The 144,179-nt window shown below is 39.2% G+C and overlaps 1 protein-coding gene and 1 non-coding gene across 15 annotated transcripts; one reads left to right on the forward strand and one right to left on the reverse strand.

The window, feature by feature from the left end:
* Positions 1 to 2,106: 2,106 nt before the first annotated feature.
* PRRC2C (proline rich coiled-coil 2C) lies at positions 2,107 to 92,577 on the reverse strand. Of its 14 annotated transcripts, none has more exons than XM_045877457.3 (36): positions 92,351 to 92,577; positions 73,961 to 74,122; positions 72,772 to 72,949; positions 70,799 to 70,908; positions 69,521 to 69,646; positions 67,009 to 67,232; positions 62,969 to 63,051; positions 62,212 to 62,345; positions 62,048 to 62,135; positions 60,644 to 60,788; positions 58,628 to 58,681; positions 53,775 to 54,393; positions 47,361 to 47,530; positions 46,676 to 46,925; positions 44,265 to 44,475; positions 40,802 to 43,051; positions 38,614 to 38,822; positions 34,763 to 34,917; positions 32,938 to 33,700; positions 32,460 to 32,545; positions 27,020 to 27,205; positions 26,620 to 26,871; positions 25,297 to 25,389; positions 22,166 to 22,267; positions 18,554 to 18,755; positions 15,394 to 15,600; positions 13,729 to 13,841; positions 13,203 to 13,339; positions 10,211 to 10,442; positions 9,858 to 9,980; positions 8,580 to 8,798; positions 7,750 to 7,853; positions 7,247 to 7,373; positions 6,073 to 6,309; positions 4,471 to 4,523; positions 2,107 to 4,031 (listed from the first exon to the last, which is right to left on the reverse strand). In XM_045877457.3, exons 2-36 carry the CDS (start codon positions 74,070 to 74,072, stop codon positions 3,959 to 3,961), a joined length of 8,427 nt encoding a protein of 2,808 aa, XP_045733413.1. In that variant the 5' UTR covers positions 74,073 to 74,122; positions 92,351 to 92,577; the 3' UTR covers positions 2,107 to 3,958. The 14 variants fall into 14 exon arrangements, with proteins under 14 accessions (XP_045733413.1, XP_054364031.1, XP_054364032.1 ...); XM_054508056.2 differs by lacking the exon at positions 4,471 to 4,523 and adding an exon at positions 74,580 to 74,714; XM_054508057.2 differs by lacking the exon at positions 4,471 to 4,523 and adding an exon at positions 74,580 to 74,717.
* A 41,189-nt stretch (positions 92,578 to 133,766) lies between these two features.
* Positions 133,767 to 133,902, forward strand: LOC123847247 (small nucleolar RNA SNORA70). Its single transcript, XR_006791489.1, has one exon. It is a non-coding gene; the product is annotated as a small nucleolar RNA SNORA70 (small nucleolar RNA).
* Positions 133,903 to 144,179: the final 10,277 nt, after the last annotated feature.

The following is a 144,179-nucleotide window of genomic DNA, read 5'->3' on the forward strand; positions in this document are numbered from 1 at the left end:
TTTCCCAGTCCAGAAAGATCTGAGTCAGGGCTTCTTTTATTTTTCAGGGTTTTATTTTTAAGTAATTTCTACACCCAATGTGGGGCTTGAACTCACAACTCTGAGATCAAGACTCACATGCTCTATCGACTGAGCCAGCCAGGCGCCCCAGATCTGAGGGCTTCCACTTAAGAATCCACGTGACACCAGGTCACAGAAGCTTCATTTCTGTGGTGGGGTGAACATGACCTGCCAACCCATCATACCCCAAGAAAGGCTGAAAATCAATAGCACTCTTGGCTTGAAATATGTTGCCACTGTCTTCTGGATTATTTCAGGAAAACCATATAGAGCACCATAACTTTGGGCACCAACAGCAGGCTCAGGCCTACACCTGAGGGTGTGAATGAAGACCAGCACACAGGAGGAGGAAAAGGGCTGAGCAAATGATTCCCTTCAGCAACGTGCAAATGCCAAGATGGCCAGTGTGACGTTAAGACATCACTGTCCAGTTCTTTTCTAGCTCATTTCATACAAAGGTCTTATGGCTGAAATTTATTAATCACCTAAAAATACAATCAAATTGAGATGTTTTCCACAAACAGGTCAACTGTGGCTAACTGTAGATTACAGGTAGAAAAGAGATTGGAAAGGGCACGTGGAAATACTGAAGATGCCAATGAGCTATGAGATCAGCTGGGCACCTGCGGGCAGGTGCACCGGACACACTGAAGTCCTGATGGGCCTCTCAGGTTTTTTCCGCTAGGGCATATTCTGATTCTATCTTCTTCTACATCTTGCCTCCAGCCAAGAGTATGTTGGAACTTTACTTCTGTAATTTGTATTGTGAAAATAAGCAAATTAAATGCCTTTTCAAATTATCCTCATTCCCCAGCCTGCTTCCCCCAATTATTCTTCCATCATAAAGTACAATTTATTAACTAAGGACAGAAGCACCATCTTCTCTCTTACCAGAACAGTTCAAGGGGCAGAGAAATGTTCAAAGAGTTAGTTGACTAAAGCTACTGCCGCCAACTAACTGCAACATCTTTTGGGTTATCTAGTTGCATGCCAGAAAAGCCAGAGGTAAGAACTGTAGGACCAAACTGTGGAGAAGCATTGACATAAATACCTTACTTTCACTGGATACTTCTTTTTTAAGGGGTGGTGGTGGTGGGAGACCCACTGTATGATCCTACCTAGCAAAGGGCCTAAGGTGTTCATGGTTTCGAGTTAACACAACCCACTGAACAGCACATACATGGTGGCTTGCAAATGCAGAGTGCGAACTATGTAGTTGGTTGCTCTGAAGTCCTAACGTTTAGAAGGACTGAACTTAAGGATTAGAATATGAAAAACAGAGGCAACAGAAGTGACTTAGCAAGAAGGCAAATATGTGAAGTGGTGACTGCAGCTCTTCTGGTACAGGTCTGTGATCCTAGCCTTATCCACCACACCAATGTAGAGCCTATTTTGAGAAAAAAGCCTTAAACCTGAAAAGCTTGGCCATCTAGGTATGGCTTACAGTACCTGAGTGCTCTAAATGTTTAAGACTCCTAGCATCCGTGGGTAAGGAAGGGACACAGGTCATCAGCGACTGAATTACTAGTTTTCCTAAAGCTGGGTCTGGAAGCCTTGGGTTCTGGATATGGGATTTTAGGCAACTAAAATCCCTCAGCACTTCACATTACAAAATGAGTAAATAATACAGCAAATCCCTTACAGGCTGCTTGTGTAGGTGATAATCTATGAATGTGCTAGGAAAAATACAAAAAATACAAAATTTAAGTACTGAGATCTCTTTTGGGCCCTTCAATTTCTGCCCTGAAGAACGATGAAACTATTTTCTACTTTCAGCACTTGGCATTATCCAGAAAGACTTCTCTCCTCCTCCTCAACAGACTTGCTCTCAAAAAGAGTACAGCTACCCTGAGAACAGAGGCCCTATTATCCTCCATGACAACATTTACTTTGACTGAATGAACTATATTATAGTTCTTAAAAGTCAGAATCGAGTCTTTGGATGATAATCTTTTCCTTAGAGCCTAATGTACTCTTGATCACTATTTTTGGTACATGACAGACCTTCTTGCTTCAGATTTTAGGAATGGATTAGAAGTTCCAAGATTCATTATTTAGAGAATACTTTATTAGTTTCTGTAATCAAACCCATGTAGATAAGACCTTACATATTTAATACAGTGCGTTACCCCTGTACAAATGGAAAAAATTGTTTAACATTTCTAGACCAATATGGCTGTTAATTTCTGTACAATGCCAACCCAACACGGTACAACTGGGATACTTTTTCCAAAGTTGACAGCACAGCTAAAGTTTCCAAAAATTCAAATTATTTATATATATATGTATATGTATGTATATATATATATATATATTTATTTATATAAAAAGACCAATAGCAGTATGTTATGCATCAATAGCAGCAACAGCTTTTCCAGGTTCTGCAGTCATCTGAACAAAATTATAGAGACATCCAGCACACTCCATTAATAAAAAAGGGGGGGGGAGGTAAAAAAACAAAACCCCAGAAAACAGCAAAGTTCTGTTACTGTTGTGGTACCTGGCACCATTTTTTTATTAGCTTCTCAATCATCATCTGGAAAGAAAACATTCTAGAATAACGTCATTAAAAACAGCTCTGATAAAGCACGGTCACTATTACGTATCATAAAGCAGGTACAAGATATTTTACATTCACAGAGGTATGATACAGTACTGTCCTACATCTATAATACTAGAGGATACAATTAAAAAGGCATTATTTGAGACTTGATTCTACTTTTCCAGCAGAGGGCCCAAAGGATGGTATGACACAGCTCTGGTAAAGAAATGCACCTTCTTCGATAGAATTTCCTCCATTAAGGGCATAGTTTTAGGTATTCACTGCTCTTGATGAACGTCAGTTAAAAACCGTTGAAAACAAACAAAACCCCATTGGATTCATACAAAGATGACGAGTGGAGGCAAGCCAGACTCAACCTAACTAGTATTTTACCCAATCTGTCATGTTTGAAGACATGACAACTCCGTGGAAGAAAGGAGATGCCAAGTAGCACTTCAAAGCTTCGGGCCACAACCAAAACACAGCATCATTTCAAACAGAAGTAGTAGCCAAACCCTGCCCGTTTGGACATGTCCAAGGATGTGGACAGCATGTTTCATCACCTGCTCACTTATCCAGGAAAAAGGGGAGGTCAGTGACTGTACTTTGATTGTGTTCAACTCAATCACAATGTTACAAAAATAGCAAGCTGCCATAATAAAAAATAAGGCTCCTCTATCCAGCACCAGTTATCTTCAGTTCTTGACCACCAAGCCCACAAATGCTACAATCACATCCAAAGAACGTAAGGGAGCAAAGAAACCACACCTGATGTATTAGCTGGAATCACCACTGTTCAGGCTCAGCTATTCCTCGGCGGGGTTATTTTCCTCGTATTTCTGGTGTTTCATCTAACCATAAGGATTTCAGTTCTAAATGATATGCACTCAAGGAATGTGTGCACATATTTGTATACAAATTCTGACTGAAGATGCACGGCCATCAACAGAGTGCGCATTGTACAGTAGGTGCCAGCTGGCGAAGCCTCATTTTACTGGTGCAGCGGCTGTGTGTCAGTGTAAACTGCTCCTGTGTCCCCTGCGCACCTCCCAGCTCTGGACAAGATAACGTCACAGACCATTTTACCCCTTTGGCTGCTGGCATTATCTGACCTCATTCTCCCTCGTGCCCCTCTCCCCTCCCCCAACCCCCTGCAATAAACCACAGCCTTTTAAGATTTTGTTTCTTCCGTTTTGATCGCCTGAGGTTTGATTGGTCCAGTTCTAACAGGTTTGGAGACTATGGTGGGTGCGGGGGGTGGCTTTTCTTCTACTTTTTCCTGACAGACACCAGGAGGGTCGGTCAGTGTTTCAGGAGGTTTACTTGAATCACTGTCCACTTTCGGGGCTTTGCCTCCTATCTGTTTGCTCTGTTGTTGTTCAGAGAAGAACCGCTGCGTGGACTGAAGAACCTCTGCTCTCTGCTTTGCCTTAAAAAATGAGAAACAACGACTGAGAACGTTGCAGCATTAGCAAAGCCTGTCCGTCCATCTCCGTTTACTCTTCACCAACCACAAATCCGTTTGCCCCATGTGTTTGGCCCAAACCAAAAGTACCTCAATGATCTTTCAGCTTTTAATGGACAGATTTCTTCCTATCTTGGCAAATATTCCATGTGATTTTTTTTAAACATCTGAAAACAACAGGACCACCTCCCACCACATTTTCAAAGTTTGCCCTCTTATAAAATAATAAGACAGAAATTGCTGTTGGTCTGTAACTTTTCCGGAACAAAACTTACTGATATCAAATTCTATTTAGGGAGACTGCTTGCAAATTTGAAGACATATATGTAACACTTAAAACTTCTAGTTATCAATATGTGGTCTACAATAAAACGAAAAGGAAGCACTTATATTGTGGCATTACCAACACCTAGGACCAAATGTCTTGTGGCTGAGTCCTCTTCCCACAGCTCTCTTCTGCAGGGGAAGAGCATCAGAAATTAGTAACTACAACTTCACTTGATCACTAAGTTCTGATAGCTCCTACCACATTCTGAGCTGGTAAAATAATTTCCTACTTTTATTGACTATGTGCCCCAAAGAATATACTTACGTCAATCTGTAAATTATACCACTGTAACGTACACAATTAAAACTTAAGTTTCTGTACCTCTCGCATATAACAAGGAGCCCTTCATGTTCTACAGGAAACCTATACTATATAAAGATCTAAAGCAATTTCAAGAAATTTTTACCCTCCCCAACCCCATTATAAGCTCTAATGTCATTTCCAACATGGGAAGGTATGCAAATCAAGTTCCAAGGAGACAGAACAACTGGAAACCATGGCCAAATAGTTTCCAAAGATTCCTACACATTTTTTAATAGTTATGAACAGATGGAAATCCTAGGCACACAGCCTTAATAAAAGTAGATCACACTTAAGAGTTTCACTGCAGAGTAGTCTTTAAATTTGATTACTCAGAATGAGAAATGAGGGATAGCAATGTAGAAAGAAACTAGCTAGTCAACCAAATTTTCTAGTATGATGATCATAAACATTGTTTCCAGAGTAAAGCATTACTATGCATACTGCCTTGTTTAAAGGCAGCAAGCTTTTCTTTGTTCTAGCATGAATGTGCACGTATATACACATATACATAGTGACAAAATAGGCAAAATTACTAAGACCTCTAAAGGCAAGTTGAAGTAAATACAGAATCAATGGATTCAGCTGGCCGTACAGGCAGACAGGTCAGGTTTATGCTATAAAAACTGTCCCCACACAGACTCCTAAAGGCACTCTTCTGCATCAGCAAACCTCATGTTTATCAGTGCCTTTTATTATGAAGGATCCCAAAGTGCTTTTTTCAGTTCTTCATCTACAACTGCACGATCTGTTGTGGAATACAGCCAACTCAGTGGCAGGCAAAAAAAAAAAAAAAAAAAAAAGTATGGAAACAGTTTGAGAAAAAAACTGTACTTGCAGGACTCACGAAGGAAGGAAAATCAAGATAGGTAAAATCTCTTCTTACCCACTCTGAATTTTCACATAACCATGATTGATATCTTAAGTCTAGGGAGGGGGGAGAGATAAAAAAGAAAACAAAGGAAAAAACAAGGAAGAAAATGGGGAAGGCTATAATAATCCAAATTACTTTTTTGCTCTTCCAAGAAATGTAGCAGCTAAACTCAGATCTCCCTCAAATATTCATTTTATAAGCAATTCATTTTGCCAGAGTTTAAAATGTTAACTTGTTTGCTAACTATAGTTGCAAAAAAAAGAAAACTAAAAAAACGAAAAAAAAAAAAAAAAAAAAATTTAAAAATTTAAAAAAAAGTGGGGGGAATAGGGGAAACAAAAAAGAAATAATAATAATAAAAAAAGGAATGAATAAAAGTAGTTAGCTTGGTTAAATCAGCTAAGACAATGAATGCCTGGGTTTGTGGTTATGGGTCCAGAGGCATCTTAAGACATGGTTCAGAGACAGATTCTTGCTCTGTTGGCTGTTAACACTGTACTAACCTTCATGTCTTGTTCAGCCTTCAACGCAGCCTGGGCCTGATTACCTCTGACTCCAGATAGTGATCCACAAGGACCCCTGGCTACATGTGGCAAACGAGCATGGCTCATGAGGCCTGTGGTCAGCGGAGGAGGCATCTGACTGGCCAGTGCCATTGGCGGCCTCTGAACAGGCGCTGGGAAGGTGTTAGTATGTGGGGCTCTTACCAATGGAGGGACCAGGTTAGGCTGAGAGAGAATCTGAGTGAAAAAAACAAAACATACAACATTGAACTGTTAAAAAAAAAATTTTGCCAACTAGACCAGGTTGGCTTATCTTAGAGTAAATCTGTGCCCATTCTGCCAAGTGAAAGGAAGTGTAGGGATCTGTGCCATTCTATTACAGGGACCAAGAACAAATAGGCCATGCTTGGAGAATCTAACAGAAAAATTAGGCAAAGCATGCTATGGCACTGTAGTTGGTTCTAACATTTCAGCTACAAATTCTGAAGGGGAGGTAGAAAAGCTATAAATTAGGATAATCTTTTTAAAAAGATATAATTGCAGAAAAGGCACACACTTATACCAAACATAATCTGAAGATAAATAAAAATAACATCAATTCAACAAACACGTGTTTTCTCAGGAACCAATTCTCATTTGTGAGAGTTATGATCAATTTTAGTTAGTCTTTCCATTCGATCAGCGAAGGGAAGAGAAGCCAATATTTTTACACATATATTAGAACATCTTTTGGAAATTTTAACTCAACTACACATAGTTCTCTTAAAAAACAAAAAACAAAAAAACCAACGACGACGACAACGACGACAACGACGACGACACAACAAAAAAACCTTTAAACCTAGAAAACTTTAAGCACTGGGACCCTTCTCTGAAAAGTCCACTTCTTCAAAAAAGATAAAAGAAACAGGACTGAAATGACCAGAGCTGTGTGGGGATTCTTGATTATTTCTCTTGTCTGCTTTAGAACTCTATGGTTACTACCTTAATCTCACTAAAAATTGCGGAGAATATATAGGAATGTCATAAATGTACTGTTAAATAAGAAACTGTTTCTCATTAAAAACTATGTTTCTAAACTAGTTAGATGGCAAGATTATGAAATCAGATAATTAGCCAGATTAGCAATCATTTCCAAGTAAATAATACTCATTTCTCACTCGCATCTGCCCACCTGGGGTGCAAACTGTGTAGGAAATGGTTGTGTCATTCTCACAGTGGCAGGGGCTGACTGGAACTGCTTCTGATAGACAATGCTGTTCATTTTGCTGGACTGGCTGTTCGGACTTGTGGAAGTAGCCCTTGGAAAAAAGCCATCACTGGTCAGTACAGTAGTGCCAAATAAATAATGCGGTTAGACTTTTAGAGACATTGCTCTTGGTAGATTCTTCGTATGTGGTAGCTGATGAAAAGTTACCAAGGTGAATTAACCAAACATGATGGTAGTGGAGAGACACTGGAGGGGCAGAGGTGAGAAAGAATACTAGCTAGATTTGCCCTGTATTTAAAAAAAAATTCTTAAAAATATGGTATAACATACACATTCTTAATTTAATAGCTTCACATTTTAGATAAAACTATCAGAAGGTTTTGTGCTTACCACAGGCCTGGTGACATAGTAAGTATCTAACAAACAAATTATGTTTAGTTATTTGGAAATTCAAATGCCCATTTTACCGGAAGGGACTAGATGTTGGTGTGGTGCTTCTACCACTGATTGGAGGTGTGCCTGGTTTTATATCAATGCCACTTCCAAAGGCTTTCAGTTCCATTTCAGACATCTGAGAAAAAACAGAATAGACTTAGCATTTCTGGAATTCCATAAGCTAAAGAGGCAAAGAATCTTATTTATTTATTTATTTATTTGACAGAGACACACAGCAAGAGAGGGAACACAAGCACGGGGAGTGGGAGAGGGAGAAGCAGGCTTCCCACAGAGCAGGGAGCCCGATGCGGGGCTCGATCCCAGCACGCTGGGATCATGACCTGAGCCGAAAGCAGACGCTTAACGACTGAGCCACCCAGGCGCCCCAAGGCAAAGAATCTTAGTACAAAAATCCTGTAATTAAGTTTCAAATAACATGGAATTATCAAGGCCATATTTGTGGGTGAAAAGTCTTAAGATTGTGTAAACCCAATTCTTCCAAAAATTTTGTGAATTCGTCGTTATCAGGTAAAAACCAGAGGAAGTCAAACACATTAGTAGATTTAAAAAGTAAAAAAAAAAAAGTACACTGGGGCTTGCGGTGCCTGGCTGGCTCAGTTGGTGGAGTGTGCAACTCTTGATCTTGGGGTTTTAAGTTCAAGCCCCACACTGGGTGTAGAGATTACTTTAAAAATAATAATAAAAAAAAATCTTAAAAAAAAAAAAAGCGTATCAGGGTTTCAGATTTACTAGAGGGTGGTAAAAACTGATGCATTTTTTTTTTAATAGATACACAGATGCATATATCTAAACATATAGCCTTAAATTCTCAAAGAAACTGTGCAAATTTCTCCTCACTTACTTTTCCTGTGGTTGCAATCATGCTATGCTGTGTTCCAGCAGGGATTAATCCTCTGAAAGGCTGGCTTACTTGTGCAGGACGACTTAGGCTCTGGGCCTGGGCTTGTGGAGTGGTATGCTGTAATGGGGGCTGAAGAGTCTGAGGCAGAGCAATTAAAGGCTGCCCTGTAGATCCAAAATTAGGTAATGAAAGCTGGGATGCTGGTAAAGGTACTGTAACCTAGAAAATAAGCAAAAAGAAATTACGGCAATTTATTTATACCTGTCATCTGTATATCCCTATAACTATCTATACAACTCTTCAAAACCTTTTGAGTAACAGTTTAAACAGAATACTTCGATCTATTAATATATTTCACATATTATCTTTTGCTTAGTAACTACCTCCATTCTTTTATTACAGGTGCAACAATAAAACAGATTAGTAGTACAGACACTATATATCATTATGAAGATCTTTGAATGAATCCATGGTATGTGTCTAATAAACACATAATACAATGAAGTCATGGGATACAATTTAAGAAATAGTGTTGTTGCAATTTCCCAAACAGACATTTCTATACTGTTTTCGGGTCTGACTAAAATGAGCTTTGACAAGAAGAAAAATAACCTTTCAGTTTTCATACAAACAGTATTTAATTTGAATGTCAATACGGTAATAAATACATTTATGAATTTTCACCCCTAAAGTAGCCACCAAAATTACTTATAAGAAAATGACTAATGGTTTGCCTCTCTCCTTCAGTCCTCCACAAACTTTTAAACAGTAGATTGATGACATTGCTAGATCGTGCATGTCTGTCATTTACACTCTGTCATACTCTGCCACAGTGTTCTAAGTATTATATTAACCAGTGTGATGGTCTTTAGAGTCCTCCTTCCCCCCAGCATAGATGGGTAAAGCACTTCTCACGCTTACACGTAACTGTATATCCTGGACAATGGTTTTTGAACTTATATATTCATGGAATCCTTTGTTAAAATAAATGATTACATGGAAACCAATTTAAAACAAAGAGCCAAAAAGCAGAAATGACTGGAGTGGGGCTGAGGAGAGGGGTGTTGTGGGACTGAGCAGGTTCCACCACCAGTGGACCCCATGGAATTCCTAGGACACCTCAGAGAAAAGTCTGAAAACCACTGTCCCATCTCCCCATCTTGGTTCTATTTAAACTGCCAAGCAACAACAAACGCAGTAAATGTAATAATAATAATAATAATAATAATAATAATAATAATAATAATAATAATAATGAAGAAAATTGAGGAAATTTACCATGCCATAGTTTACCTGCTGGAGAGCACTTGGTGACTGGGCAGTGTTATAAAAATTTGTCTGACCAGGCTGTTGTACTTGTCCAGAATAAAGATTTGAAGCCTGGGTAAGATTTGCTCTAGCCTAGAAAAAATTGTGTAAGAAAACAGCATTAAGATGGAAAATTTTCCAATTCAGACATCAAGGGTGTGGCTTCAAAACAATCTCTAAGAATTTTAGTATTAGATAAAAAGACCTTCATTTTTTCACTACGTCTTTTAACATTTTTTCTTTAAAAACTGTTTTCTTAAATAATCTGCTGCACAGGAAGACGATGATAGTGAATGATTCTAGCCTCTGTGCTCCTGTCTTACCTGGAGGAGATGTGTATCAATTAGTTGGGAACCTCCTAGTCCTGATGCCTGACCCAGCTGATGTTCATACAATATAGGAATAGGCTGCGTATTTGAAGTTTGTTGAAAGGCAAGACCTGACTGTGCCTTTGCAAGTTCCTGGTGTTGGACAGCTGGAAAGTTGTGGATGGCGGTACCAGAAAGAACCACAGATGGCTGGGACAGACTGCTTTGCATAAAGGCTGGCTGAGATCTACACAGGCATTAAAGAGAAAAGACTTGTGTTAGTAGTCAATTCTATTTTGGAATCTGGAAATCCCAGGAATGAGTATCCCAAATGACTAAGTACTCTAATAAGCACAATTAAGAAAAGAGAAAGAATGCAGACTGTGTCTAAGGTACTTGTTTCATGATTTAGAGCTCCATACACAACAAAGTTCTAGGGAAAGGCTTGCTCTTCCTGAGGAACTAACAAGATTTTCTCCTCTTGAACAACAAGAAGAATTCTCTTTTTCATGTGTTCACTAGCAAGCTCAGAACCAAATCTGTTTTTCTCTTTGTTTATTTATTTATTAAAGATTTTATTTATTTATTTGAGAGAGAGAGAATGAGAGAGAGCACATGAGAGGGGGGAGGGTCAGAGGGAGAAGCAGACTCCCTGCCGAGCAGGGAGCCCGATGCGGGACTCGATCCAGGGACTCCAGGATTATGACCTGAGCCGAAGGCAGTCGCTTAACCAACTGAGCCACCCAGGCGCCCCTGTTTTTCTCTTTGGTATTAACATTTTATTCATATTTACAGCACCAATAGCTGACTTTTATTATTTGTATTTCATTACTCCATTTATACATATACGTGTGTGTGTGTGTGTGTGTGTTTAAAAAAAGATTTTATTTGAGAGAGAAAGAGCTCAAGTGAGTGGGGAGAAGGGGAAAGGGAGAGGGAAAGAATCGCAAGCAGACTCTGCTGAGGGCGGAGTCTAATGCAGGGCTCGATCTCACCACCCTGAAATCATGACCTGAGCCGAAACCAAGGGTCAGACTCTTAACCAACTGAGCCACCCAGGCACCCATATATTTCTTATAAGAAATCTCAAGACCTCTACAGAATGAAGCAGAGTAGTAGTTCACCATCAGGGTTACCCACAAAGTTTCTGTTTGTTTTTACTGAGGTATAATGGAGATTTAACACTGTATTAGTTTCAGGTTCAATATTTGTGTATGTATTATGAAATGATCATCAAGTAAGTCTAGTTAACATCTGTCACTATATATAGTTACAAAAAAAATTTTTTTTTTTGGTGAGGAGAACTTTTCTCAAGATCTACTTTCTCAGCAAATTTCCGTTTTTGTTTTTTTTGAGAGAGGGAGAGAGAGAATCCCAAGCAGGCTCCACGCCCAGCATGGAGCCCGAACGCAGGGCTTGATCTCACCACCCTGTGTTCATGACCAGAGCTGAGATTAAGAGTCAGATGCTTAACTGACTAAACCACCCAGGTACCCCTCAGCAACTTTCAAATCACAACACAGTATTATGGTCAAAGGGTATAAACTACTAGTTATAAAATAAGTCATGGGGATGTAATGTACAGCATGGTGACTATAGTTAATACTGTGGCATATTTAAATGGTTTTTTAAAAAACCACAATGCTGGAATCTAACTTCAGACTACCCTCTTACTTCTGGAATGGGGTCCTTCAAGCTATACTTTTAAAAATGCTAAGATAAAGAGTAAGTAACTATATCAAAGTACTGGATTAAAGATAATATTATCAATAAATAACATCATTATGCTTTGTTAAAATTGACTTTTGTGGCAGAAACAAAAGCCATTAAGCAGGAGTGCTAGAATAGGGTCACAAGCAGTCTTTATGCCTATGTGTCAAATATAAATTGGGAAAACATAAGCATAACTGTTATAAACTACCCAGTCCTGGGGTGCCTGGGTGGCACAGTCGATTAAGCATCCACAACTCTTGGATTCAGCTCAGGTTGTGATCTTGGTGTTCTGAGATACAGAGCCCTGCATCAATCAGGCTCTGCGCTCAGTGTGGACTCTTTCTCCTCTGCCCCTCCCCCGGCATGCTCTCTCTCTAAAATAATCTAAAAAAGAAAAGAAAAGAAAAGAAAAGACAAACCCCACAACTACCCCGTCCTGGCAGAAATTAATTCAGGGATTCTGTATTAATAAACACTATGCTGATGAGGTTGAGAGCAAGAACAGCAGAATGACATGGCAGGGATACAAACAACTGCTTTTAAAGTCTAAACCTGTGCCTTCCAATACACTTGTCATTAGTCACAACTACATATACAGCTTACATTATTTTTCTATGGAACAGGCCCGGTCTTAAGAAGTAGATCTTCCAAGGCAATCATTAAAATGGGGATTACAAATACAAAATGTCAGTGCACTGCTACTCCACCTCCCATGGCTATGGAAGACATTACTAATTAATCACCGAGCTCTTTTTTTTTGCACAGCTGGAAAGTAGGCCCAAACTTTCCAACAATGTTGCAAGTAGCTAATACCAATTAAAAGATTTCCTTAATCACAAAGCTAACTTACAATGACTCTTTCAAAAACCACAGTTTCTTCTCTACTTGTCATCACTATCCCCACTGCCTTTGTTCCCTGCCTAGCGCTCTCCACCCCCGCTCCTGCCTCCTATATGCTATTCTCTGCCAAGGCCCCACACACACCCCAAGTCAGGCGCGGATTTACAGCTGCTGTGGCAAGGTGGCATGCGGCCTTTTAGGTCCCTTAACAACTATTTCCTCTGATTTCCCATTGTTCTGGGATTGTTGTTATCCTTGTCTTCAAGAATATTTAAGGTCTCACTTTGTTCAATAAAGTCTTGACTGAAACCACCAGAAGCTAAGTTTCAGGACCTACAATCAACATGCTTAATCATTTAAAGGCATTTTGTAAAAGGGTCATCCTAGCTTCTGGGGGAAAAGGAGGAGCAGTAGGGATATGGCAAGATGGCTCGGCAGTTACAAAAGCACGTACCTATATGGCTGAAGTGAAGAAGTGAATAACTCTTGAGCCTGGGACGCAGCAGGCCCAGCACCCAGACTCAGCTGGGCCTGGTGCTGTCCTTGTAGCGGCGCATAAATGGGGATTGGGATCTGCTGAACCGAAGTTGGCTGCAATGCAATAAAAAACACATGAACACCACATACACAAATCACGATATTTGGGAAAATAAAAATCTGAGATATGAAAAGAATAAAAGATATATATCTATATATAGATACAGATATGTATCAGCTCCCTTTTAAAACAAAACCAAATGGAAGCATCTAAATTTTCCTTTCAATACATTATTTACTCTACATTGTTAGCCATTAAGCTTTGGAAAATTTGGGAAAGTTTGAAAATTTTGCCAGTACACATCAAGGTAATCATGGACTGTCCCATGTTGTCGATAGAAGATTTTAACTTCTAAGAGCCTTTATTTGTAGCCTAAGATATCTATTACACCATTAGCATGCCAAGAAACAAATACATAATGGAAGAAGTCTGTGGTATTTACCTGAGAGAGACCTGGTTGGAAGCCTTGTTGTTGAGCCAAGGATGGTGGAGCCAAGCGTGCATGTTGGGTATTGAATAAATGACTTGTGTCCATATAGAAAGCAGGGATTTGAGCTATATAGACCAGACCATCAGGGAAAACAAGCAGTTTTAAGTGTCTAAGCTTCAGAATTTTCCAAATAGTAACTAAAAACCAAGTTTTGTAGCAGATTTCAAATTAAGTGAGCCCACTGAAAACTAATACAGCCAAGGAAAAACTAGAAATATGAAGACAGAAAACTTCTAGCAGACAGTATATACAAATTAAAACAAAATTCTAGTACAGTTGACCCCTGAACATGGGTCTGAACTGCGTATTTTTTTTTCAAATAATTCAGTGCAGTATTGTAAACGTAATTTTCTCATGATTTTCTTAGCAACATTTTCTTTTCTCTAGCTTACTTTATTGTAAGAATGCAGGGTATAATACAGATAACATACAAAATATGTGTTAATGAACTGTTTATGTTATCACTAAGGCTTCTGGTCAAAGGTAAGATATTTGTAGTTAAATCTGGAGGAGTGAAAAGTTTTATGTGGATTTCTGACTGTGTAGGGTGTCGGCACCCCTAACCCTTGCATTGTTCAAGGGTCAATTGTACTTGTGAGGGTATGGAAAAACAGACACTCATACACTGCCAGTGGGGTATTAACTAGTGAAATTGGACAGGATCTACTCAAAGTGAAAATGAACCTACCGGTTTACCAGCAAATCTATTCTAATTTTATATCTAGTTACTAGAATTTAATAAAATATTTCAAAGGAACTGGTATTTAATAACTGAAAGAATCTGGTTTATATTCTTAACAGATTTCTATGTATTATATAAATTATTTTGTGATCTGCTCTTTTTATATAATAGTATGTTTTGGAGAACTTCCCATATTATTTTTGTCACCATTATAAAAAATACTGCAATGAATGAACACTCTCATATATATGTCTCTCATTAATAGCTAAGTTTATCTATATAAGATTCCTATGAAAATTGTTACTACAGTTAAGTATGTACATGTAAAATATTCCAATCCTTTTCTAAAAGAATTATGTCAATTTATATACTAACCAGTAATGCACTTTAAGAAATTATTAATAATACCTTTGACCCTTATAGAAACTGGGTATTATCAATCTTTCTAATATTTCCCACAGAAAGGCAAGAAATAGCCTCATTGTTTATTTTGAATTTAAATCATTAGTGAATTAGAATATTTTTCAAATATTTACTATTTAAGATTAACATTGTGATATTTAGTAGGGTAAGTTACCCCAATATCCAACATATAATTTTTTTCTTCTTTGCCAATCTTAGGTTTATTCTTCCCTATGAATTTTATTATTGATTTGTCAAGTTTCGGGTAATAAAGTTTTATAACTTGACTGGAATAACATGAAATGCGTAAGTTATTCTGCAAATTATTAGACACGAATCTAATATATATATAACATACGTGTAAGAAAGAACTGCCAAGAGCCCCCCCAGAATACTTATCAAAGAGACAGAACATTAAATTCTATGATGAATTGAGCGAACCAAATGGAAGCCTTGAGCGAACAAAAGTACACCTGTAAACAATTCTTCTGACTCCCTTACGTGCCCATCCCCCCCTCCCCAAAAGCTCTTACCTGCTGCCGACTGGGACACATAGACCTGTGGGCTCTGCTGCTGCTGCTGGGCAATAAGGGAAGGCACGCAGCTTAACTGTGAGAAATGACCCGCCGAGGGCAGGCTGCTCGTCTGTAACTGCTGGGGTTTCACTTTACAAATGTTAGGAGGATCTGATGTGCTTGTAGATTTTGTACTCAAAGAAGAGGTAGTGTATGTACCAGCTCCTATATGTGGGAGAGGGGAAAAGGCAGCATTTCGTAAAGTGCCACAGTGGTTCACTGTAAAAACAACTCAAGTGCCAGCTGGACACTGGAAAATTCATGTTTATGCCCTGCACATGCTCAAGTAACAATCACCAAATATAAACAAGACTATAAAATCTGGAGAAATATAGTACAATAGATAAATGCAAAGAGAATAAAGTTAAAAGATAAAACAAAATAAGGTGGCCAAGAGCCTATAAGATTGTTAGTTTAGCCTCAAGCTAATAGTTTTTTAATCATCACAAAGAAAAGGATGGTCAAGAGCTTCATTCATTTATGAACAGGCATAAATATAACAACACAGAAGGATAAAATGCTGCACCTTAGGAATAACTAAGAATGTAGGGGTGCCTGGCTGGCTCCGTTGGAACAGCACCCACTCTTGATCTCAGGGTCAAAAGTTCAAGACCCACATTGGATGTAGATTAATAAATAAACTTAAAAAGAAAATGTAAATGCACCTGGAGAGATCACAACTGCTCCTAAAAAGTCATGTGAACAAAAGGTCAGATTTTTCTTCTTTCCAGCAAAATACCTTACAGGCAAATACCTTACAGGTAATCTTAAGACCTTCATTCATTTATGAATAAATAAATAAATGAATACATATTTATTTAAAGATTTTATTTATTTATTTGACAGAGAGAGACAGCAAGAGAGAGAACACAAGCAGCGGGAGTAGGAGAGAAAGAAGCAGACTTCCCACAGAGCAGAGAGTGATGCGGGGCTCGATCCCAAGACTCTGGGATCATGACCCGAGCCGAAGGCAGATGCTCAACAGCTGAGCCACCCAGGCGCCCCTCATTTATGAATAAATATTTAAACATTTACTAAGGTCAGGCATAAACATAAGAACACCTAAGTGCTACACCTTAATAATCATTAAGGTGAAAGGGGCCTTTACAGATCACAATTGCTCCTTAACAGCCATATAAACTTAAGGTTATACTTAGTCCTGACTCTCCTTGTATATATACCAGCAAAAAAACAGGTATATAATAATACCTTAAAAAGAAAATAAATTAATAAGTAAGTAGAATTATAAAACTTAAGATCTTGAAGGGTCAATTAGTTCTGCTGATCAGTGAGTCTTGATGACTGTAATACTGGAGTGAATGACAATATTGGTATCTGATTAAAAAGTGAGTGCAGTCATCATTATTTTCAGACTTCAAATGACGTTTGATCTAAGAGAGGACCCAAGATCAAGGTACCTTTGTTCTTCCACTTGAGTCTCTACCAGTAGAATGACTGGGCAAGAAATATAAAAATTTATCCTAATTGAGGAGAGTGTGGGGAAACCAGACCTGGAAGAAAGGAGTACACTTGACCCTGGAACAATGCAGGTTTAAACTGTGTGTGGGTCCACTTATACGCAGACTTTTTTTCAATTAAATACAGTACAGTACTGTAAATGTATCTTCTAATTTTAATAACATTCTTTCTCTAGCTTACTTTATTGTAAGAATACAGTTGTATGTTAATTGGCTATTTATGTTATCAGTAAGGCTTCCAGTCAATAGTAGGCTCTTAGTAGTTAATTTGGGGGGAGTGATATTTGGGTTTCTGACTGCGTGTGTTGGTCGGCAAGTGTCAGGGCCTCTACCCCCTGCGTTAAGGGTCAACTGTGACGGGAAGGGAACCCTCCCAGTCCCTTTATTTCCTAATCTCTCCACCATACTGTATTCCTGGTTGCTTTATAGCCCCAACCCCTACCCACCCAAATGACTGGGGTTCCAGCTAGTAAGCATAATGAAGATGTCTTACAAATGGATGGTAGGGAATGCATTAAATGGTCTTAAAGACTTTAGGGAAGAGAAATAGAACATGCTCTTTGATTTGAATCTGTTTGTCTTAATACATACTTTTGATTCCATATAACATCAAAATAACTGTAGTACATCCCAAAGACCAATTCTTTCAGTACAGAATGCCAGAATAGTGAATAAAAACAAAACGAAACAAAACAACCCCCCCCCCCCCAAAAAAAAACCCAGGAGAGCATCACTAAATGAGAACCAAAGAAAGTAAATTCCGTGCTGGATATATCTTGTATCTTTTGGAAAGCAGCTTTTGCTGCTTTGGAAACATTAGATAATACCAGGAAAGCCTGGAAGGAAATTTCTGTTTTCAACAGAAGAAATATGGTTATACATATGGTAAAAGGGTGTACTTTCCTGGAGTCAAGCATTTCAGAAATTATTCAACTGTAAAGCCCCCAAATGAAATACAGTTTAATGAAAGGATTACGTGCTAGTGAAAAATTTAAGGAAGAAAAGCACTTTCTAACTTGGGATGTTGATGGACTCTCCTTATAAAACAAGCAAAACAACCCCCTCTCCCCGCTGGGCCAAAAAAACCAATATATATCACCTACTCAAATAGCAAACTGGAAATTCTCTACCCCTAACTCTTCACCAGAAAATACATGTCATCCCAAAAGATTCAGGCCAACAGCTCCTTCAAATTAGATACAGACCACAAAAATTTACCACCTGTGTGATTCTGTATTATTTCTGAGTTGGACTAATTAGCTGTATATGAGTTAAAAAATAAAAATCAAAAGATGAATTTTATAGAAAAATGTAGGGGAACAAGATAAACACCTTTTCACCAATTACTTATTAATGCCTATAATGGGGGCAGGGGAGCATGACACAGAGGGCATGGGGGCGGGCAGAGGTCCAGCAAGCAAAGTGTTTTAGTAAACCATCAATGACTGTCAAACTAAAATTGGAAGAGGGGGGAGGGTGTAAGAATGGCAAGAAGAGTTTACAAAATAGCTGATAATTAGATCTTGTACAGTCTTACAGATTTTATAAATAATAAATTTGGGGGGATAGTAAACAGGAAAAGATCATAAGAAATTTTAAATAATTAAGACATTTAAAGGAAAGGTACAAAAACCTTCTACCTGATAGTGATGTTGTGGGAGTGACTGAAGCAACAGGAATCTGAGGCATGGATGCACTTGAGAATGAACTGTAATTGGCAGTGCTTGGCCCACCGGCACTACTGCTGACTCCACTTGCAATTGGAGGTGCTGTGGAAGTTACTGGAGATCCCTTCTCCCTTACAGTTGGAGAATTCTCCCAGGCCTTGCGTGCAGACTCCATCTACAATACAATGGACATTTTTTAAAAGCAAAAAACCCAAAAAACAAAAAACACTATGCTAACACAGAATATATATACGCAAACATATGTGTGTGTATATTTTTAAATCCCAAATATAATCTTTCAAAAAACTGCAAAAATGAGAGATTTAAGACCCCTAAGGCTTTCAAACCTTTCCCTTTCCCTTTATCTTTCTTTACTCTAATTGGGAGACAGTGGGCTGTAATTATGTCTCTAAAGAGAGCTTGTTGACAGCTTTGGCAAAGAAGTTAGCAAAATATGAAGTCACGCTTCTGTACCATGTAAATGAGTCCCTATCCCACTGGTGAATAAGGAAACAGAAATACCATGATCCTTAAGGACTGACCTAAGGCTCTGATTCCAGTCAGAAAGGCACTAAAGGCCCTCCATAAATACCCATTCCTTCCATTCTTTCTCTGTAAGGCAGCGGGTTCTCAATGGCAGATGACAGGTACCTTTTGTTTGACTGTTTTATGTTCAGTGTCTTAAAAGGCAAAGTAACCAACCAGATAGGTTTTAGGCTTGGGTGCAGTAAAAATATGTCTTGTTTTACATCTAGACCTCATCAAGCATTTCAGATACTGACTGCTGCCATTTGTATTTGTGGCTATAGGTTTTAGCTGTAGTCTCCTAGTTTCTTAAAATGTAGAAACAGATTGGGGTGCCTGGGTAACTCAGTCAGTTAAGCATCCAACTCTAGTTTTTGGCTCAAGTCATGATCTCAGGGCTGGGGGACTGAGCCCTCAGTCGGGCTCTGCGTTGGAAATTCTCCCTCTCCCTCTGCTCCTCACCCTGCCTGTGTGCCCCTCCTTCTAAAATTAATAGAATCTTTTTCAAAAATGTAGAAACACATCTTATTTTATCTGTCTAGACCAGTGCTATTCAACATATAAATGCAAGTCATATGTATAATTTTAAATTTTCTAATAGCCACATTTAAAAAAATAAATAATACTAATTTTGATGACATATTTTATTCAACCCAGTGTATCTACAATATAATTAAAACCTATAATCAACACAAAAATTGACATGTTTTAACTTTTTATTTTATTTTTTTTTAAAGATTTTATTTATTTATTTGACAGAGAGAGAGAGCACAGGTAGGCAGAACAGCAGGCAGAGGGAGAGGGAGAAGCAAACTCCCCGCCGAGCAAGGAGCCCGATATGGGGCTCGATCCCAGGACCCTGGGATCATGACCTGAGCTGAAGGCAGACGCTTAATGACTGAGCCACCCAGGCGCCCCGTTTAACTTTTTAAATATTAACATTTCAGATCCAGTGTATTTTATTTTACACTTACAGCACATACTACAAGTTGGATTAGCCGCATTCAAGTGCTTAATAACGACACGTGGCTAGTGGATCCTAAACTGAGGGCACAGATGTAGGTCCTCAACAGGAAGGAAACAGATACATAGATTGTGAAGTTTTTACTACTAGTCAAATACTGGGCTGAGGAAAAATCAAACAAACAAAAAACTCCACAAGGTAATCTATAAAATTGAGCTACCAAAAAATCAAGTAACAATTATTAATACCATAGTTAGGAAGCTGTCGGCCCTTGAAGTACCAACTTTAAAATTTTTAACCTTATTTTAATTGTAAGAATGATAAATCGTTACATATCTTCCCTGTTTTCTTGTTAAAACACATGTTACTTATAATTAACTTTTTCTTAGATGACTAATATCATCACTGTAATACCAAAACATGGGACACTTTGCTTGAGTCTTCTCACAATCACCTTGATAGTTTCAAATGTGTTTTATTTTAAAACAAAAGTCTTGAGAAGTAAAAATAAATAAATAAATAATTTAAAAAATTAGGAAGTTATTAGACAAAATGTAATCTGTACTGAGATTTTATGGTTTAGAGCAATTTTATAGAGCACATAATGCCTTTTATACTAGTTTTGTCTTGCTGGAACACATAAATTATAGCTAATCAAACTTGTAAAATATACGGGCCACACACATGTGGCTTCATTTCATTTCTTCAGCAACAAGGAGATTTAGATTTTATTTTTGGAAATTCAAGGAAACAAATACAATTATTTAATTATACTAATTTTCCCCTTGACAAATATGCTGTCAATAAAATCCATGTAATAAAACTCTTCTATACTTTATACATTACCCAAATAGAAATGTCAGAAGTAGTAGAAGTAAAGAAACCAAAGAAAGTGTTAAGCTAATGAAATTTAATTTACATTATTTCTTCTTGGAATATTAAAAACTTTAAGTGAAAGGCAAGGTTGAATGAGTTCTCTGAAGAATTAACAACTGGCCTGAAGAATAATTTATGATCTTATATTTGCTTATGTGAAACTAGACTAGCCTTGACTAGCATGTAGTCAAACCACACAAAAGACACAGAAACAGACTGAGATAGTCATTCCAGTGGGAAAATTATAAAGGCTGAGCAGGAACTGGCAGTAAAGAGTAAGGACTGGGCAACGATGGGGGCTGACATAAAGCAGAAGTGGTTGTCTCATAAAATTTTACTCTTAAACTTCTAGAAATGAACACTGGCCAAAACATGGTTCCCCCTCTCATGAAGACCATCAAAGATTCCCTGTCAACCAATACAGCAGCATTAGGAAGTCCTGCTATAGAGGTTAAATACTTGCCCAGATTATAAAACTGAACACCAAAAATGGGATAAATATATGCACTTTAAAAACATCTTCACTTAATTTCATGTCCCTTTTTTAACCACTGACTAATCTGGAGATGAACAACTGACTTAAAATTCTCTCAAATAACTGTACAAAAAGCATTAGTAACATAGCTCAGTATTATAAACACAATAGGAGATAAAAAAAAATAAAGGCTTATTTTTTGATATTAAAGAAAGTCTATAATCTCTTTTGCCCTCTTATTAAAAAATTATCCAACAAAAATCAAATCAAAATCACATGTATTAATCAATTACCTCTTCATAAAATATTCTAATTGTTACAGTGCATTCATTCACTTCACACAGTTTATAGGAAAGACAGAAAATTAGCAGTCTTACCATTACGGGAACGTAGGATATAAAAAAACAAAACAAAACCAAAAAAACATGCAACACACCAAGCCAGTTGGTTTTATACACAACTAATATACTCAAAAATCAAGGTCTCTAAGGGGAATTCAGTATAAACATGAAATATAAATGCTTTCCTGTGTTTTAAAGACAAAATTCACAAGCATAATAGGCCTCCTTTAAAGTGGTATTAGAAGTTAATAAAATTTTAAGGTATAATTTGACATAACTCTATTTCCTCAGCTTAGTATTGTTGCTTACCATACAAAATGAATAAAAATATCAAAAGAGTATTTTTAACTTATGTACCCTAGCATGCATCATCAAGGATCTTTAGAGAAGGATGTTGTACATACCTTGAAGGTGAGGCTGAAAGTAGTGGGAGGAGCTGAAGTTAGGCTGGAGCTCTGTTGTATAGTCTCCCTCTTAGGGAGGGGGAGGGTGTTGGGCAAGGGCACCTGAAAAGGTAGGCAACACATATCATAATCTAAGTCTGCTACAAAAGTCCCATTACAGATAATGCTAATGTACTCTTCTTAGGGTATTTATTTTTCATCAGAGACAAAAGGAATATTTGATTATTTAGAGATACATTGTGTCTGCATTAATTGATAATTCTGGACATCTTAGAGAAATACTACCTGCTTTTTTAATGCACATAATTACAGAAAAAGAATCTGTCCCAAATATAAGGTATATACTTGAAGGCAGTGCCTCATGTATTTTAATGTGTACAACAGTCACCTGGGGATGTTATTAAAGTGCAGATTCTAGTCAGTTGGTCTGGGGTAAGGCCTGAAATTCTGCACTTCAAATGCAGTGATGCTGCTGGTCAGTGGACCATACATTGTGTAGCAAAGCTCTTAATTTCCACCTTTAAGGGATCCACAGATTCTATGAAAAGCATTTAAAATGATACTGTAAATATTAAGAAATTAACCTCTTTCCTGCAATATAGTCAACATTCTTTTTTTTTAAGATTATTTATTTGACAGAGAGAGACACTGTGAGAGAGGGAACACAAGCAGGGGGAGTGGGAGGAGGAGGAGGAGGCTTCCCGCAGAGCAGGGAGCCTGACTCGGGGCTCGATCCCAGCACCCTGGGATCATGACCCGAACCTAAGGCAGACGCTTAATGACTGAGCCACCCAGGCGCCCCTATAGTCAACATTCTTATAACTAGACTCAAGAATAAAAGTAAAATCGGGAGGAAAGTACGGAATATCACCACCACCCTCTTACATTAAACAAACTGCTTCGCTATAGTTATAACATGACTATGGCAAATATTTTTAGAAATGTGAAGATATTAGAAACTCACTAACCATATCTCTTTTTTCCTTTAAGTCTGTGAATCTTGAAATTTTATTAGGTACTACTGTATGACTGATTTTAATGGTTCATTTATTCAGATAAAATGACTGAGATACTTGGAGGTTTTAAGATAATCACTTTGTGGTACTATGGAGTATCTAACAGAGATTGATAATACTATGCACTACTTAATGGAGATGACTTTAAATATAAATCTTTAAAATAGCTGTGCTAGGAATAATCAAAAATACCACCTGCATTTAAATCTTTAAGACACTCAAGATTCAAAATGACTGTCATGTTAGGTAACACTAAGCAATAAATAACCAGCTAAAAAATCCTTAAAAAGTAGATTAAGCTTTGATAAAGGGAGTAAGTCTTATCAAGAATAATTTTTTCAAAAGATAAAAGTTCTATGCATAAAATGGAACCCTCAACCACACTAAGGAGAAAGGAACATTTTTAAAGGTCCTAAAATTTTTCCCATGCAGGACAGTTGTTTTTAACACATTAGACAAGTTCGGAATCACCACCACACTCGGCAGAAAACGCAATACTGTGAAATCATTCCAAACTGATGACCATTTGTAATGCTCCCTGACCCAAAATGGATGTTTCTGTTTTCAAACATGCTCTGGATAACACAGCTAAAAATCAAATGTAGACTATTTGCTTAGATACAAGACTGGGTCTCTCCCCTTCAGTTGTCCTGCATGCACAAGTCATATTACATTTTAATTAGATCACACAGAAACCATTAAAACACTCAATATGGATATTTCCAGTGACATTTAAGTGTTCTGAGAATAATCTTTCCTTCCTTACTCGTATTTCAGAAATCGCATTTTTAGAGGGTGATTTGGCAGAAAGCATTATATACTTTCTTGAAAAAGTGACATCTAAGAAATTCTCTCTATTTTTTAAATGAGAAAAGACACAATTTAAGTAAAATTAAATTTTATTGAGACATTATTATTTGGTAATCGACATAGTGCCACTGACAGGGAGTCTTTCTGTCCTTCCCAAATTTCCCATTACTTCCTACCGGAAGTTAAATAAATATAAGACTTCCTCCAAAAGGCCAGGGGAAAAGGATCTGGCACATCAAGTGAAGTTCCACTACATCGGAAAGCTGGAGAAATCATATTAATTGGCTCCTACAAAGCTCTCCTGCCACAAAGAGAAAATGTGTGACACAGTCGCTTCTTTCTCTTTTCCTCAAGGTCTACAGCCCGACTATCGAAGTTGGATTAAATGATCCCTAATGCATCTTACCTCTCTACAATTCTGTATTTGATGCTAGAGAGAAGAATAGACAGCATAGGAAAAATACTGTAAGGCATACAATTTTTATTCTTAAAATGCCAGAGTTAAAGCCCTTTGTGAGAAACCTTAATCTGTGAAGGAGATTTGAAAAGAATGAGCTTTGCTCATTATAGAGAGCTATATTTAAAAAAGAGAGCAGCTGACCAAATTTCTACCACACCTGCCCTCCAAAACAAGGGTCATACATGTGACTTCTAAAATGCTTTTCTACAGGGGGTTAGCTAACTTGTCTGGGTTTACAATTTTTTTGCCTGTCAGTCAATGAACTAGGCAAAATGATGAACTGTACTGCCTTAACGTAATTCTGAATTATAACATAGCTGTTCTGGAAAACTACAGCCTAAAAATTTACATGACTTACTATCACTTTTTAACACGGCATTTAAGAGTTTCTGAAGTACTTACATATACATTATAGCTCAAACTTCACTACAGGATTGTTGCTAAGGTACAGCAAAAAAAAAAAAAAAAAAAAATTTTTTTTAAAGTTTAAAAAGAAACCCCTGAATTCTTGGTAACACCCTGATAGTCTTTTTGTTTTGAGTGAGCTTTCACTGCACTGTAAAAAGGTTTCATTTAAGAACAAAATTACCAACCAAATAAATTACTGAACTTGCAGAATGTAGAAGGGAAGAACAAAAATTCTTACCGAAACCAGGTTAACAGGATTAATACTTATGAAACTGAGCCTAAGTTTTGACTATTTTTGCTAATTATTAGTGCTCCAAAATGCAAATTCACTACAATCCTTTCCCAGACAAGAATTAAACACTGGTCACACACTATGTATTAGATAACAATAGTCAGGTTCCTAACCACACTTTCCACATTTGAGGTTGATTACTTACATTATTAACCAAAGTATCCTCCATCTTTGCATTATTAGTAGCCACAGTGTTAGGCAGAGAAGAAGAAGGTGTAGTATAGTCTGTTACAGACTCCTGTGGAGGAGTAATAGAAAAAAATACATTGTAAACTAAATTAATAACTCACTTTCTAATGGCAACCTAACAGTTGTAAAGTTGTTTTGGAGGAAAGCAGGAGAGGAGAGCAGATCTTAAGACTCAAGTCACTCAAATCTTAAAGACCAATACTGTGATAAAACAAATGTGGACTCACCACGGAAGTGGTAACATTTCAACTATTGCCAGGTCCTGTACGTTTTCAAAAAATGTATTGCTACATTATATGTCAACTATAATTCAATTAAAAAATTGTTAATAATTTAAATGCATGCACAATACTAGGAAGTTGCCGACAGTACTATTTATTTCTGTGGGTTACTAAAAGAACTCTGTGTGGTTCTCATAATCTATAGCTTACTTTCAATTACTGATTATGTCAAGATCTTAGTTGTTGCAATTAGTTTTTAGGATAAACTTGTTTATCATCATGAATCTCTTCTTTAAATATGGTAGAGGTGGATCATGAGTTTTTTATTTACATATATTGATTGTATAGCAATTAAAAGAGAAAAATATACAAATAACATGAAAGTTCCCACTTACCTTTCTTCCCAATATGTACCAGAGTGAACACACAAAGTGGCAGATATAAATTCTGCTATTCCCACAAATGTGAGTCCATATAAGTCACTCAGTGTTTCTTTGTATCTTGCCTTAATGATTACTTTTAAAGATATGCACCTTTCATTCAACGTGGTCCCTAAATTCAAGTTAGTTATTTCCTCTAGTGCTCAACCAATGAAACAATGATCTATTCCAACCCTGGAAGAAAACTGCCTATACTGGAGTTACTAAAAATTTAATTTGACTTAGTTCCTTACTTCAAAATCTTACTAGTGGGCAAGATAAGGCACCACTCTAACTCCATTAACAAAATAAAAATCTAGAGCAATCCTTTCAAAGCCTGTAAAACCAGCAAAAAGCATTCTAATCTTATGTACTCATTTTTCACTTCAAACTACTCAACAGTCTAGAATTAAGAGATTTCCACATAAAGAAATAACTTACTGTAAGGAATTTCTTTAGATCACAAATGCATACGATGAAATAAAATATTCCCTGTAGAAATAGTAACCCAGATGGTTTACAGAATTATATGCCTCAAGCCAAAATAAAAGAAGAAAAAGAACAGAAAAAAACAAATATCGTTGCTGTTTTCCCCACTCATTTTCGACATGGTTTGCATCACCACCGCATGTTGCCTACCTTCACGTTAGCGCCGTATTCTGTGGACGACACTGAAATCATCGCTCCTATTTCAGTAGATATTTCCGCAACTGCTTTGGTTTCCTTTGTTGTTACAGGATCTGTACTTCTGACTGTAGAGGGGCTTGGTTTCTCTTGTCCTTCTGGCTCCACCTGTTGGGCATCTTTTACTTTTCTATTTTTTAATGAACGTTCTTTTCCAATAGGACCTGGTTTATGTTCTTTATTTTCTACTGGACTCAAATCTGGAAGCTAAAAATTCAATGTTTATGACAAAAAGGTATCATGATCAAAGACATTCACTGAAAACTAATTCAATTTCACAACCATTACTAGTTTCTCCCATTAAAGTGTTAGTGGCTTTCATACAGGTCTATCTGGAATATGAATTATAATTTACCTTCTGGGCTTTGATAGGGCCTGCCCGTGGCTGCTTCTGCCGTTGTTCTTTAGGTTCAGGTATCTTGTCAGTTTTTTCCGAAAGTACAGGCACAATTTCATTTTCATTCCCATTTGAAGCTGGAGCACCAAACTGGATTGTGTCAATTCCAATTTCAACTCCACTTTCTTGACCATTCTTTGTTCCCTAGGAAGAGAATATTTTAAAACTTGCTTATCCAAGCAAACAGAGGTCAAATATGACTGAATGATGTATGTAGTAGCGCATATTTCAAAAGTACAACAGAAGGAAGTCTGAAGTGATCTATGTATTAACTGACATTGATCATGTTTTGAGAAACTTTCCTTTAGCCACTACCGATCTGTATTAAAAAGGAATAAAATGAAAACTAAGACTTAAGTTTTTATTTGTTTATTTTTAAAGATTTATTTATTTGAGAGAGACAGACCATGCGTGCATGAAAATAAGAGTGCGAGGAGCAGCCAAGGGAGAGGGAGAAGGAGAGACACTGACTGAGCTGAGCATGGAGCCCAGAGAGGAGCTTGATCCCAGGACCCTGAGATCACGACCTGAGCCGAAATCAATAATCAGACGCTCAACTGACTGAGCCACCAAGGCCCCCAAGACAAAAGTTTTTAAAGTCCTGGCTTTAAGTGTCACGAGTTTTACTGTGAGCAAATCATAGCCTCAAGTTATGTGCTCCTTTAAAACAAATGTAAAAGCAACAAACACACAAAGATAGCACCAGCAACAAATAAACAGATGAATGAATGAGGGAAAGAAAGATAGCAACACCAGTGTCACCCACTTTTAAAAAGTATGCTTGAAAATAAAATGAAACAATGTCCATGAAAATACTCTGTGATTGGTAATAAAGTGCACACACCTTAGAATCCAATTAAACTGTTAATTCATGTGGAATCTTCTTTGTGCTAGGCACTGATCCAGAGAGACTCTAAGAATCTAACTTGCAGAAGTTGCATTAGAGTGAATGGAGAAAATGAACAACTAGAAAATCAGATGGGGGACATGCAAAAATCAAAATATGGTTAAGCCACTTTAGACTGGCAGACAGAAAAAGGTCCTGAGGAGGTCACACTGAAACTCAATGTAAAAGACAAAATCACCGGGAAGTGTTTCTGGCAGAGCAAACACCTAGTGTAAAGGTTAAGAATTAAAAAAAAAAAAAAAAAAAAAAGGCTAGTGAGGCTGGAACATGGCAGGTATTAGGAGCAGTAGTAGGAGCAGTAGTAGAAGACGAACAAGTAGAAAGCTAGACAACACAAGGTTTTATAAGCCAGAGATGTTTATAACAATTACTTAACATTTCCAGAAATAAATAGACAAAACTTGGGACAAAGTTCAACTTCAGGCTTTGGTCTTATAATTAAATCATTACTTCATATCAGTTTCAGCATCCCTGAACTCTGTATCAATTACTGTGTAAGGTTACTGTTACATTTATCAGTGTAACAATGTCAACATTATGAACAGGGCATGTCATTCAGATTTATTTATTTTTATTTTTTTAAGATTTTATTTATTCATTTGACAGAGAGGGACACAGTGAGAGAGGGAACACATGCAGGAGGAATGGGAGGAGATGCAGGCCTCCCGTGGAGCAGGGAGCCTGATGCGGGGCTCGATCCTAGGACCCTGGGATCATGACCTGAGCCGAAGGCAGACACTTAACGACTGAGCCACCCAGGCGCCCCCAGATTTATTTTTAATATCTGAACATTCTCTTTCAAATACAGGCAAACATTTTTTTTTTAATTTTTTTTTTTTTTTAGATTTTATTTATTTATTTGACAGAGAGAGACACAGCGAGAGAGGGAACACAAGCAGGGGGAGTGGGAGAGGGAGAGCAGGCTTCCCGCAGAGCAGGGGGCCCGATGTGGGCCTCGATCCCAGGACCCTGGGATCATGACCTGAGCTGAAGGCAGTCGCTTAACCAACTGAGCCACCCAGGCGCCCTACAGGCAAACATTATTGATGTAACTTAGAATAAAAATCTCTATTTGCTTTAGTCAATGCTGAAATTCTATGGTTAGTTCAGTATAAATGTAGTTAGTATTAGAAAAGTGAAACAGTACAGTAATTAATCAGTGAAATCTATTGACTATGTACAGAAACAGTAAGTTATAAATAGTTCAATGAAATTAAAAAATAAATGGACAGTTAAGAGAACTATTAGAGAATGTTAGTTTTAGGAAGAATATCATATCCTTTGAAACAAAAAATATGTACAAAATATATATAATACAAGGAAGGATAATAAAGCTTAGATCATATTATCAATCTTTGTGAGACTACTCAGTGTATCTAACATTCATAGCATTGAACAAAATAATCATTAAGAACTGTACTTCACTAGAGTAATTCAGGAAGTCCCATTAAGGAATACTTTCCATCCTTTGAAATAAATTAAAAGTGAAATGTAACTTTGCTAGCTCAAAAGTTCACTATGAGGCAGTATTCCAAAATCATGTGCAATGAACATCCACCAAAAAAATCACGTTTTATCCAGAAAACATAAAGAACACAAAGAGGATGAAGAAAGATGTGTGTGAAAAAAATGAGATACTACCAAAGTATCTTCCTCTTCCAACTGGCTGAAGGCAGATGTAAGCATTCTTTCAGTATTGCAAACCTGTAGTAGAACGTGCGCAAGAGAAATCTTGCAGCTCAGAGTGCTGAGAAATCATTATTCCTGTACTGAATGTCAATTTAAAAACTGGGACCAGACATTCTAATAAACTCATTAAATCCAGTGCACCCACCCAAAACAAAAGAAACAAACTTTCCACTTTGTCCTTCATATTAGCATGAAATACCTATGTAAGAAATGCTATGATTAATCCTAATGTCAACACCAACACACAGAAGAAAAATGATTAAATCGAGGATCCTAACTACTGAATGCAGTGATTCCATATTTCACTTGAGATCTCTGTAGAACTTTTATTTTTATTTTTTTAAAGATTTTATTTATTTATTTGACAGAGTGAGACAGCGAGAGAGGGAACACAAGCAGGGGGAGTGGGAGAGGGAGAAGCAGGCTTCCTGCCAAGCAGGGAGCCCGATGCAGGGCTCGATTCCAGGACCCTGGGATCATGACCTGAGCCGAAGACAGACGCTTAACGACTGAGCCACCCAGGCACCCTCTGTAGAACTTTTAAAACAGATGAGAAATCTTCTCCAGACCTAAGTCAAAAAGCTGCAGTGCGTGTTGGGGCAGCAGAAAGACTTCTATAAAGAAGTCTTTAAATTTTTAAAAAATTGTACCTTTATTATCTATTGTCACGTCTCTGCTCCCCCTTTAGAGCAAAACTTACTCTAAGTTCTCTAAATGCACCTTTCCTCCCACCTTCTCTTAAATTCACTCTAACCAAGCTTTTGTACCTACTGCCCCACTGACACTGTTCTTGTCAAAATCACCAGTGACCACCATGTCATTCGCTCCAATTCTCAGGCCTAACTTATTTGACCACCCAGCAGCATCGGACACACTTAATTTATCCCTCCTCCTTTCAACTCACCTTTCACTGAGATTTGAGGACACTTTTCCATCCCCCACATCCCCTGAGAGGGAAAGCCTTAGGACTTAGCTTCTGATTCTCTTCTCTTTTCTAACCACTCTCAGAACTCATTCTCCCTTGGTGGTCTCATTCAACTCATTCATTTTAAGCACCATCTAATTAATGGCTGTGAAATTCAAGTCTCCAAACTAGATTATCTCCTGTGAACTACAGACTCTTCCATCTCACAACCTACCCAACAGCTCCACTTAGATGTGTAACGGACACCCTAAATCTAACATGCCCCAAACCAAACTCTATATTTTCCCCCAATGCGGATCCCATGTTATAGCTTCCAATCACAATTGAGGCAACTCTATTCCTCTTGTTGCTCAAGTCAAAAACTTTGGAGGTAAATCTCATTCTTTCTCACATACTATGTTTAATCCTTCAGTATTTGTCAGCGATATCTTCAAATCTTCAAGTAGAAACCAACCATTCTTTATCATCATTAATGCCATTTCTTCTTTTTTTTTTTTTAAAGATTTTATTTATTTATTTGACAGAGAGATAGACAGAAGAGCACAAGCAGAGGGAGTGGCAGAGGGAGAGGGAGAAGCAGGCTCTGCACGAGCAGGGAACCCGATGTGGGACTTGATCCCAGGACCCTGAGATCATGACCTGAGCCGAAGGCAGACGCTTAACCATCTGAGCCACCCAGGCGCCCATTAATGCCATTTCTCTGGTCTAAGTTACCATCATTTGATTATTATGACAGCATCCTAACTTCTACTCTCTGCCCTCCACAGACTAGTCTTAACTACTCAAAATAATCTTCTGAGAAAAAGTCAGGTCCTGTTAATTCTTTTGCTCAACACTATCTATTGTCTCCCTACATCTCCCCAAGGCCCAGTAGGGTCTGTCCTCTGTTATCTTTCTAGCTTCATCTGTTCTCTCTCCATCCCTTAACTTCACTACAGCCATGCAGACCTCCCTGATCTTCCTCAAACACACCAGCCATGCTCCTCTCTTGGGGCTTTTGTATTTGCTATTTTCTGAACCAAGAATTCACTTTTCCTCAGAAATTTCAATAGCATGCTCTCTTATCACCTCTAAGTCTTTAACTCAAACGTCACCTAAGGGGCACATCTTGGCCAACCTCTTTTAAATTGTCTCCAGATCCCTTGAGAAATTTCTTACGCACCTTCCCTACTTTGCTTTTCTCCTTAGCACTGATCACCATTTAACATACATCTGGTATATATTACTGGTCCACTATCTATCCACCACATACTATCTGGTATGTATTAGTGGTCCCCCCCACCCCACCATTTACAATGGAAGCCCCCTGACTGCAGGGCTTTTTGTCCATTTGTATCACACTCTCTCCCTGTTTTGTAAGCCCATGGGTTAGAAAACTGCCTGGTATATCACACTCAAGAAATTTTTGTTCAATGAGTAAGTGAAAAACTGCTGACTTAAGTTGTCATTTACCAATACTGCACATTGAGAAATTATGTTGAACTTCCTGTAAACTCTGCTTCTAAGTAATTATATTGCCTAATTATTTAGGCTAAAAACATGGTATAAAGTCGAAAAACTAGTAACTGCACTTATATTCTCTGTATCATAAGCACTTTTATTGAGACTTGATTTAAAAAATGTTAACCTTATTATGTCTAAAGGTGAGAAGCAGCCTATAAATGTAGAGATCCAACAGCAGTATCACTTGGGAACTTGTTAAAAATGTACTCTGCCCTCAATCAGACCTAATGAGACAGAAACTCTGGGCACGAGTCTCAGCAATCTATTTTAATAAGCCGCCCAAAGTGATTGTGATGCACACTCAAGTTTGGGAAACTATGTTAAGGAAACTGCTACACTAACCCTGCTAAGGCCATTATTAAGTCTATTCCTACCTCTGATGAAGTAGCTGATCCAAACGATGTTAGGGGCTTATTCCACGCACTGACTGAAGGTGGCTGTGGTGGACTAATGGGACCTACTGAAAAGAAGAAGTCATGGGAAATGCAACCATTAAAATTCAGAGGATAATGATCCCTAATTATCTTTTCTTTTAATGGCAGCTAGACAATAAAACAAAGATTTTCACAATACAGGGAGAGATTTCAGCATACCAAAATAAATATAAGCTCCCCCCCAAACATTGTGTATTTTTTTAATCAACACAAAATCGTGCCCGTAAAATATGCCATTAAAATCATAACACAAGAAACAGAGGTTTTAAGGAAGCTAAGAAAAAAATTACTATTACTGCTTCTTACTAAGAAAAAGGAAGTGGTTAGGAAAAAACATACAGAGTATACAAATAAAATTCAAAACAAACCCCAACATTCTCATGCCAGACCCCATCCTTCACATCTCTGTTGAACTTACATTTCTTTGAAATGTCATTCAGCACAGGCGGTGGGGCCACCTTGTTATCCCATAATTCAGCTGTAAGTGTGCCATGTGACTGTGAGGTCTGGATGGACTTTCCTGTGGCTACATAATCTGTGCCATTAGGTGTCTGAGCTGAAGGTAGTCTAATTGAAGGTGGTGGCTGCTTTGAAGACTGTGTTGTAGTTTGTAGCGGACTCTGGACTGGTTTATGAGCCTGTCCCTGAGTCTGGGATGGTGCACTGGGGGCTGGAGCGGGGACTGGGACTAGTGCTGGGGCTGAAGCCGGAGCAGGGACTAGGGTAGTGGCTGGGGCTGGGGCAGCTGGGGCTGAGGCGGGGGCTACTGGGGCTGAGGTGGCTGGGGCTGGAGTTGAAGCTGAAGCTGGGGCTAGGGCTGAAGCAAGGATGGGAATTGAGGCTGAGGCAAGGATGGGGACAGAGCCTGGGGATGAAGCTGAGGCAAGGATGGGGGTTGGAGCTGGAGCTGAAGACGAAGAGACTGAGGCTGCAGCTGAGGTGGAGGGTAGAACTGGAGCTGAGGCTGAGGCTGGGAGTGGAGCTGAGGCTGAGGTTAGGACTGGAGCTGGGGCTGAGGCTGGAACTGGGGCTGGGGTTGAGGCTGGACCTGGAACCGAGGCTGGAGCTGGAGCTGGAGCCTGTGCTTGCTGGGTCCCTGTAGCCTGTTTTTTGGCAAACCGTGGAGGAAGCTTAGAAGTCTGACTTCTTCCTTTCTCATTTGCATTCTTTTTGTTCCAGACCTAAAAAATTGGTAGGAACCATTTTTGTCAATAATGTAACTGAAAGTACAGTTCATGAACACAGTCTCTGACAAGATCTACTAATTTAGCTCCTTTACTTTTCAAAATAGGCACTCAATAGAGCAAAAACATCAAGGCTGCTAAGGAGATTTTAAATTATGAAAAGCAAAGATGCTAAGGGGGAAAAAGACTATATGTATTATACGTTCTTGATAAATGGTTCCACAGTCACTCTTCCATAATTCTAAAATTCAAAAAATTAAGGAATTTTTCAATGAATTCATTTGGCAGCAAAATCTGACCCAAAAAGCTATTTACCAACTTCACTCATGTTTACCACAGAAACATTAATCTGTGGGTGTTGCTGGGGTGTTATGCTATACAGGATTTAAGCACTATTTTTACCTTCCAAAATAAATGAATAGACAAATGAATCAATGAATGACTTCTAAAAATATCTAGTCCCAAGGTCTATATTCGATTGAACTTAATATTACCCCTCACGTAAGATTTTTACAGTGTTTCTTTGTTTTGAGGCTTCTCCATTCAAGCTTGTTATCACTATGATCAATGTGTCTTACTTATTTTTATCCTGTGTCCGCATTTAGCAAAATGGGTGTTTGGGTTGATTTAAATGGAATAACTAATCTTGATTCATTTTGTGTGTTTAAATGAACTAATTTAGATTATAATCAAAACCTTTATAGGTGAAGAATCTGCAATTTATTAGATCATGGAGGTTGTATTCATTAGATTTCCAAGATAACTTAAAATTAACTCTACCTCTGCCATGAAGTAAGATGGGATAAATAAGATGACCAGTACTGAAACATGAAATCTTCTTGATTTAAAGTAAAGATGGTCTACTCTCAGGCACACAGTGAGCTACTACAGTGACTATGTTCTATTTAAAATTTACCTCAATTCTGGGTAAAAAGTTTAAAATTGTGAAAATCAAGTCATTCTGAACACTTGAATGCAGCCTTGACATTATAGATAGATAGAAATCTTAACCACTTGTTAATACATTTGGGCAACAAATAACTAGCAACAAACTAAAACCTGTATGATTTGTTCTTCCTTCTTTCGACGTTCTTCATCCTGTAAACGTTTTTGTTGTTTTTTGGAAACCACCTCAGTAAAACCGTCATCATTCAAATTTGACTGGGGGTCTTCAACTACTGTTACTTCAGGATGGTCGTCAATTATAACAACACCTATGGGTATGGGAAAAGATTTAAAACGATATATATTTTTTCAATTGAAAAGGTAAATAGAAATGTTTAGTCCAGTAATGATTAAAAAAAGGAAAAAAAAGACAAGACAAAAATCTAGTTCTTCTAACTCGCAGTATAACCCAATTCCCATACCACACAATGGCCATTTATTAGTAAGATTTGAAAAGAACGCACAGACATATAAAAAGATTTCATAAACAAGCTTAAAGTCTTTTGACTTTTTTTTTTTTTAAAGATTTTATTTATTTATTTGACAGAGAGAGAGACAGCGAGAGAGGGAACACAAGCAGGGGGAGTGGGAGAGGGAGAAGCAGGCTCCCCACAGAGTGGGGAGCCCGATGCGGGACTCGATCCCAGGACCCTGGGATCATGACTTGAGCTGAAGGCAGTCGCTTAACCAACTGAGCCACCCAGGCGCCCGTCTTTTGACTTTTTGAAGTGCTCTGAATGATATACATCTTTTTTTTCTTCATTAATATAGCAGTGATGTCTTGTAAAACAGTATCAAAAAACAAAACAAAACACCACTCAGTATCACCCTACTATCTTAGTCAAATTCCTTAACCTCTACTTTCCCAGCCTCAGATCTGTATTGTGCTATAAAGATCTACACAGCACTTTACTTCATTTGCATCTAACCATTCTAAGAGGTGGATATTACTATTGTTTTCCCTTTTTAAGGATGAAATAAACTCTGAGAAGCCGATATGCTAAAGGTGAGCTGGTGAATGGCCAAGCTGGTCTTCTGACTCTAAATGACTATTCTATGTAGATCATTTGTCTATAATATGTAGTTGTTAAAAAAAAAAAAATGAAATATATGTGAAAGTTCTATGTGAACATAAAGTGGCATAGATGTACATACGTCATAATAACCTAGCTGATGAATAACTCAAGATGTATCTTCAACTCACTGTCCAACTAACAATTACTCAGGCTATCTTCTTAAAATCATACATCCCAATGTGAGTGTAAGAAATCTAGATCCCTTAAATTTAATATTTAAAAGCAGAACTAAAATAGTTCAGGCAATGCAACTTGTGGTTGCAGGTATAATGTTTCCAAAATAAATATAAGAAAAGGGTGAGGCAATTCAGATAAATTATTTTAATTTTGCAAATAATGTATGTTTTAATGGGGGGACACACAATAAAAATAGTTATTTGCTTGGGAATGATACATATACATATAACTCAGGATGGTGATAACTTGCGAGGGATGGCAAGAGAGTATTATTAGGGAGTGGTTCATAGGGAATCCACCCGAAAACAATTCTCTTTGAATAGCTAAAAATGTGCATTTATGTAAACAATGACAGGAAAACAAATCATAAATACTACAACTGGTTTCCACTCCTTTTTAAAAAAGATTTTATTTATTTATGAGAGAGAGAGAGAGCACGTGTGTGTGCGAGCAGGGGGAGGGAGAGGGAGAGAGACATTGTGCTGTACGGAGCCCCATGAGAGGTTTAATCTCAGGACCCTGAGATCATGATCTGAGCCAAAATCAAGAGTCAGATGCTTAACTGACTGAGCCACCCAGGCACTCCCGGCTTCCACTCTTTAAAAACCTATTACTGTTATTCTGTTTTTTTTCTTTTTAAAAAATACTTATTTAATTGACCTCTACACCCAATGTGAAGCTCAAACTAAGAACTCCAAGAGTTGCACGCTCCACCAACTGAGCTAGCCAGGTGCTCCGTGTTATTGTTTTTCTAACAAAAGCCTGATCGGTTCTGATTTATCTATGATAGTTCTGCATATGTCTTAAGGAGCAATGCTCATTTCAGTGAAAGGTCAAACATTTCAATGGATGCCATGTACTCCATTACTTCACAGTGGTAAAGAAACCTCTTCATATTTCTAAGTTCATCTCAGTCTTCCACTTTGACTAAAAAGTGTGTGTGTATAAAGCTTTTCTTCATAGCCATGCCATCACCCATTATTCCAATCTGTTTGCCAAAGAGCTTCTTTAGAATGTTTTGAAGTTAGTTTACCCAACTACATGCAACATTTATAGAAATTTGAATGATACTTTCTGTTCGTTTTCAATACCCTGTTCTTAACCTGGTGCTTTGTAACATTTTGGGCTAAAGAGAAATTACTTAACGAGTATTAGGAAAACAACTTAAAGATGAGTAACTCTTAATGAGTTTTTAAAATGTATAGCTCGGTTTCCATTGTCAACTCAGAATTGTAATGGAGTTCTTACCTTTTTATGTCTTAATCCAATAATGTAGTACTTTGGGAATTTTCTATCCCAAAAGTTCTTTTGAAGAAAGAAAACTGGTAAACTGTTATTTGGAAAGACAAATCTGCCATGTTTTGTGGACTTTTTGTAATCTTCATTTGCTATTTTAGGAATGCGGGGTTTAGACTCTCCTTTCTTTATGGACCACCATTAAGGCTGGCATCCAAGCTTCCTATGGGTCTACTCTGTTCTCTAAATCAGGGCTTTCCAATTTCAGCACTATCAGCATTTTGAGGTGCCCATCCTGTGCACTCTAGGATGTTCAGCAGCATCCCTGGCCTATACCTACATACGTCAGTAGCACCCAGCCCCACGTTGTGACAATCAAAACTGTCTCCAGAGATTGCCCAATGTTCCCTGGGGTACAAAATCACTCTTGTTGAGAACCACTGCTCTACATAATCTAATTAAAAATTCTTAAACATGCAATTAAGCTAAGATTATTTCTTTCCCATGTGAATCCTAAAATGGTATTCCAGAACAATAGTTCTCAACTATTTGTGTGCATCAGAATCACCTGGACAATTTTGTTAAAACACAGACTGCTCCAAGGGTTTCTGATTCAGTAGGTCTGAGGTAGGGGCCAAGATTCTGAATTTCTTACAAATTTCTAGGTGATACTGATGGTCTGGGGACAACATGCTGAGAATGACTGGTCTAGAAATAATAATGGCAAGGTCCTGGGCCCAAATCAAGTTTTGTATATTTAAATAACCCTTAACAAGATGAGAATTCTCATCTTTATTTTTTAATACTGGAATAGTAGTACCTAACCTAACTTTCCCATTAATATGATCTGGCCTTAGTAAATCTCAATTTTATACAGTATTTCCAGCTTAAGTCTATCTGAATGAATGGCAAACAGTGCATTTTTACATGTTTAAGTGCCTTCTCATAGATATTCCTTATTAACTTCTTCAACAAATATTTTCTTATCGCATGTGTTATCCTTAACATTTCATATCCTATTACTTCATGGCTTTCTGAAAGTATTTATCCAGAGCAACACTGTCTCCCACTCTATTATGCTCTACTTACCATATCTTAGATACCAATTTTATCAAAGGTGTAAGTCTAAGGTTAACATTTCTTTCATAGAAGATAACGCATACATACAGATATACCTAAGCATCCTCATTTAGTCTTCTATGCTTTCCTACACCTGTTTGGCAAGGTGGAGTAGTTAATTTTCTCCCATTTTATGAAGAATAGTGAAACCCTGTAGATTATCTTTAACAAGAACTTTATCAAGCATTCAGGGCTGGGCTAAAAGTTGGTGTTATTTTAGTTCACTGTATCAGTTAGTGATTCATAATCAGCCTCTATCTAGACCTTGCAGGTCCAATTCCTTCCCTCTTTAATGACTTATTAAAATATCGACTCAAATGTAACATAATATATACATAAAAGGAATATAAGACATACTTGCATAATTGTTGAGATCGAACTGTGATAGTGCATCTACTTTTTCTTTGGGTTTTTTAGGGCCTGATTTGGGGTCTTCTCTTTTTTTCCCTGTGGAATCTTTGGTGTTCTTTTGTCCCGTACCATTAGGTGTTCCTTCCTGGTGGTGTGCAGAGCCGCCATTGACAGGATCAACAACAGCTGTGCCTGCAGACTGGTCATCAAATGGCCTACAAAACAGTAATTCAAGTTACTACTACCTCCACATAACGGAACCAAAGAAAAATTACTGGCAATTTCTGAAGTTTAATCTAAGAAGAAATAGCAGTGGGATAGAAGACTCTAAAACCAATAAGCTTTAGGGACTTCTGTTGAGTATAACTTCACTAAAACTGAGTTTCCCAATAAAGGAGGTGGACTCTCTTTCCAGGAATTAAATTCCAAAATTCCAATTGTGCCCTGGAGGTTCTTACTGTGTCTGTCTATCATGGTATAAATAAGCTAATCAACATGGTTTAGGGCAGAAAATTCCTGTGATCCAAGCTAGTCCAAAGTATTTGTTACTGGATCTTTTCCATAACAGAGCAGCATATGTAAAATTTAAAAAGCATTCTGTTTACACTATGTGTATCAATCAGATACATAAATGTAAACATACAAAAAACCACTTTTAATATGGAAATAATTCACTTCACAAACCAATGTATTTCCAGAGTTTTTGTTTCCTATCAAATTTTATTCTTGGATTTTTTTAATTTATGAAAATATACCATGGAAAATGCGTTTACAAATTCATGTTCATCTTAGCCAATAGTATCACTTGAGATAAAGGCTTACCAAGTGCTTGACACAAAGCATGAGCTCAAACATTTAAAGAATAAAATCATTTCTTCTAAATGGGACTCTTTCAAAAGACTCATTTTAATTACAACCAATAATTGCTATTTCTGCAGGTTCAAAGTTGTCATCTACATGGCACAAGTCTTGCTAAGTTGTTGAGATCTACATTACATAAAAACCAGATCAAGATTTCCCTTGAGTGTTACTACTCAAAACTCTAATAGTTCAGTTACAGTCAATAACTACATTGTAACTACACATGCTATCCTAATTCTTTTGGCCTTTGGAAGAGAGGTTCAAATTCTGTGTTAACAAGGTACTAAGGAAACACAACTGGTCACATTATTTCCCTAAATTTTTTTCTAAGTTATCAGAAAGCAAAAATATTTTTGTTGATGGGTGTGGTAACCTGAAATGCTAAGTACACTGTAACTAACCAATGCAGATTAATATATTATCCGAATAAATTATCAGCTCAGGCTGCAAACCCGGGAATTTGATAAAAAACCGGGGCACATCATAATAATAGCTGTTTACTATATACCAGATATGTTATGTAGTTCACAGATATATCCATAATCTTCACCAGTTTTTAGAAGTACGATTATTTTCTCCCCATTTTACTGGTGAGGAAGCGGCAGTAAGTACCAGAACCTATTAAAAACTAGGCAAATAAATGAATGAAAGAATGAATGAACAAAACTAGGCATACTGCTACTGTAATTTTTCCTAATATAAAGGAATTAATAATTTACCATAAACAACATTTTAATATTTAAAAGAACAGACCAAACTTAGTACAGTTTCGAAAAATTGTTTTAAAATAAATCCAACGGTATTTATGTTACTGGTGGCCTTGGTGGCAGTTCTGGGCCTCTACCCAGCTGGATCATTTCCTGTAGTTTGCAACTCACGAGGAAGATATAATTTATTCTTAAGGTTCAACATTCACTTCCTAGCAACCAGTACAGAGTGATAAAGCATATGGTTAAAAAGTATTCATTTAAGTCCCAGAGGACACCTATGAGCACCAGAGTTTTGCAAAGAGAAACCAAAAAAGAAAGGAGGGCTGCTCATCATTAATAAGATGACTTTCAAAAAAAAAAAAAAAAAAAGACTTACCAAAAGGAAGACACTGTGACACTGTACAGGTCCCTCCCTAGATGTACAGATACACATTTCTAGAAAAATGTAATTTAGGAGGCAAAGACTCCTGAGACCCATTAACCTCTCTTGTTCAAGCACCCTTAACTTTAAGGACAAAAAAATTTAGGGGAAAACAATGTCTGGGTCCCCTATCTAGACTGGCTCCTTTGCTCAGTTCAACTTCCAGGTACGAATGCAATTATATTGAAAATAAAGTACTCACCCTCGTTTCCCACTTTTTGATGGTGGACCACTTCTCCTTTCATTTCTAGGACCTGAGAAATTCCTTCCGGATTTGGGTGGACCACTGTTGCCACGCCGATTCTGGCGATCTACGCCAGGCCTCTGGCTAGAAAAACTTCTCTTTGCTATTTCCCTTTTTGGAGGTAAAACATTCTCTCCGGCCTTTGTAACCGCTTGTGCATTCAAATCAGCATTTTTCTTTTCATCTCTCTCACGTCTCTCGTTGAAATCACTGCTTTCAGAAGCTGTTTCCCATTCTTCATTTGCCTGATCTGAAGAGTTCTGATTAGATAAGTCTGGCGTCTTATTCCCAGAAATATCCCCAGAAGGGTTAACTGGTTCTTGAACCACATTATTAACGGTGCCATTTGTGGGCACTGCCACCTCGTTGGTTTTGGAAGCAGCCTCCCTCTCTCTGAGACGTCTAAATCGAGGAGGCTTATCTTGCCTCGGTGGTCGGGTAGGACGTTGTCGTCGGGGCCTCTCTCTAGCTGGGTCAAATTTTCGCTCAAATTTTGGAGGTCGTTTATCTGCTGGTATAGGAATAAACTGCTCATGTCTTCTTGGTGGCTCTCCATCGTCTGGCTTAGGAGCTTCTGCTTGCCTTGGGTTCCACTGATTGTCCCTATAGGCAGGTCTTCGTAAGGTGGAAGGGCGCGACGGTCGGCCTCCAGGATCCCTTCCACCACGTCTGAATGTTCCCCCTCTGCCTCGCCGTGTAGGCTCTCCTTTAGGAAGGAAGCCTGGTTTAGATTTATCATCATCCCTCACATAAGGTTTTTCTAGAGGTCTATTATCTATTCGGATGTGATTTTCAGGCTTGAAAGAAGACTGAGGCTTTATAGGTTTTTTGTTTTCAGACCGTTCCTCTCTTTTGGGAAGTTTACCTTTGCTTAAACTATCCTTATCACTTGCACTTTCATGAATTTCACTGTCTGTGTCAGTCTCTGAACCTCGCTGTCGTCTTCTTTTGGGAACAACTTCAAAATCAGAGCTCTCACTTCGTGTTTCACTTTCTTCTCGCTGTCGAAGAGGTCCTGAGGACACATGCTCTGTCCGTGGCTTATTGTCTCTATATTGAGGATAGTCTCGAGTATGCCCTCTCCCACCCCGGCCACGCCCTCCATAAGAACCTCTATAGCTTCGGCCTCTGGAATAGTATTCACCCCGGCCTCGACCTCTGTATCCTTGATCTGGAAACCAATCTCTATCTCTAGCTTCTTTCCAATAGGTCCGAGGGGGTAAAGTGGACTCTTTTTTAACTGCTGGTCTTGAATCTGGTCGAGGCCTCTCTAAAACAAGATCTTTGCTACTGAGTTTCTCAGGTTGTTTTTCTTCTTTCACTGCTGGTACTGTGACAGTTTGCTGGTTTACAGTTTTAGCCATAGGCTCTACCTCAACACTACTTACAGGTTCCAAGGGCTTCTCAGCATCTTGAGGTGGCTTTTGAACCACAGCTGAAGTTTCCATTGAAGGTAATTTCTCCAGTTCTGGTTGAGGTGGTGGTGGGACTGACTGTGGCTGAACTGGTGCTGCAGGTGGTGGGACTGGAGCAAGAGGATCTTTCTTTTCTGTCTTTTCAGGTTTTACAACTTTTTCAGTGACCTTTTCTCCCTTTTCCCCTTCCTTCTCCTTCCGCTGCTCTCGCTCCTCTTTCATATCCCTAAGTATAGGTTTTTTAATGGGACCTGATCTTCTCACAGGCCTATCATTACCTTCTTCTCTTCTGTTGGAGCTTGGCCTTGGGCCCCAACGAGTTTCCGATTTAGATTTATACAGTTTTTCAGGTTTTGGTCCCTCAGAAGATCGTATAAAGCCATCCTTCTTTGGTTTTTCCTCTGTCCTTTCTACTGGTTCCTTTGAATCAATGCATCTGCTGGTTACTTTAGGAATGCCTGCAGATGGGTCATTTCTTTGCTCCTCTGATTTTTGAGTATGGTTAGATCCATGGGAAACACTTCTTTTCCGAGCAGGCTGACTTTCTCCAGCTGACATCCGCTCTTCTTGAGGAGTGGATACAGTTTTTTGATCAGGTACATCAAAACAAGCAGACTGATTGTTTGTGTCAGTATGGTGAGGTCTAATGTCTTCCACAGATCTGCTTAAAAACTTCTGTACTTCTGTCTCACTTGATTCTCTGACAAAGTCTGCTTTTGGATGAACCTCTAATTGACTGTGTTCTACAGGATAAGCAGCAGTAATCTGTTCCTGATCCACTGGGGCTTCAGGCCTAAAAAAATGAGAATTCAGAAGCATAACTACCAAGACAAACTCTTTCTCACAAGTGTACAGCAAAATAATCCCTTTAATTATAAACCACAAATGGATCCTAATCATAAAAACCATTTAAAAAGGATCCTAATCTTTATGTCTCCTTAAAAAGTTTAGTGCAGCAATATTCATAATAGCTGAGAGGTGGAAACAACCCTCAGTGTCCACTGACAGATGGATGAAGAAAATGTGGTATATACATAAATAGAATGTCCTTTTAGACATTAAAAAGAAGAAAATACTGTTATATGCTACCAGATGGATGAGAACATTATACTACGTGAAATGAATAATCACAGGACAAATACTGTAGGAATCCACTTATATGTATAATGTAATCGAACTCATCCAAGCATAAAGTAGAATGGTAATTGCCAGAGACTAGCAGGAATGGGGAAATTATTTGCTACTCAGTGGGTATAAACTTTCAGTTATACAAGATGAAAAATTTCTAGAAATGTATTGTAAAACACCATGCTTGTAGTTAACAATACTGTACCGAACACTCAAAATTTCGTTGACAGTAGATGCCACGTTATGTTTTTTTCCCTACAATTACAAACAAATGAAATTCATTCCTTAAGATAAAAGGAAGTTTAGGCCATGCTGATGTGAATTTTTAATCCATCAAGACTAATAATTCCCACCCATAATCAAAGAGTACACTAGAGTAGATCTATCTTCCCCGATGAATCAGGATTACAAAATACACTCCTTAAAAAGGGCAGAAGTTCTAAGTTTATGGTTATAAATTACTACAGATCACCAATTTTCTACGACTTCGAATTATCTCTGTAAATTAGTATTTGCCTTTATCTTGGCATTAGAAGACTTCCACGAGGTACTGATAATCAAATGTCTACCATTTTTCATTAGTGGAAAAATTATATCAATGCTTTAAGCTAGACTACATGTCAAATAGTAGAAGCCTGCTAATTTTACATATAACACTGAATTTCAGTATTTAATTCAGTGTACAGAACTAGGTGACAAAATGCTCTATCAATACAGGAATGAGATAAAAAGAAAGCATGTCCAAAAATGAAATGACATAAACTAAATGGAAGGAAATCAGATTTGTCACTCAGTCCTAAATCAGAATGATCTTCAGGGACACTATAGTTTTCATTTTACCACAATATTCAATTTGTATTCATAATTTTTATAATTACCTTGCATCCTCAGGTTCTTCTGTTGCCTTGGGAGTAGTGGCCTGCTGAGGCTCTGTATGGGGATAGGGATCTGACCCCCACATTACACGAGGTTCAGAGAGGGAAATTGCATGATCTCTTGTAGATCGTGCTATATGCTCAAATGACTCAGAACTGTTTGGTGATCCTTCCATCTGTTCTCTTCTCATTAATGGCTTAGGAGGAATCATTCCTATACAAAAGGTCAAAAAAAGATGGGAAAAACAATCACGATACACATAAAGAATCTGGGTTATTAATTAGTATTTGGAATTCTACACTTGAGCTAAAGAAATACTTTTTGCCAAGTGAGGAACTCAAGAAATGATTAATGAAATTTATACAAGTTTTTCTGTGAATACAATTTTTACTGTTGCTATTAAATAGATTTAAGAGGGGGCGCCTGGGTGGCTCAGTCAGTTAAGCGTCTGCCTTTGGCTCTAGTCATGATCCCAGATCAAGCCCCACACCAAGCTCCATGCTCAGCAGGGAGCCTGCTTCTCCCTCTTCCCCTCTCCCTGCTTGTGCTCTCTCTCTCAAATAAATAAAATCTTAAAAAAAAAAAATAGATTTAAGAATTAAGGAAGCAAACAAAGCACACCACAACAGCAGCCTATTTTTGTTTTTTTAATTTTTATTTTTTTAAGATTTTATTCATTTATTTGAGAGACACAGCGAGAGAGGGAACACAAGCAGGGGGAGTGGGAGAGGGAAAAGCAAGCTCCCTGCTCCACAGGGAGCCCGATGCGGGGCTCGATCAAAGGACCCTGGGATCATGACCTGAGCCGAAGGCAGATGCTTAACGACTGAGCCACCCAGGCACCCCAGCAGCCTATTTTTAAAGGAAAAAAAATACAATGCCTATAAAAATCAGTAACATGTATGATGCCTCTATGCATGTTAAGAACATAATGAGGATTACACCAATAGTGATAGATTTCCAGAGAAAATATTTCCTACAGATAATTCCATTAATGTAGTTTAGTTGATCCATGCTATTAATTATGCCTCTTAAATTTTTTTTTTAAAAGATTTTATTTATTTATTTGAGAGAGAGAATGAGATAGAGAGAGAGAGAGCATGAGAGGGGGGAGGGTCAGAGGGAGAAGCAGACTCCCCGCCGAGCAGGGAGCCTGATGCGGGACTTGATCCCGGGACTCCAGGATCATGACCTGAGCCGAAGGCAGTCGCTTAACCAACTGAGCCACCCAGGCGCCCCATGCCTCTTAAATTTTAAAACTGCAGTATAAATTTTAAAATTAAGACATGATTCTTGGTATTTTTAACACCCCTAAATTTTCCTCTATACCACTTTGTTAATGAATTATCTGGATTTATTGTGATTCCATACAACACTGCTAATTCAATTGTTTTCAGCTAACCTATGTGAAAACGCCAAGTATTGGCAGAGAAAATTGAAAAGCTGGAATATAGAATACATGGACAAAATTTAAATGCTTAAACACTTAAAAAAATGAAAACTATTTAGCAGATAACAGAAAATATTTTCAGACTAAAAATTTTAAATATTTACAAAACAGAAAAAAACTAGTTTTGGTATTGTTACATGTATGATACAGTGTTTGGCATTTAACTACTCTGTGTTGAAAGTTACAGAATTTTTTGGATTAAAAATCTACGCACTCTGGGGGCACCTAGGTGGCTCAGTCAGTTAAGCGTCTGACCCTTAATTTCGGCTCAGGTCATGATTTCAGGATTGTGAGACTGAGCCCCGAATTGGGCCCCCTGCTCAGTGGGGCGTCTGCTTGAGATTCTCTCTCCCTCACCCTCTGTCCCTCCACAAGCCTGCGTGTGCACTCTCTCTCTCGAATAGATAAATCTTTTAAATAAAAATCATCTAGGCACCCTGGGGTACCTGGGTGGCACAGTCGGTTAAGCGTCTGACTCTTGGTCTTGATCTCAGGGTCGTGAGACTGAGCCCCATGTCAGACTCTGTGCTGAGAAACCTGCTTGAGATGCTCTCTACCTCTCCCTCTGCCCCTCCCATTCATGTGTGCTCACTCGCTGTCTAAAATAAATAAAATCTTTAAAAATAAAAAATCCAGGGGCACCTGGGTGGCTCAGTCAGTTAAGCATCCAACTTCAGCTCAGGTCATGATCTCAGGGTCCTAGGATGGAGCCCTGCGTTGGGCTGCCCACTGAGTGGGGAGTCTGCTTGTCTTTCTCCCTCTCCCTCTAACCCTGCTCCCCACTTGTGCACACACACTCTCTCTCTCTCTCAAATAAATAAATAAAATCTTAAAAAAAATTATCTAGGCACCCTACGTAAGTTCTTACTAGATGATACATCTTAAAGGAATTCAGAGTGAAAATGGGAGGCAGGTGGTTGTACAACGGCAGTGAGCCATGACACAACATCAGTTCCAACTCACCAGGATGAATGGGTGGAATATCCATAGCAGGTCTACCGGACATCATTCGGGGATCCATGTACGACTGCATCATGAGCCACCTTGGATCAAAACCCATAGAAGCCAAGTGCTGAGGGTGAGGCTGCATGGGCTGGTAGAGAGGTCTGTGCGGTGGAGGAGGGACGGCACTGCCGGACGGCTGCGACGGCACCGTCTGTGGAAGCACGCCTTGCTGCTGCTGCTGCTGCCACTGCTGCTGCTTCATCTGCTCCTGGAAAAGCAGGACCCCACACCCTGAGCTTTTTGTTCCACGTGATAAATTAGTATCACTCATATAAGAACAGGCTTTTTTGAATCCTTCAGGGAAAAGAATTCCAAAGATATTGAACAGTGAGAGATGGTAAGTGAAAAGAACAAAAAATAAGTCATGACATTTCGCCTTAAGAAATTACTCACTCATTAATTATACTGCAGAAATAATACCCTAGAAAGGAAGACGGTGTCTACAAACGAGGCAGAGGGGAAAAAATGACAGAGAAGTTTATGGTAAAACCCATTATCAACACCCTTTAATTAAAAAGGAAAAGAATTTCAGGGAAAATTTTTGTGCTTTGTGTATTTTAGGTTTCATGTCAAACTACCTCTCAGAAGACTGAACAAGAAACCTTGTCGATCACACATACATGATAAAATGTTTTACTGTTACCTGCTGTCGCTGAAATCGAGGTGGTAAAGACTTCTGAAACTGTTTAAAATAACCAGATAATACAGCAGGCCGAGGCTGAGCCCCCGATTCTGGCTCTGTTTCATGTGCCACTTGAGTGGTCTCTTTTTCACTGCGACTGCTGTCTTGTCTGGTGAAAACTGCATCATCCTCTGTCAAAGAAAGGGTGAAAAATAGTGATATTCATTGATGACACTTACCAAATACATGATGTGTGCACTGGCAGGAAATTATTAGATTGATATATAAATAAGGTTAATGAGGAAGAAAGTATCCATAACACTCCAAAAAACTGTTCTGTACTCTAATACTGGTAGCCATCAATGAGGTTAATATTAAAGTAACAAAACCTTAGATTTCCTCAAAGCCAGGTTCTTAAGCTAGAGATCACAGGTCCAAATACTTTACCAAGCAAAAATTTGTATTTGATACCTTATGATAATAAAACACTTCAAATACTACCCTATTTCCCATTGTTTCAATAACTATTAATCCTGTCAGTATTTACCTGTGGTTCACTAGGATTTATGTGAAAACACAAATGGCCTAAACGTAAAATATAACATTAATAGTTTGCTTTTTGATCAACAGATTACTATCTATAAAGAAAACTAATGAATCAAAGTCTGACAACAGTGATCATCAGCTATCATCAAACATATAAATTATTCTATATAAAGAGTATCAAGAATGATACCAAAAAGAACTATATACTTATTTACTAACAATTTTTCATCCTGAAGAAAACCACAGCCATATTTGTTCTAGAAAATGTCATTTGTCACAATTACCAAGCCAAACTTCTTATAAATTCTTTTCATCTTAAAGATTTTATTTATTTATTTGACAGAGAGACACAGCTAGAGAGGGGACACAAGCAGAGGGAGTGGGAGAGGGAGAAGCAGGCCTCCCGTGGATGATGAACTGTGGTTAATATCAGTCAATTGATCTCTTAGCACAGTACCAGCTATGCACCCCCCCTCACATTTTTTTTTAAAGATTTATTTATCTAGATAGACAGCATGCATACACGCACAAGACTGGCAGGTGGGGCAGAGGGAGAGAATCCTCACGGAGATTCCCTGCTGAGCACAGAGCCATGAGATCATGACCTGAGCTGAAACCAAGAGTTGGACACCTAACCAACTGAGCCACCCAGGCACACACCCCGTCCCTCTCACATTTAAACCCACACTGGAGCAAGCAGAAGAAAGAATTCGCAAACCTGAAGATAGGACAATGGAAATTATTATGTCTGAGGAACAGAACAAAAAATAAACAGAGCTTAAGGCACCTATAGGACAAGATCAACAGACCAAACATACACACTGAGAAGGAGTCTAGAAGCAGGAGAGAGACAAAGGGGCAGAGAGAATATGTGAAGAAATAATGGCCAAAAACGTCTCAAATTTGATGAAAGCATGAATATAACTTCTAAGAAGCTCTCCCAATTCTAAGAGTCCCAAATTGAGATACATTATAATCAAACTTTAAAAAGACAAAGAGTGAATCTTGAAAGCAGCAGGATAGCACTAAGGAGTTTCAAGAAGTCAGTCACATAAATGGGATTCTTAATAAAACTATCAGATTTCTCATCAGAAACATTGGAGGCTAGAAGGCATCTCAAAGTATTAAAAGAAAAAAAAACCTATCAACCAAGAATCCTATATCTTGCGAAACTGTTCTTCAAAAATGAGGGAGAAATTAAAATATTCCCAGATAAAAGCTATGGAAGAGTTCATTACCACTAGACCTGCCCTCCAACAAATGCTCAAGGGAGTCCTGTAGGGTAAAATGAAAGGTGAGCACACAGTAAATCAAAACTGCATGACAAAATAACGATCTCAATAAAGGCAAATACATGGGCAATTATAAAAGGCAGTAGTATGTGTAACTGTTTGTCCATGTGATTTATGAAATGAATACTTTTTTTTTTACATAAAGCAATTAGTCTAAAAGCTAACAACATTATATTTTGGCTTGTAACTCCACACTGTTTTCCACATAATTTAAGAAACTACTGCACTGGGCACCTAGGTGGCTCAGTTGGTTAGGTGATTGCCTTCGGCTCAGGTCATGATCCTGGAGTCCCGGGATCAAATCCGGTGTCGGGCTCCCTGCTCAGCGGGCAGTCTGCTTCTCCCTCTGACCCTCCCCCTCTCGTGCTCTCTCTCTCTCTCTCTCATTCTCTCTCAAATAGATAAAATGTAAAATAATAAAGAATTTTAAAAAAAGAAACTAATGCATTTAAAATAATTATTAGTTTGTTTCTGGGGATACAAAGTTAAAGATGTAATTCTGTGACAACAACCAAAAGGAATACAAATGGAAGTGATAAAGGAAAAGGAAAAGGAATGAATCTTTGTATATTATTAAAGTTAAACTGGTATAAATTTAGTGTTAAAACTTTTGTATGTTTATATAATCCCCATGGTAAAAACAAAGAAGGTAGCTACAGAATATAGCAAAAGGAAATGAGAAAGGAATTTAAATGTTCCAATACCAAAAAAATCAACTAAACACAAAAGACAGTAATGCAGGAAATGAGGGGCAAAAACGGATATAAAGCATATAAAACCCAAATACCAAAATGTGAGAAATAAGTCCCTTCTAATCAATACTTACTTTAAATGGATTTAACTGGAAACACATGATCCAACTATATGTTACCTCTAAGAAACTTACTTAAGATCCAGAGACACAAACAGACTGAAAATGAAAAGATGAACACAGATATTCCATAGCAATAGTAACCGAGAGAGCAAGGTGGCTATGCTAATACCAGACAAGACTGGCTTTGAATTGAAAGTTTTACAAGACAAAGGACATTATATACTAATAAAAGGTTCAATGCAGCAAGATATAACTATTATAAATACTTACACATATTTAATATATGTGTCTAATAACAGACCATCAAAATATATAAAGCAAAATACTGAGAGAGTTGAAGGGACAGACTGTTGTACATTTATAGTTGGACACTTCAATACCTTACTCTGAATAATGGATAGAATAGCCAGACAGAAGGTAAGTGAGGAAACAAAGGACTAAATACAATAAACCAACTAGATCTAACAGACCTACAGAACACTCCATCCAACAATAGCCATCACATTCATCTCATATGCATGTAGGACATTTTCTAAGACAGACTGTATGTTAGGTCACAATATCAACAGTCAATTGATTTAAAATGATAAATCTCATATGAAGTATTTTCTCTGACCACAGTGGGATGAAGTTAAAAATCAAAAAGAGAAGTGAAACAGAAAAATTCACAAATCCATGGAAATTAAATACTCTTAATCAACTAGGGTATCAAAGAATAAATGGCAAGGGAAATTAGAAAATACTTGAGAACAATGAAAACAAAAACATAATAACATACCAAAATTTATAGGATGCAGCAAAAGTGGTGCAAAGGGGGCAAATTTATAACTAAATTTTTGTGTGTGTGTGTTACAATGTAAGGGAAAAGAATAAGAACAAAGTAAACCCAAGGTTACCAGAAGAAAGGTAATAAAGATCAACACAGATATCCACAAAATAGAGAATAGAAAAATAGAAAAAAATTAATGCAGCTAAAAGGGGATTCTTTGAGGGCGCCTGGGTGGTTCAGTTGTTAGGAGTCTGCCTTCGGCTTGGGTCATGATCCCAGAGTCCTGGGATCAAGCCCTGCATCGGGATCCGTGCTCGGCGGGAAGCCTGCTTCTCCCTCTCCCTCTGCCCTTGCTTGTGTTCCCTCTCTCACTGTGTCTCTCTGTCAAATAAATAAATAAATAAAGGGGATTCTTTGAAAAGATCAACAAAATTGACAAACCTTTAACTAGGCAGGTCAACTAAGAAAAAAGAGAGAAGACTCACAGTACTAAAATCAGAATAGAAATTGGGACATTACTACCAATTCTACAGAAATAAAAAGGGTTATGAGAGTATTATGAATAACTATATACCAACAAATAGGATAAGCAAGATGAAATGAAGAAATTCCTACAAACATAAACTTTCTAGTAAGTTTTTAAATCCAGATGTGTGAGTCCTCCAGCTTTGTTACTTTATTTCAAGATGGTTTTAGCTATTCTGGGTCCCTTGAGATTTAGGGTTTTCTACACATAAGATCATATCATCGGCTCACATTACCTGCATCTCTAGTACACTAATAATGAATGATCTGAAAAGGAAATTATGAAAACAATTCCATTTACAACAGCATCAAAAAGAACAAAATGCTTAAGAATTTTTTTTAGGTTTTTATTTAAGTAATCTCTACACCCAACATGTCACTTGAACTCATAAAATCAAGAGCTGCACACTCCCCGACTGAACCAACCAGGTACCCCTAAAATGCTTAAGAATTAACCAAGGAGGTGAAAGCTTTCTACAATGAAAACTACAAAATATTGCTGAAATAAATTAAAGAAGACATAAATAAATGGAAACACATCCCATGCTCACTGACTGCAAGACTTAATACTGATAACATTAATACTACTAAAAGCAACCTATAGTTATGCAATCCCTAGCAAAATCTCAATGGTGTTATTTACAGAAATAGAAATACACATCCTAAAATTCACATGTACTCGCAGGGGGACCCAGAATAGCCAAAACCATCATGAAAAAAAGTAACAAAGATGGAGGACTCACATATCCGGATTTAAAAGCATACAACAAAGCTGCAGTAATAAAAACAGTAAGACACTAACATAAAGTCAGACAGGGCAATGGAATAGAATCAAGACCCCAAAATAAACCATCACATACATGGCTGAATGATTTCAGAAGAGGCTGCTAAGATCATTCAATGGGGGGAAAGAACAGTCTTTCCAACAATGATATTGGGAAAACTGAATATCCACATGCAAAAGAATGAAGCTGGACCCTTACCTAACACAATGTACAAAACTTAACTCAAAATAGGTCAAAGATGTAAATGTAAGACATAAACCTATAAAACTCTTAAAAGAAAACAGAACAAAAGCTTCATTATATTAGATTTGGCCATGACACCAAAGGCAGAAGCAACAAAAAATAGATGGATTTCATGAAAATTTTAAAGTTTTGTGCATGAAAAGTATATCCTGAGTGAAAAGGCAACCTATCTAAAGAGAGGCAGATCATATATCTGGTAAGGGATTAACATCTAGAATGTACAGCCAACTCCTAAAACTCAACAACAATCTGATTAAAAAACGGACAAAGGTCTTGGGCGTTTCTCCAAAGATTCACAAATGGCCAATAAACACATGAAAAGATAATACTCAACATCATTAATCACTGGCAAAGTGCACATCAAAACTACAGTGAGCTACCACCTCACACTTATTAGGAAGCCTACTATCAAAAAAACCCTCAGAAAATAACAGATGTTGGTGAGGATGTGGAGAAATTAGAACCCTTGTGCATTGTTCATGGGAATGTAAAATGGTACAGCTGCTGTGAAAAACAGTATGGTGGTTCCTCAAAAAAATCAAAAATAGAATTACCATATGATGCAGCAATTCCATTTCTGAGTATGCAATCAAAAGAAATGAATATTTGTACACTCACATTCACAGCAGCATTATTCAAAATAGGTAAAATATGGAATCAATCCAAGTGCCCATGAACAGATAAAGATAAGCAAAATGTGGTTTTAGATATAGATTATTAGCCTTAAAAAGGAAGAAAATTCTGCAATATGCTACAATATGGAAGAATCTTGGAAGATAATATACTAAGTGAAATAAGCCAGTCACAAAAAGACAAATACTGTATGAGGCACTGAGAACAGTCAAAATCAGAGACAGAATTAGAACAGTGGTTGCCAGGGGCTGAGGAGAGGGGAGAATAGGGAACTATTGTTTAATAGGTCGAGTTTCAGTTTTACAAGATGGAAAGAGTTCTGGAGATGGATGGTGGTGGTAATTGCACAACATTATAAATGTATTTAATACCATTAAACTGTATACTAAAAATGGTTAAGATGCTAAATTTTATGTTACATATATTTCACCGTAATAAAAAAATTACAGAAAAAAGCGTATTAAAGTATCCAATAAAATTCAGCTTCTATTTAAAAAAAAAACTCAATTGGAATGCCTGGGTAGCTCAGCTGGTTAAGCATCTGACTCCTGAGTTTGGCTCAGGTCACGATCTCAGGGTCCTGGGATCCAGCACCGAGTTGGGCTCTGCTTGAGATTCTCTCGCCCTCTGCCCCTCCCCCTGCTAACAAATGTGCGCACCCACGCGCTCTCTCTCTAAATAAATAAAATCAATCTTTAAAAACAAACAAACAAACCACCTCAATCATTTTTATCTGGATTACATACATACATATATTAAAAATACACAAACATCCACACCAGAAGTACTATGAAGCCTCTTAAATAAGAACAAACAAGACTCTCATACCTTTATTACAGTTGGTTTCACTTTCTGGTTTTTCTACCATAGGCTCTAAAGTAGGTTCTTTGTGTTCAATTTTTTCCTCCACTTTTTCCCTTTCTTTCTTCTCCAACTCACATTCCTTTTCCTGTTCCTTCATCTTTTGCAGTTCTTTTTCCTTTTCCTGCTGTCGTTCTAGTTCTTTCTCTTTTTCTTGCTTTCTTTCCTTTTCCAGTTCTCTCTGTTTTTCCTGCTCTCTCTCCAGTTCTTTCTCCTTCTCCTGTTGCCTCTCCCTTTCTTTTTCCCTCTCCTTCTCTCGCTCCCGTTCTTGTTCTCTTTCAAGTTCTTTCTCACGCTCCCGTTCTTTTTCTCGCTCCCTTTCTCTAACCTCCTCTGGAGAGGGTTGTTTGTCCACAATGCCAAGCTTTTCATCCAATCGTTTCAGTTTCTCTGCACATGCTGCCTTCCTTTGTTCTTCCATTCTTCGCTCTTCCTCTTCACGCCGTTTCCGAGCGCGTTCCACTGCTGCAGAAAGTTCTGACTGCTGTCTTCTTCTTTGCTTCCATATTTCATCTTCATCTGGTACTTGCTGCTTCGGGGGGAAAGGGCCTGGTCTTCCAGGTACTGCCTGCCGGTCTGGAGGATGCTGAAACATTATGATAAATTATCAGGTGAATATGACAAATCTATTTCCACACTTGTTCTTAGCCAAATCATAGACATGAAGAGGGAAGGAAAAACTCCACAAAATGTCACAAATGTTTCTGATAAAATGTCATAAATGTTTCTGATACATATTAAAATACAAACAAGTACCAACATGGGGAAAATACTAAATTTAGATAATTCCCCAAACTAAGACCAGAACAATTAATCTAGGCCATGTACCTATTTATTGTGGCAGACATTACCACACATACAGAAATTTGTTGAATGAAATTAGAAGCTGTCACAACATGAATTTCAAAATCTAAATTTAGACATGAAGGAAATTTAGAATGTGAGTGCTTTTTGGAGCTGCAACTCTCAGAGATGGAATGCCTAAAGAAGGAGAAAAGTCCATAAAGATGCAGAACAGTGTCATGTGAGCCCTGAGAAGACAAAGGTGCAGTTACAGGGAAAAAACAGCCAGCCAGAGCTGCTAAGTGAAGAAGTTGGAGACACTACTACTGCCGACACTTCCAAGGAGGAGAAATTCCTAGAAATCAGCCTGTATAGACAGAGTTCTCGAGCTGTGAACTGGAAGATCCAGAAATGCATGCTTAGAACCCACAGTGGAATGTGGGATATCACTTGAGAGACTGAGTTTTAATGACCTACTTTTTAATTGATATGTTCTAAAACAACTACAATCACTGCCAGCAACTATGCAAAACAAGCAGAATAAAGAGAGCACCTGAAGGGCTGAAATGTTAAGGAACTAAAAAGAACTTTTAAAAATACTGATTTTAATAGCTAGTAGGGTGAAGAAATCTCAAAAGCCATATAACCAGGGCGCCTGGGTGGCTCAGTCGTTAAGCGTCTGCCTTCGGCTCAGGTCATGATCCCAGGGTCCTGGGATCGAGTCCCACATCGGGCTCTCTGCTTGGCGGGAAGCCTGCTTCTCCCTCTCCCACTCCCCCTGCTTGTATTCCCTCTCGCTGTCTCTCTCTCTCTCTCTCTGTCAAATAAATAAATAAAATCTTAAAAAAAAAAAAAAGCCATAAAACCAGTCAGAATCCTTACAAATGAGAAAATAATGGTATGATGAAAACACCGGACTAAATATAAAAAGTACATATATATGATCCAGACTCTACCATTTACTAATGGTGCTGTCTTGGCAAACCACTTTAACTGCCAGCACCCCTAACCACCACTGGTCTGCTTCTGGCAATAGAGAGTAGTTTTACCTTTCCTAGTTTCATATATATGGATACATCAAGTTATATTTTCTTTTGTATCTGGCTTCTTGTGCTCAGGATAATAGTTTGGAGGTGGCCATCCGTCATTTGTTCCATTCTATTGCTGCACAGTAGTATTCCATCATAGGCACATCGTTTCACTTGTGGATGGACATGTGGACTGCTGCTAGTTTTTTAACCATGAATAAACAGTTACGGACATTCATGCCTAAGTCTTTGTGTAAATGCATGTGTTTTCATTTCTCTTGGATAAATACTTAGGAGTGGAACTGCCGAGTCATGTGGTAAGTGTATTTTTCACTTTATTAAGACACTGCCAAACTGTTTTCCAAAGTGGTTACAAGGTTTTACAGCCCCACCAGTAATTTATGAGGGTGCTAGCTGCTTTATACCCCCACCATATTTGGTGTCACCAGCCCTTTAAATTTTGGATGTGTAACAAAATCTCACTGTGGTTTGAACTTGCATTTCCCTGGTGTTTAAGATACTGAACATCTTTTCTTGTGCTTACTGGCCATTTATATATCTCATTCTGTGAAGTGAATGTTCAAATCATTTTGTTGGACTATTTGTCTTATTATTAGTTATAAGGGTCTTTTGTTTGTTCCTTTTTTTTTCTCTAAGATTTTATTTATTCATTCATGAGAACAAAGAGAAAGGCAGAGCAGGCCCAAGGCGAGACTCAATCCCAGGACTTTGGGGATCACAACCTGAGCCGAAGGCAGACGCTTAACCGACTAAGCCACCCAAGCACCCCTGTTTGTACTTCTTTTAAAAAATGTATTCCAGGGACGCCTGGGTGGGTCAGTTAAGTGTCTGCCTTCGGCCCAGGTGATGATACCAGGGTCCTGGGATCGAGCCCCGCATGGGGCTCCTTGCTCAGCAGGGAGTCTTGCTTCTCCCTCAGCCTGCTGCTCCCCCTGCTTGTGCTCTCTCTCTCTCTGACAAATAAATAAATAAAATCTTTAAAAATAAATAAATTCTTTCTTAAAAAAAAAATATATATATATATTCTGGTACATGTTCTGGTCAGATTAGTAGTATTTTTTGTGTACATATTTTTTCATTGCCTCAGAGATGTTTTTAAAACTCCAACTGACAGAATTTTTTTTCTAATTCATGCCTTTTGTGAATTATCCAAGACCATCTTTGTTGACCCAAGTTTAAAGATTTTTTCCTCCACTTTCTTCCACATGTTTAGTTTTAGCCTGTATGTATATAAAAATACCATAAAGACCATTCAGTAGTTAAAAGGAAAACGACTGGTGGAGATGGTGGTGATGGTTGTGGTGTGTATGCCCGTCACAGTAGGGCGATTAGGGAAGGCCTCTAAAGTGGTAACACCTGAGCAAAGAATTCGATTAGAAGAAGGATCTCTGGAAAATATTCCTCTAGTTAGAGGAAACAGCAAATAAAATGTTTTATTTGTGGCAATAAAGCTTGTGTGGCAAGAACAAAGAGAAAACTAGATAAAATGAGGAGAGTAGACAGAGACCTTAAAGACCACTGGAAGGACCTGAATAGGACAAGACTGATCTACTATAGGAGAATTTAGGATGGAGGTGGCAGGTAAGCGGAGGAAGAGTGGGAAATAAGACCTATTAGGAACCTACTGTGATAGTTGAAGTGAAATATAACGGGTGGTAGGCAATTACTCGGTATAGGAATATATTCCGAAGGTAGGGGTGACATAATTTGCCGAGAGATTAGGGTGGATGTATGATAAAAAAAGAGGGAAGAGTTATGAGTGACTTCTAGGTTTTACCCTGAGCAAATGGGTAAATGATAATGCCATTACATAAGACGGGAAGACAAGGGAAGCAGCAGGGCCACGTGTGTCACATGTATATGGGGGGGGGATATTGTTATGGTTTGGACATATCTATCAGAAATCCAAGTGGAGATGCTTATGATCACTAAATACATGACTTTTGAAGCTAGGGTAGAACTTTAAGGGCTAAAGATAATATATATTTAAGTACCATAAGCACATTTATGAGATCTTCCAGGAACAGGATACAGTCAGAAAAAGGAATGAGAACACAACCCTTAACCCTCCAACACCCAGGGGCACCTGGGTGGCTTAGTCAGTTAAGTGTCTGACTCTTGATTTCGGCTCAGGTCATGATCTCAGGGTTGTGGGATCAAGTCCCGTGTTGGGCTCCACATTCAGTGGGGAGTCTGCTCGGGATTCTCTTGTTCCCTCTCTCTCTGCCCCTCCCCCTTCCTGTGTGTGTGTGTGTGTGTGCGCGCGCGCGCTCCCCCCCCCCATAAAGGCCCACAAAAAACACAAATTGAAGAAAGAGAACACAATAAGTGTGATGTCTTAAAAGTAAAAAAAATAAGTCTTTTAGGAAGGATGGAAAGATTAGCTATGTCAACTGCTACTGAAATTAAGTAAAATGAAGACAATAGAACTGAATTTGGCAAGATGGAAACCATTACTGATCTTCATAATAATAGTTTCAAAGGCATAGTGGTGATGTTTGTGTAACATAAAGGGTTAATGAGAGAGAAAGTGAAGACAGTAAGTGCAAATAGCTCACTAAAACAATTTTGCCATGAAGGAGAACAGAGAAATAGGGTGGAAACTATAGGGGGATGGAGGGTAGTGAGAGTTAAAGAAGGGTCGATTTTTAAAAAAGTTTAAGATGGGAGATAATATTACCGATAAGTGATAGAAGATGGGAGCAAGGGAACAGTAAGAAGGGTTGCCCTTAGCAGCAAGGATAGGAAGAAGTCAGAATAAGGGCACTGAAATGGGAAAAACAGTTGCTTCTCATTTTCTTAGTGAAATTAGGAGCATGCCTATCAACTGAGAAGAGGAGCAGAAAAAAGAGAAAGATATGCAAAGAACTAACAAGGTAATATCCCTAGTTGTTTCATAAAAGTTATAAGAAACATATAGAAATCTTTCCATTAAAGAAATAAAATCAAGTAATACATACAGACCACAAAGAAGCATTTAAGATTTACCTGCTGTGCAAGCAATTTTGGAGGTGGTGGCAGGTGTGAAGATGGTCCACGTTCCTATAATAAAGATAAGGACTATTACAAAATAACCAGATAAAAGATATCTACTGGAAATATTTCTGAACATAAATTTTTTTCAGTGGCACTACAAGATTGCAAACAGTAAACCATCTTCATCCTTTTCTCTTTTTTAATAAAGTGGCACTACAAGATTGCAAACAGTAAACCATCTTCATCCTTTCCTCTTTTTTAATAAAAGCTCACTACATAACATTATATTCTATAAAATCACTCTGCCATTTTAATAAGATTAGAATCTCAAATGGACTTTGCAAAAAGTAGAATTTTAGTGTATAAATTCTGAAATTCTACCACAGGTAATTTGGCAGTGGAGAAGTACGCCTTTAATTTTGAAATTTTATTTGCATAAGCCCTATTCTTTTTCTGCATTTTTTCCTAATGGCAAACTAAATGTATGACATTTACCTAAAGAAATGAAACATCTAAAACTTATTGGAATCAAATACAATACATACTTGCTACACTTAACAACACTATTCACTTGCTAATACAATGTCACACACACACACACAAAAATCAAGACATTAAGATATGGTATATGATATTCCTCTATTCTTTCATGGGAAAGGATTATCACTCCCCATGTTAAGCCAGTAAATTTAAGTCACATGAAACATGAATTTTATTAAAAAAAAAAAACAAACAAACTTGGGCACCTGGGTGGCTCAGTCGTTAAGCATCTGCCTTCAGCTCAGGTCATGAACCCAGGGTCCTGGGATCGAGTCCCACACTGGGCTCCCTGCTCGGCAGGAAGCCTGCTTCTCCCTCTCCCACTCCCCCTGCTTGTGTTCCTGCTCTCGCTATCTCTGTCAAATAAAAATCTTTAAAAAATAAATAAATAAAATAAAAATAAAAAAACTTGAAAAATCCTTTTTCAGAGTTCACAAATTTATTCTCCAATGACTAACCAATGCCGTAAGAGTAAAATTCAAACTTCCTTGTATATCATACATTTAACAACTGGTTGTTATGCAGCTCTCTTAACTCCTCTCCTATATCAAACTACTGGAGACCTCTAGAATGTGCCATGCTTTCTTGTGCTTCTCTACTCTGAACATGTTCCCACTGCTTGAAATTTCTCTCTTCCCTTGTTTACTGGCTAATTCCCACTTCAAGTACCAAGTCTTTTGCAAAACCTTTTCCAGAGAATGCTCTAAGAACTCATTATGTGCGCTCTGTCACACCATTTATCACACTGTCTCACAAATGATATTTGATGTCTTTTCATTTTACAGAGACTGTTAGCTACCTACCTTTTATCTCCTTGAAGGAACCAGTTCCTCCATCTGTTTTGTATGAATTCAACAAATACATGCTGAGTACACTATGAGTCAAGTGGACTCTCTGGATGACAGCCCTTTTTAATTCCCAGCTTGCAATGCAGTTTCTTGGAAGTAGGATCAAGTGTATCTGTTTACCTACATTATTTCCTTTAACAATGTTCTTCAAAATGACTCACACTTAATAGATTTCTCTACTCCTTATGTATGATTTCCCTACTCAGCGTACTAATTCACATATGAATACTGACTAGAATTTACAAAGAACTCAGTAAACCATAAAGCACTTAGCAATGTTTGGAAAAAGTTTAAACCTCCACTTTAATAGGACCAAACAGTTACAAGCAGAAAAAAGGTGAATGCTCAGCGGGGGGTCTGCTTCTCCCTCTGACCCTCTTCCCTCTCGTGCTCTCTGTCTCTCATTCTCTCTCAAAAAAAAAAAAAAAAAAAAGGTGAAACTTTAGTTTCTACTTATTAATTTTAGCTACTGTATCGACAGCTCCTGTTAATAATGCAATAAAATTATGGTTTAGATGTACAACTATTCAAGACAAAAGATACAGTTTCCTTTTCCTAATTCTTCTTTCAATTTTATGATTACAAGATTAATTCAACCAAAGTACAGGTAATGACAGTGATCTCCTTAAGTCCAACAAACCTGATTAAATGGAGGTCCCTTCCCATAGGGACCTTTTGATACTGATGGCTGGGCAGGTATCTGAGAAGTTGACTTCGTGTTGCAAGCTTCATCTGCTTCTTTTCGGTTTTCAGTGTTTTCAGAAGCTTTTGAACCTTGATCCTCACTAAGCAATCAAAATCCAGGTGAAATAAGAAAGTAAAGTGGACAGACTACACCATAAGTAAAAGCATTTTGTCTATAAAGATTATTTCTATATGGTTTTAGTGGGCGGGAATATATCAAGGAATGAGATGGTCTTGTGACCTAGTGGTGCTTTCATTCATTCATTCATTCATTCATTCAGTAAATATATGCCATATGTCTATAATGTGTTAGGACCTAGGTTTGGCTAAGTTACCATCACAAGGTATAAAGTGCAGTAGAGTAGTTGTCAAATATGGACACTCACACTTGACATACAACTTCACAAAGGAATATATCCCAACCATTTTGATTGACCCCCACCCAAAAAGTCTCATCTAAATGCAACCAGTAATATTATAATTAATACCTGTATTCTAATTTATTCTGACTTAATGAAAAAACAGAAGTCAAACTATAGTATTTTTTAAAATCACAAGTGCCAGGCATCTCATAACTGATCACGAAACAGCAGTAAACTACAATGCCATGGCTAGAAAACTCTACCAATTCTACCAAAACTTCTAGCAACTAATTGCATGTGCATGTAAGCTCCTTGTATTTTAAGAGCCCAATTTTTATGGTATATAACCCATATATTCCTGACTCTGATGTCCCTGTATTAGAGATGAAAAGCTCCCATTTTTCAAACTTTAATGCTGCTTGCTGAAGTTTAAAAAAGCAGCTATAGTAATTCAAGTAATTTTTCTCCAATTTTGTAAATATTAATCAGTTCAAGCAAGTAACAAGTCCCTGATACTGTCTTTCAAAATATCACCAATTAGGGGCACCTGGGTGGCTCAGTCATTAAGTGTCTGCCTTCAGCACAGGTCATGATCCCAGGGTCCTGGAATTGAGCCCTGCATCGGGCTCCCTGCTCAGCGGGAAGCCTGCTTCTCCCTCTCCCGCTCCCCCTGCTTGTGTTCCCTCTCTCGCTGTGTCTCTCTCCGATAAAGAAGATCTTTAAAAAAAAAATATCACCAATTAGATGGCCAGGATCTAAACATCTTTTTTAAAATATGTATTTTCTTTAGAAGCATCAAACTTTAATTCCTTGACTAGCTGTACTTTAAAATTTGCCTTATTAATCAACTTCCCACTCAGTAAGTTCTTGGGAGTAGAATGTAGAAATTCTATAAAAAAAGGAACAAATGACTATTAATGAAACCTCTCTGCATAAATGGATAATGTTATATCAATGAATTCATAGTATTACTTGTGGAAGTTGTTCCAATAGCTTACCTGCTGTTTTCTTTAGGACTACTACTTCCTTGCTCATCATCATCACTGAAATTCAGCTGTTCTGTATAATCTACTTCCATCTGAGCACCTAGTAAATTAAGGAAAATTCAGACTGACTGTTTAAAAACATCTAAAAACTAAAAACAATTAATTTTGCCTCTTACCTGCCCAACCTTCATCAGCTTCAGCATCTAGGTTATCAAATTTATCAAGCTCCTTTAGTTCTGAAGCACTAAGGATGGAGGGGCGTTCAGGCTCAGAGGCCCATGAAGGAGGTGGACCCCTTCCTCGAAGGCTTCTAATGAACAAGAGGTTATGAGGGGAAAAGATACAAAGTTTTAATGATTCGAAATTACATAAATATTAAAAGATTGGAATTTAGTTCATTTCAATGATGTACAAAATATTTTGCACCTGACATGTATGAAGAAATTCTAATGTTAATACATAAGTTCAGGACAATATATAATTCTGTTACAAGTATTTAGTATCAGAAAATGGGTTTAATTGCCAAAAATTTAAAATAAAATAAGTATGTTAAAGAATAATATGGCTAAGACTAATACTAATATCAAAATGAAGAATGTTAAGAAAAATCATTGAGGAGAATGCTCGAGTCTCACATTAAGCAAAAAAAAAGAAAAGAAAATGGGGAGTCATTAATCATTAACATCATGGAAGGAAGAAGGGATAAACAACTGTCATGCCATGATTTTCAATTTTCAGAATCTTACGTCAATTTAAAGTTTTAGAAGAATAAAGTATTGTTCTATCTTATCAAAGTCAATTATTTGTTCATGGCAACTGTACTTTGAGGTCAAAATAATGAATCAATCATTACAATCCATTCAACCTCCAGAAAATCTTAATGAGCATATGTGCCTTCGTGCCTTGGCAACTTTTATCATTTAATAGTCTTACTTGTTTGTTTCAGATAAAGAAGGTGGAAACCTCATGGGACCATGAAGAGGAGGATAAGCCATCCTCGGATACTGCTGAAACATCTGAATGAAGAAAACAAAATTGATAAATTTTGCAACCAAGTTATATATATATATATATATATATATAAAAGATCACCCTAACTAAACCTGAGGTAATTTATAGAAAGAAAGATTATAATAAACCATTCTATGAATAATTAGTTGTATCAGCTGGTATAAATCATCATTCACCCTCAATAACAAGCCATCTGTTAAGACTAATGCGTCTAGCAAGACTTTACAAATACGGATAACAACTAGGACACATCCTAGGAAGAACTTCTGCTATCCCCTTAACAAAACCACATGATTATGTACCAACATGAAAAACCTAAAAAGACAACATGCATGCACCCCAGAGACCTGCAAAGCCCTAAGTTCAAATACCTGAAAGGAAATAATGTGACACTTCATCATAATGCAGATTAATTGAAGGCAGATTTGTTGGTAAAAAGAAATTCAGTTTATTTTAAAGATTTTAGTTTATTTATTTGACAGAGAGTGAGAAAGCAAGACAGGGAACACAAACGGGGAGTGGGAGAAGCAGGCTTCCCGCTGAGCAGGGAGCCAGATGCAGGGCTCAATCCCAGGACCCTGGGATCATGACCTGAGCCGAAGGCAGACGCCTAACGACTGAACCACCCAGGTGCCCCAAGAAATTCAGTTTAGATAAAAGTATGGTCCATAATCCAGGGGAGTGAGGAAGATAGTGGGCATGGGAGATTTCCCAGGGGTTGGAAATAGGTGGATTCTGATTCAAGCTAATATACAGATCATTATCATAAACTGAGGTACAAGGATGTTGCTCTCTATGGGAACTCGGATTTGAGAAGTGAAGTTTAGGAGAAGTTAAAGATAGGGTATGAAGACAACGCCGCCGAGAGAAGGGAACAGATGTCAAAAGATGTGCTTATAGCTATTTGCTTATAACCAGGTCAAAATACAAGAAGGAAAAAAGAAAAGAAAAGAAAGAAAAAGAAGGAAAGAGGGAGAAAAAAGAAAGGAGAGAGGGTGGGAGTGAGTGAGAAAGGAAGGAAGGCAGGCCAAGAAAGAAAGACTGTATTACCTTAAACACTTAATTTATATCCTGAAATAGATCAACTTTTCTTTAAAAACAACAACAACAACAACAAACCTGTTAGGTAAAGAAATTACTCTGTACTTGAAGAAAGGCTATGTTTATATGATCATTCCATCTAAAGATGCATTTCTAAGTAGGGTCAGAGCAAGTTAATTTTAAGTTAAGCAGTAGCTGAAGTTCAGATGGAGAAGGTTTTAGCCTGGCGAATGCTGAGAATTTTTGGTTTCATCATCCTGTACTGAAAGTTAGCAAAAACACAGTTGGAGGCAAATGTTCATAGGTAAAGTTTCATTAGATCCCTCTTCTGCTGATTAGTCAGGCATAGAGATTAATTTGATATATTAAATGCTTAAAATTTAGGAATTTGCCACAAAAATAATTGTAGAAACAATCTTTAAATTCTCAATATATACTGATGGTTTTAAAAACATTTCTGTTTTTGTTAGTTAGTGGAACTATAAAATGATTGATGAAACTGGGAAAAAGCCTGCTTGGTCTCCCCTTTTAAAACTTTCCCTTCTACCATCCCAACCTCCAGGCCTGAAAATTCAGGGGTCTTTGGAAGAACAATTTGGAAACTATTAGGAGACAAGTAGTTCGGTGTAAATAATTTACAGGTTAGCATATAAGACTGATTTTTATCATGCTCCCAAATTAAAAAAAAATATATATATATATATTTTTAAAAGATTTTATTTATTTGAGAGAGAGAGAATGAGAGACAGAGAGCATGAGAGGGAGGAGGGTCAGAGGGAGAAGCAGACTCCCCGCTGAGCAGGGAGCCCGATGCGGGACTCGATCCCGGAACTCCAGGATCGTGACCTGAGCCGAAGGCAGTCGCTTAACCAACTGAGCCACCCAGGCGCCCCCCAAAATATATATATTTTTTAATCATTTATTTCCCTCCTCTCCCCTAGAATAATTAAATAATACAAAGAAATAGAAAATATGAAAAAATATGGATATTTAGAGCCTGAATACTTAGGAATTAAGTCATAATAAAAACAAATATAAGAGGGGCGCCTGGGTGGCTCAGTCGGTAAGCGTCTACCTTCGGCTCAGGTCATGATCCCAGGGTTCTGGGATCAAGCCCCACATCGGGCTCCCTGCTTGGCGGGAAGCCTGCTTCTCCCTCTCCCACTCCCCCTGCTTGTGTTCCCTCTCTCGCTGTGTCTGTCAAATAAATAAATAAAATCTTAAAAAAAAAAAAAAAAAAAAAATATATATATATATATATATATATAAGAACCAGACCCTCACTCTGAGATTAATGGTCTCCTGAAAAATGTTAATTTATTTACTTGGGCACATGTAGTTTACCATATCATTTCACAGGAGGCTGAGAGCAAACAAACGTTTGAGGGCACCAAATTTACCTATTAATTTATATAAATATATGGGTCACAAATATATATTAAATAAAACTACAAAAATAGAATCAGCAAACTCCAGACTATGAAATACTCCACAGGATAACAAATAAATAACAAGCTCCCCCCCCCCCCCAAAAAGAGAGAGCGAGAGAGATGGAGGGAAAGAAGTAACCAAAGGCAACAGGATTCCTAAAAAAATATCAATCTCAAAGAATAGATGTTATCTGGATCCTAATCATGAGATAACCAGAGAAATCAGGATACTGACTTGATGTTTTTAAAAACTCTTTTTAGGGGCGCCTGGGTGGCACAGTCCGTTGCACGTCTGACTCTTGGTTTCGCTCAGGTTGTGATCTCAGGGTCATGAGATCGAGCCCATGTCAGGCTCTGCACTCAGGGCAGAGTCTGCTTAAGACCCCCTCCTCCTCTCTCTGTCCAACCCATAAATAAATAAATCTTTAAAAAAAAGTGTTTTTTTAGATAAAAAACCAAAACTTTCCTTTTAGGTATGATAATGCCATGGTGGATTTTTCTCCTAGTTTTATGTTTTAAAATACAACCTAAAATATATATGGATGAAATGATGTATCTAGGATGTTGCTTCAGTAATTGGAGGTGGTGGGAAATAGCTGAACCAAGACTGACCCCAAGTTGATAACTACTGAAGATGGGTGGTAGATATGGAAGAAGGGGGGGGGTGGTTCACTGTACTATTTTTCTGCTTTTGCATATGTTCAAAATATTCCATAATGAGAAATTGAAAAGAATGTAAAAGGTATGTTTACCAATAAAAACTTTAGAGCTAAAGCACATATTAACTTTTTTTGTGCCATGAACAACCCCCCTTGGCAGTCTGGTCAATCCTATGAAATCTCTTCTCATAGAAATGTTTTAAATCCATAATCTAGGGGCGCCTGGGTGGCTCAGTTGTTAAGCGTCTGCCTTCGGCTCAGGTCATGATCACAGGGTCCTGGGATCGAGCCCCGCATCGGGCTCCCTGCTCCGCGGGAAGCCTGCTTCTCCCTCTCCCACTCCCCCTGCTTGTGTTCCCTCTCTCACTGTGTCTCTCTCTGTCAAATAAATAAATAAAATCTTTAAAAAAAAAAAAATCACTTAAAATCCATAATCTAAAACAGAGTACTACAAAAGAAAACAATTATGCTAAAATTTTGTTAACACAATATTTAAAAAACAAATTTATGATATGGTGATGTATGTGCTTTCATTAAATAACAAGTGGGGCTACCCATGGGTCTAATAACTACTTTGAAGTATTACTGAGTATATTTTGCCATATCCACAATATGATAGGAAATGAAAATAAATATGATCCCTATTAATGATAAAAACTAGGGTACTCCTGATACTTCTGTGATTTCCTGCATCCATAATCAAGGAAAATGCTAATTTTTAGTTAGATGTTAATGCAAATAAAGACCTAAACTTTTCCCCATTCTAATTCTCTCCATGGAACCCAGAGCAAAAACCTCTTATTTAACAACTTGCCTCTTTAACAATACTTACATAAGGAGGCATCATAGCTCTGTACTGGGAAGCAAGAGCTGGCTGCTGTCCATTCAGTTTAGCCTGTGGAGGACCACAAGCTATCCTCTTTTCCACCACTTTAAGGATATCATTTTGTTCTGATGTTCCAGCTGTGCTTTCATCCTGGCCAGAGAGCTTTTCATCTTGGTCAGATGTCAAAGGTGATCCAGCAGACTTACCACCATCTCTCCAACAAGCAACATCTGGTATGGAGAGAGATAAGAAATTCAATTAAAACAAAGAAACAGGGCGCCTGGGTGGCTCAGTTGGTTAAGCGACTGCCTTCGGCTCAGGTCATGGTCCCGGAGTCCTGGGATCGAGTCCCACATCGGGCTCCCGGCTCAGCGGGGAGCCTGCTTCTCCCTCTGACCCTCTCCCCTCTCATGCTGTTTCTCTCTCTCTCTCTCTCAAATAAATAAATAAATAAATAAAATCTTTAAAAAAAAAACAAAAAAAAAACAAAGAAACAGCACCACAGAATTCAGAATTGAAATTAAAAAGGGGGAGGGGCATAAGAAAAAAGCTGAAAATGGAATACAGTGAAATCAAACTAGGCACATTTCAAAAATCAATAGAGTAACAAAACACAGTGAAGGAGTAGTGAAAATCTAATCTATGTCCTACTGCTTTCAAAGTGTTTAGGCTATCAAGAACAGTGGCTTCCAAAGCAGAGATGTACCACAGAGGGTACCACCAAAAGCAAAGACTGGGGTTGGGGAAGAAAGTATTAGAACTCTATCGAGGGGTGGCTCAATCATTAAGCGTCTGCTTTTGGCTCAGGTCGTGATCCCAGGGTCCTGGGACTGAGCCCTGCGTCGGGCTCCCTGCTCCGCGGGAAGCCTGCTTCTCCCTCTCCCACTCCCCCTGCTTGTGTTCCCTCTTTTGTTGTCTCTCTGTGTCAAATAAACAAAAAATAAAATCTTAAAAAAAAGAAAGAACTTTTCTATTGAGCTTTACCATTATTTGATATAGAGATTACAGTCACTGTTATACCTGGAGATGTCCTGAGGGAAGAGGGTTGGGAGTCCTGTGGTGACAGTAATGCCCTCATCTGTTTTCAGGCTATTATGGCTAGTTACATGTGCCCAAGGGGGCAAATTTAGTGACTATATTATCTGGTAAAACTACACTCAGTAAAATAGGTAAATGATTTTACAAGGATATCTCTTTGGAAGGTAGCCTCTAAGATGACCCAAAATGGGTATCTATCTCCTGGTATTCACACCCTGTACCAGGATTGGTTTGTGTCACCTACAGAATAAAGCAGCAGTGATGCTGTGTCTCCTATGGGGTTAAGTTATAAAAGACTGAGCTTCCATCCTGAGTGGGAGTAGTCCTGTCACTCTTTATCTGGGGAAGCAATCTTGTGAGCAGCCCACACATAAAAGAGCTACCACGAGTGAGCTTGGAACAGTAGCCCCATCAAGTCAGCATTAGATGACATACTGCAAGGTTGCTGAGAGAGTTCCTGTGCCACAACTCCTAGCTAAGCAGCTCAAAGATTCCTGACCCTTGGATACTGTGTGAAATCATTAAGTCTAGTTCAGCTGTTGTTTTAAGCTGCCAAATTTGTTATGCAGGAACAGATAACTGGTGAAAATCAACTGAACAAGAAAATAATAGAGGGGTGCCTGGCTGGTTCAGTGGGTACAGCATGGAACTCCTGATCTCAGGGTTTTAAGTTCAAGCCCCATGTTGAGTGTAGAAATTACTTAAAATTAAAAATAAAAAAACTTAAAAAAATAAAGAAAATACAGCTGACAATCTATTTCTAATATAAATACATCAACTACGTAACAATTAAAAATAAAAATAACAAAAGATGATTTGCCCAGACCAGACAAGAAATGAGCCATAAGAAGTATGAAATGTATTAGGTTATCAGAAATACAGATTTGTAACCATCACCGAAAAGAGAAATCTCCCATGTATACAGGATCCTTTCAGATATTTGGTAATGACAATAGGAAACTAATATAATTAATAAATAAGACACTTAATCTCAAGGATTTTATATTTCTATTTTTAGCTTTTCCTTTATGTCCATAATACAAGTATTTCTTACTATCCAAATTTATTTGGTTCTTTGGTGTGAGTTCAGAAAGCACAGGATCACTGAATGTTAATAGAGTAGCAGATAAATGGATATGATTTACAAATAAATATTTGCATATTAGAGGGGTTGGTTCAAAATTTTTACTACTGTAAAAATGACCAATATTAATGTGCAAAGAACTCACCCAGGCATCTTGTTAAAATGCAGATTTCTAATTTAGTGGGTTGGGTGTGAGGCCCAAGATGTACATTTCCAACATGTTCTTAAGTTATACCAATGCTGTGCATGTGAAAACCACACCGGAATGACAGCAGTTACTCTGTCTTTTCAAAGGAGGTAAGTCACACATACAATAATATTGGGCAGGTTATATTACAAAATAAAATACAAATATAATTTCATTCACTATTTCTATGAAATAAAAAGTATTCTTACTTGGTGGGCGTAAACTGGGTCCAGGTCCATAATTGTCATCACTCGTTTCTTTTTCTTTTTTTTCCTGATCCCCAGCTGCCTGCAGGCTGGGAAATTCTTGCTGAAAATGACTATTCACCTGGATTCCTACAGATTTTTTTTAAAACATTAAATGTAATTTTTATACTGAAGATAATGAAAAAACCCTCCCACGATAGAGGACTCTGCTTTTCTCTGATAAATTATTCCATATATATATATATATATATATATATAATTATATATACTATATAGTTTATATATATATATTTATTCCACTGTTCATATCCATAAAACTTTAACATTTATTTAGAATTAGAATCCCTTGGAAAGTTAATGAACAGCCATGCGGAGATAAAAATCTAAGAAAGGAATCTGCCAGACACTGTTCAGGACTCATTAAAGATGATAAGGAAAATGAGAATTTCACTCCTGTTTTTCTTTTACAATAACTCCTTACATTTTTCAAAAAGTCAAACTTCTTTGCTAATAACTCTAAGAATCAAATAATATTATTGAAACAATACATGAATCAACACTGCAAGTATCACAATGATGCTAAAATGCCTTCACTAAATTTATCACTGAGATACTGATTGCACCTCACTAGTCACCCATTCACCCATCTACCTACCTACTTGCCTATTTATTTATATACCTCTATAAATTAAAAGATCTGATTTTATTAACTTGAGGGTGTAGATAGGGCCTAGATTTTCTATACAATGTTTTATAGATCTTTCCTGTTTTGCAAGTGGAAAATTTAAATTTTGCTGGGGAGTCCATCATTCCTGGGGGGGGGGGGGGGGGGGGAGAGTATTACAGCTACCATGCTTTACGGCTACTGTCCAGCTCTTCTCTACCATGGAAATCCTGAGTAGCACATGTTTGAAATAGAAGAGGTTAGGGAACACAGATGGTGATGAATATATAGCTTCTAGCTATTTACACAGTATCTGGGTACTTTTATGCCCCAAAAAGCAGAACGTACAAAGTTTTTTCTGGTCACGTAGGGTGAAGATAAAAACAATGTGGGAGAGTATCTTAAAGACTCCTTTTTAAATCTCTATCATTGGCTCATACATGGGTCTTGGCACTGAAACTTAACTACCCCAACAGTTGAAAGAAAGACCCTTTTTTAGAACCTGAGTATATCCTTGACAACGTTCTCTGCCCCTGTCAAAATCCACCCCTTATCTCCTGCATGGCTGTTCAGTAACTATCAAACCTAGCCAGTTTCCCCAGCCTATGTCCACTTACCATCTCCTTGCCCACCTTGCTTGTTACTGGCCCAAGATTTGGGAGCAGGTGCTACTTCTGGGGGAGCTGCAACCCCAGGTTTTGGCTGTGCTGGTGGAACTTCTGGTGTTCTTAAAAAAAATATGAATCCATTATTTCAGATATTGTATGTTCAAAAAAATAAAAATGAATATTGTAGTTAAGGTAAATTTGTGTATAACTGTTTTGGCTCCATATTTACTCATAGATGCATCTCCCACAAATGCTTTTCCTCTGCAACATTCCTTTAAATAAAGTATAGCTATTTTCATCCCCTTTCATTTCTTCCTTTTAATAACCCAAGAAGATAGCTTTACTCGTTTTTCATTTTGTAAAAAAGAAAAAAAGAAAAACTCATTATTGAGTATAGCTACCAAAATCTATTTTAAAGAAGTAAACATTTATATATAATTAGAAATAACATTATAGGCATACATACTGTCTGGACTGGTGGACTTAGCCAGGGCTAAGGCTAAGCAAACTCTCCATCTGGCAGTCAACAGGTTCACCACTGTACTTATTACTGTTACTCAAAGAGGTAACAGCAACTTGCCTGATACCTCCCCATGAGTAAAAGGTGTTTTGTTTTTTTGGAGGGGTGGGGTTGGGGGGGAGGGGCAGAGAGAGAATCCTAAGCAGGCTCCACGCCCAGTGCAGAGCCCAATGCAGGGCTTGATCTCACAACCCTGAGATCATGATTTGAGCCAAAGTCAAGAGTTGGACACTTAAATGACTGAGCCACCCAGGTGCCCGAGTAAAAGGTGTTTTAAAAGAATCTACAGTTTTAGTCAATCTTTGTAATGAGTTAATGCTTGAAAATGAAAAAGTAGTAGTTAAGAGACTTAAGAGAGGCAATATATTTCTGATACACTCAGACCTTGTAACTGGCTTGCTACTTTTGTAGTAATTCTACAACAACTGAGAAACAGAGAACAATGTCTTTGACAAGTTTTATCCAAGTAAAGTCAAATTTACTATATAAAGCTCCCCAAATAGGAGTACAGAAATCTGATAACAGATACAGGCAAAAAGCATCAAGTACCCAATTACTTGTATTATTTTTCTAAATTACCACTACTTCACTTGGTCATTCAAGAAATTAAGAGCTTAGCATAATCCCTGAAATACTGAATGCTAAATATATGCTGAATGATTAAAACGGACATTATTAATTCTATTGTAGCCTGCTTGCTAATTCTTTATTCATTTAAATAGTATTACTTGAGCACTTAAAATGTGCATCAGGTATAGTTTCAGTGAACCAGGCAGACAGAAATTCTTAGCATCATGGAAATTATTTAATAGAATCAACTCTTAATTATATTAGAAAGTGAATGCCTGATATGGTGGGGGTTTGAGGGAGTCTGACACAGTACATACGAAAAGTTGTGATTAGCAATTCTGTCATCTGTTCTACCTTGACACATGGAAATACTGCCACTAAACCTACTCACACACACACACAAAATTCATCAAAAGGTGACTATGTAAATGACTTCAAATGGCTTGAGATACCTAACATACAGAGTTCAACGTCTAGCACACAGAACAAACTCAAACAGAAGTTCCCTACAGGGTGCCTGGCTGGCTCAGTCACGGCAGCATGCAACTCTTGATCTCGAGGTTGTGGGTTTGAGCCCCACGCTGGGTGTGGAGATTACTTAAAAATAAAATCTTAAGGGCGCCTGGGTGGCTCAGTTGGTTAAGCGACTGCCTTCGGCTCAGGTCATGATCCTGGAGTCCCGGGATCGAGTCCCGCATCGGGCTCCCTGCTCGGCAGGGAGCCTGCTTCTCCCTCTGACCCTCCCCCCTCTCATGTACTCTCTCTCATTCTCGCTCTCTCAAATGAATAAATAAATCTTTAAAAAAAAAAAATTTTTTTAAAAATAAAATCTTAAAAAAAAAGAATTTCCCTACAAAGAAATAGTTTCATTTTTTAGTTGACTTTGACTCACTTTTCTTCTTCATGCTGCTCTTGTTTGGATGCCCATCCTGTGCCATCTTTAGGTACAATGTTCACATTAGGGTCATTGCCTTTGTTTTCTGCTTTGAGACTCGGGAGGTTAGCAGGTGGAGGCATACGCCGTGAAATACCAACTTTTCCAAGACTCTGTAATCCATGTCGAGCTGCAACTAAAGATCAATAACATCAACTTTCTTTGAATATCTATTTTATTGCTCAATTTATTCTTAAAACAATATAGAAAGACAACAGGTGTTAATGGAATCTTGAACTATTATTTCTTTTATCTTAAAATAAGAATTTTTAAACTAAGCCACACACCTGCAACAATAATCCAATACAGAAATTATATTAAACTATCATGCCATTGAAAAGATGATTTAAACATTCTAACAACCCTATATACTATATACCCTATATACTATGAAAGGAAACCCAGGCGATAAGTGGTTTTGTAATCTTTTCAAGAAATCTATTTTAAACTCAAAATTTAGTATATTAGAGAATAAATGTGCTAACTTTACATTCATAATGAACACTGCTAATATACCATACATGGTCCAGGTTTCACCTCTCACTATAAATACTGGGCCCAAGGTATCAAAAAACAAAACAAAACATCCCAGGACTCTCTTCCATAACTAGAAGCAGTAGTAAGTACCCACCACTGTATATTCCTATGCCTACCAATCTCATTGACCAAATCTCCCTTTGGAGCCACACAGTTCTACTTTCTGCTGACAACAAACAGGAAAAAAGAGACCTATTTCAAAACATTTATAAATTTTTAGGGCTCCTGGGTGGCTCAGTTGGTTAAGCATCTGCCTCCATGCCTTCATCTCGGGTCACGATCCTGGAGTCCCCAGATGGAGCCCCACGGGCTCTGTGCTCAGCAGGGAGCCTGCTCCTCCCTCTCCTCTGCCCCTCCCTGCTCATGCTCCTGCTAGCTCTCTCTCTCTCAAATAAATAAAATCCTTTTAAAAAAATTATAAGCTTTCTACTGTAAGACATTTAATTCATCCCCCGAAAAATGAGTACACACATAAAAAGCCCAATGTACATAGGGTTGCATAAATAATGGGTTTATCCTAGCTCCTAACAGCAATAGCTCCAGAGTACCAATCATAGCAATAAAACAAAACCATGAAAATCATAAAAATATGCCACTTGATTTTACTCACCTGTGGTTTTCTGAGTTTCTAAAGATTTACCCTTGTAAGTATTAAATAAACTGAGTGTTGCATACTTTTTCCCATCCTTTGCTTTTGTGCTCTGGCCTGACTTCTCCGACATTTCGGTGGAAACTCATCGAGTCCAAAACCTCCTGTCACACCCCTTCAAACCTTTAAGACACACATAAGAAAGAAAAATGAGGAAAATTTTAGCTTACTTTAAAGAAACTCTCAGTAGGGGTGCCTGCATGACTCTTTTGGTTAAGTGTCTGCCTTTGGCTCAGGTCATGATCCCAGGGTCCTGGGACTGAGTTCCACGTCAGGATCCCTGCTCAGTAGAGAGTCTGCCTCTCCCTCTCCCTTTACCCGTCCCCCCTGCTCGTGCTCTCTCTCTCAAATAAATAAAATCTTAAAAAAAAAAAAAAAAAAAAAAAAAAACTCTCAGTAAATTCAAATGTCCCCAAAAATTCTGAAAAATAAAAACAGTGAGGAATGAAATCCATCTTCAATAACTTGTACAGATAATAATGTCATACTTGTTTAATACTGTCAAATTTGAAGAACCAACACACAACAAAATGAATCAAACTAAACTGCCCTGCATTCAGTGAACATATTAGTTACTTACGGTTTGTAACTGCTTAACTGTATCGTAGAGAATAAGAATTTTAATCCAGAGGCGCCTGGCTGGCTCAGTCAGTACAGCATGCTACTCCTGATCTGCTCAAAATTGTGTGTTCAAGCCCCACATTGCCTGTGGAGTCTACTTAAAAAAAAAAAAAGGAATTTTAACCCATACTGAAATGAATGGGTCAAATACAGTAAATCTATGGAGGCTGTCTATTTAACAAATACTATTCAATTTAATAGGCTTGAGATGACAGGCATCAATCAGTTTCTGCATATGGAATGCAAATATGATAGGATGATTAACATCATTCTTCCACTAATTATATGCTTCTGTTTTCAGGCAGTATATGCTTTCATATGCTTATAAGCCACTCCTGTTTTTATGTTTTACAGTACCTACTACACCAGGAAAAAATATAAATCAAATACACATAATTGTAATATAAATGAGTCAAATGATAATTCCATCAAAAGAAAAGGACAGGGGCGCCTCGGTGGCTCAGTCAGTTGAGCAGCTGCCTTCGGCTCGGGTCATGATCCCAGGGTCCTGGGATCAAGCCCCATGTCAGGCTCCCTGCTCAGTGGAGAGCCTGCTTCTCCCTCTCCCTCTGCCTGCCTCTCTGCCTACTTGTGCTCTTGTGAATAAATAAAATCTTAAAAAAAAAAAAAAAAAGACAAGGACAAACTATCCCTTAACATACCTAACCGAATTGCTATAAAAGAATATGCATTCTTAAAAACAAAGAATTTGTAGCCATAAACAATAAGACTAGAGAAATCAGAAAGGCCAATTCCACTATAAGGTTTTGCCAGTTAGTGTGAGCACTTTTAGTTTAAAATACAACTTATACTAGCAATTAAAAATATGAAATCTTTAGGAATACATCTGACAAAAAATGTGTAAGATTAGTATATTAAAAACCACAGAACATTAAAGAAGACCTAGATACATGATGCTATGCCCTGTGCATGGGTCAAAAGACCCAATATGTAAGACTGTGATTCCTTGCCAAACTGATCTATAGATTCAAATCAATTCCAAACAAAATCACAGAAGGAATTTCTGGGGGAGAGGGTGGTAGAATTTTCAAGCTGATTCTAAAATTTATTTAAAAATAGACAGGACCGGGGCACCTGGGTGGTTCAGTTGGTTAAGCCACTGCCTTCGGCTCAGGTCGTGATCCTGGAGTCCCGGGATCGAGTCCCGCATCGGGCTCCCTGCTCAGCGGGGAGCCTGCTTCGCCCTCTGACCCTCCCCCCTCTCATGCTCTCTCTCTCTATCTCATTCTCTCTCTCAAATCAATAAAAATAAAATCTTTAAAAAATAAAAAAATAAAAAATAAAAAAATAGACAGGACCTAGAATAACCAAAAGAACTTTAAAAAGAATAAAGTTCGGGATGCCTGGGTGGCTCAGTTGGTTAACTGTCTGCCTTTGGCTCAGGTCATGATCCCAGGGTCTTGGGATCGGGGATGGAGTGCGGAGTCAGACTCCCTGCTCAGGAGGGAGCCTGATTCTCTCTCCTCCCCGCCCCCTGGTCTCTCTCACGATTTCTGTTGCTATCTCTGTCTTTCTCTGTCAAATAAAATCTTTAAAAAATTAAATTAAGGGGCGCCTGGGCGGCTCAGTCGTTAAGCGTCTGCCTTTGGCTCAGGTCATGATCGTAGGGTCCTGGGATCGAGCCCCACATCGGGCTCCCTGCTCGGCGGGAAGCCTGCTTCTCCCTCTCCCACTCCCCCTGCTTGTGTTTCCCTCTCTCGCTATGTCTCTCTCTGTCAAATAAATAAATAAAATCTTAAAAAAAAATTAAATTAAAAAGAATAAAGATGAAGGACCAATGTCACCTGATTTCATGATCTGTTAGGCAGCCATGAACACCGTGTGGTACTGGCCTAAAAAAGACTGATCAATGAAAGAGAATATAGAAATACAAATATATACAGGGATCTGATTTTTACAAATGCAAAGAAAATTCAGTGAATAAGGGACAGTTTCCTTAACAAATGGTGCTGAAGCAATTAGGCATATATAACATAAAAAAATGAATTCTGATTCCTAACTTCTACCATATACAAAACAACTCAAAATGGACCATAGCAAAGGATACAAACTTGAAGTTAGAAGATGTGTATGTTCTGGAGATCTAATGCACATCATTATGATTACAGTCAAAATACTGTATTATATACATCAAAGATGATAAGAGACAAGATCTTAATTAAGTGTTCTCACTACACACAAAAAATAACTGATGTGATGGGAGTATTGGCTAATGTTACAGCAGTAATCATTCTGCAATATGTAAGTGCATGAAATCAACATGTACACCTCAAACTTACACAATGCTATACGTTAGTCATATCTCAATTTTGTTTTAAAAAGGAGCATAGACAAAATGTAAAAACCTAAATTATAAAACTTCTAAAGAAAACAAAGGAGAAAATCTTTGCAACCTTGGGTTAAATAAAGAATTCTTTGACAGAACACTAGAATCTGCTCTCAGGGGTCTTACTTTCTAATGTGGAGATTCAAAATATAGGTAAATAGGATTATTTCAGATAGTGACATATGCTACGAATGAAACTAAACAGGACAATATGAGAAAGTAATAAAGTGTAATTATTTTAGATTAGTTGATCACTAAAGGCCTCTCTGAGGGAAAGGCTTCTGATTTGGATCTAATGGGGAAGGAGTCAGCTTCAAGGCTGAAGAAAAAGCAAATGCAAAGGCCCTAAAGTCGGGGCGCCTGGGTGGCTCAGTCGTTAAGCGTCTGCCTTTGGCTCAGGTCATGATCCCAGGGTCCTGGGATAGAGCCCCGCATGGGGCTCCCTGCTCGGTGGGAAGCCTGCTTCTCCCTCTCCCACTCCCCCTGCTTGTGTTCCCTCTCTCGCTGTGTCTCTCTCTGTCATATAAATAAATAAAATCTTAAAAAAAAAAAAAAAGGCCCCCAAGTCCTGACACGCTTATCATGTTCAAAAACATAAAAGCTAGTGAAGTCGAAGTTAGTAAGAAAGGGAGAGTTGAAAGGGAAAGAAAAGGTTGGATGAGAAGGACTATTAGAATTTTAAATTTTATCTTTAAAGCAATGTGATTCTGAGCATTCATTTTGAGCAGAGACATGACTTTGGTTTTTAAAAACAACCTGGCTACAATGTCGAGAATGGATTGTAGGGGGCCAAAGGTGGAGCATGGAAACATCATAGACTACAAAAGCCTAGGCACAACATGATGTAGCTATGGCTGAAAAATGGAGACTAGGTAGAGGAGGCCAGGAGAGAGGAAGCAAGGACAATTTTGGTCTTGAGCTTGAAAAGCAAGACATGAAGTAAGGTGGGGAAGACTAGATTTAGGGAAGATGGGGCAGAAGGTGAGGCAAGAGTTCTGTCTTAAACATGTTTAGTTTGAAATCTTTATAAAAACAAGCAGAGATTTATACAGAAAGATGCTCAAGATAAAAAGTATATATGATTTTTAAACAAATAATATGTTAAGTATTAAAAAATAAAATATATATGCCAAGTATGAAAGTCTACAAAACCATATCACAAATTATCAGCAGCAGCTATACACCTGATTGTAAGGAATTTTGACTCTTTGTTATACATACTGCAATATCTAAACAGTAAATGCACTTTGCTTTTGTAACAGAAAACAAGAAAAAATTGCAAATGTTTTTAAGAGCAATGACTTGAAATGAAAAAAAATTAGTTTCAAGACCAGTAGATGAAAAAATGCATATAATTAAGTAAAAAGAATTTAAAAATCTATCCTCAATGGTGTAACACATAACTAAAATATGGAAGAATAATAACAAAGACTATAGGTAAACAAAAAGTAGTTGATAAGTGTGCGTTTGTCTGACTTCTTGTGGTTTATGTAAATAAAAATGGGAGAAAGTAACAAAAAGATGCATATAACTACTGTGTGTTAAGTGAATATTCACTGAGCATAACACAACTGTCATTAATGCTCCTTACACCATCAAAGGTACTTGTAAGTATGGTAACATCTCTTCCTTTTGAGCACTGGCATAAGAACCTAACTCACATCCATAAGATTCCAAGGGATAACATACCTTGTGTGTGTTTGTCCTTGGATACTAAAACCTTACATAATGAAACCAATGTCCTCTTAAAGCCTGCTGGAGGATTTAGTAAATTCTCTGAAATACAATTTCACAAAGCAATCCTCTACATGTTACATAGAAACAATACGACTGATATTGCCTCCTCACTGCTACAATGACAAATATTCATTCAACAAGATACAACAAACGTGTTGAGAATAAGCTGCCAAACCCTGTCTTAGATGTTAAGATCTATCATGGAAAGATAGATGGGGCCCCTGCCTTCATGGAAGTTTTAACAATAAGTAAATAAAAATACAAGAATAAAAAAACTCAGCTGGGTAAAGGGATAGCAAAGAGGGGAAAGAGACTGGATACAATGGTAAAGGTCTGAAAGATCTCTCTGAAAAGATGACACAAGGGAAGAAAAATCAATCAGTAGTTCTCAACAACAGGCTGCAGACTTATCCCGGAAGGTTTTTAAAGATACTATAGTCCCTGTGCCAGACCAATTAAATCAGAATTTCTCAGAATGGGTCTGGCTCCTCGGGTGTCTCTTAAGTATAGGCATTACCTCATTATTGCGCTTTGCAGATACGGTGTTTTTTACAAATGGAAGGTCTGGGGCAACCCTGCATCAAATGAGCGAATCTGTCAGCACTATTTTTCCCCACAGCATTTGCTTACTTCATGTCTGTATCACATTTTGGTAATTCTCATATTTTGAACTTTTTCATTATTATTATATTTGTTATGGTGATCTGTGATCAGTGATCTCTGAGGTTACTATTATCCTTGTTTTGGGGCACCACAAACTAAGACAATGAACTTAACTGATAAATGTTGGGTGTGCTCTGACCACCCACCAACCAGCTGTTCCCCGAAACACAATATTGAAATTAGGCCAATTAATAACCCTACAATGGTCTGTAAGTGTTAAAGTGAAAGGAAAATTCTCATGTCTCTCACTTTAAATTAAAAGCTAGAAATGATTAAGTTCAGTGAGAAAGGGATAGGCCAAAAGCTAGGCCCCTGGCACCAAAGTTAGCCAAGTTGTAAATTCGAAAGTTCTTTTTTTTTTTTTTTTAAGATTTTATTTATTTATTTATTTGACAGAGAGAGACACAGTGAGAGAGGGAACACAAGCAGGGGGAGTAGGACAGGGAGAAGCAGGCCTCCCGCTGAGCAGGGAGCCTAATGCGGGACTCAATCCCAGAACCCAGGGATCACGACCTGAGCCAAAGGCAGACGCTTAACAACTGAGCCACCCAGACGCCCCGAAAGAAAAGTTCTTAAAGAAAATCAAAAGTGCTACTCCAGTGGACACAAGAATGAAAGTGCAACACCTTTACCATCGATAGGGAGAAAGTTTCAGTGATCCCAATCAAACAGAAGATCAAACAGCCACATTCCCTTAGGCCAAAACCCAATCCTGAGTGAGGCCCTAACTCTATTTAATTCTATGAAGGCTGAGAGAGGTGAGGAATTTCAAGAGAAACTTGAAACTGGAAGAGGTTGGTTAATGAGGTTAAAGGAGAGAAGCCACTTTATAACATACAAATGCAAGCTAAAGCAAGTGCTGATGTAGAAGCTGCAAAAATAATCCAGTCAGTAACCATCAACATGGAGGCAGAATCTTACACTGCAAAAAGATTACAACTCTGAAAGCTAAGATGATGGCTAGCATTTTTAGCAATAAAGTAAATTTTAATTAAGGCATATACATTGCTGGGGCACCTGGGTGGCTCAGGCAGTTAAGCATCTGACTCTTGGTTTCAGCTCAGGTCATGATCTCAGGGTCCTGGGATCAAGCCCCATGCTGGGCTCCAAGCTCAGGGTGGACTCTGCTTGAGATTCTCTCTCTCCCTCCCTGTCTGCCACTCCTGCTCATGCTGTCTCTCTCTCTCTTTAAAATAATTAAGTAAAATATTAAAAAATAAAAAGATATATATAAAAGATATTTAAAAACATAATGCTATTGCACAATTAATACACTACAATATAGCACAAACATACTTTTCATATGCATTGGGAAACCAAAAAAATTTCATTTCATTCCCTTTACTGAAATATTTGCTTTATTACACTGGTTTGGAACTGAACCCTCAATATCCCCAAGATATGCAACTATAACCACAGTTGAGAAGCACTGGGGGAGAAAAACCCAAGTTTGATCTGGGATAAAAGGGTTCAGGTGTAAAGGTCATGGGGAGAGGAAGGAGAGGAAGTCAGAGTAGGCAGAAGTCTAGTAGGCTAGGCTAAGGAGTAATGCCCAGTTTATTTACTGAAGAAAATTAATTAAAAAAAATCTCAGTTGCTGAATAAAGGTATGGCTGCATTCTGCAGATCCACATCTTAAGTAACAAAATGGTACAACTTACACAATTAGTAATTTAAAAATCCTTGAAACAGTAAGCTCAACAGGGGCATTTCTTTTCAACTTGTCAGATTCTGATTTCAAAAAATGTACTGGCACAGTCACAGAAGAACAAAGGATCTCTATCCTCTATTTGTATCATTTTTAATTTTAAAAAGCTTTTTGGGGGTGCATGGGTTGCTCAGTCAGTTAAGCATCTGCCTTCTGCTCAGGTCATGATCCCAGGGTGCCTGGATCCAGGGAGCCTGCTTCTCCCTCTCCCGCTCCCCCTGCTGTGCTCTCTCTCTCTCTCTGTCAAATAAATAAAATATTTAAAAAAAAAAAAAAAAAAAAAAAGCTTGGGGCGCCTGGGTGGTTCAGTCGGTTAAGCATCTGCCTTCTGCTCAGGTCATGATCCCAGGGTCCTGGGATCGAGCCCCGCATTGGGCTCTCTGCTCAGCAGGGAGCCTGCTTTTCCCTCTGCCTGCTGGTGCTCTCTTTCTCTGTCAAATAAATAAATAAAATCTTTCTTTTCTTTTCTTTTTTTTAAAAGCTTTTTGTTATTTGCATGCTATTAAGAATATATATTTTTTTACATTACTGTCCTACTTACTATGTACCTAAAAATCTGAATCATTAGGGTCTGAGGGTCAGTCTACAAAAAGAGCCTACTGAATAATAAATACACCCCCTTTAAGGGAAGAGAAAGTAATCATATTTCTGTGACCCTGAGCAATGACAGTAAGAAACTAGTATTTTTCGTTGAAATTTGATATACCAAAACATGAGCATCTGCGTTTTCCAGATTTGAACAATGAATATATATTACCTTGTAACAATTTTTTTGGGGGGGGGAGGATGTTAAGATGAAAGAAGAAATCAAGAAGGAAAAAAGCCAGTATTTTAAAAACAAACAATTTCCAAAAGGTCTAAGGGAAATTTGGAAGACAGCGGTTTGTCATAATATAAATACCAACCTTTCAAAATGAAAGGATGACACTCAACAGTGGTTACAAAAGGATGGGTTTCATAAAGGACAGCTATCATAGGTTAAAAATTTGTTTAAAATCTGTAAAGGGTTTCCACAAAAAGACAAGATAAACTACGATCTCTAAAATTCCTTCAGTCTCAAAAATTATAAGATTCTATGGTTTCTCACCATTACAAAAGTATTTAAAAATACTCAATATGAAAAACATTATTTTTAGTGATATTTAAAATCTAGCATTTCTGAAAAAAAAGAACACACTTTCACAAATTGCCAATCTGCTCAATTCAATTAAATGACAATTATCTTTCTGGCCACCATGGGCTTCTAAGTACCCAAGCTCTGTTTACCTTTCTTTCCTCATTAACCTTATGTGAGAATTTAGTTCCTCTGGAAAATGAAATACAATGTCCCACTGATTTAAATAGTTAACATTAAAAAGAACCTGCAACCAGATGAGCATACTATATGCACTCAACAAATGTTTTACTGAACAAATAAAAAATCTCTAGTAAGTAATAAGTAATAGTTAAGTATCAATACGAATATAAAAAGCAAACAGATTCTGTGTAAACCATATTCTCTGGTTTCTGCGACTCTCTGACAGCTCTTTTTTTCTATCCCTCTACATAAATGTTAACATGCTTTTGCCATCTCTCTTTACCAGCTCCCTCTATGTGCTTTCTTCCTTGGCCATCTCATCTATTGTTCACTGCTTCACTAAGGATAATTCCCAAAACTTTCCTTCAAACTACAATCTTTAGACATACATTTTTAATTGTCTATAGTACAAAATGTTTCCACTTAAATTTCTAGACAGAACTACAAACTCAAAATGTTTGATTCCCCTATTCATTCATACAAATGTTTATCCAGCGCCTACCACATTATCAGGCACTCCTAGGAACAAATGAAAAAGACATGTTGTCCTCATCAACTGAGTGGAGATAACAGGAAATGTGAGAAGGTTGGAAAAGGTTCGCAAAGAACTGGCAGGAAAGACAGACAACTAGGTAAACGAGGCATTGACAATCAGTGCTGACACCCCAGTAGAAGCTGGAAACCAGTGATATAAAGTATTCCCAAGGCTGGCCAGTTTGAAGACTCATTAATGTCCAGCAGCACATTCAGGAGTGGGGAGTGGTGGGAAGCACACAGCAGCTGGAATGATAAGGAATTAGAGCTGTGCCATATATGTGTAAAGAAAAGCAAGGCAGAAGATACTGCCAGGAAAATGGTTAGAATAACATTTCATGGAAGTCTAAGCCACAGAGTAAAGCAGGAGAAGGTGGAAGAGAATAAGGAAGACAGCAGAAGGAACTGCCAATTTTAATATGATTGTATAAAAGCTCCACCTACAGTAATTATTAAATGCTTATTGAGTCAAGCTTACTATGGATTGCTTTGTTCATTTAATAAAAACAACAGAGGGGCACGGGCACCTTGGTGGCTCAGTCGGTTAAGCGTCTGCCTTAGGCTCAGGTCATGATCTCAGGGTCCTGGGATGGAGCCCCACATTGCATTGAGCTCCCTGCTCAGCGAGGAGTCTGCTTCTCCCTCTCCTCCCCACTCGTGCTGTCGCTGTTTCTCTCCCTGCTTGTGTTCTCTCACTCTCGCTCTCTCTCAAACAAATTTAAAAAAATCTTTAAAAAAATAAAAAATAAAATAAAAACAGGAGAAAATGTACTGAGTAAGAAAATTGGAGGCACAGGAGCTTGTGATTTGAACTTAAGGTTTCAGGTGATGAGAGGGGTTTAGAACATTAGACATTAAAAGTCAAGCACACATTGTATATGTGATTGAGTGTGCATGCGTACACATACCCACAGAGAGTGATAAATATGGTAAACTGCTAACAATCAGGGAATAGGGATGAAGCAATACAAGAATTTTTCATACTATTCTTATAATTTTTCTATGAGATTAAGATTATTCCAAAAGAAAAAGTTTAAAATGGGCGCCTAGCTGGTGCATGTGACTCTTGGTCTTGGGGTCATGAGTTTGAGACCTGCACTGGGCGTGGAGCCTACTTAAAATAAAAATAAAAAAAAAGTTAAAAACAAAAAGCTCACCTGCTTTCCCAAACACGTTCTTCTCCCCAACTTCACCATAACCACCTTTCCTGACCTCTAGATTTTTAAAAAATTTATTTATTTAAGTAATCTCTATAGCCAACGTGGGGCTCGAACTCATGACCCCTAAGATCGAGAGTTGCATGCTCTTCCGACTGGAGCCAGCCAGGCACCCCTCTCTGACCTCTAGATTTAAAACCTTGAATAATCTTCCATATTTATGTCTCCCACTTCTAACATGAAGAGGGATGTAAGTTCTATACGCTCTAGTATAGTGATATCTCTTGAAGCCATTAAAAAAAAATCTGAACTCTATAATGTAAAACTATCAGGTTGGGAAAAAGAGCTCAAAGCCCAAGTCACCAAAATTTACCAATGAAGAAACAACTTTAGACAAGTAAAAATAGCTTGCCCCAAACTCATATAGCCATGAAGAGATAGGGCCAAGATTAAATCCAGACTTGATGGCAAAGCCAGTGCCCAGATAACCTCACCACAGGAAAATCAGAATTTAATTTTCATTATAAAAGAGGTAAACATCAAATCTTTAAAATGTAATAATACGTGATTTTAGGCTGAGAGTCTAAGATTCAAGTTTTTATTTTCAAAACTCACTGTATTACAATACAGAATAAAATATCAAGAATAAAAAATTATAGTAACAAAATACAGTAAAAATGTATTCCATCTGTTGTAGAAATATGATAATGTAAAAAGTCTTAAGACTCAATGCACTAAAGACTAAAAAAAAAGGGGGGGGGGTAGCTATGTAAGAATTGTTTCCCCTCTCAAAATTCATATGTTGAAGTCCTAACTCCCAACTTGACAGATGGTATTTGGAGATAGGTCCTTTGGGAGATAATTAGGTTTAGCTGAGGTAATGAGCATGGGGCCTCATAATGGGATTAGTGCTCTTTTAAAGAGAAGACACCACAGCTCTCTCCCAACCACATGAAGACACACAGCTAGAAAGCAGCCATGTGCAAGCCAGGAAGACCTCACCAGAACCTGATTATGTGGGCACCCTGATCTTGGTTTTCCAGCCTCCAGAGCTGTGATAAATTCATCTTAAGCCACCTAGTCTATGGTATTTTCCTTTTTTTTTTTCTTAAGATTTTATTGATTTATTTGAGAGAGAGAGAGAGAGAGAGAGAATGAGCCAGGGTGAGGGGCAGAGGGAAAAGCAGACTCCCTGCTGAGCAGGGAGCCCACTCATGACCTGAGCCCCATGACATGAGCCGAAGTCAGACACTCAACCAACTGAGCCACCCAGGTGCCCCTATGGTATTTTCTCATGGCAGCTGGAGTTGGTAAGGATGGGGAGACTGATGAATTAACTTCAGAAAACATTTAGTCTATCAAATTTGAAACTAAATTTTCCATTTAAAATGAAAAGGTCTTGCTTTGGGTAAGAGACTGAACTGGTCAACTTCTAAGTTCATTTCGATCTCCAATTGTTATAATCAGTAATTCTAAAGTTAGGGTGACATCAAATATTTTTTAAGATCACATTTGCTGCTGTAATAGAAAAGCTAAGAATACCACCATATGTTGAGTGCCTCTACTTCAAATAGCACTACAGCAAAAGCATTAAAAATTGTCATTTTTAAAAACAAAGTGTAATATAAATAAATCTGTTGGAATTCTAATCAGAATGGAAGAAGGGCTCAGGCTGTTCTTAGAAACTGAAACATGTGAATTAAGTTTCTGGGGCAGAATGCCTTAACAATCAGAAAAGATATGTAGTTATCAAACCTTCTGTACCATAAATTACTATTCTAGCAAAGTAACAAATCTGTGTGTCTACCATTTACTAGATGAGGTGAATGCCACATTATTCTTTTTGACAACTTATAGTTTTTCTCTATCTGTTCCATTTTCCTGACCTCCAGAAGTTAATTCTATACCTCTTATGTTGTGCTTCTTTACTTAAGATCTACATATATGATCTGCTTCCTAGTTACCAGAAATACTGAATAAGCTACAATATTCATCTTTAAAATACATTGGATAGGGACGCCTGGGTGGCGCAGTTGGTTAAGCCTCTGATTCTTGGTTTCAGCTCAGGTTGTAATCTCTAGGGTGGCTGAGATGGAGCCCTGTGTTGGGCTCCGCACTCAGCCCAGGGTCTACCTGAAATTCTCTCTCGCTCTGCCCCTTCTGCTCGTGCGTGCATGCTTGCTCACTCTCTCTACCTCTCTGAAATAAACAAATCTTTAAAATAAAATACACTGGATAAAGTCAATGTGTACTTGCCCAACTACTTAAACCATTTTAGTAAAAAGTACTAAGCTTTGTTCCTTGGTGACCACTTCTCCAGTCTCCCAACTGTTTTTGGTTTTGTTCTAAATTATCCTTAATATATCTCCTTAGGAGTCTTTGAGAGCATCCACTGGCCTCCACAGGGCCTTTGTGCAAATAGAAAAAACATACCCTTCCGGGAAGATACACGTAATCCTCTGGGTGAGGTGCTGATGCATTGGGAAAAAGGGGGGAAATGAAGGCACAATTACCCCTGGGAGGCCTAGCCAGAGCATAGGACTCTCTGCAAGCAGAGCATGGAGTAGGTTTCAGTCCTTGTTGCCTCCTTCACCCCCACACATATGTGCAATACACAAACTGTACAATTATACACAGCAGCCCTACACTTTCAGATTATTCATTAGTAAAGAGGAAAGGATGATCAAGTATTAACTTCTCTAGCCACCCATACACCAACCACACGTGCATCCATCTCTTACTTTGTAAACTCAAGATATATTTGGAGGGGATCTTCAAACATCATAGAGAACCACCCTCACCTTTAACTTTCTACTTTTCATAGTTCTCTTTTCTGTATTAAATATGGTCAAGGCTCCTGTCAATACCAAAGAATATAAAATTCTAAACATACATGGAAACATTTAATGTGATCTTTGCAACAATCCTCTGAGATAGGGGAAGTGGGTATTTTCCTTATTTCACAGATGAATAAACAGGTTTCCCCTGCTATCAGAAAGCAAAGTATTCCTCTGAAACCTTTTGTAAGCTGAAATGCTACAGCAAAGAAACAATTACCATTAATTTATATGGAAAACTTTTTGTGTTGTTCCCAGACCTGAGAAATAACCTCTTAGGCTTTTCTGACACCTTAGGACACGTCTTGCTAACAAATTCACAAAACAGATGATGATAAAGCACAAACTAGATGCTGAGTGTAGTTCCAGGGGAAGGAGCTTGGTGGCACCACTCTTGATGCTCAGGGTGCGCCCTGCCTCTATAATGGCTGACTGCTATTTCCGCTTTTTGCCTTTTTCCGTAAAAACAAAAATCGTCTTCAGAATTTTCAGTTAGAAAAAGCAAGTAATAATGTATGTCTTTCATAAAAGCAAAGTGGGGTAGTGACAACCTTCAAAAAGCATCTAAAATTTGAAGAAGTCATGTCACTTGCCCCCAAAGTTAACAGCAGGCACAAAGGACAAAACTTAGGTGATAAAAGGTTTAAACCTAGGTTTTTACACTCATAGTCCAGAGCTCATACTGAGTATTCAAGTCACCTAAAAGTCAAGAAGTCTCACTACTTATTCCTCCCTGCTTAACCCTCCACCCTTATTACCTAAATTCTTTTAGGGTCACCAAGGATCTCTCAGCCAAATCCAAAGGCCACTTCTCTTAGATCTTTCTGAACTCCGCTACATTCATCTGTAATAATCCTATTTTTTAGATTATTCTCTTCCATCCTGATTTCTGTAGTGACTTCCTTCTTCACTTATTCATTGTTGCTCTCCTTCTCTTGCTATAGATTGTCTAAGATATCCTGCTAAATTTCTGTCTAAACAAATACCTTCACTTTGCAGTTTATCATGGAAATGGTTGCCCCTAGTATGTAGTTAAGGCTCTAAATTATAGCTCATCTCCTGTAATGCTGCCATTGCCTGCGATGAATCTATTCCATTCTAGGCTTCCATCACTTCTGGCCTTCATCAATTCCAATTGTTGCCTGATCCTATCCAGCATTCATTTCTTATAGCATTTATGTCCTAAAGCGTGAAATACAAAAGACTACTGATGACATATTAGATGATTTTAAGTGGTCCATAGAAGCATATTTAAAATTATGTTTATTCTGAAACACACTGAGGAAAAAAAAACATAACACCAAATAATTTTGTATGTTTTCTTTGAAATTCACTTAATTAAAAGACGGTAAGTTATTAAAGAAAAATATTAAGACAGGTGATTTGAAGATGTAAAAAGTCATGACTTGTCCTAAGTTTGGGCAATACTGGCCACTGGGAAGTCCATGTAGGGTGGAACTTAAGCACTACAGTTAGGCTCTGGGTCAATGATTCGAATCCCATATACTAGCTAAGTAAGTCTAGAAGAATTACTTAAACCTCTTTAAATTCCAGTTTTCTAGCTGTGTAACAGGGATAAAATAATCCACCACCCAGGTGTACTGTATAGATTGAAAAAGATAATCCACAAAACTTTCTTAGCTCAGTACCTGGCATGGAAAGTGCTCAACAAATATTAATAATTGCAATTATTCATGACCTCTCTTGGCCATCATGCCTTCACTTGTAATCAACTAGACACATGATCTATACTATGGACAATTTTCATTTATGGATTTTCTGCCCCAAACTTCCCTTATCTGCTTTTATGTCTTTATTTTTATCTTCTGGTATAAATCCAAACATCACATGATAACTTTAAACATTAATCTTTAAAACTGTAAGCATCTTGGCAGTGGGAACCAAAAGCCATATTCCTCTGATTCACTAGGCCTTATGAAATTAAAAGAATCTTTAATGTTTGTTGAATAAATCTAAAAATCAGAAAGGAAAATCTGCTGCAAATAAATCTCACAATGGATAGTACATAAACACAAACTGTTTGAAAGCATCTGATACTATTCTAATGTGTAAATAAGGGGGCTGGGGGGATGACAAGGTATGCCTTTGCTCCACTAAGATATCTGTCAGTTTAATCTTAGTTGTGGGTCTCTTCTTCTGTTTCCCACTCTCATACATTCAATAATAAAATCTAGGTATATGCCAACCACTGTATAAGGTGGCGAAGACCTGGAAACAATTTAGTAAAAGAAAACAGACTAGTATCGGAACACAGGTAAGAAGAAAATTACTAGATAATATGCTAAGTACGTAATACCCAAGGGTTTTTTATGTTCTGTATGCTCCACAAATGCTGACTACACCCCATCCTCCTCTAACGTAGAGCACCTGGCAGCACCACACAGGGCTGACAACATTACATCACATTAACAGTAATAACTTAACTGCTACCTTGTTTTCAGGTATATGCTAACCATATAAAAGTTTTTGTCTACCAACCAGACCACTGCTGAAATTCACTAATAGGCCTTGTTTCATGTGATTTGCCAGCAAACATGCACACACACAGGCCCTAAAACATGACTGGCATTCTGTTAATCTACAGCAAAATGACTACAAATATAACTGGCAAAAACATCAGTTTATACTTAGCCTTTCTGGGGATTGGGAAAAATATATAATAGGAAACGTACTGAAGTTACCCTCTCTAGAGAATTCTTTTACCACAAAATGTCCTCACTGATGCATCAAAGGCTTTATTATTGAGAAATTTAAAATGTTATGACTCAGAAAACTAACATTAATTCTCAAGCTTCTAAGCAACAGTTAACGCTAACAATGATGAAGATAAGCTATCACTGTGTTACCTTTTCATAAGTTATAAATCTCACTTTACTGAAAGTGTATTAGTCATAACTCAGTGAGACACAACTCTTGGATCTCCTTCACTGTAAGAAGAGGGTTCTGTACCAATTTGTTTTTATCAATTTTATCAATATCATTTTATCAGTAATCAATCCTTGTCTTACACAAATATGGCATAAACAGCATCTGAAACAGAAGTTACTCAACTGGCTTACAAGCCGAAGCAGTGTTTGGATGGAGGGCAAGAGGAAACCACTTGCAGGGAGGGGAAAATAATATAATCTTCAAAGACATTTTACCAATAAAGGTGGTGGGGTGGCGTAAGGGTAGCGGGGAGATGGGCTGGAATGAGTCAGAACTTCTGTATTTTCAGCTGTGCTCAACACACTGAGCCCAGGGTTACTGACTGTAGAGCATGAACAAATCTTTAAGAAACAAAATCTAGTGTGTGGTGTAAAAAGAGAAAAACCCAAAGAATATATACTCTTCTCTAAGAATAAACAGATTACTCACTGCTTGGGAGAGTACTTTCTTCTACCAATATTCTGCCAATTCACTGTTAGTTGGCCTTTTACTATGTACTAAGAACAGTAATAAGCCCTTCACACACATTATCTTTATTAATACTAAAGCAACCTTGGAGGGAAGTACTATTATCATCATCACCTCCATTTTATAGATGAGGAAATATTTTATCAATAATAGAGGCCAGATCTCAAAATTTAAAAATTGTATGCTGTACTATACATTTAAGAGTTTTAACCAACTGGCCTTTAAATAGAAAAAGACAGAAAAACTAGCTTCTATCCTATCCCCAAAGTAGTTATAACTATTTTTTTACACCTTGCAACACTTTCACCATTGTAAGCAACAATGTTTCTATACTGAAATCAAAGGAAAGAAAAAACTAGGTTAACAATGCTGCATCTTTAGTTACTACAGTTCCTAAAATTACAAGGAACAGGAAGGCAGTTTGACGGCCCAGAGCATCCTTTGGATTTAGACAGTTTGGGCTTGAATCTCTACAGCAGTGACCTTGGTCAAATTAGTATCGTAGATTTCATTTCCTCATCTGTAAAATGGGATGATGATAACAACACCACCTCCCTCAAGGAAAGATCATATATGTAAAGGGCTTATTACTATGCTCAGTACAATTAAAACATCAACTAATGGTGGAGGGAAAACAGCCACATATATATGCTCACCAAACCAAAATATAAAAGTAAAAAGCCTAGATTCTCACAAGTCCATTATTGAAAAGAAGAAAATTACTATTTGACTACATGCTCAAGATAAAATCCAAATTCAACCTATTCCTAATTTTTTAGGGGATCAATGCATTTGAGGTGGGCCAGAAACGATGCTGCAGTGCATCTGTGACACACACCTAAAAATGGCTCCAGTCAGAGCAGCATCTTAATCACCAACAGAGGAGGTTAAATCTACTTTTAACAAATGCTGGAGTTAGACTTGGTGGGCGCCTAAGTATCATTCTATCGTTTTTATTTGCAGGAAGGAGTAAGTTATCAGGCACTTAATCAAGAATCGTGATTCTTCTGGTGCATTCCAAATGAAAATCTTACAGCACAGCCGCCTACCGTACAATTAATTCCAAGTACCCTAGCAAGGCATGAATCTATGAACCCAGGCTGAAGATCGGCCAATGCAGAAGTCTGGGTAGCAAACATCAGGCATGTTGGAAACCTCAAAAACAAACAAACAAAAAAACCCACACCAAACCTCAAACCAAGTCAAAACAAATATGCATCCCTTTAAAGGAACTAGACGCATTCCTCTCGGGCAAAAGAACAATTTATCAGTGTCCCCATTGGTCCCCATGCCCTTTTCTTCAAGTCCCAAAGCGGGGCCTTTACCGTAACACCAATAATATTAACGCTATCTCAAAGACAGAGAGCTGCAGAGTGGGATTCACTACGCAGGTTAAGGGATGGCGAGGCCTAGGGTATGAAATGACTACCAAACCCTCCTCTGGAGTTGGGGCAGCACGTCCCTAGCGGAAGCAGGGTTGGTCCAGATTCCCCCCAAGAGCCTCCCACGGAGCCAGGTCTTTAACCCGGTCTCTCTCAGACACTGCTCACTGCAAATTCCACCCTCACTACATACGGAAAGAAGTAGGCAGCCAAGGCCCTAGATGAAGCCCTTGAGTTGTCTGGGGGACGCATCCCACACATTAGAAAAAAAGACCGCGCGCCGCCTATCCCAAGGATGGAAACTCCCTTCTTGAGCCGGCAAGGCGAGTAATCCCCCCCGCAGGGCCTGAGCTTGGACTGGGTGGGAGAAAGAGACCGACGGGTCCGGAACTCCCGCTGGAGACCACATGGGGCGGGTATGACTCCGGTTTCCCGCTCCCCGACCAGGAGGCCGAGACTTCCCCCAGACACAGACATCATGGGAACCAAAAAAAAAGAGGGGGGTGGCTAGACCCAAGGCCGCCTCCAAGCGGCTTCCCAGTATCTGCCAGCCAGGGTCGGGGTGCGCTTCCACGCCCCAGGCCGCCCCACGCCAGCCCTCCCCGATGGGGCCCGCTTTGATCACAGCCCCTACGCCCTCGCTTTCCTTACCGGCCAGGGCGAGTGTCAAGCGGAGTGTGTCTGCGCACTTCGAGAGTCTCCGCCGGGCTCTGATCGAGGGAAGGGGAAGGGGAGTTTGGGGGTAGGGGGTGGCTGGAAGAGCCACCGGACTGGGAAAGCCGAAGCTGCGGATGGACGAACCGCCAAAGCACTTTCGCTGCTTCCCGAGAGGGAGAGAGCGAGCGAGAAAAAGAAGCAAGATGGCGGCTAGCCAGCCCCTACGTACTACGTCATGCCGCGGCGTACGTATGGCAAATCTCCGCAAGACCGCCCTCCGGCGCAGAGACGGCCAGATCACGTGTAGCCTCCGTGGCGGCCCAACCCCGGCGGCAGGCGACGGTGCCTCCTGCTGGAAGGAGGGAGTTCCTGCAGTCGAAATTCCCGCTGCCCGGTAAAGATTTTGCCTGAGCTCTCTCTAGGAACTTTGAGGAGAAGGCGGCGACTGTAGGTTGATATGCCTCAGGAAAGTGAGCACTCTTGCATGTGGTGGATGGGTGTGTGAATTGGTTCAACCAACAGTTTGGCACTATGTAGCAACATTACACTATGCATAATCTTTAACCTTGTTATTTGACGGTATCTTGATATTTTCCAGAAATGTGAATACGATATTCATAATACCAAAACCTGTCCGTTGGTTAAGGTAGATAAATGCATTATGATACATCCACATAATGGACTATTCTGAACCCATTAAATTCAGATTAATACTTAATGATCAGGGAAATGCTTATGCCATAATGTGCTAATGCCATAACTATGCTATAAAAACACCCACATATGTGCATATTCATAGGAAAGACTAAAAAAATGTACTCTGCATGTTAATAATGGTAATGTTAACAACAGTTTTCTTAGGGGCGCCTGGATGGCTCAGTCGTTAAGCGTCTGCCTTCCGCTCAGGTCACGATCCCAGGGTCCTGGGATCCCACCCTCACATTGGGCTCCAGCCCCACATAGGGCGCCTGGGGCTCCCTGCTCTGCGGGAGGCCTGCTTCTCCCTCTCCCACTCCCCCTGCTTGGGTTCCCTCTCTCGCTGTGTCTCTCTGTCAAATGAGTAAATAAAATCTTAAAAAGCAAACAAACAATAGTTTTCTTAGGACAATCAGATTTTAAAAATATTTTATGCATGGGGGCGCCTGGGTGGCTCAGTTGGTTAAGCCACTGCCTTCGGCTCAGGTCGTGATCCTGGAGTCCCAGGATCGAGTCCCGCATCGGGCTCCCTGCTCAGCAGGGAGTCTGCTTCTCTCTCTGACCCTCCCCCATCTCATGTTCTCTGTCTCTCATTCTCTCTCTCGCAAATACATAAAATCTTAAAAAAAAAAAAAAATTGTATGCATGCCTTCTATAATTTCCTGATTTTATAATCAGAAATCACTTTTAAGGTGTAATGAAGTTTGTGAGTCATAAAATTGTTATGACACACAAATGATGTGTGCATACATACAGTATATATACTGTATGTGTGTAACTATATGTGGTATTTGTTTAGGTTTCATAAAGAATTACATATTCTTTAGGTTTTATTTATTTATTTTTAAAGATTTTATTTATTTATTTACTTGACAGAGAGAGGGAGAGAGAGAGCACAAGCAGGGGGAGTGGGAGAAGCAGGCAGAGGGAGAGGGAGAAGCAGGTTCTACTAGGGGCTCCACTTCCTGGGGCTCCACTCCCTGCGGCTCCACTGGGGGAGGCTCCCCTGGCAGGGGGCCTCCAGTGGGGGCTCTATCCCAGGACCTTGGGATCATGACCTGAGCCAAAGGCAGATGCTTAACCGACTGAGCCAACCAGGTGCCCCTAAAATATTTAAAAAATTACAAAAATTATTCTTCCATAAAAAAATAATATCTACTCAAATTTGTGTTATTTACTTGCCAGATATGTACTGAGCACCTTCTGTCTGTGCTAGGTAATGGGAATATAAAGGTGCTGAACAATTAAGACTTTGGTCTAGTGATACAGATCCAATAATAGGTTTGGATATGTGCAATGAAGGAAACAAACAGGATATCAAGATAAAAAATAACCAGGGAGAAGAGCAGGAGGAATTTACTTTAGAAAATGTGGTCACTGAGTACCTTTCTGAGAAGGGGCCATTTAAACTGGGACCTAAATGATAACAATAAGCAGTAATGCGAAGAGAGCTGGAAAGTGCTCTGGACCAAGTGAACTGCAGTTGCAAATGCCCTGATCTGGGAAAGAGATTGGAATGTTGTAGGAACTAGGGGAGGAGTATGCCTGGAACTTAGTTAAAAGAGAGAGTGACACAACTTGATGCTAGAAGGAAAGATGAGGGCTGGATTCAGAGGGGCCTTAGAAGCGAAATTAGGGAGTTCAGAATGTCATCTAGGTGCAGTGAAAAGTTTTTGGAAGATTTTAAGATGAGGAACCACATGATCTGATGTTTTACATTTTAACAATCCTGGAAGTGGGGCGCCTAGGTGGCTCAGTCGTTAGGCGTCTGCCTTCGGCTCAGGTCATGGTCCCAGAGTCCTGGGATCGAGCCCCACATCGGGCTCCCTGCTTGGCGGGAAGCCTGCTTCTCCCTCTCCCACTCCCCCTGCTTGTGTTCCTCCTCTCGCTATCTCTCTCTGTCAAATAAATAAATAAAATCTTAAAAAAAAAAAAAGATTATTGGGAGTGAAGAGTGTGAAAAATAGATTGTGGGGAGGCAAGAAAGGAAACCAGCAGCCCTGCTAGGCAGTGATGAAGTAATTACAGTGGTGAAGAATGATAGTGGCCTGGACTAAAATGGAAGCATGGAGATGGAGAGAAGTAGACAGGTTTGGCATGTATTTTGGAGCTAAAATACACTTGCTTGTGGGACATGATGGCTTCTAAATGTGGGGGAAGAAGAAAATCAATGACAACAGATTTATGGCTTGAGCAACAGGGTGAATGACAGCAACGTTTATAGAGATTATGGTGTTGGAAGAGGGAAGGAAAATCATTTGGTTGGTGGAGCAATATTAAAAAGAAAAATTGGGGAAAATTAAATTTTGGACATGTTAAATTTGAGATGTTCATGTAATGTCTAACTGTAGATCAAGTATGCAGTTGACATGCATGTCTAGAGCTCAGAGGAGAAGTCAGAGTTGGAGAAAGAGATTTGAGTCTCATAGATATGGGTTTCAGACTTATACACACACATTCCATAGACATGTGTTTAAAGTGGTAGAAGCAGATGAGATCATTTAGGGAGAGGAAAAGAAGAAAAAAAATGGCCAGTCCTAACAACAGCAATATGTAAAGGTTAGGTGGGAGTGGAGAACATAGCAAAGAACAAAGAAGCCAGAGAACTGGGAAGCCTGAAGATGATGATGATGTCACAGAAGGCAAGAGAGGAGAGAATTACAAGATGGCATGAGCACTCAGATATGTTAAATGCTGCTGAGAGGTCAAGTCATATGAAGAAGGAGCCAAAAGTGTCCATTGTGTTTGGCAACATGGAGGTTACTAGTATCTTTTACAAGAAGTTTGGTGGAGTAACGAGGTCAGAAAGTCATATGATGGTGAGTTGAAAAGGAAATAGATGTTGAGAAAGTGGAGATGATGGATAGTCAGTTATTTCCAGAACTTGAATTTTGCCAAGACAGAAAAACAAGGTAGCTGGAAGGAATGTGGAGTAAAGAGAGACATTTTTAAATATTGGAGACAGTAGATGATGTTTGTATGATGATGGGAATAATCCAGAAGGAGGTGAGGAACAATTATGTAGAAGAGAGAGGGAACCCTAAGGAAGGGAGGTCCCTGAGAAGGTGTGAAGGTGTGGATCAGGGCACTGATGGAGGATTTACCTTTGAAAGGGAAAGTGGGTGCAGCTGTAGGGAGTATTGATGATTCGATGTTGGAAACAAAAGGGAAGTCCCATTGATGGCTTCTGTTTTCTCAGTGAAGTAGGGAGCAAGGAAATCTGCTGAGGGGGCTTGGCTTGTGGGAGTTTGAGGGGAAGATTCAAAAGTAAGAGAGTGAAAAATTAAGCCTAGTGTGAGGAACAGAGTAGGATTGGCATGCTCTGCTGAGAGCACTTTTGATGTTTGTGATGTTGGATGTAAAATATGTCATTCAGTTTATTTATATGATTTCTCCAGCAGCGTAGAGCATTTTGGTACAGCTATGAAGGAGATAGATACATTCATCCATGCTGGGATTTACCAGGCAAGTATAATGTAGGGAAGTGAGGGTATCTATAAGTAAGGGACTGAAATGATGATAATATTGAGTTTGAGCATATGGTAGATGTGTGGTAAATGGAAACTTGTGTCCACTTTATGAATTACATATGGTATATTTTAAATTCAAGGATTCCCTGCCATCTCTCCTGGTCTGAGCTGTATTTCCCACCAATCTGGTCAAGGATTGTCACTGCAGCAATGTTAGAATAAATAAAATAATAAACAGAGGTAAGTTCACAAGCACACACCAACCTCACCCCCCCCCCCTCCATTGGTATCAATGGTCTTTTGAAATGGAAAAGCTTGGCTGATATAGGGTCATTGCCAGGGGAAAGCCTACTGACTGTCCCCAAGAGGACAGGGAAGCCTTACCTTGGTGAATTTTTCCCAACCCTCTAGGATCTGGCCTAGAATGTTTTAGCCTCAGAAGTACCTTTCTTTGGCAACATAAAACAGCTCCAGCAATCAGATGAATTTATATTAGCCAAGGTCATGAGAATGATATATATAACCAGAATATTAATTTATTAATTTTCAATTTATATACCTGAAGACTCAAGACTGCAAAGCCAGTGTATTTACTACATAGACAAACTTACTGAAGGCTGCTTGCTGAGCACAGATTCAGAACGAGTAGAGTTATGTGTATAGGTTGTTCTTGATTCATCTATCTCCATGACAGGATGATGTTGTCCCAAAGATAGAAATACTCAATTTCCAATGGTTGCAACTTTCTACATTGATCTCCAATACAGTAGGGACATCCTGCCATGCTATTGATTTGAGCTGCTTTCTCCTTGACAGCACTCGGATGGGCACTGAAGTGCTCCTGTATGCTCCTTTCTCCGTTTCCATGGCTACCCAAACCTCTTAGCAAAATTGTTTCAATAAAAATCAAGTTACAGTCAGGTCAGGCCAGTTTGTGTTTTAAAGGTGACTTTGCTTACTTTGGTCTTATCCATTGCGTGTAATCTTAAAGTTTAGCTCTCAGAGAGCAGTCTTATTTCCCTTATTTCCAGTATCTTGGGGAAAATCAGACTGAAATCTCTAGGTATTGGTCCAATGTCCAGAGCCAAATAATATTCTTTTAAAATTTACTTTGTTTTGTATTATTCGCACCTCTCCTAACACCCCTTCAGCATAGGCAAATTTGTCATAATGGAAATGTTCTCATGACATAGTGAATGAAAGCTTGTCATTCAATTTCCAGTTCTGCTTTTTCTAAAAATTAATTTTAGGGTTACATTATCAAATTGCCAATTGGTGAAATACAACCAGGCAAACTGTTTCTTACTGAAAACAAATTGATACTCCAAAGAATATGACCTATTTTCTTTGTGATTGCCTAGTCTTATTTGCTAATGGTTTTTTGTTTTGTTTTGTTTTGAGAGAGAGAGAGTGCACATGTGCATGAGTGGAGGGGGTGGGGGTGGGGCAAAGGGAGAGGGAGAGAGAGAATCTTAAGCTTGCTCCACACTGAGCACAAAGCCTGACATGGAGCTCAATTTCACAACCCTGAGACCATGACCTGATCCAAAATCAAGAGTCGGATGCTTAACTGACTGAGCCACCCAGGCGCCCCTTGTTTGGCTTTAAGTTTCTACCCTTCTCATTAGGACTGATTCTATAAACCTAGGGGCACTGAAGATTTATGAGATATTAGGTAAAAGATAAAAGAATCAATGGCCATATCATGCTTTATTAGTAGTAGTGTATCTTTTTAAAAAAATTTTTTTATTAACATATAATGTATTATTTGTTTCAGGGGTACAGGTCTGTGATTCATCAGTCTTATACAATTTGCAGTGCTCACCATAGTACCTACCCTCCCCAATGTCCATCAAGTAGTAGTGGTTTTTTTTTTTTTTAAGATTTTATTTATTTGATAGAGAGAGACACAGCGAGAGAGGGAATACAAGGCGGGGGGAGTGGGAGGGGGAGAAGCAAGCCTCCCACGGAGCAGGGAGCCCGATGTGGGGCTGGATCCCAGGACCCCGGGATCATGACCTGAACTGAAGGCAGATGCTTAACTACTGAGCCACCCAGGCGCACCAGTAGTAGTGTTTCTTAAAGGTTTATGTGCACAGGACAATTTTGGTCTCTTTTCATCAATAGTCCAGCAAATCATATTTAGTAAAACTGTGAAACATTATAAGCCTGATGTAATGAAAATCATAATACCCAAATACTGTATGAAAATGTAATCTAATTTTCTTAACTTCAACAGATATTGAACTTTGCTAATAAAGAAAAATATTGCCAGTGCCTCAAAAAAATTACCTTTTGTCAAGTTGTAAGAGGTTACATACTACATACATGTAAGAGGTTACATGCATACACTTATATGTCACATATAAAATATTACATTATATAAAGTGGAATAAATATCTTTGTTCTTATCAGTCTATTATGAACTGGCTCAGCAAATCTTTCTTATAATGGAATAAAAAGTACAATCTGGTTAAAAGTGTTACTCGTTTATCACAAGTCCTATGTTAGTGAAATCTGAATTAACTGGGATTTGCTGTCCACCCAAAATTTCTCCAGATTTTTCTTAGCTAAGCGAAGTAACTAAATTCTTGGAGCAGTGGACCCAAGTCAAGAGGGTATAGTGTTGTTGATGAACAGAGAACGATATTTGGGAGCATGGGGAAGCAGGGAGGGAAGAGATAGGAGATAGGAGAAAACAGTAGAACACAGATTTGCCAGGCTCACGGCTTTGCCTTAGGCTGAAATTTCACCAGAGTCAGGAAGTGAGTAATGATAAAGGGCAAGAATCTAGAGACCAAAGGGAAAGAGGGTGGGTCTAGGGAATGCAGAGCAGAAAAGGTTAAAAAGGAAACTAGCCAGGGGGTAATTGAAGGTACTGAATAGGGGATGTCTTAACTTGTTAGCCCAGAAAATAGAAACCTGACATATTCCTGATGGATATACAGTGCTCAATAATTACCTCTAAGATTGTAACACTGGGTGTTGCCTGTAGCATTTCTCAAAGTATAAGGCACTTTTTTCCCCCTCCCTGACCAATTGTATATACAATGTATAAATGGAACCACCCCAGTTTCATTTTTTATTTCATCTTTTATTGCTCCATAGTAATTAAGAGAAGTAAGGTTGATAGTACATTTCTTTGTTAGCACTGGGACTAGGTATTTGTTTTATTTTTAACTGAAGTATAGTTCACATACAATATTATATTAGTTTCGGGTGTACAACAAAGTGATTTGGCATTTATATCCATTACAAAATGCTCACCTTGATAAGTGTAGTTACTCCCTGTTACCATATAAAGTTAATACAATATTATTTTCTATATTCTATATACTGTCCTTTTCATCCCTGTGATTTACTTATTTTATAACTGGAAGTTTATACCTCTTAATCCCCTTCATGTATTTTACCCATCCCCCTACCATCAGTTTTTTTCTATTTATGAGTCTGTTTCTGGTTGTCTGTTTTGTTGATTCCACATATAAGTGAAACGTGGTATTTGTCTTTCTGTGTCTGCCTTATTTCACTTAGCATAGTGCCCTCTAGGTCCATCCATGTCATCAGGAATGGCAAGGTTTTGTTCTTTCTTATGGCCAAGTAGTATTCCATTATTTATATATGTATGTATACACATGCACACACATACACCCCCCCCCCCATCATCTTTATCCATTCATCTATCCGTGAGCACTTAGATTGCTTCCATATCTTGGCTATTGTAAGTAATTCTGTAATTTTAGACTTCCTATAGAAAAGAGAATTTCATGTGTTACAAAGTATCAGCAGCCCATGCCTAGTTCAGGTTTTGTTTCTTTGCATTATCCATTCTTCTTTCTGCTGGGTTTAATTAAACAGTTATTTCAGAATTTCTTTGATTTGCTGAGCGTCTCAGAGGATTGCTTCACATGGGAATTCATAGTACAATACTCCAGGGATTGGCCATTGTTAAACTTATAGGGCACAGTCTTAATAGGAAGAAAAGAGAAAAGGGATAGTGATTGAACGAATTGAGAAAAAGCTTCTCAAAGTATTTAGCAGCCTGGGTAAATTGCAGTGAAATAAACCTCTCTTCATTTCAATATTCAATATTACCTATATGAAATTTTTAATTGGAAAGTCTTAATTATTGCAATGATTAATAAAATTGTGCTACCTTTTAGGCTACATGTAACCAGGCCACTTGTCCAACTTTGAGAATGCTGGTAGGGTGGGTGATCAGTCATCCCAGTTTGCATGAGACTGTCGTGGTTTTAGTACTGAAGATCCCATGGCCCCAGAAACCTCTCAGTCTGGGGCAAAATAGGTCAGTTGGCTGCCCTCTGCTGACTACAAGGAAGTGGAGGCATGGATCTTGGTTCCAAGCTACTTCCACATTCAACTCTGCTTTGGGTCCCTATTATCTGCCTGAGAAGATATCCTTGCCGGAGACCACTAACAGGAAAGGAGCCTTGTCTGATGCCACAGAAGATTCTTTTAATCCTCGGGGTTAGCCAAGCTGCAGACAACTAAGAAGTTAGTCCCGAAGAGCCCCCTGGGATCAACTGGACACATCATTGTTGTGGTGCTCACCTGGTTGTCATTGCTGCATTAACTCCTTCTATCCTGTTCCAGCTGCCAATTATCAAATGCTTACTGGGGGCCAGCAGGGTGCTAAGTCCTTCACACACATCATTTTACATGGCAAACTGCAATACAGATTATAAAACTGAGGTTCCAAGATGTTAAATGGCTTGCTTTGAGAACTCACCATGCCAATCGGTATAGAGCTTGTTGCTGTTTGGACTGCGGTATAACTTCAAACAAATTTGATGCCTTCATCCACTCTGCAGTCTCCAGGTTGCCTGGAAAACTTACCTGTACACTCTCTCTGACCTTTCGTTCAAGGTCTGTATCTCTTCATCACTTGCTCTATGACCTGGAGGTATGGTGACTGATGCTGTTGATGAGACCAGGCTCTTTCTCTGTCCACAGAGCATTGTACCCCATGACCTGTGCTGGTGGAATCTCCCTCTTTTCAGTGACAGAAGGTGATTTCAAGTGATTCTTTAAGAACAACAAAAAGAATAAGCATGAACAAATACTATCCATTGGTAAGAGAGCAATAACAAAAGCAAGAAATCCTGTTGCTTGAAATCATTAAGTAATAGATCATTAGTAATTTGGTCTATCTGATACAATTTAAAACACTAAACTAGATTACTGATTTAGAGAGTGAGTTAATTCCTTAGTCACTGTTCTTAAAATTCCAGTTGAATTGACAATTCAGCAATGCATTAATTATTTATCCAATTTTAATGAGTGTTATGAAATGAGATAATGGGAAAGCATTTAACTTACATAGAACCGTGCAAATATAAATTCTAATTATTACTGTGGCATTTTGAACTTTACCTAAGGCCAAAGGATAAGAAAAAATTTTGGTCTCAAGATTATTATTATTATTTATTCAGCACCCAAACTTGCAAAAGGTAAGCTTTTTCCAGGAACAGTGGAGAAAAATGTCTTTAATGAAGAACAGCTGTTGCATCTTCTCTAGCAGTGTGAGTTTTAAGCTGATCATGGTACTAGCTGAGGGTTTCATGGCTTTAGTAGGAAGAAGAGCACTGTTAACAAATCATAACTATTGGGCGCCTGGGTGGCTCAGATGGTTGGGCGTCTGCCTTCGGCTCAGGTCATGATCTCAGGGTCCTGGGATCGAGTCCCGCATCGGGCTCCCTGCTCCTTGGGAGCCTGCTTCTCCCTCTGCCTTTCTCTCTCGCTCTGTCTCTCATGAATAAAAAAACAAACAAACAAACAAACAAAAAAAAACAAAAAAACAAATCATAACTATTATCATCTTGTATTAGAAAAAAATTTTCTGGGGCACCTGGGTGGCTCAGGCAGGTAAGCATCTGCCTTCAGCTCAGGTCATGATCCCAGGGTCCTGGGGTCAAGCCCCGCACCGGGCTCCCTGCTCTGCAAGGAGCCTGCTTCTCCCTCTCCCTCTGCCTGCCGCTCCCCTTGCTTGTGCTTGCTCTCTCTCTCTCAAATAAATAAATAAAATATTAAAAAAAAAAGAAAAAAGAAAAAAGTTTTCTCAAATCACCTAAGAAGCAATTTGGCTTTAAAGAATTGGCATAAATCTTAGAAGTAAGCATTGCATAGAAATTTTAAGATTTTATTCTTAAGTAATCTCTACACCAACTCATAACCCCGAGATCCAGACTCACATGCTCTACCCACTGAGCCAGCCAGGTGCCTCTGCACAGAAATTCATTAGGTCACAGAAGTGACCTAATGACAGGGAGGAGTCACCTTTTTCAAGTGGATCACAGAAAATAAATGGAATGGGAATTCTTAATGTATTACTCAAATTGCATATTTGCTATTTGTAAGCATCATGTCATATATTATAAATCTGTATTATTTGCTTTTATTTTTAATATGGAACATTTAACTTAATGTATGCTATGCTTGATTTACTTTTTTCCTTCAACAAATACTCATTAAGAACTTATACCAGCTATTGTGCCAGTCACGGAGGACATAAAAATGAGCAAGACATTCTAAACTCCTGTTCTCAGGGAACTTATAGTCAAGTGAGATGGGAGGAATAAGGTAAAAAAAAAAAAAAATTATACGCAATTATGACTAAAGGTGGTAAATGCTCTGACAAGGCAATTAAAACGTACCAGGTGAGTCCAAAGGAAAAGCCACCAACCCAGATTTGCAGAGAAGGGTGATCAGGGAAGATGAACCCAAACATATTACAGGAATTAGCTACATGCTTGTGTATGTGTGTGTTATGAGTGAGTTAGTGTGTGTCTGTGGTGGGAAAAGTATGGTAGCATGTGGTAGGACAATGTTTGGGGCGAGAGGGGAAGTTGGCTTACATATAGGGAAGGGTGAAGAATGTTCCAGGCAGAGGGAATATCAAATGGAAAGACCCCCAAAGCCAAAGGGAACATGGCATGTTTGAGGATTTTAAAGTATCTCAGCAGCTCTGTTTAGAAAGTAAAAGAAGTAGGAGCAAAAAAGCAAACTTGCGGGCGCCTGGGTGGCTCAGTTGTTAAGCATCTGCCTTTGGCTCAGGTCGTGATCCCGGGGTCCTGGGATCGAGCCCCACATCGGGCTCCCTGCTCAGCGGGAAGCCTGCTTCTCCCTCTCCCTCTCCCCCTGCTTGTGCTCTCTCTCTCACTGTGTCTCTCTGTCAAATAAATAAATAAAATCTTAAAAAAAAAAAAAAGCAAACCTGCAGAGGTAAGCCGAAACCAGTATGCAAAGAGTAATGAGTTTGGATTTTATCCCAGAGGCAAGAGGAGCCTTTGAATGGGTTTAAACTGGGATGTTATGTAATGTAGGTAAAATCTGTAGTCTTTATTGACATCACACATGAAATACAGCTTAATGTATATTATTCCTTAGTTATTCCCCCCCAATAATTATTTTTGTTAAAGATTTTATTTATTTTAGAGAGAGAGACAGAGACAGAGTGTGAGTGGGTTGGGGAGCAGAGAGAGGAGAAAATCTCAAGCAGACTCCTTGCTAAGTGCAGAGCCCAACATGGGGCTGGATCCTATGACCCTCCATGACCCTGAGATCATGACCTGTGCTGAAATCAAGAGTTGGTTGTTTAACTGATTGAGCCACCCAGGCGCGCCCCACCCCCAACAATGATTAATTCAGCATGTAGGGTGTAGCAGGTAGTGTGCTAGTTACTGGGGATCCAAAAGGCTAATGGTTGAAACATTTATTAGCCAAAATGTAGAGAATGATTTACCTGGGCCCAGGAGCATCTGTTTTAGAAGGCTGTAATGGTAATCCAAGGACTACTCATAGAAGGGTTTGAATCCAGCAGTATGGAGGAGGGAAGGTAAGGCAGAGGCCATTTCCTCAGGTTGTTTTTATTTCCATAGAAACCTCATCATTATCATCTTAAGAAATTGGGGAATTATTCTCCCAACGGTGTGATTTTAGAAGGCAAGCCCTCTAAAACCCCTTTGTATGCACCAAATTCAGAATTTTATTAAGTCTAGTATAGTATTTGCAGCTGGTGCCTTCATAATCTGTAAAGGTGTTAGCAATCTGAGAAATAAGTGTCCTGTGTCCCAGGGAGAGGGCTATCAGCTGTGGAGGACCCTGAGCTATGCTGCCCAGACCTCCCTTCGGAAAAGAATGACTTATTTTACCAGCTCCTGGGAGTGCTGGCTGCCCTCAGATATGAGCCCTCTTTGGGGATTGCCTCTTCTAAAGAAAGCTGCCTTGCCCAAGGTTCCTCCTCCTTCCAGAGGCATCCACCTTCTGATGTCTGATTGGTGTGAGGGCGTAGACGTCTGGCTCTTTCATTTTCATCTTATCGGAGGAACAATTCTGAAGGGACATCTCAGTTCCAGAACTCCACATAGGGTATGTTGAGACTTCCTTGGGACTGTATGTAGATCAACTTCTCAGTCTGTCTAATTCTACTTCCTTCTCTCTGTTCGATTGGTATTGATCCGCAAAGCAGTCTAGTTAAAATTCTGCCTACTAATTTCTATTCTCCAGGGAATGCAACCTGCTCTACTCAGCTTGTTCAAGCCAGAAATCTGGAAAATCCCCTAGATCCTTTTCTCTTCTTTATCCCCAAACACCCTCCATATCCAATCACCAAATCTTTATATCTCTCCATTCCAGTTGCAACCATCATAATTCAATTCACCCCCATCTGTTATGCAAGTAAACTATTTCAGTAGTTGCTAATTTGTTTTCCTATCCTTACCTTTGTCTGGGTCAAAGTGACTTACTTTTAAAATAATACAATATGCTGGATTGATTGATTGATTTATATTAAAGATTTTGGGGTTTTTTGAGAGAGAGGGAGAAGCAGACTCCCGGCTGAGCAGGAACCACCCCCCAGGGGCTGATACGAGGACCTCGGGATCATGACCTGAGCTGAAGGCGATGCTTAAGGGACTGAGCCACCCAGACCCCCTTCTGCTGGATATATTTAAAGTGTTCAAGTTGAAGTGGCACCGGCGGCGGTCACTAGCTCAGGTTCCGGGGCTGCAGCCCGCGCGCATGGTGGACTCCTGTGCACCCGCGCCTCCGCGCCTCCGCCAGCATGCTAGTGCTGGTGATGAACACCAATGTTCCCAGCACCTCCGCGCCGGCCGGGCTCCCTTCCGAAGTGACTCGGCAGCTGGTGCAGGCCACTGACAAGCCGGCCTGGGACATCGTGGGTCCCTGGCCAGCTCGTGGCCTTCAGGGCTGGAGGGAGAAGCGCGCTCCGCACTCTGCTCCGCATGGGCAAGATCTGTGCGCAGAACGGCTCCTACAGCTGCCGTGCGGCGTCCTGGCCGGTCGCGGGCACTGCAGCCTGGGTAGGATCTGCACCAACTCCTGAGACACCAACGTGGTCAGCGTGGGCGGGCACGGCTCCACCTTCGCCTCACGGCTCCGACGCCCGGACCCGAACGCACCAGACCCTGCCGCCCCGCACTATTGGGCCCGCTCTGCCCCCTGGAGACCCCCACTGGGGGTCGGGGGAAGTAAAGGGTTTGGAGGCTGAGGAAAAACAAATGTGTACAGGTAAATAAATTTTGACCTATGTGTATACCTGTGAAACTATTACCAACAACCAAGATAATAAACATATCCACCGCTAATTTTATTATTTTTTAAATTACAAAAGCTGTGCAAGCTAGTTGGAAATGCGTAGAGAAGCAGTAAGAAAGTGGAAACAGAAATTCTCTTTACCCTCCCTTGGGGTAATCTTTTAAAATTTGAATCCTAACAAGTCTTTTTCCTTGTCTTAAATGCCTTTAATTGCTTCAATTGCCTTTATTATTTATTTATTTATTTATTTATTCATTCATTCATTTTATTTTATTTTATTTTTTTTAAAGATTTTATTTATTTATTCATGAGAGACAGAGAGAGAGGCAGAGGGAGAAGCAGGCTCCCAAGGAGCAGGGAGCCCGATGCGGGACTCGATCCCAGGACCCCGAGATCATGACCTGAGCCGTAGGCAGACGCTTAACCATTTGAGCCACCCAGGCGCCCTCATTCATTTATTTTTGTATCCAAAGTCTGTTTATTGGAATAGCCTTGCTTTTCCTCTTGTAGGCTGGTTGAGGACGGTGGAGCAGCCCACATGCAAAACCACTGTTGGTGCTTGGCTGAAGACGGTGGTGACTTTGTAGCAACCTGGCCAAGTCATTTCTGAGAAGTAGGAGCTGGGGCTCTGCACCAGGCGCTTCCTCGTGTGCTTCCCCTTTCGGGGCGGGTGGAGGAGGTCCTTCCTGTGGGGCATGTTCTCAAGGGGATGTGGAAACTGCTGGAAAGGCAATTGCCTTTGAATAAAGACAAAAATCTTTACCTGAAGGCTTGGTCTGATCCCCCACCCACCTTTCCAGCTTCCTCTGGCAGGCTTCATAGAAAAAACTCCTGAGGGATTGTTAAGATTACAGATTCTTGGGGTGCCTGGCTGGCTCAGTCAGTAGAACATGCAACTCTTGCTTTCAAAGTTATGAGTTCAAGCCCCATGTTGGGCATGGAGCCAACTTAGAAAAAACCAAACAGATTCTTGTGTCTCACTTATTGGAGTTTCTGATAAAGATCTGGGATTTTGGGGCACCTGGGTGGCTCAGTTGGTTAAGCGGCTGCCTTCGGCTCAGGTCATGATCCCAGGGTCCTGGGATCCAGCCCTGCACCAGGCTCCCTGCTTGGTGGAGAGCCTGCTTCTCCTTCTCCCTCTGCCTGCCTCTCTGCCTACTTGTGCTCTCTCTCTGTCAAATAAATAAATAAAATCTTAAAAAAAAAAATCTGGGATTTTCCTGGGGACTTGTGTTTTAAAAAACTCTTCACATTATACTGATGAGAAAGTTCTGGGAAAGCAAACATACTGAAGGCACTCTTTCTATTCACAAATAAGATTGGGTCAGGGGTGCTGGGTGGCTCAGTTGGTTAAGCATCTTCCTTCCACTCAGGTCATGATCCTGGGGTTTGGGGATCGAGCCTCACATCGGGCTCCCTGCTCAGCGGGGAGTCTGCTTGTCCCTCTCCCTCTGCCCCTCACCCCTGCTTGTGCTCTCTCTCTTGCTCTGCTCTCTCTCGAATAAATAAAATCTTAAAAGCAAGCAAGCAAACAAGCAAAAAACCCACAGAAGATTGGGTGAGGGACATAGTTAACAAGGAAAACTTAATCAAGTTGCATTGTTACCAATCTATCATAGCTGCTAACTCAAGAAATGAACAGGTGAAAAAAAAAAATGGTGGCGCCTGGGTGGCTTAGTAGGTTGAGCGTCTGCCTTCGGCTCAGGTCATGATCCCAGGGTCCTGGGATCGAGCCCCACATTGGGCTCCCTGCTCCATGGGAAGCCTGCTTCTCCTTCTCCCACTCCCCCTGCTTGTGTTCCCTCTCTCTCTGTGTCTCTCTCTGTCAAATAAATAAACAAAATCTTAAAAAAAAAAAAAAGAAATGATCAGGTGAGCCCTGGCATGCTTCGGGACCAACTGCTCCATCCCCCAAAATCGTGAGGGGACTGGACAAATCGAAAGCATAGCTGCTGTCTGCGTTTACCAACACTGTTGCTGAACAAACTCGGATAAACTCATCACAAGGGAAGCCAGTAGCTCAAGAGATGAGGGTTTGGAAAAGAGAATGGAAGAAATTCATTTCAGGTGCCGGCAGCAGGGGGAGGTTGCAAGGCTCAAGCCTCAATAACTGCGGGCAAGATGGACATCTAGAGTTTGACAGAGAGAGGTTCCAGGGGTATGTGTAAGAGAGCAGGGCAGAGAACATGTGGTCATAGGTGGGGGTCAGTATCAGGGAAGGGGATGTGTGGGGTGTGGTCTACTAGACATTCCGTTGCTATCATGGCTTTTCTAGTCTGGCGGTTGGAATGTTCTTTTCCTTGCAAAACATCTTCATCAATGCCTCAAGAAAGTGCGATAAGAAATAAGCACAATGGGTTTTAGTTAGAGCATGAGTTAAGCAGTCTAGTCTATTTCTGGTTTTAACTGTTCGGGCCTATACTTGAGCAAGACAGCTCACTGACAGTGTTTCAGGATTTCTTTTCCTTTAGTGCCCACGGTTGTGCCGCTTTAAAGAATGAAGAGGTAGACCAGACAGAGTGGTGGGTAGCAAAGCAAAGTAAATTGAGTGATAGTACAAAGCTCGCAAGGGGGAGGGGACCTGAGAGGGTTGCCATTGGAGTTTCTAAGTCTAGGGGCTCTTTTGCGGAACTATCTTAAGCAGCCAGGGTGTGCTAAGGCATGCCAATCAGGGCTTTGATCATGCATCTGTCTACCTGTTAGGTTAATGTTTACATGCTGATGGTCTTGTTTAAGCTGCAAAACAGGATGTTAGTGCTGTTTTGTCTTAGCTGGTCCTGATTCCATGTTTTCTCAATGGGGACCCTGGCCTGACAACATAACTGTCCAACTAACTCCTAACAACAACTTCAATTTTTTTTGTTGGTTTGATTTTGGCTCTGGGTAAGATGAATTTATTTGCCCATACCATCCCTCCTGCAATATAGCTGAAGTCTTCATGGAAAGGGTCAAGTGACATTGTTTTATTCATGTTACCATTGTTGGGAGTGAAGATGTGCTGGTAGAAGAATATGTGGGCTGATACAATGTGCCAGTATACAAGCTGGTAGGTAATTAGAAGCATACATGATAAAATAAACTCTACTTAGGTCTAGTAAATTCCAGGCCTGGAAAAGATGAAATAGAATTGTCTGAAGAAGGATGACATCCTTACCAAGCAGGCTATCTATCCAGAAGAATCAGTACTTCACTGATGTGTAGATATATTGATCAGTGCCCCTCTATTAATATCTAGAAAATGCCCCCATTACCAAAAATGTACCGATAGTCACCCATACTGTGGCCTGTCCTCTGGCTCCCCTCAAAGTTGGGAATGGGAGTGAAGTAGGGGTGCTGGATGTCTTCACCCACACAAAGACAAATTCAGCATGAACCGTGAATAGGAGTGTATAGATTTGGGACAGCAGAAAATGTGCTGAGTGCAGAGCAAAGGAAAAAGAAAAAGCATTTCTCCTACCTGTAAGAAAAAGCATTTCTCCTACTCAGTTCCAGGATGTGGATGGATACTACCTTTTTTTTTCTTTTTAAGATTTTATTTATTTGACAGAGAAAGACACAGTGAGAGAGGGAACACAAGCAGGGGGAGTGGGAGAGGGAAAGCAGGCTTCCCGCGGAGCAGGGAGCCCGATGTGGGGCTCGATCCCAGGACCCTGGGATCATGACGTGAGCTGAAGGCAGACGCCACCCAGGCACCCCGAATACATATCTATTGCATTTTACATATTGGGAATTAATAGTTGTTATATTAGAAAAGTTTTGTTCCAACATTTAAACCAATCAAATAATACTGAGTACCTGTTGTGTATGGAAGGTCCTTTCTAAACATTCCAACAGAAGAAAAACACTGGTGCTTTGACTCTAAGTTTACTCAGAGCCAAACATCTTACAAGCTATCTCAAAATCCCTGTTATTAGTGTCTGCCTTGAGCATGGAGGTATTAAGAAGAGAACCATAGGCCCAAGGTGGAGTCACCTGCCCTCAGGACAGCAAACCAAGACTTAATTGCAGTTTCAAACTCTCCAGGGGTGGAATTTAAGACAATCAACCTGGAATTTTTATGGCCAACACCACCGAGGTAACCTCTCCATCCTTCACCCCCCAAACAAAGGAAGATGAGGTGATCTGCATGATAAGACCCCTGTGCTTCCCCTTAAGGGAAGATGAACTGGCCTGAATGGATATTTTTGTTTTGCTAATAATGTTTTGCCCCACCTTCTTTCCTATAAAAACCTTCTTTCCGTACAACACTTTGGAGCTCTCCACTAGTTGCTGGGTGAGATGCTACCCATGCTTGAACTGCTTAGCAAAACCAATTTGGTCTTGGAATTTACTCGCTGAATTTTATTTTTTTAAGAGTGTAATGTGGCCTGTCACCTAATTGCCATTTATTTATTTTTTGTGTGTGATTTTTGCATTTTTAGCAGCAAGTCTTTTGAGGGTGTTTTGTACCACCTCTGTGTGGCAGATGACTGAGTCATAAGATAGACTATTAACATAGGACTTTCTAAGTGACTAAGTAAGCACTGCATCCAAGGTCATGGACATAGGCTCTGACAATCACCCTACTTTAGCTTGAAATTTATCTCCTAAATTTAAAATTTTCCATAATTGACCTAAAAATGCTTTTTCCCCCCCCCTGAAAAAAAGTATGATTAAATAAATTAAATTGATGTTGAATTAAAATACCGGGAAGAAATGGATAACTAAAAATAACAGGATATGATTAATGGTTTTGATTCATAGCCTATTTTTATCCTCTTCTGGAATCTGAGTATCCAGATTTGTATTTGCAGAGCAATACAAGAAAAGATGAGACTGGAATCTTAAGTTTTGAAGTTCTCTTCTTTTGAATCAACTTTATTGAAAGACTATCACTTGAGAATTTGATCTTAATAAGTTAATACTCTCAGAGTTATTTCTCTTGGACTAGATGTTAGCCTCTGTAAGAATTCATTGTTAATTTTACAGGGTGTGATAATGTTATTATGGTTATGTTGTTAAAAATCCTCATCTCAGGACACCTGGGTGGCTCAGTTGGTTAAGTGTCTGCCTTCGGCTTGGGTCATGATCCCAGGGGCCTGGGATCGAGTCCCAAATTGGGCTCCTTGCTCAGTGGGGAGACTGCTTCTCCTTCTCCCTCTGTTGCTTGCCTGCTTTTGCTATGTCTCTCAAATAAATAAAGTCTTCAGAAAAAAATCCTTATCCCTTAGAGATATATATAGAATATGTGTAGGTAAAATGATATAACGCCTTGGTTTCACTTTAAAAATATTCCAGCCAAGGCGTGCCTGGATGGCTCAGTTGCTAGAACAAGCCCCATGTTGGGCGTGGAGCTTACTTAAAAAAACCTTAAAAATATTCCAGCCACACAAAACAAAGCAAGAAGATGGGGAAATACACAGGTAATAAGAATGGCAGAAACTGTACCCCAATGTTTATAGCAGCAATGTCCACAATAGTCAAACTATGGAAAGAGCCCAGATGTCCATCAACAGATGAATGAAAAAAGAAGATGTATATTTATATACACAATGGAACACTACTCAGCCATCAAAAAAAGTGAAATCTTGCCATTTGCAATGACGTGGATGGAATTAGAGAGTATTATGCTAATAGAAATAAGTCAGTCAGAGAAAGACAATTATGATCTCCCTCATATGTGGAATTTAAGAAACTAAACAAGGGGGACGCTTGGGTGGCTCGGTTGGTTGAGTGTCTGCCTTTGGCTCAGGTCATGATCCCAGGGTCCTGGGATCGAGTCCCACATAGGGCTCCTTGCTCAGCAGAGAGCCTGCTTCTCCCTCTGCCTGCCCATCCCCCTTGTGCTCTTTCTCTCTCTCTCTGACAAATAAATAAAATCTTTAAAAAAAAAAGAAAACAGGGACACCTTGGTGGCTCAGTCAGTTGGGCATCTGCTGTCAGCTTGGGTCATAATCCCTGGGTCCTGGGATGGAGCCCCACATTGGGCTCCTTGCTCAGTGGGGAGCTGCTTTTCCCTCTGCCTCTGCCTACTTGAGCTCTCTGTCTCTGTGTCAAATAAATAAACAAAATCTTTAACAAAACAAAACGAAACAGGGGATCATAGGGGAAGGGAGGGAAAAATAAAACAAGATGAAATCAGAGAGGGGACAAACCATAAGAGACTCTTAACCATAGGGAACAAACTAAGGGTTGCTGGAGGGGAGAGGGGTGGGGGGATGGGGTAACTGGGTGATGGACATTAAGGAGGGCGCACGATGTAATGAGCACTAGGTATTATATAAGACTGATGAATCACTGAATTCTACCTCTGAAACTGATGATACACTATATGTTAATTAGTTGAATTTAAATCATTAAAAAATTTCATAATAAAAATTAAAAACAAAGAAAGAAAAAAAAGAATGGCAGAATGTTCCTCACACCTGTCAAAATGGTTAAAATCAACAACACAAGAAACAACAGGTGTTGACAACAATGTGGAGAAAAAGGAACTCTCATGCACTGTTGGTGGGAATTCAAATTGGTGCAGCCACACTGGAAAACAGTATAGAGGTTCCTCAAAAAGTTAAAAATAGAACTACCCTACAGTCTAGCAATTGCACTACTGGGTATTTACCCAAAGAATACAAAACCACATATTCAAAGAGATACATGCACCCCTATGTTTATAGCAGCATTATTTTATTTTATTTTATTTTTTAAAGATTTTATTTATTCATGAGAGACAGAGAGAGAGAGAGAGAGGCAGAGGGAGAAGCAGGCTCCCAAGGAGCAGGAAGCCCGATGCAGAACTCGATCCCAGGACCCTGAGATCATGACCTGAGCCGAAGGCAGATGCTTAACCATCTGAGCCACCCAGGTGCCCTATAGCAGCATTATTTACAATAGGCAAGATAGGGAAGAAGCCCAAGTATCCATTTATAGATGAATGGATAAAGAAGAAGTTATATATATAAAACTTTATATATATATTTATATAAAATAGAATATATAATGGATTATTACTCAGCCATAAAAAATGAAATCTTGCCATTTGCAAGGACATGGATGGAACTAGAGAGGATAATGCTAAGTGAAATAAGTCAGTCAGAGAAAGACAAATACCATATGATTTCACTCATATGTGGAATTTAAGAAACAAGAAATGAACAAAGGGAAAAAAAAGACAAACCAAGAAATAGACTCTTAATTATAGAGAATAAACTGATGGTTACCAGAGGGGAGGTGGGTGGAGGGATAGGTTAAATAGGTGATGGGGATTAAGGAGTGCACTTGCAGAGATGAGCACCAGGTGTTGTATGGAGTTGTTGAATCAGTGTACTGTACACCTGAAAATAAGACTGTATGTTAACTAACTGGAGTTAAAATTAAAAACTTAAAAAGAATGGCAGAATGCTGATAGTTGTGTAAAGCAGGTGATAGATATATGGGGGTTCATTATGATCTTTCCATGCATTAAAAAAAAAATTCCCCAATAATAAGTTCTTAAAAAGGTTTTTCTCAGTAACACACTCTACATTCTATTTTTGTTTTGCTTTCTTTTAGCAATCTTTTTATTTTTGGCAAAACTACCACATCCAGAATGTAAACACAATGAGAATGGCCCTTCCCATTCTTTGTTCAGAAATAAGTTTAGCACCCATTTAATGAATAACCTACGCTTGGTGCAGTTGCTACTTGAGGCAAAGGGATTTGAAAGGAACACATGATCTGGTCACTGGAAGAAAGTCACATTTCTGATCTTCAGTTTCCTTATTGGAAAATGAGCAAACAAAACTGGATGATTTTAGTAATCCCCTTCCAGTTTTATGTGTCTTTGAGTCTGGCTTCTTGAGAATAAGAACTGTAATGATCTTTTGATTGAGATGGCATAAAACAATTAGACTTTAAATACATATACACTTAATAATAGGTGACTTCGGACCAGATGTCTGTTCCTTCTTGTGATAATAGAATGTTCTTCATGGCATTCCCTTCCCTGTCAGCTATCCTTTACTTTCTCTCCTGGTGTTGGTTTCTTTCCAAGAATAATCTGGGATTTTTAGGCAAATAGTTGTATGGAAGAACTTACCCTTCTAAAATTTATGATATTCTACGATAACATTTTTTTTTTTAAAGATTTTATTTATTTGACAGAGAGAGAGATAGCGAGAGCAGGAACACAAGCAGGGGGAGTGGGAGAGGGAGAAGCAGGCTTCCTGCCGAGCAGGGAGCCCAATGAGGGACTCAATCCCAGGACCCTGGGATCATGACCTGAGCTGAAGGCAGACGCTTAACGACTGAGCCACCCAGGCACCCCTATACGATAACATATTAATAAACATTTTTGGTAATTTAACTCAGCCTAGGTTTTTTTTTTAAATGAGAGTTAATGCATTTTCAGATTTAATGTGGTAATTTTCCTTAGCTATAAGGAAACACACTTAACAGGACAAGCCAAGTGCGATTTGGTACTCAGTTATTAGGACACTGGGAAGACTTAAAATTTCAATTTTGACATACCATAAAAAGAGCAAATACCAGGTGGTTCTGAAGAAATGAATTTAAAGTAAATGTGTCTATTTAAAAAATGTGTTTTGCAGAAGCATGAGAAAAATGTGTTTACAGAGTTGAATGTTGCTGTGGAGAATTCAGAAGTTAAATATACATATATATATTTATAAATATATATATATTTATAACAGAAAAAGATAAACGACCTCCCACAAAACCATCTTTTCTTTGAAGCTTTTTGCACTAAATCAGAACTGTTATATCTTTGTATTCTTTGGTTGATTTTTGTTGGCATTGTTAATTACATATGACAAATACTTTTTTTTAAGATTTTATTTATTTATCTGACAGAGAGAGAGAGAACACAAGCAGGGGGAGTGGGAGAGGGCGAAGCAGGCTTCCCGCTGAGCGGGAAGTCTGACGTGGAGCTCAATCCCAGGACCCTGGGATCATGACCTGAGCTGAAGGCAGATGCTTAACAACTGAGCCACCCAGGCCTCCCAAATACTTTTTTTTTTTTTAAGTGGGCTTCACATCCAGCATGGAGCCCAACACAGTGCTTGAATTCATGACCCTGAGATCAAAACCTGAGCTGAGATCAAGAGTCAGATGCTTAACGGACTGAGCCACCCAGGCACCACTGTAACAAATACTGTCCAAATAGTATTTTACTGAAGGAGGCTTAGAGATATATTTTGCAGCCAATGCAAATCTCGTTTCGCAATCTCTTCTTGGGAACTGGGAGTATACACGGCAACTATATGCCTTAGTTAACTTTTTTATTGGCAAGGAGGTGAGGCTAGGTTTACAGGAACAAACATAGGTAACTTGGTAACTTGCACTTTTCTTTGTCTGACAAATGAAAGAAAATGCCTGTTTTTTACCCCCAACCCCTTCCGTCATTCTTCCTCCCTTTCTTCCACAAACATGTATTGAGCTCTTTCTATGTGTGAATTTTTAGGGATTTAGGGAAGTGGGGATGGGGATGTGGAAGAGGGGAGAATGTCATCAAGAAAGTCATGAATTCTAGGACAGAACCATGTACCCTGCCTTACCAAGTCATGGCTCAGAGCTCTGATTCTCTCCTAAGCTCTGGAATTGCATTTCCAATTTTTAATTTGATTTTTTTCTAGCTATCATTTGCTAACAATTACTGTTGGGTCATGCATTCTTTCTTTAAACTGTCTTAAGAAACCCTTATAAGACAGATACTCTGCCCACTTTGCAATAAGGAGATACAGATTTATTTAGTTACTTTTAAAGATTTTATTTATTTATTTGACATAAGGAGAGATAGCAAGAGCAGGAACACAAGCAGGGGGAGTGGGAGAGGGAGAAGCAGGCTTCCCGCCTGAGCTGCGGGGTTCCATCCCAGGACCCTGGGATCACGACCTGAGCCAAAGGCAGATGCTTAACGACTGAGCCACCCAGGCGCCCCGGAGATACAGATTTAGATCAGTTAAGACGCTGAGCCAGGATTCAAATCAAGTCTGTTTGATGGCACACACCTATGCTTTTTTAGCACCTCAACACTCTGTAGTAGCAGGATCTTAATACCAAATGTCTATAGAAAAATTGAGGGTCTAGTGCAGACTGTGGGGGCCCTCAGAAGCTTGTGCTACATGAAGTGTTGGGAGCTGGTGATCAGCTCTACCAGCTGAAGCCAGGCCATTGGTATTACAGTGGTTCTGATCTTTAGAAAGTAGCTGAATACAGATTTTTATTTATTTTTTAAAAAATATTTTATTTATCTATTTGCCAGAAAGAGAGAGAGAGAGAGCACAAGCAGGGGGAGTGGCAGGCAGGGACAGAGGGAGAAGCAGGCTTCCTGCGGAGCAAGGAGCCCGATGTGGGGCTCCATCCTAGGACCCTGGGATCACAACCCGAGCCGAAGGAGATGCTTAACTGACTGAGCCACCCAGGTGCCCCTTATTTATTTTTAAAGATTTTATTTATTCATTAGAGAGAGTGAGTGCATGAGGCAGGGGAGGGGCAGAGGGAGAAACAGACTCCCCAGTGAGCAGGGAGCCTGATGAAGGGCTAGATCCCAGGATCCTGGGATCACAACCTGAGCCAAAGGCAGATGCCCAACAGACTGAACCACCCAGGCACCCCTGAATATAGGCTTTTAAATGAAAGTTCCCAGTTATTAAATGATGTTATTTAATTATGCACACATTTTTTAAAAATATGAGGGCCAAACAAAGCATATCTACAAGCACCTCAACCTTAACACCTCTGCAACTTCTTTTCCCTTCAAACCTGTTCGTATTCCTGCCCATATCGCCATAGGGGCATCTCTTGCCACAGAATGTGTGGGGTTCAAAACTGACGGTGTTTCTCCTTTCTCCCTTTCATCCCACATTCCCAACCCCAGAATTATCTCTCAAATCTGATACTCCTCTTTGCCCACCCTCCCCCCAGCTACTGTCTTCTGTCAAGTTCTTATTTCTATCTGCACTATAGCACTACCTCTTACCTGGTATCCTTACTTCCAAGCTTTCTCCTCTGCAAAACTGCTGGTTAAGTTAAAAAAAAAAAAATTGCCCCCAAATCAATGGAGAGAAAAGGATGTACTGTTAAAAAGATAAGTTGGGGAAAATTGGCTCACTATATGGAGAAAATTAAAACTGGATCTCCACCTAACACCACATGGGAGTGTGGATTCTGGATGGGTTAAATACATGTAGGAGAATATCTTTGTGATTTTGGTTCAGGGAGGACTTCTTTTTTTTTTTAAGAAGTGGCCATTTGATTTTTTTTAAAAATTTTTATTATTTATTTATTTGAGAGAGAGAGTGAGAGAGAGAGAGAGCACAAGAGGGGGGAGCGGGAGAGGGAGAAGCAGACTCCCTGTTGAGCAGGGAGCCCGATGCGGGACTCGATCCCGGGACTCCAGGATCATGACCTGAGCCGAAGGCAGTCACCCAACCAACTGAGCCACCCAGGCGCCCTCAGGGAGGACTTCTTAAACAAAATAAAGCAAAAGCCTCAACTGTAGGAAAAAAAATTGACAAATGTGATTATATCAAAACTGAGTATTTCTGTAAATGATGTTAACAGATGAAATAATAAGAAAAGGTATTTGTAATATGTAAACCAACCTAAGGGTTAATATATAGAATACTTAAAGATACTTCTGCAAAAGACAGCAAACCCAATGGGGAAAAAATGGACTAAAGATTAAAAATATGGTCCAAAGAAGTTTCTAGAGGAGGAAACCTGAAGAACTAATAAGCATATGAAGAGAAGCTCCTCACTGGTGATCAAAGAAATGCAGATAAAAACAGCAATGAGATGTCAGTTTATACCAATGAGACTAGCACATATTAGAAAGTGTAGGTGGGGGCGAGGGAATTCAGTTACCCTCCTGCATTACTGGTGAAAATATAAAGTAGTGCAGCTGTTTAGGACGGCAACCTGGCACAATTTAACCAAATTAAGTATATGCATGCCCTGTGAATAGTAATTCTGCTCCTGAGTATATATTCCAAAGGAATTGTTATACAGATGTGTAATGAGACACATAGAGATGTTTAGTGAAATGGTTTTTTTTTTTTTTTTTTTTGGTCATATGGTAGTGAGGAGTTGTGTCAGCTGGGTGTTCATCAGTGGGAGAGTGGATAGTAAAATGTTATGGATGTATACTCAAAAGTATAATATAGCAATTGCAATAAACAGATTATATATACACATTGCCATATGGATACATTTTAAAATCATAATGTTTAGTAAAAAAAGAAGTAAAAGAGAATGAGTTATGTGACACACTACCATTTATGTTAATTAAAAATACAGACATACTTCTATATGATAAAGGGTTAGTATCCAAAATATATAAAGAACTTATGCAACTCAACGCCAATAACCCCACAAATAATCTAATTAAAAATGGGCAGAAGAGGGGCTCCTGGGTGGCTCAGTCGTTAAGCATCTGCCTTTGGCTCAGGTCATGATCCTGGGGTCCTGGGATGGAGCCCCACATCAGGCTCCCTGCTCTGCAGGAAGCTTGCTTCTCCTTCTCCCACTCCCCCTGCTTGTGTTCCATCTCTTGCTGTCTCTCTCTCTGTCAAATAAATAAAATCTTTAAAAAAAAATGGGCAGAAGAGGGGTGCCTGGGTGGCTCAGTCAGTTAAGCATCCGACTCTTGATTTCAGCTCAGGTCATGATCTCAGGGTTGTGAGATTGAGCCCTGGGTCAGGTTCTGCAGTGAGTGTGGAGCCTGCTGAAGATTCTCTCTCCCTCTCCCTCTGCTCCTCTCTCTCTCTAATTAAAAAAATGTGGGTAGAAGACATGAACAGACATTTCTCTTCTTCTTTAGAAGACCTACAGATGGCCAAAGACACATGAAAAGATGCTCAACACCATTCATCAGGAAAATGCAAATCAAAACCACAATGAGATAGCACCTCACACCTGTCAGAATGGCTAAAATAAAAAACACAAGAAATAACAAATGTTGTCAAGGATGTAGAGAAAAGGGAACCCTCATACACCGTTGATGAGAATGTCAGTTGGTACAGCCACTGTGGAAAAGAGTATGGAAGTTCCTCAAAAAATTAAAAATAAAAATACCATGTGATTCAGTAATTCTGCTATTGGGGTATTTACCCAAAGAAAACAAAAATGTTAACTTGAAAAGACGTATGCAGCCCTATGTTCATTGCAGCATTATTTATAATAGTTAAATTATGGAAGCAGCCCAAGTGTCCATTGATAGATGAATGGATAAAGAAGATGTGGTATGTACATACAATGGAATATCACTCAGCCATAAAAAAAAAAATGAAATCTTGCCATTTGCAACATGGCTAGATCTAGAAAGTATAATGTTAAGTGAAATAAGTCAGTCAGAGAAAGACAAATACTATATGATTTCACTCATGTGGAATTTAAGAAACAAAACAAATAAAGAAAAAAGAGACAAACCAAAACACAGATTCTTTTTTCTTTTTTTTTTTTTAAAGATTTTTATTTATTTATTTATTTGACAGAGACAGAGACAGCGAGAGCAGGAACACAAGCAGGGGGAGTGGGAGAGGGAGAAGCAGGCTTCCCGCCGAGCCGGGAGCCCGATGTGGGACTCGATCCCAGGAGCCTGGGATCATGACCTGAGCCGAAGGCAGTCGCTTAACCAACTGAGCCACCCAGGCGCCCTTTTCTTTTTTTTTTTTTTAAGATTTTATTTATTTGACACAGAGAGACACAGCAAGAGAGGGAACACAAGCAGGGGGAGTGTGAGAGGGAGAAGCAGGCTTCCCGCTGAGCAGGGAGCCCAATGCGGGGCTCGATCCCAGAACTCTGGGATCATGACCTGAGCCGAAGGCAGATGCTTAACGACTGAGCCACCCAGGCGCCCCCAAAACACAGATTCTTAACTATAGAGAACAGACCGATGGTTACCAGAGGGGAAGTGGGTAGGGGGATGGGGAAATAGGTGAAGGGGCTTAAGAGCATACTTATCACAATGAGCACTGAATAATGTATAGAATTGTTGACTCACTATATTTTACACCTGAAACTAAATAACACTGTATGTTAACTATACCATAATTAATAAAAAAAGACATGCACATTTTGTAAGAACACACACAAACAGGAACATAAATACAAAGATGAAAATATTGAATGTTATGGCACCTGGGTGGCTCAGTCGGTTAAGCGTCTGCCTTTGGCTCAGGTCATGATCTCAGGGTCCTGGGATGGAGCCCAGCATTGGGCTCCCTGCTGAGCAGGGAGTCTGGTTCTCCCTCTCCCTCTGCTCCTCCCCCCTGCTCATGCTCTCTCTCTCTCTCAAATAAATAAAGTAAAATAAAAATCTTTTTTTTTAAAAGATTTTATTTATTTATTCATGATAGAGAGAGAGAGAGAGAGAAACAGAGGGAGAAGCAGGCTCCCAAGGAGCAGGGAGCCTGATGCGGGACTCGATCCCAGGACCCTGGGATCATGACCTGAGCCGAAGGCAGATGCTTAACCATCTGAGCCACCCAGGCACCCAGTAAAATAAAAATCTTAAAAAAAAAAAGAAAAGAAAATATCATTAAATGTTAAATGATTGCATATAGTAGGAGTTAAGGGGATTGAGAGAGAATATGAGGATAAAAAGAGATAAAGAAGAAAGTTTTGTCTAGACAAAAAAATGATAATAGGCCATGCATGACCTATCAAGTATGATTAACTCATCCTTAGGCATTTGAGGTCCAATAAAAATCATACCCCCAGCACAGAACACACACAAACACACTTTCCTCTTGGTACTGCCAAAGTTAACTTTCCTCCATTGACTGTCACCTATAATTAAAATGTCAAATTTCATAATAATCTATCCCTAAGGTAGTCCGTCTTCCACCTGTCCCTGAAATTCTTGTCATTCCTGAACATACCTTTCCTATTGTTTCCGCCTTGAGTTTTGACTCTTGTATTGTGATAATTTGTTTACATGTGTATTTTCTCATTAGTTTGTGAGCTTCTGAAGTTCCCAAGGGCATATAAATTGTTTTTAAAGATTTTATTTATTTATTTGCCAGAGAGAGAGAGAGAGAGAGAGAGAGGGAGAGTACAAGCAGGGGGAGTGGCAGACAGAGGGAGAAGCAGGCTCCCCGCTGAGTAAGGAGCCTGATGTGGGACTCGATCCCAGGACCCTGGGATCATGACCTGAGCCGAAGTCAGGCACTTAACCATCTGAGCCACCCAGATGCCCCCCCCAAGGGCATATAAATTAAATACCATATGGATTTTATTTTTGTTTCTTTGTTTTTAAGGTTTTATTTTTAAGTAATCTCTATACCCAGTGTGGGGCTTGAACTTACAACTCCAAGATCAAGAGTCACATGCTCTACCAACTGAGCCAGCCAGGGGCCCCAATACTATGTGGTTTTAATCATCAGGAAAATTATAGCTTGTCAGATGATACATCTATTATCCACATAGACAAGCATTTATTGAATGGTTTCTAAATGTTTGTTGAATTAAGTGATTACTCAGTGAATTATCAAATCCAGGTACAACCTGGATCCAGTCAAATCCCCAATGTCTTCTTGAATTGAGTCTTGCTATGGAGAAATCTGAGGCCATCCTGACTTTTTTCTCCCATATAAATTATTTAATCTTTTCAGTCCAATAACTTTATTAGGATATGCCTTTTTGGATGAGTTTTTTCTGGTGCTTAGTAAGTCATTCCGATATGTACACTCATGTCCTCATTTGTTTCAGGAAAGTTTTCTTGAATATCTTGCACTATTTATTATTGCATTATTTTGATTTTCTTCAAGGATTTCAATAATGCGAATGTTGACACTCCTTGTTTTCTAGATAATGCTCTTTCCTTTAAAATCTTTATTTCACTCTTCTTATTTTTATACTCTAGGACTCTTTTTTTTTTTTTTAAAGATTTTATTTATTTATTTGAGAGAGAGAGAGCACAAGAGGGGGGAGCAGGAGAGGGAGAAGCAGACTCCCTGCTGAGCAGGTAGCCCGATGCTGGACTATACTCTAGGACTCTTACGGTATTTTTCTTCTGGGTCTGTTCCCCCTGTGTTTTCCTTCTTTTTCATCCTCATCTCTCTTGGGTTTACTTTTTCCCTGTACTTCTTTCATTTTACATTTTATCTCCTAAGATTATCTCATCATCTCTTCCCAGAAGTCTTGTATTTCTGCTTGGAGTGTGTCTTCCAGAGTTGCAATTACTTCATTGACATTTCTTAAACTCATGGTGAAAATTTTAGTTATATCTGTTTCTTTTAATTTTAATTTTACAGATTTCTTTATTTATTTGAGAGAGAGTTGGAGGGAGGGGCAGAGGGATAGAATCTTCAAGCAGACTCCTGCTGAGTGTGGAGCCTGACACGGGGCTCGATCCCATGACCCATGAGATCATGACCTGAGCCAAAACCAAGAGTTGGACACTGAACTGACTGAGCCTCTTTAATTTTAGTTTTTAAATTTGAGTATGGTGGATGCACAATGTTACATTAGTTTCAGGTGAAGAACCTAGTTATTTGACATCTCTATATGTTATGCTATGCCCACCACTTTCGCTTGTTTCTTTATAGCTTTTCTTTTTTTCTTGGTCAGTGTGATTTGTTCATTGTTAAGTTTGTAATTGTTTTCACATTTAAAAAAAGTACATTTGTATCAATGCTGTGCTAGATCCTTTTAAAAAATTTATTATCTGTTTATTTATTTTTATTAGATTCAGAGGTAGAATTTAGTGATTCATCAGTTGCATATAATACCCAGTGCTCATTACATCAAGTGCCGTCCTTAATGCCCATCACCCAATTATCCCTTCCCTGCACCAACCTCCCCTCCAGCAACCCTCACTTTCTTCGCTATGGTTAAGAGTCTCTTTCGGTTTGCCTCCCTCACAATTTTCATCTTATTTTATTTTTCCTTCCCTTCGTCTATATTCATCTGTTTTTTTCTTAAATTCCACATATGAATGAAATCGTATGGCATTTTCTTTGTCTGATTTATTTCACCTAGCATAATACCTTCTAGTTCCATCCATGTCATTGCAAATGGCAAGATTTCATTCTTTTTGATGGCTGAGTAATATTCCATTGTATGCACATAACTACATCTTCTTTATCTATTCATCTGTCAATGGACATCTGGGCTCTTTCCATAGTTTGGCTCTTGTGGACATTGCTGCTATAAACATTTGGGTGCATGTGCACCTTCAAATCACTATGTTTGTACCCTTTGGATAAATACCTAGTAGTGCAATTGCTGGGTTGTAGGGTATCTCTATTTTTAACTTTTTGAGGAACCTCCATACTATTTTCCAGATTGGCTGCCCCAGTTTGCATTCCCACCAACAGTGTAAGAGGGTTCCCCTTTCTCTCCCATCCTTGCCAACATCTGTTGTTTCCTGAGTTGTTAATTTTAGCCATTCTGACCCCTGTGAAGTGGCATCTTACTGTGGTTTTGTTTTGTATTTCCCTGATGCAGAGTGATGTTGAGCATTTTTTCATGTGTTTCTTGGTTATTTGTATGTCTTCTTTGGAGAAATGTCTGTTTATGTCTTCTGCCTCTTTCTTCCTCTCTTTTTCTTTCTTTCTTTTTTATAAAGACTTTATTTATTTATTTGAGAGAGAGAGAGAGAGAGGGAGAGCACAAGGGGTGGTGGGAGAGCAGAGGGAGAGGGAGAAGCAGACTCCCCACTAAGCAAGGAGCCCGACACTGGGCTGGATCCCAAGACCCTGAGATCATGACCTGAGCTGAGGGTAGACGCTTAATGGACTGAGCCACCCAGGCACCCCTTTCTGCCCATTTCTTGACTGGATTTTTTTGTTTTTTTGGGTGTTGAGTTTGATAAGGTCTTTATAGATTTTGGATACCTGCCCTTTATCTGATAAGACATTTGCAAATATCTTCTTCCATTCCATAGGTTGCCTTTTAGTTTTGTTGACTGTTTCCTTTGCTGTGCAGAAGCTTTTTATCTTGATGAAGTCCCAAAAGTTCATTTTTGCTTTTGTTTCCCTTGCCTTTGGAGACGTGTCTAGCAAGAAGTTGCTATGGTCAAGGTCAAAGAGGTCGCTGCCTGTGTTCTCTTCTAGGATTTTGATGTTCCTATCTCACATTTAGGTCTTTCATCCATTTTGAAGTTATTTTTGTGTATGGTGTAAGAAAGTGGTCCAGTTTCATTATTTTGCATGTGGCTGTCCAATTTTCTTAACACCATTTGTTGAAGAGACTGTCTTTTTTCCATTAGATATTCTTTCCTGCTTTGTCAAAGATTAGTTGACCATAGACCTGAGGTTCCATTTCTGGGTTCTCTATTATGTTCCATTGATCTATGTGTCTGTTTTTGTGCCAGTACCATACTGTCTGGATGATAGCAGCTTTGTAAGACAGCTTGAAGTCCAGAATTGTGATGCCTCCTGCTTTGGTTTTCTTTTTCAACATTACTTTGGCTATTCAGGGTCTTTTCTGGTTCCATACAAATTTTAGGATTATTTGTTCCAGCTCTGTGAAAAATGTTACTGGTATTTTGATAGGGATTGCAATGAATGTGTAGTTTGCTCTAGGTAGCACAGACGTTTTAACAGTATTTTTTCTTCCAATCCATGAGCATGGAATGTTTTTCCATTTCTTTGTATCTTCCTCAATTTCTTTTATAAGTGTTCTATAGTTTTCTGAGTACAGATCCTTTATCTTTTTGGTTAGGTTTATTCCTAGGTATCTTATGGGTTTTGGTGCAATTGTAAATGGGATTGATTCCTTGATTTCTCTTTCTTCTGCCTCATTGTTTGTGTTTAGAAATGCAATTGACTTCTGTGCATTGATTTAATATCTTGCGACTTTGCTGAATTCCTGTATCAGTTCTAACAATTTTTTTGCTGGAATCTTTTGGGTTTTCTAATAGGGTATCATGTTGTCTGTGAAGAATGAAAATTTGACTTCTTTCTACCAGTTTGGATGCCTTTTATTTCTTTTTGTTGTCTGGTTGCTGAGGCTAGGACTTCTAGTACTATCTTGAACAACAGTGGTGAGAATGGACATCCCTGTTGTGTTCCTGACCTTAGGGGAAAAGCTCTCAGTTTTTTGCTGTTGAGGATATTCGCTCTGGTTTTTTCGTATATGGCTTTTATGATATTGAGGTATGTTCCTTCTGTCCCTACACTGCAGAGAGTTTTTATCAAGAAAGGATGCTCTATTTTGTCAAATGCCTTTTCTACATCTATTGACAGGATCATAAGGTCCTTATCCTTTCTTTTATTAATGTGATGTATCACACTGATTGATTTGCAGATATTGAACCACCCCTGCAGCCCAGGAATAAATCTCATTTGATCATGGTGAATAATACTTTTAATGTACATTCAGAGTACTCTCCCACTGCCCCTGCTTGTGTTCCCTCTCTTGCTGTGTCTCTCTCTGTCAAATAAATGAAATCTTAAAAAAAAGCACATTCAGAGTAATTATTGAAAGATATAAGTTTAGTGCCAGGTCTCGGTGGACAGATTTGCTGCCAGCCTTATGTTTCTATCCTTGTAGGTTAAAGACCTCTTGTTCTGAGCTGCTTTCAGGATTTTCTCTTTATATCTGAAATTTCCAAGTTTCACTATTATATGTCAAGGTGCTGACCTATTTTTATTGATTTTGAGGGAGGTTCTCTGTGCCTCCTGGATTTGAAAGCCTGTTTCCTTCCCCAGATTAGGGAAATTCTTAGCAATAATTTGTTCAAGTAAACCTTCTGCCCTGGCCCCCCTTTCATCTTCTGAGACCCCTATTGTATGGATATTATTTTGCTTTATGGGATCACTGATTTCTTGAAATCTCCCTTGGTGATCCAGTAGTTGTCTTTCTTCTTTTCAGCTTCCTTATTTTCCATCATTTTGACTTCTATATCACTGACTCTCTTCTGCCTTCTTTATCCTTGCTGTTTAGAGCCTCCATTTTTTTTTTAGAGTCTCCATTTTTGACTGCATCTCAGTAATAGCATTTTAAATTTCAGCCTGGTTAGATTTTAGTTCTTTTATTTCTCCAGAAAGGGAGTCTCTAGTGTCTTCTATGCTTTTTTAGAGCCTAGTTAGTATCTTTATAATTGTTGTTTTAAATTCTAGTTCAGATATCTTACTTGTATCCATATTGATTAAATCCCTGGCAGTGAGTACTGCCTCCTGTTCTTTCTTTTGTGGTGAAGTTCTCCATCTCGTCATTATGTCCAGAAAAGAAAAGAAGAAAGAGAGCGAAAAGACAACAATACCAACAACAACAACAGAAAAGAATAACAAAAACAAACCAGAAGAAAACAGAAACAAAAGAAGAAAAAAAATCAAACCAGAAACAAAACAGAACAAAACAAAATATGAGGTCCTGACTATATTTTGGTCTGCTTGTTAAAAGAAACTAGATCCCAAAATAGGAAAGGAAGAAGAACTTATAGATATACAAAAATAAAGTAAAATAAAATAAAATACAATGAACGGAAACCCAAAATTAAAAAAATATATAACATATATATATATAAATACAAATTAAAAAAGAATGGAAAAAAATAAGAAAACAGCTGAAAAAAAAGAAAACAAAGATTAAAGAATTAAAAAAAAGAAAAACAACCCAACCACAAATGCTATATACTCTCTCCCCTAGAGCTGAAGTTGCAGTAAACTTGGTGCTAGCCAGTTGTTCCTGCTGGTCTCGGGGAGGGGTGTGTTGTGCTGATGCTCAGGTCCCTCTGTACTTGTAGAAATGTGCCTCCCTTGCCAGGGGGCTGAGCTCAGTGCAAGTGGCTCCAGATTGCACTATGTGGTTAAAATGGCCTAATTCAACTTCTGGGCTGATTGTACCTATGGAAAATCCTTGTTTGGCTCTGTTTTCAAGAATGCCAAGCTTAGCTCAGCACTTCCCCTGTGCATCTGCTGATGCTCATATTTTGGACTGGGGGTAACCCAAACCATGTTAGAGTAATTGTTGGCTCCTGGTTTTAACATTATAATTAAGAAACTTGTAAAGGTTTCCAAGAGCTATTGGCTGGTCTAAACTCACCTCTTGTGCATGTCTTAGATTTGCATCAAGGGAATAATGTGAGTACCTTGAGGGATAACCTTGGTCATGGGAATATCTTCAAGGCTGTTTGTTAGTGAACTGTTGTTCAGATGCCATAAAACAATGATATAGTGACTCAGGTAAAAGAGTTTAGGATTTTATTGCCAGCAAAGAGACACTCAGGTGGCTTTCTAGAGGGAGAAAAACATTTTGTGGGGCACCCGGCTGGCTCAGTCGGAAGACTATGCCACTCTTGATCTGGGGGTTGTGAATTTGAGCCCCACATTAAGTGTAGAGATTACTTAAATAAAGAAACTTTTTTTAAAAAAGATTTTATTTATTTATTTGACAGAGAGAGAGCACAAGCAGGGGGAGTGGCAGGCAGAGGGAGAGAGAGAAGCAGACTCCCCACTGAGCAGGGAGCCCAATGCGGGGCTTGATCCCAGGACCCTGAGCTGAAGGCAGATGCCCAACCGGCTGAGCCACCCAGGAGCCCTTTAAATAAATAAACTTAAAAAAAAAAATCCATTTTGTTGGCTGTAAGCACATTTTTATTCATTCAGCAAATATTTATTGAACTCCTATTATGTTCTAGGTGCAGCAGATAAAGCAGAGGAAAAGATTAAAAAAAAAGTTCCTGAGGTTACTGAGCTTTCATTCTGTTGTGGGAAATAGATGATAAACAAGTGAACAAATATCAAGATCTTTTCAGACAGCAGAGAACACAGTACCAAGTAGACCTAATTAAACAATAGTCATTGATGAAATGTATTGCAAGAATCCTTTAGATGTTGAGGCCCAGTGGTGTATTTCAGCTACGATTTGTCTATAAAAATATATTTTACAAACAAATCTTCCTGACTTGGAACTATTTTGCAAAGATTTTCCTCTTTTTTAAAGACTGAGAAAACGTGAAGATTCCTGGGTAAAGAGACCTAACAGTATCAGTTAACAATATGGTTAAGTACAAACTGGCCAGTGCAGATTCTAGGTGCCGTGGCATTTCAAGGAAGAACCGAGGGTTTCCATGGTTTTGGGGTCTGACAGTTTGGAAGCTTTTGCATCTTGAAACAGATTTCAAACTTCACCCACAATTTCTTAAATTGGCTTATCCACTTGTTCACTTTTTTCGGTGTTCCATCCCTTAGCAGAGGGAGTGGGAGGTGAGAGGAGGAGGAGGTTATTATGTGCTGCTCCCTGTGGGCTGCTTGTGTATAAAAATGGCTCCCCGAGACGGCCAGGAGGGTGCTTGTTGTGTCTAACTGGGATGACAGCGGTTGAGGGTGTTGTTGTAGTTGTTGTCGTTGTAGTTGTTAAGGAAAATATAGAAAGATCCCAAGGGCATGTGGGTGGGTCAGTCAGTTAACCGGCCAACTCTTGATTTTGGCTCAGGTCATGATCTCAGGGTCCGGGATTGTGACCTGAGCCGAAGGCAGACGCCCAATGACTGAGCCACCCAGGCACCCAAGCTTACTCCCTTTCTAATCACATTGGGGCAAATAAATTTGTCTGCCAAATATTAACTTGAAGGGGCATGAGGAAACATGTAGAAAATAGGAACCTACATCCAAATTTTTACACAATTAGCAAACAGACTTGATGTTATGTCATTCCAGTTTATGTCAGACAAAAAGAATTGCATTTTCCTTATGAAAGAATTTACAAATAAGAAAAAAAAACCATACCTAACATTTAGTCAAGTACTGTCTGGGGGATGTGTCATTATCTGTTTATATAATGAACTCCCAAATGGATATGGGAAATAACTACACACAAATTTTCTATCCCTGCTGGACTGAAGCAATGAGCCTGGAAACTTTTTAAAAGAAGGTTTGGCTTTTGAATAATCAGTGCCTCACAGACTTGTTTATATGGGCTGCCCCCCCGCCCCCTCCCCCCCCCCCCACTGTAGGGAGATAGGAAAAGCTGTTAACAGCAGAGATGATTTAAGTCTCAGTAAAATTTTTATTTTTAATTTTTTTTAAGTTTTTTTTTTTTTTTTTTTTGAGAGTGAGTGTGCAGGTGTGCTAGTGATGGGGGAGAGGCAGAGGGACAGGGAGAGAGAGAGAGCATCTTAAGCAGGCCCCACGCCCAGCACAGAGCCTGATGCGGGGCTCAATCTCACAACCCTGAAATCATGACCCGAGTGGAAATCAGGAGTCTGACACTTAACTGAAAATCAAGAGTCCCACGCTTAGCTGACTGAGCCACCCTGGCACCTCAAGATTTCATTTTTAAGTAACCTCTACACCCAGTGTGGGGCTCAGACTTACAACTCCGAGATGAAGAATAACATGCTCTACGGACTAAGCCAGCCAGGTGCCCCTCAGTAGAATTCTTAAAAATCAAAAGAGAAAAAGCTTTCTTTACATTAAAATTTATTAATTATGTTGATACTTAAAAATCAAGCTTAAAATGTTCACTTTCAACATTGCTTTTAAAATACGATTTAAGGGGTGCCTGGGTGGCTCAATTGGTTAAGCATCTGACTCTTGATTTCGGCTCAGGTCATGATCTCAGGGTTGTGAGTTTGAGCCCCACGTCGGGCTCCATGCTGGGCTTGGAACCTGCTTAGGATTCTCTCTCTCCCTCTCCCTCTGCCCCTCCCCCAGCTTGTGCAAGTGCACACCTGCTCTCTCTCTCTCTAAAAAAAAGAGTAGAATATGATTTAAAACAAAATGCTTCACATAGTTTTCCTTTTCACTTACATGTAAGCATTGATGGACACTGAACCAATCAAAATTGACTTTTGTTTGTTTAGTTGATAACATTAAATTTCTTTAGGATAATATTTTCATGTCCTTCTTTTCTTCCCTTAGCACATTGCTTGAATATGTGACCATTTTTCTTTTTACATTGCATATATTTTTAATTGCAAGGTACTATTAACCAAATTAGAGATGTCTTGAGGTAAATAGTAAATTATATTTACCTAAGAAATACATTGCCACTGAGGATATTATAATAAAAGTTGACAGTCTATGAAACAGGCCTCTGAGGCTTCTCTCATATATTATTTAGAAGATTTTCTTCTGAAAGAGTTGAAAAAGCTTTTAAGAATGAGGATCATCTTAAAATGAGTTATTATTGGGGTCAAGTCTATATCATTAGTACACTAGAAAATAAGTTTATACTAGCAAGAGTATAATGACTCTGGAAATCTCATACTATTGATGGTATTATTAGTTAATAGAAATATCCTGGAAATCTTCTGAATAATATTGGTGAACGTAAAATGTACATAGTAATGATTTAATCCACAGGTTTACTACTTTTCCCTTACTCTTCCTTCCCCCCCTTCTCTTCGTTCTTCCTCTTCCTCTGTTTGTCTTTTCAACTCCACAGAGTTGAAAGTCATTTAGTCATTCAGCCAGCATATTCTTTTTCAGTGCCTATTTCAGGCACTATTCTAGGTTTTGGGAATATAGCAGTGAATGAAATATACAAAATTCCCTTTTTGGAAAAATCTGATGGATGTAGGACATGCAAGATAACATCGCCCACATTGGGACAAACCATCATCTTATATCTCCTGATATCATGCTCTGAGGACATACCACTAGGGTAGGATTCCTGCCAAAAACGCATAATCTGAATCTGATCATGAGGAAATAGACAAACACAAATGGAGAGACATCTGCAAAGTAACTGGGTTGAACTCTTAAAAAATGTCAAGGTAAAGAGTGACCACCCCCACCACCAACGAAAGACTGAGGAGCTCTTCCAGATTACTAAATGCAGTGCATAATCCTGGACTGGGCTCTGGATTAGGGAAAAAGAACTATAAAAAACACTACTGGGACAATTGATGTTATTTGAATATGGACTGTGAATTAGATAACAGTATTGTATAATTGTTTAATTTTGAGTTTTGGGTAATTATACCTATTACAATTAGGTATGCTATATATAGAAAAAATATATAGACAGGCGCCTGGGTGGCTCAGATGGTTAAGTGTCTGCCTTCGGCTCAGGTCATGATCTCAGGGTCCTGGGATCGAGTCCCACATCGGGTTCCCTGCTCAGTGCAGAGCCTGCTTCTCCCTCTCCCTCTGCCACTCCCTCTGCTTGTGCTCTTTTGTCTATCTCTCTGTCAAATAAATAAATAAAAAAAATCTTTAAAAAAAAAAAGAAAATATATATAGAACACATGATATATATCTAAATATATATGTATATATTCATCATGTTTTTTCTACATATCGTATATATATAAAAATATATCTTGTGTTCTTTTTTTTTTTTTTAAAGATTTTATTTATTTATTTGACAGAGAGAGACAGTGAGAGAGGGAACACCAGCAGGGGGAGTGGGAGAGGGAGAAGCAGGCTTTCCGCCGAGCAGGGAGCCAGTTGCGGGGCTCGATCCCAGGACCCCGGCATCATGACCTGAGCTGAAGGCAGACGCTTAATGAGTGAGCCACCCAGGCGCACCTATATATTCTTTATATACACAGAAGACCATTTATATAGACATACATGACAGAGATGGAGAGTGACGGCAAGAGAGACATAAAGCCCCTGCAGGCAAAGGGATAAAATGTAAACAACAACTGATGAATTTAGGTTAAAAATATATGGGAATTTCTTCATCTGTTCTTGCAACTTTTCTATAAATTTAAATTGCATCAAAATAAAGCATTAAAAATTTTTTTCCTGGTGGAACTTACCTTTGCCTGTTAGTGGCTGGGTGAGGCGTGGTATTTCAGATATATAGTAACAAATCAGTAAAAAATACATTATGTTAAGTGGTGATAAGTTCTCCAGGGAAAAGTAAAGCAGGGAAGAGGCATAGGGAGTGCCTGTGGGAAAGCTGCGATTTGTGTTTCATTTAAAAGATTTCACTTTTTAGAGCATTTTGGGGTTTACTGAAAAACTGAGCAGGAAGTACAGAGTTCCCATATAAATCCTCTCCTCCCAACAGATTCCCCTGTTATTCACATCTTGGGTTAGTGTGATACATTTGTTACAATTGATGAGCCGATATTAACACATTATTATTAACTGAAGTCCATAGGGTGCATTAGGGTTTACTCTTTGTATTGTACAATTTTATGGGTTTTGCCAAATGCATAATGTCATCTATCTACCGCTATGGTATTATATAGAATAGTTTTATTGCCTTAAGTTCCTGTTCTCTACCTATTCATCTCTCCTTATCCTTGAATCCCTGGCTATCATAGATCATTCTATCTCTGCAGTTTTGCCCTTTCCAGAATGTCATATAGTTGGAATTATACCACATGTAGCCTTTTCAGATAGCTTCTTTCACTTAGAAATATGCATTTAAGTTTCCTCCATGTCTTCTTGTGGCTTGACAGCTCCTTTCTTTTTATCACTGAGTACTATTCCATTGTACAGATGTACCCCAGTTTGTTTATCCATTCACTTATTGAGGAATAACTTGGCTGCTTCCAATTTTTGGCAATTGTGAATAAAGCTGCTAAAAATATACACGTGCAGGTTTTTGTGTGGACAAAAGTTTCCAATTCATTTGAGTAAATAACTGAGTGCAGTTGCTGGTATTGTAAGTCTGTACTTAGTTTTACAGGAAAACTGTCAAACTACCTTCTGCAGTGGCGGTACCATTTTAATGAGCACAGGAGTTTTAACCTGCTGCGTTTCTGACCTGGGCCAGTTCACCCCTCCTTAGGCAACTTGATGGTCCCCTGACTCCTGGGAGGTCACTATGTTGATGCCCAACTTAGTGCAAACACCCAGTTGGCATAGGGCACTGCAGTCCAGAACTTCTGGGCTCAAGTGATCCTCCTGCCTCAGCCTCCAAAGTAGCTGGGGCTACAGGCGTGAGCCACTGCCCCCAGTGCTCCTGGCTGGACCATTTTGCATTCCTGCCAGCAGTAGATGGGAGTTCCTATTGCTTCACATCCTCACCAGCATTTGGTGTCGTCAGTTATTATTATTATTATTATTATTAGATGTGTAGTAGTATCTCATTTGTTTTAATTTGCATTTTCTTAATGACATATGATGTTGAGCATCTTTTCTTGTGCTTATTTGCCATCTGTATATCTTCTTTGGAAAGTTGTCTGTTGAGCTCTTTTGCCCACTTTGTTCAGATCTTTTGTCTGAGGGGTTGCCATTTTAAATAGTGTGGTCAGAGGTCTCACTGAGACTTCTGAATGAAGATCTGAAAGAGTGAGGGAGCAAGCTGTTTGGAACTCTAGGGAAAGAGCATTCTCGGAAGAAGAATAAATACCTGCAAAGGCCTTGAATGAAGGGTGTACGTGGTATCTGCTAGGTTAGCAAGAGGTCTGTGTGGCATGAGGGAGTGGCCAAAGGGAGAGATGAGCAGGTAAGACCAGAGAAGCAAGGGGGTACAACTCAAGTGGCTTGTGGATCATTAGGCCTTTGCTTTCTCCTGAGTGAGACAGGAACCAGAGGATCTTAAGCAGAAATTGATGTAATCTGACTTCTGTTTAATAGGCTCATTCTGGTTGCTGTGTCAAAAGCAGACCAAAGGCAGGAAGACATAAAAACAAAAGAGACTGGTGAGGAGGCTGGTGGCAAGATCAGGGAAGAGGTGACGGTGACCAAGCACGTGGTGGTATTGATAGAAAGGATGAGAAGTGATTCAATTCTGCATATATTGGGAAGATACGGAATTTACTAATGGATTGGATGTGGGGGTGTGAGAGAAAGAAAGAAACTGAGCATAGTCTGTTCAAAGGTAAGCAGAGTTTGCAGCCAATGAAGCCAACTGTGCTCTTTCCCCATATGAGGGCCTGGTGTGCCATGGCTGCAAACAGTAGCTTCCTTGGTAGTGTATGAAGCCTGTTGCTTATAGGGCTTGCCCTAGGGGACCTTGGAGACAGAGCTTTCCAGTGTACATTCATGTCTGACCTCATGCTATCCCCAGTCTAGGCTCCGGACAGATATGTAAGGTGCCTTTGGAAAGCCACAGGGCACAGTGGCCAGAGTCCACATTGGCCAAGTCCTCATGTCCATCTGTGCCAAGCTGCAGAAAAGGGAACATGTAACTGAGGTCCTATATAGGGCCAAGTTTAAATTCCCTGGCTGCCAGAAGGTCCACATCTCCAAGAAGTGGGGCTTTGCTAAGTTTAATGGGGACAAATTTGAAAACATGGTGGCTGAAAAGTGACTCATCCCAGAGGACTATGGGTTCAAATACACCCCTAATCGCGGCCCCCTGGACAAATGGCAGGCCCCATACTCATGAGAACCTCGGGGCTGTCCCCTCCTTATTCATGTCCACTGATGAAGCCTACTTCCTGTCAACAATAACAAAGATAAACTGAGGTATATTAAAATTTTAGGAATTTATTTGAGCAAACATTGATTTGAATGAATCAGGCAGTGCCAAACCAGAAGCAGTTAGGAGCGCTCTACTGGCAGGAACTAGGGGCAAGTTTTTCATAGAGAAACAAAGCAAGGAAGTTATTTCATTGGCTGTCACTTAAGGGATGCAATATTTGGGAAAGCCTAGTTGGCTGTTTGTGATTGGTTGTTCTTCTTGACCTTGAGGCATTTGCAGGATTGACTCTGGTTTAGGTGTCAGTTTGCTTATGTAGGCTACCAAGGCATGGGAACCACCCTCAGTCTAGTGACCCTCTTGTTTGGTGACTCTAAGAGTTCTGCATTTCTTTTGTTTGTTTCTCCCTAAGCAACTGAAGAAGAGCATTGATTATGCTCTGTCATCCTAGGTGGGCACAAGGCCCTTTTTTCTCTCTTTTTTCCTGATCCTCATTCTCATTTCTTCCATATCCCTCCCAGGCATCCACCAGTATGCTTGAGACTTATATATTATTTAGAGCATTTTAAATTTACACTGGTTCCGTGCGATCAATTTTATTTTGTTTCTCACACTTTTTCCACTTGACACTATGTCTTAAGAGCTAACCACATAGCTGAATGTATTCCTGCTGCATTAATTCCGGCTGCTGCTTAGTTTCCCACTGAATGCACGCATTACACCTGATGGAGTTATACCGTTGACCACCACCCCCAGGTTGCTTCCAACTCCCTGCCACTGCAAACAATTGTGGGATGCACACCCTCAAACAGATTCTAGTAAAGACCTGTGTGCAAGAATCTCTGGAGTATATTCCCAGGAGTGTGATTGCTAGGACATATTTAGCTGCCTAACGACTGGTTGCCTTGGTTTACCATTGCAGACCAATAGCCTTTGAGGGAACCCTTCCTTCATATTCTTACCAATTCTTTTTTTTTTTTTTAAGATTTATTTATTTTAAAGATTTTTTTTTTTAAATTTTATTTATTTGACATAGAGACAGAGAGAGAGGGAACACAAGCAGGGGGAGTAGAAGAGGGAGAAGCAGGCTTCCAGCTGAGCAGGGAGCCCGATGTGGGGCTTGATCCCAGGACGCTGGGATCATGACCTGAGCTGAAGGCAGACGCTTAACCGCCTGAGCCACCCAGGTGCCCCCTTATTTATTTATTTTAGAGAAAGAGAGAGAACAAGCGAGCACAGGGAGGGGCAGAGGGAGAGAAAGAGAGAGAAACTTTAGCAGACTCTGCACTGAACACAGAGCCTGACAGAGGGGCTTGATCTCACCACCCTGAGATCATGACCTGAGCCAAAACCAAGAGTCAGATGCTTAACTGACTGCACCACCCAGGGGCCCCCATATTCTTACTAATTCTTGATATTAAACTTTAAAATTTTTATAATGTGGTATCTCATTGTTATTTTAACTGCATTATTTGATTACTAGAGAGTTCGAGCTTGTTTTCATGGACTTGTTAGGCATTCATATTCCTCCTTCTGTAATTTGCCTATTCTAATTCTTTTTTTTTTTTTTTTTAGATTTATTTATTTATTTGAGAGAGAGAGTGAGCACAAGCAGGGGGAGGGGCAGAGGGAGGGATAGAGGGAGAAGCAGACTCCCCACTGAGCAGGGAGCCCAACTCGGGGCTTGATCCCAGGACCCTGAGATCATGACCTGAGCTGAAGGCAGATGCCTAAACGACTGAGCCACCTAGGCGCCCCTATTCTAATTCTTTGTCCAGTTTTCTATTGGATTTCCTGCCTCTTGTTGATACACAGAAGTTCTCTCTATATTCTATTTTTTAAATTCTTTCTTAAAAGATGTTATTTATTTATTTATTTGAGAGATAGAGTATCTGAAACAGACTCTACACTGAGCACAGAACCCAATGTGGGGCTTGATCCCACAACTGTGAGATCATGACCTGAGCTGAAGCCAAGAGTCGGATGCTTAACTGATTGAGCCACCGAGGTGACCCTCTCTCTCTATTCTACGTATGAACTCCTTGAGTTTTGGAGGTGGCAAATATATTCTTCTAGGCTGTCACTTGCCTGTTAACTTTTTCTATGGTGTCCTGCTTTGAAAAGAAACCCAGTTTTTCTATACTGAAATCTACACATTTCTTCACTGATGGTTTGTGGTTTTGAGACTTTCCTTACTAACTCCTCCAATTCAAGGTCACAGAGATATTCTTCTACACTTTCCTTATCTTTATTGGTTTCCATTTCAGATTAAAGTATCTAATCTATTACAGTTCACGTTTCTATGTGGTATGAGGTTGGACTCCAATTGGCTTCTTCTCCATGGACTAAGACAGTTCTCCCAGCATCAATTCCTGAATAATCTATCTTTTCTTCATTGTTGGAGATGCACCTCTATGGTATATGAAGTTTCTATGTACATGTGGGTGTGTTTCTGGATCCCTATTTTGTTCCACTGATCTGTCTATTCCTGTGCCGGCATTAAGTGATTTTCATTACTGTGGCTTTATGATATGTGTTAATATCTGGTAAGAGAAGTCCTCCATCTTTGCTTTTCTTTTTCAAAATTGCCTTAGTTGTGTCTTAGTTATTCTTTGTATTTTTTAGACTCAGTTTGTCACATTCGTCTCAAAATCGTGCTGGAATTTTGACTGAAAATGTATGCTAGGTATGTGTTATTTTTAGAAGAACCTATAGGGGCGCCTGGGTGGCTCAATCAGCTAAGCGTCTGACTCTTGGTTTCAGATCAGGTCATGATCTCAAGAGTTGTGAGATCGAGCCCCGCATGCTTGAAGATTCTCTCCCTCTGTCCCTACCCCCACTCATGCGCCGCACTCTCTCTCTCTAAAATAAATAATAAGTAAATCCTAAAGGGAAAAAAAAAGAACCTATAGATTTCTACTGGTAAGCTATTCCATATGAACATAGTATTCTATGTTTTCTGGCTCTCTTTAATGCTTTATTAAGGTTTTTAAGATGATTTTTAGGACTCTTGAGTACGGAAATAATGACAAATATATTTAAAGATACATTTACAAGAGTATCGTGAATATTTAGAAACTATGTGTTCAATAATAAAGGAATGGTTAAAAATTTGCAAATACTTTGAAGTATGCGTTAACAGAACATTGCCTTAAAAAAAACCATACTTTTGGGGTGCCTGGGTGGCTCAGTTGGTTAAGCGTCTGACTTAGCTCAGGTCATGATCCTGGGGTTCTGGGATCGAGCCCTACATCAGGCTCCCTGTTCGGCAGGGAGCCTGCTTTTCCCTCTTCCTCTGCCCCTCCCCACTGCTTGTGCTCCCCCCACCTTAAATAAATAAATAAAATCTTAAAAAAACCCCAAAAAACAAAACAAAAAATACTTTCAAAGAATCTTTAATGACATGAGAAAATATTCTTGCTATAATATTGTATCATTAGTTAATGAGATTACAGAGACTTCAATTCTCTTTATTATGTATTTTTGGGTATATTCCAAGTTCTCTAAAATGAACATGCTTGATTTTTGTGATAACTGTGTTTTTCTTTTAAAAAGTTGGTGGAGACAAATAAGGTTTGCATTTGCCATCTGACTATTCAGGAACATTGGGAAAATGGTTTCTGACTCATCTGATGAGCTCATCAGGCAAGAAACGATAATGCATATGAAAATTTTCTAGTTTGACTGCCTGCCTGCCCCATCTGCTGGCACTCCTCACAGTTTGTTAGGCTACCTGACTCCCTCAGCTAAGCATGAATCAATGTAATTTCACACATTGGCTTTTTCATGTAACAAATATTTAATAATCTGCTGCTGTGTGCAAAGTGCTCTATTAGAGCCGTTGAAGACCAAGGGTCAAGTTAAAAATCCTCAGTCCCGAAGGGGCTCAGCATGGCATATTCAGACCCCAAGGGCTGCCTGGCTGTCAGGCCCGCCTCTGTGCTAACTCTCAAGTCTTCTCGGCTCCACGCGTTCCAGACTTTTTTCACCTTCCTCATGCTGTTCCCTCATTTGGAATTGCTTTCCTTCCTCGTCCACCTAAAAAATGCGACCTCACACATCTGTGAGGACTTTTCTGACCCTCCCACTTTCTCTGACGTTCTGCCAGCACTTCTGATGTGGCTCACACTTGGCATATTTTTTGCACATTCTTGTCTTTTTAGTCATTTTTCTAAAAAAAGGCTGACTGAGAGAAATGAAAGGTTCAAGAAGTAGTGGACTGTCCTCTGGGATCAGAAATAATGGTGCTTGAAAGATGGGCGTCCACAGTCAGAGGATGAGTTATTTTAGTTCACTGAATCAATGGAACAATTCCAGATGGTAATTGCATCCTGGTATGATCTCAAGAATGGGTAGCTGAATGAAATGGAATTAGCCATCACTGAGTTATCAAGACACTAGGACACTCCAATGTTAGAAGGGTTATCCACTATGGATGTTGAAGACTCCCAAGATGATGCCCATTTACCAAGTAGTCTAAGAATGTGAGCATGCAACGTAAGCAGATGTCAGAGATAGAATAACTCTCAAAAGTGGAGCGATACTTCAAGGACAGGGAAGGCCTGGAAGTGCTCTTGGGAATGAGGAAGAGATTAATCTTGCCCACCCCCCTTTAGGTACATCAGCTGCGAAAATGGCTAACCCTCACAACTAGGCTGCAGTGGTCTTAGACCAGAACCAGGCCTTCATTATGACTAAGGGATTTAGATAACGTTCCATGAATAAGGGATGCAAAGAAGCTACAAGGTATGGGAGGGAAAGAAACAGTAGAGTAATATGGGGATGAGGGTTTGGGGGGAATCTATTTTGGTTACTGGCCAATTTATTCAACATTGTGATTGATGCCTAGCATGATTGCACAGCTATAGAGTTGTTCCCTGTAACTCTGTGTTGCGTGGTCCCTGAGTCTCAAGCACAGAGATGAGGTCTGGATGCTGAGTCTGGGACATTTAAAGCTTTAGATGGTCAGTTGTGCACCTTATCTCTTAGAAACGTTAGGCTGATGTGAGCTGAAGCTTGGTAAATGAAGAATTTCATAGGGAAGAATTTCCTCACTCATCCATTTGACAAACCGAATAAATATGTTCCAGGCAATATGAGATACTTAGGGCACAGAGATGAATAAGAAAGGATCATTATCTTTGTGTCTGTGAAAAGTTTAGTGTAAGAGTGTGATGAGTGGACACAATGGAGTATTGTGGAGGGTTGCATGGGAGCGCACGGAGGGGCACATGCCCTGTTGGAGAAGATCAAGGAAAGCTTCTTGATTGAGGTCTTCACCGAGACTCAAGAGATGATTTGGATTTAGGCCAAGCTGGGCAGAGTGGAGGTGCTGGGAGCAGAGGGAGAAAAATGGGGGACACTAAGCAAAACAAAAGCACACAGGCCAAGAGGCTTAGAATAAGGGGCCTGTGTGTAAGGAGCTGAGAATTTGGGGGTGAAATGGCTGATGGCTGGAGGAAGCATTTGCAGATGAGTCAGGTGCCCTGTAAGCCAAGTCTGGTCTTTTCTGTGAGGGTTCTGGTGTCATCAAGGATTTTTAAGTCAGGGAATGACATGATGAAATCATCATTTTAAAAAGTTCATTTGGTGGTGGTGTGGAGCATGAACTGGAACTTTCCTTTCTAATCACTCACAATAATTGGCACTGTAATCATAGCACTTCCTGTGGCCTGCTTTATATTAAGATATTTGTGTAACCTGTCTTCTCTACTATTTTATGAGCTCCCAGTGCCAGGGAGCCTATTTTATTCAAAGGCATAATATTCCATCCCATCACTTAGCATGTTCTTGGATCTACTAGTTTCTCAGTGAGTGTTCATGTGAAGATTAATATACTCTCTTGTAGACAATTATCTTTCATATTTTATCCTTGTTTCCTTCTTCCCCTGTCCTTATTAATGCCCCACACTCAGAAACCAACGTGGTCTGTTCTAGATAGGGGACCCAAAATCAAGTTAGATAATTTGGCAAAGATGTTTTTCTTTAATTTTGAATTTATGTATATAAAAAGTCTGCAAAAAGTAAGATACATTTAGTGTATATTATTGCCTTCATCAAAAGGAAATTATATAAAACTGGACTGCTTTGGAAAGCCCAAGATGGACGGTGTCTATGCTTTTATCCATCAGGCACTTGGAGAGAATGTAATGAAGTCATCCGTTTTGCTTGCAGGACAACAGTGGCTGGACATCAGGAAGAGGGAAGTAAGTGGGTTCTCTGGAGCTGAGCTGCTAAGACTCCTGAGAATAATTCTGAGACAGGGCTTAGCCTCTGCCTGAAAAATGGAGGCAAGGCGAGCACCCTGACAGGTAGCAGCAGCAGTGGAAACAACCGATGATATGAGGTGGAGAGAAAGGAAGGAGAGGGAAGATCTACTTGAGTAGGGCTACTGGCTCGCAGCCAGGCTCCCATGAAGTGGTGATGGCGGGGAGGGGCGCAGGGTATGCAAGGGAATCTAAAGACTGAGGCCATTTGGGGCGCCTGGGTGGCTCAGGCGGTTAAGCGTCTGCCTTCGGCTCGGGTCATGATCCCAGGGTGCTGGGATCGAGCCCCGCGTCCGGCTCCCTGCTCAGTGGAGAGCCTGCTTCTCCTTCTCCCTCTGCCTGCCATTCCCCCGACTTGTGAGCTCTCTCTCTCTCTCTGAAAAATGAATGAATAAAATCTTAAAAAAAAAAAAGGGATTGAGGCCATTTGTAGTGACTGGGAAGGAGCAGGACAGGCTCAGGTGGTGGGGCATAGGATGGGAGATATCACCATCCCCTAAATGAGATTTCAGGAGAGAGCAGAGGGCTTGGACAAGGTAGGAAGTTCCCAGGGTGTGGGAGAAAGGATGCAGAGTGGCGTGGGGGGTTGGTGAGGCATAGGGCTGGTAGGAACAGCAGAAACCCCATCTTCACTTTATCCATGGGTTCTTGTGGCCCAGGGGTAATTACATCGTGACACAGAAACTAGAAGAACAGAAGGGAATTTGGTTATTGTTATATTTGTATCTAATTTGTATCTAGAATTCCATCATGGCTGATAGCATAAGAGGAAGCTTGTGCTCACTCTCCTGTATGAGAGAGCTGAGGTTTACTTCTAGCTTCTGGAATGGAGGTTTTAATACTAACAATAGCCAACATTTACTGAGCTGTTACTGTATGCCAGGTGTCACATGTAATTATCCCAACAACTTTCAAGTAGATACATCCTTTTACAGATGAGAAACTGAGGTCCAGAAAGATTTATTAACAGCTTGGAATGGTTGAGTCAAGACTTCAACCCTGACCTATGGGTGTCTGAACATGGCTCCTAAAGGCTGGGTTCTGTTGTGCCTTTTGTGCTCACATAGTCAGGAGTGGTCTCTGTCCTGTCCTGCTCGGTGTGGGCTTTGTTGTGTGCAAGGTGCTCTGACTTGAGACACAGGTTTTCGCTGGCTTCTCGAGGTGGGAAAGGAGAAGGCCTGGGATGCACTCAGCAGAGGTTCTGACTCGCATTGTCCTGAGGGGATCCCGTACCTCTGGGGACGGGAAATGGGCAGGGAGAGAAAATGGGAGGGTTTTGAGAGGAAACAATGAGAAAATCCCAGGTTGTAACTGTTCTCCCTGTAAGTGGTGTTCCAATAAACCCATCTAACTGTAGGGAACCCCTATCTTCATCTTGTCAAACTACCCCCGAACACACACACTCATTGCAAAATATTGATTGATGGCATTGTGTGAAATGGGAAGGCATGGAAGGGTTTTAAGCAGGAGAGTTTAAATTTTTATGTTTAAAAATAATCACTCTGGAAAAAAAAAATCACTCTCTCAGGCTGAGAGAAAAGCAACTCAAGATTTCTTAGAACCAACTCCTTTCCCATTCTCTGTGATCCAGGGTAAGGTGAGAGAGGAAGAACAAGTTCAATACCTCCTTCCTTCTACTGTCCCTTTGTTCAAGTTCCAAGATTTCCCAGAAAGCTTCTCTCCTTGCTCATTTCATCACCTCACCTGTCTCATTCTGGAATCTCAGCCGACTTTACCTTTACTGTGCACCCGCCCTATGGCCCTTAGGAACTTAACAGAAGGCTCAATGCAACAGTAAGCCATGCACTTGTATGGATGTGTCATTAGGTAAATATCTTATATCAGTGGTTTTAATAAAGTTTTAATAATCAGTGGTTTTAATATCCTAATCAGTCGAAGCATCTTGGTGCATAGTGCTTCAGTGGAGACAAGAAGGGGGATTTTCCCATAGGTTGTTGGGAGAAGATTTTTTTTTTTTTTTGAGATGTTTCTTTATCTTATTGATGACTCCTCAGAATAAACATAGCAAGAATAGGGGCGCCTGGGTGGCTCAGTGGTTAAGTGTCTGCCTTCAGCTCAGGTCATGATCCCAGGGTCCTGGGATCGAGCCCCGCATGGGGCTCCCTGCTCGGCGGGGAGCCTGCTTCTCCCTCTCCCACTCCGTCTGCTTGTGTTCCCTCTCTCGCTGTGTCTCTCTCTGTCAAATAAATAAATACAATCTTAAAAAAAAACATAGCAAGGATAGAAGCTAATGCACATGTGTACTCTTTATCTCATGCCTTTCACTATTCCAAGCACATGGATCAGTTATTCCTCAGTGCATCCTTCTGAAGTAGGTGCTATTACTGCCCCATTTTATTTTTATTTATTTTTTATTTTTTTTATTTTTTTAAAGATTTTATTTATTTATTTGAGACAGAGAGAATGAGAGACAGAGAGCATGAGAGGGAGGAGGGTCAGAGGGAGAAGCAGACTCCCTGCCGAGCAGGGAGCCTGATGCAGGACTCGATCCCGGGACTCCAGGATCATGACCTGAGCCGAAGGCAGTCGCTTAACCAACTGAGCCACCCAGGCGCCCTTACTGCCCCATTTTAAAGGTAAAGAAATGGAGGCATAGCATCTAAATTAAATAACTTGCCCAAGATCCTTGGATAATAAATACTCTTGACCACTATGTCATGCAAAGAATGTGCCAATGTCAAGCAAGTTTTAGATATATATAATATTATATTACTTAATATAATAGAAATACACTTTAATATATAAAATACTATATATATTTAAATATAGTAGTAAAACCACATAACATATGATCTCTTTCTTAACAGATTTTTAGTGTACAATACAGTATTGTTGGCTATAGGCATAATGTATAGCAGATCTTTAGAGTCTATTCATCCTGCATAATTGAAATTCTATATGGGTTGACTAGCAACTTCCCATTTCCCCCAGTCTTGCCCTGACAACCACAATTCTATTATTTGTTTCCATGAGTTTGACTATTTGAAATTCCCTCTTATAAGTGAAATCCTGCAGTATTTGTCCTCCTGTGGCTGGCTTATTTCACTTAGCATAATGTCCTCAAAGTTCATTCATGTTGTTGTGTATTGTAGGATTCCCTTCCTTTTTAAGGCTGAATAGGATTTCATTGTATGTATTACCACATTTTATTTTATTTATTTATTTTTTTAAGATTATTTATTTATTTATTTATTTATTTATTTATTTATTTATTTATTTTTTAACAGAGAGAGAGACAGTAAGAGAGGGCACACAAGCAGGGAGAGTGGGAAAGGGAGAAGCAGGCTTCCCGCCGAGAAGGGAGCCCGATGTGGGGCTCGATCCCAGGACCCTGGGATCACAACCTGAGCCAAAGGCAGACGCTTAACGACTGAGCCACCCAGGCGCCCTGTATGTACCACATTTTAAAAATCCACTTATTGGGGTGCCTTGATGGCACAGTCAGTTGAGTGACTGATGCTTGGTTTCAGCTCAGGTCATGAACTCAGGCAAGGTTGAGAGATTGGCCCCGCCTTCGGCTTTGCACTCAGCACCGAGTCTGCTCAAGATTCTCTCTCCTCTACCCCACCCCTCCCCCACTCTCAAAATAAAGAT

The sequence above is a fragment of the Mirounga angustirostris genome, unplaced genomic scaffold (assembly GCF_029215605.1).
Source record: "Mirounga angustirostris isolate CCGP_5_RB_7025 unplaced genomic scaffold, mMirAng1.0.hap1 SCAF_6, whole genome shotgun sequence".
NCBI classification, from domain to species: domain Eukaryota; kingdom Metazoa; phylum Chordata; class Mammalia; order Carnivora; family Phocidae; genus Mirounga; species Mirounga angustirostris.

What these genes read in the sequence shown, in the direction of transcription:
- PRRC2C (XM_045877452.3), bottom strand. Translation starts at nt 74,072, where the DNA reads ATGTCGGAGAAGTCAGGCCAGAGCACAAAAGCAAAGGATGGGAAAAAG. An exon ending in CAAAATTGCTTGCACAGCAG is followed by an intron (nt 54,394 to 58,627) that starts GTAAATCTTAAA and finishes ATAATGTTTCAG; the next exon opens with CATCCTCCAGACCGGCAGGC. An exon ending in GATCAGCTACTTCATCAGAG is followed by an intron (nt 27,206 to 32,459) that starts GTAGGAATAGAC and finishes TTCTCTTCCTAG; the next exon opens with GGAACAAAGAATGGTCAAGA.